At 42.9% G+C, this 144179-nt stretch overlaps 3 protein-coding genes across 8 annotated transcripts in view; 2 read left to right on the top strand and 1 right to left on the bottom strand.

The window, feature by feature from the left end:
- The window catches only part of LOC132384838 (gasdermin-A2-like), a 23343-nt gene extending 6006 nt beyond the window's left edge, over positions 1–17337 (top strand). For all 5 annotated transcript variants that reach the window (XM_059956408.1, XM_059956411.1, XM_059956407.1 and 2 more), the window contains 7 exons: positions 3987–4140; positions 5723–5831; positions 6931–7038; positions 8280–8410; positions 11251–11425; positions 12882–12955; positions 16402–17337. In XM_059956408.1, coding sequence (XP_059812391.1) covers positions 3987–4140; positions 5723–5831; positions 6931–7038; positions 8280–8410; positions 11251–11425; positions 12882–12955; positions 16402–16620 — 970 coding nt within the window. In that variant the 3' untranslated portion in view covers positions 16621–17337. The remainder of the gene's footprint in view (positions 1–3986; positions 4141–5722; positions 5832–6930; positions 7039–8279; positions 8411–11250; positions 11426–12881; positions 12956–16401) is intronic.
- A 21836-nt stretch (positions 17338–39173) lies between these two features.
- On the top strand, positions 39174–50768 carry LOC132385003 (gasdermin-A-like). The gene is made up of 9 exons (XM_059956729.1): positions 39174–39384; positions 41008–41179; positions 42061–42214; positions 44600–44708; positions 45780–45842; positions 46693–46823; positions 48621–48795; positions 49243–49316; positions 50233–50768. Exons 1-9 carry the CDS (start codon positions 39174–39176, stop codon positions 50449–50451), a joined length of 1308 nt encoding a protein of 435 aa, XP_059812712.1. The 3' UTR covers positions 50452–50768.
- Positions 50769–52533: 1765 nt separating this feature from the next.
- rapgefl1 (Rap guanine nucleotide exchange factor (GEF)-like 1) lies at positions 52534–139179 on the bottom strand. Of its 2 annotated transcripts, XM_059956406.1 has the most exons (17): positions 139080–139179; positions 138382–138959; positions 116385–116463; positions 110639–110789; positions 100312–100409; positions 96866–96902; positions 91240–91318; positions 89648–89821; positions 87965–88062; positions 80784–80906; positions 79399–79577; positions 72659–72749; positions 69273–69323; positions 67561–67648; positions 65724–65788; positions 56896–56950; positions 52534–53719 (listed from the first exon to the last, which is right to left on the bottom strand). In XM_059956406.1, the coding sequence occupies exons 2-17, from the start codon at positions 138767–138769 to the stop codon at positions 53595–53597; spliced, it is 1881 nt and encodes a 626-aa protein (XP_059812389.1). In that variant the 5' UTR covers positions 138770–138959; positions 139080–139179; the 3' UTR covers positions 52534–53594. The 2 variants fall into 2 exon arrangements, with proteins under 2 accessions (XP_059812389.1, XP_059812388.1); XM_059956405.1 differs by having other exon boundaries at positions 138382–139140.
- Between the last annotated feature and the right edge of the window lie 5000 nt (positions 139180–144179).

The following is a 144179-nucleotide window of genomic DNA, read 5'->3' as shown; positions in this document are numbered from 1 at the left end:
ATTCAGTTCATCTGCTATTTCCTGGTCCCCCACTACTACCTCTCCAGCATCGTTTTCCAGTGGTCCACTATCCACTCTCGCTTCTCTTTTACACTTTATGTATCTGAAGAAACTTCTGGTATCCTCTTTAATACTATTGGCCAGCTTACTTTCATATTCCATCTTTACCTCGTTAATGACTTATTACTTGCCTTCTGTTGGCATTTAAAGGCTTCCCAATCCTCTAACTTCCCACTATTTTTTTGCTCTATTATATGCCCTCTCTTTGGCCTTTATGTTGACTTTCCTTGTTAGCTGTGGTTGTTTCATCTTGCCTTTGGAATGCTTCTTGTTCTTTGGGATGTATCTATCCTGTGCTTTCCGAATTGCTTCCAGAAATTCCAGCCATTGCTGCTCTGCCACCATCCCTGCCTGTGTTCTTTTCCAATCAATTCTGGCCAACTCCTTCCTCAAGCCTTTATGATTCCCTTTACTCCACTGTAATACTGATACATCTGACTTTAGCTTCTCCTACACAAATTTTAGGATGAATTCGATCATATTATGATCACTTATACCTCAGGGTTCTTTTACCTTAAGCTCTCTAATCAATTCTGGTTCATTGCACAATGCCCAATGCAGAATAGCTGATCCGCTAGTGGGCTCAACCATGAGCTGCTCTAAAAAGCCATCTCGTAAGCATTCTAAAAATTCCCTCTTTTGGAATTCTGCACCAACCTGATTTTCCAAATCTTCCTGCATACTGAAGTCCCCCATGACTATAGTAACATTGTACTTTTGGCATGCATTTTCTACCTCCTGTTGTAACTTGTAGCCCACCTCCTGGCTACTGTTTAGAGGCCTGTATATAACTGCCATCAGGGTCTTTTTACCCTTGCAGTTCCTCAGTCTATCCACAATGTTTCAACACCTTCCAACCCTATGTCACCTCTTTCTAATAATTTAATTTTTTTTACCAACAGATCCACACCACCCCTTCTGCCTATCCTTTCAATACAATGTGTATCCTTGGATATTAAGGTCCCAGCTATAATCTTCTTTCAGCCATGATTCAGTGATGCCTGCAACATCATACATGCCGATCTGTAGCTGTGCTACAAATTCATCTACCTTATTCCATATACTGTGCTCATTCACATACAACACATTCTGTCCTGCTTTCACCCTTTTCGATTTTGTCCACCATTTACATTGTAACTCATCCTGTTGACTGTGATTTTGTCCTATCATCAGCCTCTCCTTGCTGGGAGTCTCACTACACATTTCCTTTGTTTGTAACCCAACTACCTCATCTTCAGCCCTATCACTCCATTTCCCACCCCCGCCAAATTAGATTAAACCCTCTTGAACGATTCTAACCAACCTGCCCGCAAGGATATTGGTCCCCTTTGCTTTCAGCTGTAACCCATCCCTTTTGTACAGGTCATGCCTTCCCCAGAAGAGTTCCTAATGATCTAGAAATCTGAACCCCTGCCCCCTGCACCAGCTCCTCAGCCATGAATTCACTTGGCAAATCATCCTTCTCTTACCCTAACTGGCACATGACACAGGCAGCAACCCAGAGGTTACTACCCTGGAGGTCCCGTTTCTCAGCTTTCTACCTGCCTCCCTAAAATCTCTCTTCAGGACCTTCTCAACCTATATCACTGGTGCCAATGTGTACCAAGACTTCTGGCTGCTCACTTTCACCCTTGAGAATGCCATGGACACGATCCAAGACATCCCTGATCCTGGCACCAGGGAGACAGCATACCATCTGGGTATTTCTATTGCACCCACAGAACCTCATCTCTGTTGCTCTGAGCAAAGAACCTCCTATCAACAGCACAGTCCTCTTCACCTCTCTGCTCTTCTGAGCCTCGGCACCAGACCAGGTTATTGTGGCTCCCCCCAGTAGGTTGTCCCCCTCAAAAATATCTAAAGTTATATACTTATTATTGAGGGGAACGGCCACAGGTGTACTCTGCACTGGTTGTACATTTCCCTGTCTTCTCCTGATGGTCACCCAGTGACCGGTCTCCTGCACCCTAGGGGTAACTACCTTCCTGTAGCTCCTGGCTATCACCTCCTCATTCTCCCATATGAGTCAAATGTCATCAACTGTAACTGCAACTCCAGTTCCTTAATACATGCTTAGTCGTCCTCTGAAACAACCCATGTCAAAGGCCATTAGGTACGGGTGATAAATGCTGATCTAGCCCAGAAGCCCACATCCCAGGATTTAACTATTATCAAAACAATCAACATCTGTGTAGCTTTAGCTGAAATGTGCTCATGCATGTAAAATAAAAGCAGAAAATGCTGTAAACAGTTAGCAGGTCAGGAAAGAGAAACAGATAATCTTTCAGGCTGAAGGCAGTTGGTCAGAATGCTGCACATATTAAATTGAGTTTTGTGGAATTCTTCAAGAGTTCCTTCTTGGGGGGATGTATGAGTAAATTTATTATCAAAGTACATATTCGTCACCATGGGAGAAATCAGTTTCTAAATGCAGGTGCCAGTCACAATCTACAGAATGCTGGAGCAGTACAACACAGAAACAATTCATTTAGCCTTTCATTCATTTAGAATGGGATTATGTTATTTCCACAGCACTGCCTCTTCTCTATATTCCCCCAACATTCTCTCATTAAATTTTTATTTATTTGTTTTTTGCGATCTTGTATCGAGCCTGTGCTTTCCAAATCCAAACTACTTTCTGCATAAATTTTGTCTTTGCTTCTTTTATCAGCCTGCTCTTTGGTATTTCGGGCATCGAAAACTTCATTATCAGCTTGGAACCAACTAATTTTTTGTTCTGCATTGACAAGATAAAAAGTCAGTAGATAACAGAATGTAGCTGCACAGGAGCCATCTGGTGGTAAATGATAAAGCCCGAACTTATAGCAGTAAGTAAGTAGATAGTGATCATATAACGACATTCTTTAGCATCAGTTTAAGTGGAACAGTGACGTGCTAGCTAGGCACGGTAGCGTAGTGGTTAGCATAACATCGTTACAGTGCCAGTGACCAGGGTTCAATTCTCACTGCCAATTAGGTGTTTGTACGTTCTCCCCGTGACCACATGGGCTTCCCCTGGTTGCTTGGTTTTCCTCGCACAGACGTGTGGGTTAGCAGGTTAATTGGTCACATGGGTGTAATTTGATGGTGAGGGCTCATTGGGCCGGAAGGGCCTGTTACCGAGCTGTATCTCTAAATAAATAACAAAACAACCTGCTCCTTCACAGTTGCAGTGACCCAGATTCAAGCCTAACCCTAGTGACGTCTACGTGAGTTTGCAGATTATCTCTAAGATGTCTGCTCAGTTTGTCAAAGGCATCTTGGCTGGTAGGTAAATCCTATACTCTAAAATCACCACTAGTATAAGTGAATGATAGTTGGGTACAGGTGGCTGATTTCTATGTAAGAAAATATAAGGAAATGTATCTTTATTTTAAGAAGAAAGGCCTTAGCATTAAAATTGGTGATTTAGAAAAGAGGTAATGAAAATCATTTGCTCCAGTACCAAATTGTACATGGGGTCATGAGCTCCAGGAAGGAACTGGGGATTCTGAACCACATTCACAGGCAGCAGGAGACAGGCCAAACCACTGGGAAATCTTGGACCTGTTTCAGCACCAAATGGACCCCACCATTCGTTGCAACCTTAACAAAGAAACGACGGTCACCCTGAAAAGACAGAGAACTGTGCACAGACACTGAAGAGCAATACTTCATCTCACACAGCCCACTGTGTCGACGTGGCAGCCACTAAAGAGTGCAGCATATTAATTTGAAGATTCGTTCTTTGTTGTGTTCAGATGAAGGAATCTGGTCATTAAGAAATAATGATTCCCAGAGGTGGAAGGGTACATCTAGTTTCACTCAAAGAAAGATAAGAATTGGTGCCCTTCAGTTGCACTGTACTTGGGGCACCAGGATTTTTGGCATATTAGTAGATTGAAAGTTAAGAACTGTATTTGTTCACAATTGGTTTTTCCTTTCAGAAAAGTTGGACGCTCGTGGGACCATATCAAGATCAGTTACTCAGGAGACCTCTGCGTAGTGACTGAAGCATTAGTATCTGTACAGTCCATCACCCTGAAGAAGATTAATGAAAGAGGATCACAATTCTACATAACTTTACCTTTCAACTCCTTGGTAGGAGCACTTACCATGGTTAATAAATTAGTTCCTTTCTAATTTGCTGTGAGATTTCTGCGCTGTAGTTTAACAGGTAAAATTTTAGAAAACGTTTTCAGATATGAAAAATCAGGCAGATTTCCTGTACAGTTGAATTATGCATCACACATTACAAGAGCACTTCATGGGAGCATATCAATATATCATGAAACTCTGAGACACTGATAGGTAAGGGATATGATCAAAAGCTTGATTGAAGAATTGGATTTTAAGAAGAACTTGAAAGGAAGAGAGAAATGAGAGAGAGAGAGAGAGAGAGAGAGAGACTGAATTCTGTGGTTAGATGCGGCAAAATAAATCAAAGGTCTGTAGCAGAGATGGGGAAGAAGGTCTGGTTGGGGCTATGGTTGAATGGTGTGCATGAATGATTTCTGGATCAGATAAAGATTGGCTTTATGTGTCACATGCAAAATAAAACATCGAAATATACAGTGAATTGCATCTCTTGTGTCAACGGCCAACACAGTCTGAGTTTGTGCTGGGGGCAGCCCACAAGTGAGACCGTGTTTACGGCGCCAACATAGCATGCCCACGACCCACTAACCCTCATGTGGGAGAAAACTGGAGCACCCGGAGGAAAGCCACACAATCTCAAGGAGAATGTACAAGCTCCTTACAGATAGTGGCAAAAATCAAGCTCCAATCACTGGTGCTGTAATAGCATCATGCTAACCAATATGCAACTGTGTTGCCCCTGCAAATTCTCTTGCAAATGATTACTGAGATGGGGAGATCAAAATCAAGTGGAGTTTATTATCATATGCACAAGTACATGTATACACAGGTGGATAGCATCACATAAGCAGCATTCATAATAAAGACACATTAAACATAAATTATACACAGCTTTGCAAGTAAGAACACAATTAGAACAAACAAAAATGAAATCTATTTTAGTGCAGAACAATCAAAGTATCGGTTAGGGTTTTTCAGGTTGGTTCAAGAACAAAATGGCTGAAGCAAAGTAGCTGTTCCTGAAGCTGGTGCTGTGGGACTTCAGGCTTCTGTATCTCCTGCCCCATAGCAGCTGCGAGAAGATGGTCCAGATGGTGGGGATCTGCGATGATAGGTGTTGCTTTCTTGAGGGAGCACCTCCTGTAGATACTACTGATGGTGGACAGAGATGTGTCTGTGATGTATTGGGCAGAGTCCACGACTCTCCACAGTTTCTTATGTTCCTGCACAGATGAATTGCATACCATTGAGAAGGTAACAAAGAATTTTGATATGTATAGATTTTTGTCCATCTCACTTGACACCACACAATTTCCTCAGACAAATGACAAACCAGATGTAAAATACCAGTGAGGAGAAATACCTGGAGATTTCTTCTTTGACAAAATTGAACCTAATCTAGGACATCACACTGAAAATAAATATCTGAAATAAGTTTAATACAGAAGATTTATTTTAAAGCAATGATTCCAAGCAATTAAGCAAATCCTTTCACTCACTGAGTTGTGCTCCCTTAGTTTCTGAGTGGTGGGATCCTCTCCTGCTCCTATCTCCCAAGTATTTCTAAAGACAATATCCTGTTTAGGTGGGCGCAGAATACAACAGTGCGGCAGAAAGTACACTGTGCATTCCTGATGGAGTAGTCCTTGCCTACAAAGTGTGGAACATCACTGTTACTAATGAAGGCATGCTATGTAAGTAATTTAAGAATTGAAATGTTTTACCTTTCTCCCGTGTTCCTGTCTGAGGCCTGCCTCAGTGACTCTGTACCAGTCCTCTCCTTCCGGGTGTCTGTAGAGTTGGTAGACCAATGCCTGGAGCCTCTGGCTGATAAAATCTTTTGATTAATTTCCCTGTTCGCCACAATAAGAGCTGTAATTGCTATATTATTGTAAAGACAAGATATTATGCAGATGCTTGAGCAACATATGCAAAATGCCGGAGGAACTCTGCAAAGTCGGGCAGCATCAGCGAGGTGATGGGGGGACCAATCAAGGTAGGCCTTACACATTGAACCGAGGAGTGTGGTAGGAAAAAGGGGTCATTGAAAATGGTGTCACAGGCAGATCGGGTCGTAAAGAAAGCTTTTGGCATGTTGGCCTTCATAAATAAAATTATTGAGTACAGGAATTGAGATGTTATGTTGAAGTTGTATTGGTTGAACATTGGTGAGGCCTAACTTGGAGTATTGTGTGCAATTTTGATCTCCTACCTACAGGAAAGATGTAAATAAGGTTGAAAGAGTTCAGAGAAAATTTACAAAGATGTTTTTCAGAACTGGAGGATCTGAGTTATAAGGGAAGATTGAATAGTTTAGGTCTTTATTCCTTGGAACATAAAAGATTAAGGGGAGATTTGATAGAGGTATACAAAATTGTGAGAGTAAATGCAAGCAGACTTTTTCCACTGAGGTTGGGTGGATCTACAGCTAGAGGTCATGGGTTAAGGGTGAAAGGTGAAAGGTTTAAGGAGAACATGATGGGAAACTTCTTCACTCAGTGGGTTGTGAGAGTGTGAAATGAACTGCCAACACAAGTAGTGCATGTGAGCTCGATTTAAGAACAGTTTGGATGGGTACATGGATGATAGGGGTCTGGAGGGCCTGTTTCTATGCTATACTTTTCTATGACTATCTATGGAGGAGAATAAACAGTCAATGTTTTGATGGCCTGAAAATCCCAATACTAGGACTTCAACTTATGGATTAGTCTTATCTTTGATGGCTCCATTGTCTGAAGCATTTGTATGCTTTGTGTTTTCCTGCAATTCTACGATTTTTCTTTTTCTTTTTAGGCCTATCAAAGCCAAGTATGAAGAGTCAGACCAAGTTGCTGATGAAGCGATCAGTGACAAGTGTGAAGAGTCAGAAAAAGTCATGGATGTGCCTGGACAGCGCAGATGGTACAGTCTCTGATGGAGTCAGATGGAAATTCTTTAAAGGATAGGCCACATTTCTGACAGGAGCAAAAATAGAATCATAGATTCATAGTAAATTATAGCAAGGCCCTTCAGCCAATTATGTCCATCAACACTAAGCCTACGTTAGAACGTAGAACACAAAAGCACAGTAAAGGCCCTTTGTCCCATGACGTTAACCCTTCCCTCCTATGTAGACCTCCATTTCTCTTTCATCCATGTGCTGATCTATAGAACATCCCTTTCTCCCTGCATTCGATAAACTCACCCTAGATTCTACCATTCAGTTGCATGGAGTGGGGGCAACTTGCAATGGCCAGTTATCCTGGGAATGGGAGGAAACCTGGCAGGACTAGGTAGGCAGTACAGGAGTTCCTTGAACTAAGGGACAGCAAGCTTTTGTGTAATCATAGATGTGACCTTGGAATGTGGTGTTACCTCCCTGATCCTTATCTCAATGAAACCACTTTATCTATTCTATATAACATCTTAAAAAAAATCTCTCCTTAATCTTTTTGTGTAAAGAGAACACGAAAGAGCAGTAGATTTTTTTTTTAGTAATCCCATCGACGAGATTTGAAACTGGGCACTGGGGAACGAACAAATACAGCCCCTACTTCTGATTTCTCTCATGACACTGAAAAATGTGTGTACATGCCCGATTGCATTTTCCTTTCTGCTCCCAAGGACAGGAATTCATTTGCTGATCTTGCAAATCATAGAAGATAGAACACTACAGCACAGTACAGGCTCTTTGCCCCACGATATTGTGCTGACCTTTTAACCTACTCCAAGATCAATCTAACCTTTCGCTCCCATATAATCCTTCATTTTTCTTTCTTCCATGAGCCTAAGTGTCTTAAATGCCTCGACCACCAGCTATGACAGCGTGTTCACGTACCTATACTCTCTGTGTTTTAAAAAACCCTAACTGTGACACCCTTCCTATACTTCCTTCCAATCACCTTAAAATTATGCCCTTACGTATGAGCCTTTTCCACCCTGGGAAAACATCGCTGGCTATCTATCTATGCCTCATATCATCTTATACACCTCTAACAATGATCACTTGCTTTGCTAATCGGAACTTAGTGTACATCATGGCTACAGTCCTTGGATGGTTGAAGCAGTCAATACAACTACAGTGCTGCCAGGGTGTTTAACAAAGTGCCCGCACCACATGAACACAGCTTCTCCAAAGTTTCACACGCTTTTTATTTTTCCAGTTAGTATGGAAGAAGGGTTTGAAATCTGCCGCGAGCTGCAATGTCTCAATGATGGTTTGAAGCAACATCTCCTGGACCTAGTATATCAAATCATTGAAGACTCCGAACTGCATTCTATTCTCAGTGATATGGTAAGAAAAGGTTTTTGTTTCAGATATTGAAGTGTGCAGGCCTCTCCTTCACGTGTTCTACCAGTCCGTTGTTGCCAGTGCAATCCTCTATGCGGTGGTGTGCTGGGGCAATGGCATCATCGTGGGTGATGCCATCCAGCTCAATAAGTTTATTAGAAAAGCTGGCTCTGTCACAGGAGTCAAACTGGACACACTGGAGGCTGTAGTAGAACAAAGGACCCTACGGAAAATCCTGGCAATTCTGGACAAAGTCTCTCACCCTCTGCATGCCACCTTGGCTGAACAGAGGAGCACTTTTAGTAACAGAATAAGGCAACCGTGCTACTCCAAAGAGTGTTATATGGAGTTATTCTTACCCTTGGCCATTAGGCTCTATAATGAGTCAATGTATAGTTAGGGAAATGATAACCTCCCCCCCCCCCTCCTGTTAGACTGTTTTCATCCTCTGTTTACCAGAGCTGTGCTTAAGCTCTGTTTTGCTCTGTTTACCACACCCTGCTATTGTGGACACCCTCTCCAATACTACCATCACTTTTTATCTGGATGGTGTGTATGTTTATTTTATGATGGTAATATGACAGATTTATTTTTATGACGGTCATATTTATAATATGACGGAATTCTTGCACTATCATCTTATCAATGAAGAAGAAGAAGAAGAAGAAGAAGAAGAAGAAGAAGAAGAAAGCCCTTAACTCTGAGTGGAGTCATCTGGACGCTGTCCTGACAGTGTTATTTTAGCAGGCTTTCTTGTTTTTACGAGGCCGAGTTGCTAGCTCGACGCTTAACCCAGCACAGATGGAAAGCGTGCAAGGGGGCCGGCTGGATTCGAACTCAGGAGCCTTCACTCTGAAGTCTGGCACTGATGCCACTACGCCACCGGCCAGCCATCTTATTAATGTGAACTTGAAAATCTTGTAAATCATTGACTTGTGAATCTTGTATATCTTATTTTTAAGGTAACTTATTTTATTCGTTCTTATTTGTCATCTAATATTTGTACAGCCCTTGTGATGCTGCTGTGACACTGTAATTTCCTTTGGGATCAATAAGGTATCTATCTATCTATCTATTTAAATATCACCAAAGAAAGATTGACATTAGATTTGATCACTTTCCTGGTTTTCATTAATGGTTTATTTGTCCCAAGACAAACGGGAATAGGGAGGATATTAGGAAATACATCCAGTCACTATCGGGTTGCTTCATGTGTAGAATCTATGAGTAGGGAATTTGTGTGCAGACAGGATTGGGTTTCCTTGCAATATCCCTTTGATAAGGTGTTGATTTTTCACCGGTCATGCAGAAACCCAGAGAACAACAGAAGTGAGGCTCTTAAATGTGAGCTGAACTCAGCTGTAACGGGAAATCAAAAACTGCCAGTGCTGGAAACTGGAAATGAAAAACAGAGAATCTTGGATTAGCACACACAAAATACTGGAGGAACTCAGCATGTCAGGCAGCATCTATGGAAAGGATTAAAGAGTCGACATTAACGTCAGTTCTTTATTCCTTTCCATAGATGGTGCTTGACCTGCTGGGTTCCTCCAGCATTTTGTGTGTTACACTGGAGTTCCAGCATCTGCAGAATCTCTTAGTGCAGAGAATCTTGGAAATGGTCAACAGGTCAGGTAGTTTCTGTGGAAAGAGAACCAGATAAACGTCTCAGATGAAAGACCCTCTATCAGAAGGTAGAAAGTGAGAAAACAAAGTAGCTTCAATTTGCGGTGTTGGGGAGGCGGGTAGACAGCACAGAGGGAGACCAGAGGTCCCTGGTGAATCTGGTGTTTACGGAGAAGTTGTTTACTAGATTAATGAACAGTTTCAGAGAGTGAATATAAACATTGGGATATGTAAAGGCTGTGAAAGGCAGGTCACAACTGCTCTCGAGAGGCATGGTAGGGTAGCGGTTAGCATAACGCTTTGCGGTCCCAGCAGTCTGGGTTTAATTCCCACTGCTGTCTGTCAGGAGTTCGTATGTTCTCCCCGTGACCATCTGTGTGTTCCGGTTTCCTCCTGCACTCCAAAGATAAACGAGTTATGGTTAGTAAGTTGTGGGCATGCTATGGTGGTGCCAGAGACACGGCGACAATAACATGTCCATCTTTTGGATTGTATGATATCCGATGAATCTGATCGGGACATTCCCATCTGCACACCGGCAATTGATATAACCTCTCGACTGTAGATGAATTTTGATGTCAGTCTAGAATACCAAGTGAATCAGCTGTGTCTGTCATGAACATCTTCCCACACGTAATTTCTAAATGTAGTAATTAGCCCTGGGTGACGTCTCTCCATTCCCTTCCTAATTGAGTTGAGTTCAAAGCACAACCACCGTCTCGATGGGTCAAGCCGATTATTAAACATAGAAGTGAAACTCCTCCTTTCAAAACACAGGCAGTTCAGAGTAAACATAGGATGGAGAATTTAATGGATAGGCAGTGGTCACCGCACACCCAATGGAGTCAAACACAGAACTGAAGCTTCTCTCTCCAATTCATCACTGAATTTAGATCCCTCATTTGGCCCAAATGAGCTTTCCCTGAATGGGACTGATTTGTCACTCCTTCTGCCCCTTCACTGATTCATGACTCCTGAGTTATCTGGGAACTGAGCTCGGCAGTTCCCCATCAGTCCCAGTCCTGATCCTCTTAGGCACCCAATAAATTCAAATCTTCAGCCAGGCTGTCTGTGTATGTGTGTGGGTGGGAGGAAGGAGAGGGCCTTGTCTTCCATGAATTGCCATGGGATGATCTTTCTCAGTATACGCTGTGTTTAATTAACCAAATTTTGTGGTGTTAATCATGTTTCCTCACTGTCCCTCTTTCAATTCCTAGCTCTCCGATGCCTGTGCTGGAATGGACTATAACCTCTCAGAACTGAACCAACTGGAGGAAGGTAGAAGGGAAATTGGAGAAAATCTCCTGGCAATCTGGAGCGAGGAGCAGTTGAAGAATGCAACTGAAGACCAGCTTGTTAAGGCCGTCTCCTTTCTCTTGGCAGCTTTGGAAGGTAGGGAGTCGTTCTGTTGCAGATCAACCTTCCAGACAGTGAACTGTCCCTGAATGTACCAGAGTCTTCATCAAAGAGAGTACGGGAGTTGCACGTGGTGCTGTCATGAGTATGTTCTGAGACCAGAGGCCTGGACTGATCTCCCACAGATCGTGAGCTGAAATCGTACCATGATAAATCAAGTTTGAAAATAAAAGCAGAACTGCTGAATTGGTATTAAGAGTTCACTGAGGGAAAACAACTCGTGACTACAATTATGCACCAATATAGTTTATGTTTAAGTATCTATTGAAGTATCCAAACAAGCAACCCAAATGTATGAAGGTGCTGCCACCCTTTGGTCATAAGATATTATCAAAAGAAAGGAGCAATTGCCCATGACTCCCCAACCCATAAATAAATAAAAATACCTTTTAGGTTATTCAATTTCCACAGCAATGACAACGTCGAATTAATATGTTTTTAGCTTAGTGGTAAGTGTTAATCAGGGCACCTGGGGTGACTCCCCTGTTATTGAAAATGTGAATGGATTCCATTGCATTTACACTGCCCTAGAGAGCAAGAATTTAGTGAAATGTGTTGAAAAATTATGCATATCTACTTTAATGTACAGATCAGTCAGTAGGCTGTGGCTCTAACTGCTCAGTAATCTGCTCTGCCCTCGCATTATCTAAGAAAATGGTACTCCTCCTCCCTTGAGATCTTGTAAGCTCTGCAATCTAGTTTTCTGGTTGTGAACTCTGCTGTCCCCACTCAATATCCACCCTCAGTGGGCTCCTCCTTCCAATAGGCTTCTTTGGGCAAGTGTTTTCCTATCCAACAGAGAAGCGATTAATGTCCCATCTGAAAGAAAGCACCTCCGACAACGTAATTCTCCACTCCCACATGTGGAGCAGATATTCTGCTCAAATCTTTGTATGGGTGGGTTCAACTCCTGACTCCAGGCTGCATGACAATTTTTCTTGGAGTCATGAGGGTCATATAGTGTCAAAGCAGGCTCTTCAGCCAAATTCATCCATCCCAATCCCGACTGTGTTGACTCTTGAGCTGGCCCCATCTAAACCTGCCCTCTAAACTTCTCCTATCCATGCACAAATCTAGGTGCTTTTAAATGTTTTTAATCTCTGTTTCTGGCAACTCATTCCAAATATGTGACATCCTTTGAGTGAAGAAGAGGGCTTTGATGTCCCTTGTTTTCAGTATCTCCTTTCTGGGAAAAAGACTAAGTGCTGGTGCCTATATCGGATTATCCTTTATTCCTGCATTCCTTGTCTATGTGACCACTCCTTGCAACTCAGGCCCCCAAGTCCAGGAAACATCTTGGTAAATACTTTCTGCTCTCTTTCTAGTTTAATAATATCTTGCCTATTGCTAGGGTGACCAAAACCATATACAATACTCCAAGCGCAGTCTCACTAATGTCTTACATAACTGCTACATAAAATTCTTATTTCAGATCTGCCACCTGCAACATTGCGACTGTTAATGCAAAGTTTGAAGATGCAGATTCTTTCTCAGCAATTCACCCTGGTAAGATGGCTGCTGATACCATAAAGGGATGAGGGTCTGAATAATGATACCTGGATAAAGGATAGTGCAAAGCTGGATTTTAATTGTATTGGAAAATCATCATAATTTAAAGGGAATATTGGCAATTAAAACTGAAAATACTAGATATCAAAAAAAAATTAAATTTGGGATGTATACAGGGATGCTAGAAAGCTTGTGAACACTGTAGCATTTTCTCTATTTCTGCATAAATATGACCTAAAATGTAAGTCCTATAACGAGATAGAGAACCCAATTAAATAAATAACACAAAAATATGATACTTGTTCATTTATTTATTGAGAAAACTGATCCAATATTACATGTATTTGTTTGAAAAAGTGTGTGAACCTTTGCTTTCAGTGACTGGTGTGACCCTTTTGTACAGCAATAACTTCAACCAAGCATTTCTGGTAAATGTTGATCAGTCCTGCACATCAGCTTGGAGGAATTTTAGACCATTCCTACTTACAAAACTGTTTCAATTCTGGGATGTTGGTGGGCTTCTTTGCATGAACTGCTTGCTTCAGGTCCTTCCACACCATTTCTATAGGATTAAGGTCAGGACTTTGACTCAGCCATTCCAAAACATGAATTTTCTTCTTCGTAAACCATTCTTATGTTGAATTACTCTTGTCTTTCAGATCATTGTCTTGTTGCATTATCCATTTTCTATTAAGCTTCAGGTGACGGACTGCTACCCTGACATTCTACTGTAAAGTGTCTTGATACAATTTTGAATTCATTGTTTCCTCAACAATTGCCAGCTGTCCAGGCCCTGAGGCAGCAAAGTAGCCCCAAACCATGATGCTCCTTCCACCATGCTTCACAGCTGGGATGGTGTTTTGGTGTTGGTGTGCAGTGCCCCTTTTCCTCCAAACATAGCAACGTGCATTTCTGCCAAAGAATTCAACTTTTGTCTCAGCTGTTCACAGAGCAACACCCCAGAAGTGTTGCAGAACATCCAGGTGGTCTTTTGCAAACTTCAGACGTGCAGCAATGTATTTTTTTGGAGAGCAATGGTTTCCTCTGTGGTGTCCTTCCATGAGCACCATTCTTGTTCGGTGTTTTTCTTATAGTGGACACATGGACAGAGAGTTAGCAAGTTCTAGAGATTTCTGCAGGTCTTTTGCTGTCACCCTTGGGTTCTTTTTCACCTCCTTCAGCATTGCACATTGAGCTCTTGGTGTGATCTTTGCAGGACACCCACTCCTAGGGAGAGTAGCAACAGTAGTGAGATTCCTCCATTTGGAGACAACTTCTCTTACTGTGGACTGATGAACACTCAGGTATTTAGAAATGCTTCTGTAGCTTTTTCCAACTTCATGCATCTCTACAATTCTTCTATGGTCCTCTGAAAGTTGTTTTGATCGAGGCATGGTGCGCATAAACAGATCTTTCTTGCGAACAGCAGACTCTGTCAGTAACCTGACTTTGTGTGTCTTTTTTATAAGGCAGGACACCTCCACAATCCACACCTCCAATCTCACCTCATTGATTGGAACGCCTGACTCCAAATTGCTTTTTGTAAAAGCCATCACCCCAGAGGTTCACATACTTTTTCCAACAAATACATGTAATATTGGATCATTTTTCTCAATAAGTAAATGAACAAGTATAATGTTTTTTGTCTTGTTTATTTAATTGGTTTCTCTTTATCTAGTTTTAGGATGTGTGAAGACCTGATCACATTTTAGGTCATATTTATGCAGAAATAGATAAAATTCCACAGGTTTCACAAACTTTCTAGCACCATTGTATACAGGAAAGTGCTGGGGAAAGGCTTGCAATATCATGCCAGATCCCACCCACCTTGCTCAAGGACTGTTTGTCACACTCCCACTGTTTGTCCTGCGAAGGAAGCTCCACAGCGTCTATGCCAGGACTATTAGACTCAAAAGCAGTTACTTTCCCCAAGCAGTAAGGCTGATCAACACCTCCTCCCAATAACCCACCCCTCCACAACCCCACCACCACTACTTAATCATTTCCTGTCAGTCACCTTATGTACAGTCACTCCTGTACCAAGTGTCACTTTATGGACATACAATCAATCAATGTATATAAGCTATCATGTATTTATATTTATTGTGTTTTTTTATCATTTTTGTTCTGCATCGGATCGCAAGTAACAATCATTTCATTCTCCTTGACACTTGGATACTGAGAAATGACATAAACATCTTGAATTGATTCCAGAATTGCAGTTTAAGGAATTTTTATAAAATCTGAATTAATTATGCTGAGGTGAACAGAATCAGTGAATGAATTTTATCTGGGTCTGTAATTATCTGGGAATGCATTTTCAAGGAAAATGTGGGCTGGGTGGAATTAAACTGTAAGTAATAAAATAAGCATGATTAATATTTGTGATAAGTAATATTTTAATATTGCTATTAAAATATATTTAGTATATTGAAAATATTTAGGTATTTTTAGTTAAATAATTTAGCTTTTTTAACTACCAGTAAATATTTTATATTTAGTTAAATATTTTCAGTTTTAGCCGTTGATACTCCCTTTAAATTATGATGATTTTCAATACCATTAAAACAATTGATTGAAATCAATTGAATCTAAAATTTGAGCTGGAGTAATATCCTGGAAATTTAAATTCAACAGCTTGAGTAGCTTTATAACCATGAATTGAGTCTGCTCACAGCATGTAATCCTGAATGATGTGTGATCAGGAGCTAATTTCTAACCTCGAAAAGCAAGCAGCGATGGCATCTCTCACACAAAGATCTAAACTAGTATTTGGCTGTGGCGAAGTTTAGTATGTACAGCTTTTGTGAAGGGAGAGGCACTTGTTTGCATCCTTAATTGATTCTAATGCAGTCTCCCAGTGCTGCAGCAGCCTGTCATTTCTTTATATGGAACAAAAAAGGTAATATGCTTTCACTTATTTGCTCATGTGTCGCCATGCTTATGGTGCCAACATAGCATGCCCACAACTTGTTAACACTAACTCGTACTGTATGCCTTTGGAATGTGGGAGCACCCAGACAAAACACGCACAGTCACAGGGAGAATGTACAAACTCTTTATAGACAGCAGTGGGAATTGAACCCTGATCTTAGAGCTGCCACTGTAAAGCATTACGCTCACTCCTACACTACCATGCCTCCCCTCCATCCCTACTTTGTTCCCAGCATCACCACATCCCTGCATTGCTGCATCCCTACTTTAATCACTGGTGTCCAAGCCTTCAGCTCCCAAGATCCCTTCCTGAACTCCTCCATTTCTTTAACTTAACGTCCTCTTTTAGGACATTTCTTAAACAGCTTACTGCCATTAGTCCTAACATCTCCTTGATTGGTCTCAAATTTTGCTTGATGGTTCTTCATTATAGCACCTTGGGATATTTTATTCTGTTAAAGTTGCCATGCAAATCCAACTTAATGTTGTACCTGGTTGCATTTCTGAAGGTCACCACTATCATCAAGGATCTAGAACACAGCCAAGCTGACCAGATACTGAAAGTGGAGACTGGAAGTTTCATAGAAGATGCGTTTGGAATAACTGCAGACTTACTGAATGAAATTGGACTTCATCTGGAGAGAGACAATGTCCAGAAGAAGGGAGAACTGTATCTCTGTGAACTGTCCATTGCTTTGTGCTGTCTAAATTTACTGACCAGCAAATGAGGGAATGAATCACATCCAAACAGCATTGAATAATCTGTCCTGCATCATTATTTTATCCAAGATCAAGTATAATCATAAACTTCTGGGTTAAATTTTGCTTTATTCACCAAATACTAGAAATATCCAAAAATAATAAAGGAGAGTGAAAAAGACAGATCAAATTTTCTAGTTAACCTTCTGAAAGATTTATTTGAATGTCAATTGTGTTTGCCGCACAATGCTGTTTTGCTTATAAATTCCTCATTATTAATTGATTTATATGGTATGACCAACAACTTTTAAGCTATGATGCTAACTTTAAAGCACTTGTAGATTTGCTATAATGCCTGTGTAATATTTTCACTTCATTCTTCCAGTGTATTTACATAACTATTATAAGAATGGCACTGAGGAGTTTCTACGTTCTCCCCATGACCGCATGGGTTTCCTCCAGGTGCTCCGGTTTCCTCCCACAGCCCAAAGACGTATGAGTTAGTGATTTGTGGGCAGGCTATGTTGCCTTCCAAAGTGTGATGACACATGACTGCTCAAAACTATCCTCACTGATTTGAATTGACGCAAACGATACCTTTCACTGTACTTTTCAATGTTTCAATGTACATGTGGCAAATAAAGCTAATCTTTAAGCAGGCGTTGAACTTACAGATCTGAGTGGATGGTAACAAAACAACACACCTCTGACCCACTTTGATTTTTATTACACTAATAAAGTTCTATTTTATAATGCCATTTGCATTCCATTTGAAGAATATGGTGTTGACATTGTGGCAACCATAAAGCACATTCAGCATGTGTAACCGGGATAGGTTTCTGCTCTTTATTCAAATCACAAAAGCAGTAAATTTAAAACATGCCGCATGCTTTCCACTTCAAAAGTGTCAGATTTTGTTTCCTTTGGAATACTTTGCTTCACTGTCCCAGTGATGAGACTTCAGTGGCGGCAGGGTATTCATTAGTCTCATGGCCTGAGGAAAGTAGTCTGGCAGTCTGGCAGTCCTAGCCCTGATGCTTCTGTACGTACTTCCTGACTGTAGTGGGTCAAAGAGATTGTGGGATGGGTGGTGAGAACCCTCAACAATGCTTTGGGGCCTTTGTCTACAACGCTCCCAGTAAATGTCACCAATAGGAATGAGGGAGATCCTGATGGTCATCTTGGAGGTTTTTACTGTTCTCTGTAGGATCTTTCAGTCCGATGTCTTGCCACTTCCCTACTACACAATGATGCAGCCAGACAGGACGATCTTGATGGTACTCCTGTAGAACATTGCTAGAATGTGGGCAAGAGGCCTTGAATACCTCAATCTCCTCAGAAAGTGTAGGTGCTGCTGTGCCTTCTTGACTAGTGAGGAGGTGCTGTGGGTCCAGGTTACATCACTATTTTGCTCTCTTTTTGTGCTTCTTATTTATTTTTAATATATATACTCAGTTGGACCTTTTGCTGTGCAAAAACTACACCATGAAGACAAAAGAACACTTCAAACATCTTAGTGAAAAGGTTATTGTAAGGCACAATTCAGGAGATGAATACAAGAAAATTTCCAAGTCACTGAATATCATTTGGAGTACAGTTAAGTCAATCATCAAGAACTGGAAAGAACATGGCACAGCTGTACATCTGCCTAAAGCAGGCTGTCCTCAAAAAGTGAATGACTGTGCAAGAAGGGAGAATAGTGAGGGAGGCCATCAAGAAACCTATGACAACTCTGGAGGAGTTACAAGCCTCAGTGGCTGAGATGGGAGAGACTGCACATACAACAACTGTTGCCCAGGTGCTTCACCAGTCACAGCTTTATGGGAGAGTGGCAAAGAGAAAGCCACTGTTGAAAAAAATTCACACAAAATCTTGGTTAGAGTTTGCCAGAAGGCATGTGGGAAGAAGGTTATATGGTCTGATGAAACCAAAATTGAGCTTTTCATTTCATCAGACTAAATGCTATGTCTGGCATAAGCCAAGCACATCATCAAAAACACGCCATCCCTACCGTCAAGCATGGTGGTGGCTGATTTATGCTGTGGGGTTGCTTCACTGCACTAGGCCCTGGAAGGATTGTGAAGGCAGAGGGTAAAATAAATGCAGCAAAATACAGGGAACTCTTGGAATAAAATCTCTGCAAGAGAACTGTGACTTGGAAGAAGATTGGTTTTCCAGCAAGACAATGACCCCAAGCATAAAGCCAAAGCTACACAGGAATGACTTAAAAACATCAAAACTAATGTCCTGGAGTGGCCAAGTCAGAGTCCAGACCTCAATCCAAATGAGAATTTGTGGCTGGACTTGAAAAAGGCCGTTCACTCATGATCCTCATGCAATCTGACGGAGCTCGAGCAGTTTTGTAAAGAAGAATGGGGAAAATTGCAGTGTCCAGATGTACAAAGCTGATAGGAGACTCAAGGCTGTAATTGCTGCCAAAGGTGCATCTACTAAATACTAATTTGAAGTGAGTGAATATTTACGCAATCATTTATTTTATGTTTTATATTTGTAATTAATTTAGATCACTTCATAGAGATCAGTTTTCATTTTGACATGACAGTCTTTTTCTGTTGATCAGTGTCAAAAAAGCCAAATTAAATCCATTGTGATTCAATGTTGTAGAACAATAAAACATGAAAACTCCAAGGGGGGTGTGAATACTTTTTATAGGCACTGTATACATACTTCGATAATAAGTTTACTTTGAACTTTGAAATAAATTGATTTTGTACTTTTATTTTCAAATCTGAAAGAAATCCACCACTTTTTGTAGACTTTTTAGATCTTGAGGACTGGTATTTCCATATCCGGCTGTGATGCAACCAGTAAGGTACTCTCCGCTGTACATCTATAGAAGTTTGTCAAAGTTTTAGACAACATGCCAAATCTATGCAAACTTCTGAGAAAGTAAAGGTGCTGCCATGCCTTCTTTGAAATGGTAATTACGTGCTGCTCCCAGGACAGATCCTCTGATATGATAATGGCCAGGAAATTAAAGCTATTAATCCTCTCAGTGAAAAATACATTATGATATTGTTTTCCAGCAACCCCAGAACCATAGAATCATGAAGTTGTTGGGGTGCAAAAGGAGGCCATTCAGCCCACGAAGGCTATACTGTCTCATTCAGTTGACCATTCGCACTGATCTTATATAATTCTCCGCACTCAATAACAAAAATATCTTTGGAACTGTAGTACTTGGACTGGAGGTTGTCATTTTCATTCCCCGATACATTAGCGTTCAGCATGAAGTCTGAACCAGAGGCAAGGGAGTTCCAGTGGTTACTCTGACACTGAATGTGATAGTTATTTGACAATCTGTAATTTCATCCAGTCATAAGTCTATTTTGTTCCACTGTGTCAATTGACAATAGACAATAGGTGCAGAAGTAGACCATTTGGCCCTTTGAGCCTGCACCACCATTCTGAGGTCATGGCTGATCATCTATTATCAATACCCTGTTCCTGCCTTGTCCCCATATCCCTTGATTTCCCTATCCATAAGATACCTACCTAGCTCCTTCTTGAAAGCATCCAGAGAATTGACCTCCACTGCCTTCCGAGGCAGTGCATTCCAGACCCCCACAACTCTCTGGGAGAAGAAGTTTTTCCTTAACTCTGTTCTAAATGACATACCCCTTATTCTCAAACCATGCCCTCTGGTACTGGACTCTCCCAGCATCTGGAACATATTTCCTGCCTCTATCTTGTCCAATCCCTTAATAATATATGTTGCAATCAGATCCCCTCTCAATCTCCTTAATTCCAGTGTGTACAAGCCAAGTCTCTCTAACCTCTCTGCGTAAGACTGTCCGGACATCCCAGGAATTAACCTTGTGAATCTACGCTGCACTTCCTCTACAGCCAGGATGTCCTTCCTTAACCCTGGAGACCAAAACTGTACACATTAATCCAGGTGGGGTCTCACCAGGGCCCTGTACAAATGCAAAAGGATTTCCTTGCTCTTGTACTCAATTCTCTTTGTAATAAAGGCCAACATTCCATTAGCCTTCTTCACTGCCTACTGCACTTGCTCATTCACCTTCAGTGACTGATGAACAAGGACTCCTAGATCTCTTTGTATTTCTCCCTTACTTAACTCTACACCGTTCAGATAATAATCTGCCTTCCCGTTCTTACTCCCAAAGTGGATAACCTCACACTTATTCACATTAAACGTAATCTGCCAAGTATCTGCCCACTCACTCAGCCTATCCAAGTCACCCTGAATTCTCCTAACATCCTCATCACATGTCACACTGCCACCCAGCTTAGTATCATCAGTAAACTTGCTGATGTTATTCTCAATGCCTTCATCTAAATCGTTGATGTAAATTGTAAACAGCTGTGGTCCCAATACCAAGCCCTGTGGCACCCCACTAGTCACCACCAGCCATTCCGAGAAACACCCATTCACCATTACCCTTTGCTTTCTATCTGCCAACCAGTTTTCTATCCACGTCAATATCTTCCCCCCAATGCCATGAGCTTTGATTTTACCCACCAATCTCCTATGTGGGACCTTATCAAATGCCTTCTGAAAATTGAGGTACACTACACCCACTGGATCTCCCTTGTCTAACTTCCTGGTTACATCCTCGAAAAACTCCAATAGACTAGTCAAGCATGATTTGCCCTTGGTAAATCCATGCTGGCTCGGCCCAATCCTATCACTGCTATCAAAATATGCCACTATTTCAACTTTATTAATGGACTCTAGCATCTTCCCCACTACTGATGTTAGGCTGACAGGATGATAGTTCTCTGTTTTCTCCCTCCCTCCTTTCTTAAAAAGTGGGATAACATTAGCCATTCTCCAATCCTCAGGAACTGATCCTGAATCTAAGGAACATTGGAAAATGATTACCAATGCATCCACAATTTCCAGAGCCACCTCCTTTATTTCCCTAGGATGCAGACCAGCCGGACCTGGGGATTTGTCAGCCTTCAGTCCCATCAGTCTACTCATCACCACGTTTCCTTCCTAACGTCAATCTGTTTCATTTCCTCTGTTACCCTATGTCCTTGGCCCATTCATACATCTGGGAGATTGCTTGTGTCTTCCCTAGTGAAGACAGATCTAAAGTACTTATTAAATTCTTCTGTCATTTCTCTGTTTCCTATAACAATTTCACCCAATTCATTCTTCAAGGGCCCAACATTGTTCTTAACTATCTTCTTTCTCTTCACATACCTAAAAAAGCTTTTGCTATCCTCCTTTATATTCCTGGCTAGCTTGCGTTCGTACCTCATTTTTTCTCCCCGTATTGACTTTTTAGTTAAGTTCTGTTGTTCCTTAAAAGTTTCCCAATCATCTGTCCTCCCACTCACCTTAGCTCTGTCATACTTCCTTTTTTTTAATGCTATGCAATCTCTGACTTCCTTTGTCATCAACTGTGGCCCCTTTTCCCCCTTTGAATCCTTCCTTCTCTGGGGGATGAACTGATTTTGCACCTTGTGCATTATTCCCAAGAATACCTGCCATTGCTGTTCCACTGTCTTTTCTGCTAAGATATCCATCCAGTTAACTTTGGCCAGCTCCTCCCTCATGGCTCCATAGTTTCCCCTGTTCACCTGCAACACTGACACCTCCGATCTGCCCTTATCCTTCTCAAATTGCAGATAAAAACTTATCATATTATGGTCACTACCTCCTAATGGCTCCTTTACTTCAAGATCGCTTATCAAATCCTGTTCATTACACAACACTAAATCCAGAATAGCCTTGTCCCTCGTCGGCTCTCGTACAAGCTGTTCCAAGAATGCATCCCGTAGACACTCTACAAACTCCCTATCCTGGGGTCCAGCACCAACCTGATTCTCCCAGTTCACCTGCATGTTGAAATCCCCCAAAACTACTGCGACATTACCTTTGTCACATGCCAATGTTAACTCCCTATTCAACTTGCACCCAATATCAATGCTACTGTTTGGTGGCCTGTAGACAACACCCATTAGGGTCTTTTTGCCCTTACTGTTCCTCAGTTCTATCCACACAGACTCTACTTCTCCTGACCCTATGTCCCCCCTTGCCAAGGACTGAATCTCATTCCTCACTAACAGGGCCACCTCTGCCCACATTTCTGTCCCTACGATAGCACGTGTACCCTTGTACATTCATTTCCCAGGTCTGATCTCCCTGCAGCCATGCCTCCATTATCCCAACAACAACACCTGAGCTTCAAGCTCATCCGCCTTATTTCTGACACTTCGTGCATTCAGATATAGAATTTTTAGCCCATTTCTCCTCTCTCTGTTTGAATCGCTGCCTATTGTGCTTAACCCAGCTCCCCGAACTCCCATCAGGCTATACGCCCCTTGAATTTTGTTGTCCTTCCTAAATTTGCATATTTAACTCCATGTTCCGTCAGACCATCCCTCTATACATGTGTCCTCCTTATCACTTGTTCCGCCTCACCTTTCTCTACTACACACTTAATATTCCGGAACCATAGTCCCCACCTGTCCTTATTCTTCATCTCGCTATCCTCTCTCGCATTCTGGATCCCTGCCTCCTGCAAATTTAGTTTAACCCCCCCCGCCCCCCCCCCCCCCGAGAAGCACTAGCAAACTTCCCTGCAAGAATGTTAGTACCGCTCCAGTTCAGGTGTAAACCGTCCTGTCGGAACAGATCTCACCTTCCCTGGAACAAAGCCCAATTATCTAAAAACCAGAAGCCCTCCCTCCTGCACCATCCTCTCAGCCACGTATTAATCTTTATAATCCTTCTGTTCCTTGCCTCACTCGCACGTGGCACAGGTAGCAATCCTGAGATTGTTACCCTGGAGGTCCTGCTCTTAAGCTTCGCACATAACTCCCTGAACTCCCTACACAGGACCCCCTCACTCATCCTACCCACGTCGTTGGTCCCTACATGGACCACAAAATCTGGGTTCTTGCTTAGCAATCAGTATAGTGATTAATATAGGAGGGGAGCACCAGAGGAAGATGGAGAACAGGCAGAGTGATGGGCAGAGAGAGAAAAAAGGGGGAGGGGGAAAAAAGTTATCATTGACTTCTCTAATTTCTGTTAATGCCCCTCCTTCCCTTCTTACCCCATCCCTGATTTATTTATTTCCCCCCTCCCCTTTTTTTCTCTCTCTGCCCAACACTCTTTGCCTGTTTTCCATCTCCCTCTGGTGCTCCCCTCTCCCTTTCTTTCTCCCTAGGCCTCCCATCCCATGATCCTCTCCCTTCTCCAGCCTTGTATCCCTTTCGCCAATCACCTTTCCAGCTCTTAGCTTCACCCCACCCCCTCCTGTCTTCTCCTATCATTTCGCATTTCCCCCTCTGATGCACCATCAATAACTCTCGGAGACAGGAGGCAAACGATAGGCTTTCATTAGCTGCAGGAGACACCACTACATCTCGGAGACTGAGGGAGGAGCAGTGCCTCCAATCGCCTTTATACAGGGGTCTGTGGGAGGAGCCACAGGAGCAGTCAGCAGAGGGGCGTGTCCAGATAGGTATACACATAGTTTACCACATTCACCCCCCCTTGTTTTAAAAGAGAGTCCCCATGGGGCGAAGTTTCTCACAAGTATGTTTACAGGTTAAGTCTATCAAGTGGTCGAATCTGTCGCTGCGATCTACGTAGCACCGGCTGTGATTGCACCAGTAAGGTGGTTGTGCTGGCTCCAGCCTGACTTGAGGTGCCAGCCCGTTAGGTGTCAGTAATCCCTCATGAGTGTGCCTGGTGCCCGGCATGGGAGTGTCGTGATGAGTTTGCATAGGGCTTTGTGTGCGTGTGGGCCTCGGCTGAGAGGGGAGTGTGTGCGGGGTCTTGTGGGTATATATATATAGAGAGAGAGAGAGAGAGAGAGAGAGAGAGAGAGAGAGAGAGAGAGAGAGATCAGCAACCCTTTGACCTGAGGGCTAAGAGTGTGGCCTTCCACACAGTGGCATTCTCCCTCTCCACCTGTCCATTTCCCTGGGGATTATAGCTCATGGTCCTACTAGTAGCAATACCCCTAGCCAGCAGATATCGGTGCAGCTCGTCACTCATAAACGAGGACCCTCTATCACTGTGGATATAGCAGGGATATCCGAACAGAGTGAAGAGCTGGCGCAGGGCTTTTATGACGGATGTGGCGGTGGTATCGGGGCAGGGGATGGCAAAGGGGAACCGCGAGTACTCGTTGATTATGTTGAGAAAGTAGACATTGCGGTCAGTGGAGGGAAGGGGGCCCTTAAAGTCGACACTCAGTCGCTCAAAGGGGCGGGTGGCCTTGATAAGTTGTGCCTTTTCAGGATGGTAGAAGTGCGGTTTGCACTCAGCGCAGATTTGACAGTCCTTGGTCATCGTCCTGATTTCCTCAAGGGAGTAAGGCAGGTTCTGGGCTTTCACGAAATGGTAAAGTCGGGTGACCCCCCGGGTGGCAAAGATCTGCAAGGAGGGCGTATAGCCAGTCGAGCTGCGTGCTGGCACACGCTCTCCGGGATAGGGCATCAGGGGCTCGTTGAGCCTTCCAGGCCGGTACAGGATGTCATAGTTGTAGGTGGAGAGTTCTATTCTCCACCTCAAAATTTTATCATTTTTGATTTTGCCCCGCAGTTGGTTACTAAACATGAACGCAACTGAGCGCTGGTCAGTCAGCAAGGTGAAACTTTTGCTGGCGAGATAGTGCCTCCAGTGCCTAATAGCTTCCACTATGGCCTGGGCTTCTTTCTCCACCACGGAGTACCGAATTTCAGGGCCTTGAAGGGTACGAGAGAAGAATGCTACCGGCCTTCCTGCCTGATTGAGGGTAGCAGCCAGCGCGAAGTCAGAGGCGTCACTCTCTACTTGGAAGGGAATGGTCTCGTCCACCGCATGCATTGTTGCTTTGGCAATGTCCCCTCTAATGCGGCTGAAGGCCGCGCGGGCCTCGGCTGAGAGTGGAAATGCAGTGGATTTGACCGGGGGTGGGCCTTGTCTGTGTAGTGAGGGACCCATTGGGCATAATAGGAAAAGAAGCCCAGGCACCGTTTGAGGGCTCTGAGGGTGGTGGGAAGAGGGAGTTCTAACAGGGGGCGCATACGGTCGGGATCCGGGCCAATGACCCCGTTCTCCATGACATACCCAAGGATAGCGAGTCGGGTGGTTCCAAACACACACTTGCCCCTGTTATAGGTGAGGTTAAGAGCTTTGGCCTCTTGGAAAAATTGTTGGAGGTTAGTGTCGTGATCCTGCCAGTCGTGACCGCAGATGGTGATGTTATCCTGTTATGGGAATGTGGCCTTCAGTTGGCACTGGTCCACCATCCGGTCCATTTCCCTCTGGAAGACAGAGACACCATTCGTGACACTGAAGGGGACGCGCAGGAAGTGATAGAGCCTGCCGCCTGCCTCGAAGGCAGTGTAGGGGCGGTCCTCCAGGTGGATGGGGAGCTGATGGTAAGCAGATTTCAGGTCTATGGTCGAGTACTCCTTGTACTGAGCTATCTGATTGACCATATCCACGATGCGGGGTAGGGGGTACACGTCAAGCTGCGTGAACCTATTGATGGTCTGGCTATGGTCCATGACCATCCTGTCTTTCTGCCCAGTCCGAACGACGACCACCTGGGCCCTCCAAGGACTTGTGCTTGGCTCCCCTCCCTGAGCAGCCGCTGCACCTCCGACTGAATGAAGGCCCTGTCCCCCGCGCTGTACCTCCTGCTTTTAGTTGCCACAGGTTTACAGTCGGGGGTCAGGTTGGTGAACAGCGGTGGGGGAGGGATCTTGAGGGTGGAGAGGCTGCAAGTGGTGTCAGTAGCGCGGCTGTTGGCATGGTGCTGGGTGGGATGTGCGGGTCGGTGTGTGTGTGTGGTCAGTAGCGGGGTATATGATGAAGTCCCGCAAAACTGAGGATTCCTGACAGTGATTGGTGGGAGGGGCCCGTCATACTCCATTGTCACACTTTTCAGGTGGCTGTGGAAGTCGAGCCCCAATATCACAGGCGCACACAGTTGAGGCATAACCAGTAGCACAAAGTCCCGATATTCTGTGCCCTGCACCACCAATGTTGCTACACAACCCCCCGCCCCCCCGGATGTCTGTGGAATGCCATCCAGAAGCCATGGCGACCCTCTGGCTTACCGGCCATGTCACGAGTCCGCAGCATTGCACAAGTGTCCGGGTGAATAAAACTTTCCGTGCTGCCCATGTCAAACAGGCAGCTAGTCCTGTGCCCCTCCACCAGGATGTCCATCTTTGACCTTGCAAGCTGGTATGGGGCGCTTTGGTCGAGTGTTACAGAGAACAGAGTTGAATCGGCGTCTTGGTGCCCGGTAAGCACCCGTGGGTCAGAGGCGGGGCAAGGTGGCACCAACAAAGAATGTTGCCCCCATGCCTCACATGAGGCGGGCAGGCAAGATGGCGGCGACCAAGATGGCGACCCCCATGCCTCGCATGCAGTGCTGCCCGACCCCGCTCGTGGTTTAGACTTACAGGCCTTGGCGAAGTGGCCCTTCTTTCCGCAGCTGGAGCAGGTAGCTTCTCGGGCCTGGCAGCATTTTCGGGGATGCTTTTTGAGTCTGCAGAAGTAACACAGTGCGGACTTACGACTGGCAGCAGCCGTGGTCGATTCGCCGGAAGGTTGCGGGGAGCTCACGGACTCGCAAGTGGCAGCAGCCGAGGTTGATTCGCCGGCGGGTGGCAGGGTCTGCGGCATCCATGGGGCCGGTGGGAGATCATGCGGCTGTATAGCGTCAGCGTTGTGCAGAGCAGCCTGCAGTGTGTCGGCCAGCTCGATCGCCGACTGTAAAGTAAGATTGGTGTTTTCAAGCAGCCGCTGGTGCATGTACACTGACCTGATCCCCGTAACGAACGCATCTCGTACCAGGAGCTCCGCATGCTGTTCCAACGTCAGTCCCTTGCAGTTGCAGGCCCGCACGAGTGTCTGTAGGGCCCGGACAAACTCAGCGCTCGACTCTCCAGCCCACTGCCGCCGTGTCGCTAAGCAATGTCTTGTGTAGACAGTGTTCACCGGCCGCAGGTACTGTCTTTTGAGGGCATCCAGTGCCCCTTGGTAGGTCGGCAGGTCTCTGATAAGGGAGTACACCCGCGGACTGCCTCTGGAGAGGAGAACTTTGTGCATGATAGCAGGCTCAGTCACGGGAATCTCTTCCAGGTACGATTGGAAGCATGCAAGCCAGAGTTCAAAGGCAATGGCTGCTTCGGGAGATTGAGGATCAATGTCCAATTTGTCTGGTCGTAAAATGCTCTCCATGTTTTAAAATTGAAGCTAATAAAATTGATGCACCATCAATAACTCTTGGAGATGGAAGGCCAACAATAGGCTTTTATTAGCTGCAAAAGTGACCACAACATCTTGGAGACTGAGGGAGGAGCAGTGCCTCCAATCACCTTTATACAGGGGTCTATGGGAGGAGCCACGGGAGCAGTCAGCAGAGGGGCGTGTCCAGACAGGTATACACATAGTTTACCACACCCTCCCCCTTCTACTTTCAAATCTCTTACTATCTTTCCTTTCAGTTAGTTCTGACGAAGGGTCTCGACCCGAAATGTCGACAGCACTTCTCCCTATAGATGCTGCCTGGCCTGCTGTGTTCCACCAGCATTTTGCGTGTGTTGCTTATTAACACAGAGTTATGAAATTAGTTTTTTGTGGCAGCAGCACGGTGCAATGCATAAAATATGTTGTAAGCTGCAATAAAAAAAATATATTGTGCTCAGTGACCACTTTATTAGGTACACCTGCTTGTTAATGCAAATATCTAATCAGCCAATCAAGTGGCAGCACCTCAGTGCATAAAAGCATGCAGACATGGTCAAGGAGGTTCAGATGTCATTCAAACCAAACATCAGAATGGGGAAGAAATGTGATCTAAGTGACTTCTGCTGTGGAATGATTGTTGGTGCCAGATGGGGTGGTTTGAGTATCTCAGAAACTGCTGATCTAGGATTTTCACGCACAACAGCCCATGAGTTTACAGAGAATAGTGCGAAAACGTCCAGTGAGTGGCAGTTCTGTGGGTGAAAATGCCTTGTTAATGAGAGAGGTCAGGGAGAATGGCCTGACCAGTTCCAGCTGACAGAAAGACAACAGTAACTCAAAAAAAAAACACGTGTTACAACAGTGGCGTGCAGAAGAGCATCCCTGAATGCACAACAAGGCAAACTTTGAAGTGGATGGACTACCCCAGCAAAAGATCATGAAAATACACTCAATTGGACCTTTTGCTGTTACTCAATTGCTGTATATACAGCAGTTGGACCTTTCAGGTGTATTTTTACTACAATCAATTTTAACACCTTGACTGCACACAGGTGATCTCCAGTTAACTAATTTTGTGATTTTTAAAACCAATTGGCTGCACCAATGACAATTTGGTGTTTCATATTAAAGGGAGGGTGATTACTTATGCATTAAATTATTTTGCGTTTCATTTTTGTAATTAATTTCAATCACTTCGTAGAGATGTTGTCACTTTGACATGAAAAAGTCTTTTTCTGTTGATCAGTGACAAAAAAATCCACTGTGATTCAATGTTGTAAAACAATAGAACATTAAAACTTCTGGGGGGGGGGGGTAAATGGGTAAATACTTTTTATAGGCACTGTATGTCACCATATACTACCCTGAGATTAATTTTTCTTGCAGGCATTCAAAGAAATACAATAGAATCAATGAAAATCTATACACAAACACTGGCGTCAATGTGCAAAAGAAGACAAACTGAAATACAAAGAAAACCTACAGGAAAAAACTCTCCCCACTATTGAGCACATCTACAAAGAGTGCTGCCACAAGAAAACGGCATCCATCATCAGGGGCCCTTCATCCAGGCCATGCTATTTTCTCACTGCTGCCATCGGGAAGAAGATACAGGAACCTTAGGTGACACATCACCAGGTTCAGGAACAGTAATTACCCTTCAGCCATCAGGCTCGTGAACCTGTACGGACAACTTCACTCACCTCAACACTGAACTGATCACTGATCACAGCCTATGGACTCACTTTCAATAACTCTTCAACTCATGTTCTCAGTATTACTTACTCATTTGTATTTGCACAGTTTGTTTTCTTTTTCAAATATGTACTTTGATAATAAATTTACTTTGAAATTTGAAATAAATTTACTTGGTACTTTTATTTTCTAATCTGAAAGGAATGACAGCACATACTGATGATCGTAGACCCCTTGATTCATCATTGAACTCAACAATAAGACCAGCAGTAGCTCCATGGTGTACTCATTGGACAAACTGGATATTTCTTTTATTTGGACCCTCAGCTTTCCCCTGCCAAAGTAAGGAACTACTGCATGCAATGGAAGATGCATGAACAGATTAAATGACAAATTGGGTGGTCTGCCCATAAGAGTTTGTGTCAGCAAAGATAATGGGAAACAGCAGAACAAAGTTCAGAACATATTGGTTGTGAATGAACAGCAAAAACAAATATCGAAAGTACCAAATGAGAAATATGATCTGGAGGAAAATGACTGGAATTTGTCCCTTATTTTGCAATATATATAACCTTAATTGCAGATGGCTAAGTATATCTTATCATTCACATTGTTTGGGGAGGGAGTGGGACCCAAATAACAAGGCTGTGAGCTCCAGGTTATCTCTGCAAACTTGCACAGTTCACTCAATAAAATCTTCTTGCCTGTACCACAGCAGATGGTGTTGAGATTGGTCACTGGAGGATCTCTGGTTTTGTTGGATCATTGATCTCAGGAGAAAGGTGAGTGGAGTTCAGTGGTTTATCATTCAGCTTTGTTTAAATTTATATTGCTTTTATTTGTCAGAATTAGAATCATTTTGGTTTGCATTGACTTAGCAGCAGTTCAAGTGCAAAGACATGAAGTTACAAAAGATTCAGATTCAGATTTATTTATGACATGTATACTGAAAGGTATAGTGAAATGCATTGTTTTCATGAAAGGTGCTGGGCAGGCGTCACCTCACCTTCTGGCGCCAATGTAGCATACCCACAATGTTCGGCAGAACAACAGCAACAGTAACTGAACAAAACAACGGGAAAACAAGCTCTTTTCCCACCCTTGACCCAACAACCCTCACACACACACACACACACACAGATCTAGGCTTCCAACTCCAGGAAAGGCAGCCACTGGGTCTCCAGTCCTTGTCCCCAGACTCGCAGACACCTGATGTCTAATTTCCAGCCCCTGCCCTAGACTCGTGAACTTGCAGAGCTTGGGCCTCTGACTAACCCAGGACTTGTCAATCACCGGATTTTGTCTTCCAATTTAAATTACAAAAGTAAAGAAATGGTGCAAAGAAAAAGGCATAACATAGTAGTATTTAAACATACATTGAATGCTCAGCTATAATATTCAGATATTACATCACAGTGCCTTTAAATAATATACTTTTTTAAAAATTAAGGACTAATTGTAAGTTTGTTAATTATTTCCTAACTGGAAAACCACAATCTATGCATTACTTAATTTAACTAATATACTGTAATTCACAGTTTTTTTATATTATCATTATTGCATTATCCTGCTGCAAAGTTAACAAATTTCAAGACATTTGAAATAAATTGAATTGAATTGATTTAATTTCTTACATTCTTCATGTACATGAGGAGTAAAAATCTTTACCTTACGTCTCCGTCTAAATGTGCAATGTGCAATTTTTAGTAATTTATGATAAATAGTATGTACAACAGGACAGTCAATATAACATAGAAATACAATTGTATCAGCGTGAATTAATTAGTCTGATGGCCTGGTGGAAGAAGCTGTCCCGGAGTCTGTTGGTCCTGGCTTTTATACAGCAGTACTGTTTCTCAGATGGTAGCAGCTGGAACAATTTGTGGTTGGGGTGACTCGGGTCCCCAATGATCCATCGGGCCCTTTTTACACACCTGTCTTTGTAAATGTCCTGAATAGTGGGAAGTTCACATCTACAGATGCACTGGGCTGTCCGCATCACTCTCTGAAGAGTCCTGCAATTGAGGGAAGTACAGTTCCCATGCCAGGCAGTGATGCAGCCGGTCAGGATGCTCTCAATTGTGTCCCTGTAGAAAGTTATTAGGATTTTGGGGCCCATACCAAACTTCCTCAACTGTCTGAGGTGAAAGGGCTTTTCTCACCACACAGCCGGTGTGTACAGACCATGTGAGATTCTTGGTAATATTTATGCCAAGGAACTTAAAGCTGTTCACCCTCTCAATCCCAGATCCATTGATGTCAATAGGGGGTTAGCCCGTCTCCATTCCTCCTGTAGTCCACAACCAGCTCCTTTGTTTCTGTGACGTTGAGGGAGAGGTTGTTTTCTTGACACCACTGTGTCAGGGTGGTGACTTCTTCTCTGTAGGCTGCCTCATTATTATTTGAGATTAGGCCAATCAATGTAGCGTCATCAGCAAATTTAATTAGCAGATTGGAGCTGTGGGTGGCGATACAGTCATGGGTATTCAGGGGGTAAAGGAGGGGGCTTTGGACACAGCCTTGAGGGGCACACGTTGAAGGTCAGAGAAGCAGAGGTGAGGGAGCCCACTCTTACCATCTGCCAGTGATCTAACAAGAAGTCCAGGATCTAGCTGCACAAGGCAGGGTGAAGGCCGAGGTCTCTGAGCTTCTTGTCGAGCCTGGAGGGAATTATGGTGTTGAAATCTGAGCTGTAGTCCAAGAACAGGATTCTCACATAAGCATCCCTCTTCTCCAGGTGTGTAAGGACGGTGTGTAGAGCTGTGGCCATTGCGTCATCTGTCGATCGGTTGTGTCATTGGCGAGTTGTAAGGGGTCCAGTTTGGATGGTAGCAAGCTGCAGATGTAGTCCTTGAGCAGCCTCTCAAAGCATTTGCTTGTTATTGAGGTGAGTGCAACAGGATGCCAGTCGTTCAGGCATGTTACCTTGGTCTTTTTTGGTAGAGACAATGGTGGATAATTTGAAGCAGGAGGGCTCTCTACACTGGGAGAGGGAGAGATTTAAAATGTCAGTAAACACACCTGCCAGTTGTGCTGCGCACATCCTGAGTACCCGCCCTGGGATGCCGTCCAGTCCCGCAACCTTGCGACTGTCCACTCATTGAAGACACCTGCGTACCTCAGCCTCAGAGATGACCAAGGTCAACGTCGCATCGGCAGCTCTCCTCAGGGTCTCGGTGTTGGCGATATCAAACCAAGCGTAAAAAAAAATTTAGCTCATCTGCAAGAAAGGCAGCAATGTTGGCAGCACCACTGTGCCTAGCTTTGAAGTCTGCGATGGTGTACAGACCTTGCCATAAGCTGCGTGTGTTGTTGGTGGAGGGTTGTGACTGGATCTTTACCCTGTATTGTCGTTTTGCTACGTTGATGACTTTGTGCAGATCATAGCTGTATTTCTCGAGTTCCTGTTGGTTGCCAGTAATGTAAGCTCTGCCTCGCACAGAATTGTTAATCCAGGGTTTCTGGTTTGGATAGACCCTGACTGATTTTTGGGGATATTAAACCTGACTCGGATATTTTCATGTATTTCCACCATTTATGAATGCCATCGATCACTGAAGGGATTTACAGTCTTGACAAGGCTTAAATGCACAAGCTGCCAGAGAACGTTATGTGTATCTGGGGGGATACAATAATTGGTAATCACAAGGTGTACACTACACAAAGCATGATCAATCTCCCATTGTCTATCATTACATTACTCTTTGTGGGATTTTATTGTCCACAAATTGGCTGCCTCGTTTCCTGTAAAACAGCAGTCACTACACTTCAAAAATGCTTGATTGCCTTTGAGACATCCCAAAGTCATGAAGAGCACTGTATGAAAAGAATTGCTTATTTTTTTCACTTTAGTCATCAGTGTGGGTTACCATATGACTTAGTTTAATGGGTGTGTTTAAGTGCATGTGTATGCATGTCTGTAAGTACATGTGCACGTGTTCACAAGCAAAAATGCATGTGTGGTATGAGGTAGACACGCGTGATGGGGCCATAGGTGTACATAGGTATGGTGGCATGTAGTCTCCTCCATAAGCCTGCAACAGAGGCTTTGTTCAGATTGCAATTGGAGTATTGTGAGCAGTTTTCAGCCCTTACCTAAGAAAGGATCTGCTAGCATTGGAGAGAGTCCAGAGGAAGTTCATGAGACTGATTCTGGGAATGAAAGGGTTAACACATGAGGAGCATTTGACAGCTCTAGGCCTGTACTCACTGGAGTTTAGAAGAATGAGGGAGGATTCATTAAAAGCTATTGAATATTGAAAGACCTGGATAGAGTGGATGTGGAGAAAATATTTCCTATAGAGGAGAAGTGTAGGACCAGAGGGCACAGCTTCAGAATAGAAGGACGTCCCGACAGAACAGAGATGAGGAGGAATTTATTTAGCCAGAGGGTGGTGAATCTGTTGAATTTGTAGACACAGATAGCTGCGGAGGCCAAATTTTTGATTATATTTAATGTGGAGGTTGATAGGTTCTTGCTTAATAAGGGTGTCAAAGGCTGTGGGAAGAAGGCAGGAGTTTGGGGTTGGGAGGACTAATAAATCAGTCATGATGGAATGGTGGAGCAGACTCAATGGGCCAAATGGCCTAATTCTGCTCCCATGTTTTATGGTCTTATGGAATTGGTATATAATACTTCCATAATTACAAAATAAAGGTGTGGCTAATATCGGTTGCTTAATAATGCCAAGCATCATCATGCCACCCTGGATGTCAACTGTATTGATAAGATCTTTGCTTAAAGTCAGTTTGAAAGCATTAATAACTTTTTATCATTTTAGTTATCATTGCAGCTTGCTGCTCATTACATCAGTAATTGCCAACATTTATGCCTTCAGATTTGTTGTGTTGGCCTAAGTGTTTTTTTAATAATTTTTTTTAATTGAATTTTCAAATGGTTACAGAAGGAAAAAAAAATTATCAACCCTTCCCCCCTCCCCTTAACCCCTCGCCCCCTAACATATCCCTGTAGAAAGAGAAAAAAAAAAGAGAAAAAAAAAGAAAGAAAGAAAGAGTGCCTGGATATCGGAAGATCCCCACATGCTCCACGGAGTTCATAATAGCTTTAGTATATATATTTATTTCTTTCCCCAAATAACAAAAAATTTTATCTTCGGAGCACTATGTGTCTCCCCCCTGATTGTCCAGGCAAAGAAAGAAAGATTAAAGAAAAATAGATTATAAAGAAAAAAATAACAAAATACCCCCCTACTAATGTTGTGAATTAAAAAAAAACATTACCTCCCTCCGTTGTATGGGTCATGGCAATCGCCATGATTACACACGTGAATCCCGTAGCAATCGATCCAAAGTTCCCCCAGCTCCCCTGTAACATAAAAAAGTATATATAAGAGAAGAAAAAATAATATCACTACTCTCGATTAATATTTCTCAAATTTTTACCTTTCTCCCCCTGTATCATATAATTAAGAATATATTTAAATATTCTTCTGTCCTTAAACATCCATCAACTCCATTCACTGTCCTTGTCTTCATCTTTAATCCTTTTCACTTTTAAATCTTTGGCTCTGGTTAGCAAATATTTGGGAGTTCTTGTGCAAGTTCTTCCGTATTCCGATAATCAGTAAAAGATCTTCTTTTTCCGTTATCAAAAAAAATTATCAGTTTTGCCAGGTGGTGCAATATAAATTTATAACCCTTTTCCCATAAAACTTTTTTCGCTGGGTTAAATTCCTTCTTTCTCTTCAAAAGGTCATAACTTATATCAGGGTAGAAAAGAACTGTTTTCCCTTCTATCATCAATGGCCCATTTCGCTTTCTGGCACGTTGGGCAGCCGCCTTCAGGATCTTTTCTTTATCTTGATATCTTAAGCATTTTATCAAGATTGATCGTGGGTTTTGCTCAACTTGAGGTCTTGATCTTAAGGCTCTGTGAGCCCTTTCAATTTCAATTAACCGGGTTCCTTCTCCCATTTCCAAAATTTCCGGAATCTATTTTTGAAAAAAATCTATTGGATCCTCTCCCTCTATACCTTCTTTAAGTCCAACAATCATAATATTATTTCATCTGCTAAAATTTTCAAGTACATCCACTTCTTCCAAAAACCATTTTCTTTCTGATGTCCAGGCAGAAATATTATCTTCCATTTTATTCACTCTATCAATGGTGTCTCCCGTTGTTTCTTCCAAGTTTTAAATTTTCTTGACAATTTTATCCTGTCTTTTCATCATTTTATCAAACATAATCTTCATATTTTTAATATCTTTTTATTACTTTTAATGCTTTTAATTCATGCATTATTTGCACCAAAGATTTTTTTATGTCTCCAATATCACCTCCAACCTCTTCCTGTTGCTCTTCTTTGTTTGTCTCTTCATCTTCGTCTGATTTATCCAGAGAGTCCGATTCCACCTCATATTCACTTTCACTTTCAGTTCCGATCATAGCTGGGATTTGTAGTTTGGGTTGCTCGTGTTTGCGCATGCCCCTTCCTCCACGCATGCGCAATTCCTGTTGCTCTTTTTTTTTGGAAACGGTTGACGTTGCTGCAGTTTCCTGTTCTATATCGCCGGAGGTAAAATGCACTTGAGCCTGAGGCTCTTTCATGGCCGCCAGCCTTGATTCTTTTCCAACTTGTGTTGTTTTCAAAGTAGTAGCTTTCTTCTGCTTCTGTTTAGGAGACATATCTTAAGACAATCCTGAGTAGTTTATAAGTAATTTTTAAAATGTATTTACTATCTTTTCTTCACTTAAACATTATTTTACTGGTTTTTTACGAGAGAGCTGGATTTCCACGTCTCGATCCTACGCCATCATGTGACGTCCCCGTGTTGGCCTAAGTGTTGATTCTGGTTGGCAGCCAATAATTTATCACATCCAGACAGTGCCATAGCCTCTACACTTGGAATATATGGGGAACTGAGGAATGTCATCGGGAAGACAATGGTTTTTTGGCAATGAATATTATTCTTAATTGTGAATGGTATGAACTGTCGTTGCTCACAAAAATAATTTGCAATATAACTCTCTTGGAGAACTCAACAGCAGACTTTATTTTCTCTGGCTTCTGTAAAGGTGTGTTTATAATTTTGAGAAATAAATCTTTACTTGACACCTTGGCTGCATAAAAATAGCCAGGAAAGGAGCAACTGCGAATCTTTGCCATTTGGAACAGAGGATGTATGCAAGAGTATATACAACCATTACTGCAAAACTCTGTGTGTTTGTGTGTGTGTGTGTATTTAAACTGGAGGTTGATAGGTTCTTGATTTAGTGAGGGCGTCATAGGTCGTGGGGAGAAAGGAGAAGGTGGGAGAATAGGTTGGGAGAGATAATATAGCTGAATTCTGCTCATACCTGTATGGCTTATGGCTTTATGATTTGGTCTGTCATAGAGTAGGTGAATACTAGATGAAGTGAACTCTAGACGACACTGGGAAATTCAGAACATGTCAAATTGAAGTTGGAGAGGAACAATTAACTCTGCAACAATTGATTGATTACATCATTATGTTGCACACTCATGTGGCCTATTTAGATATCTGCAAACAGCATAATACAGTGTCTGAAAGAGTAAAAGACAGAGTGAGAGAGGAAGATGAGGAGGACGGGTAGAGGAGGGTGCAGTAGAGTAGGAGGGGAGAGAAAGAGAGAACTTACCATCAAACTCACAAATAAGAGGGGAGCTGCTGTAGTCCGGCACACTGACCTCTACCTTGCTGAGGCTAGGAGCCATTTCCTCATACCCAGTCCTCGAAGAGGACCCGTCTCCAGACCATCAGAAAAATTGTCTCTGACCTCACCTACTCTGGAGAACCCCCATCCATTGCCACTAGACTCATAGTTCCTTTATCTCGCACTGCTCACTTCTATCTCCTACCCATGATCCACAAACCAGACTGTTCGGGTAGGCCTATGGTTTCTGTCTGCTCCTGCCCCACTGAACACATGTCCTCATATTTCAGTTCCATTCTCTCCCCCGTGGTTCAGTCTCTCCCCACCTATGTCCACGATGCTTTTCATGCTTTCAATCTCCTCAGTAACTTTCAGTTCCCTGGTCCTGACCGTCTCATCTTCACTATGAATATTCAGTCCCCTACACATTTCAAGAAAGCCTTAAAGTTCTCTGCTTCTTTCTTGATAAAAGAACCAACCATTCCCCCTCCATCACCACCCACCTCTGTCTGGCAGAACTGGTCCTCACCCTGAACAACTTTTTCTTTCTCCAAACGGGTGTAGCCATGGGCATTCTCATGGGCCCCAGCTATACCTGCCTCTTCACTGGCTCTGTTGAACAGTCCATGTATGAAGCCTTCCCTGGTAGTACTCCCAGCTCTTCCTCCACTACATGGACAACTGCATTCTTGGTGCTGATTCATGCACCATCCCGAGCTCATCAATTTTATCAACTTGGCATCCAGCTTCCACCCTCCCCTTAAATTCACCTGGTCCATCTCTGACACCTCCCTCCCCTTTCTCAATCTCCCTGTCTTCATCTCTGGAGACAAACCGTCAACCACCAACTTTTATAGACTTACTGATTCCCACCGTTATCTGACTATACCTGTTCCCACCCTGTCTCCTGTGAAAGTGCGATTCCCTTTTCACCTCCGCCGTGCCTGCTCTCAGGATGGTGCTTTTTGTTTCAGGATATCAGAGATGTCCTCCTTCTTCAAAGGACAGGGTTTCCCTCCCCCTACTATGGATACTGCCCTCATCCGCATCTCCTCCACCATTTTCCAAACATCTGCACTCACCCCATCTTCCCACTATCTTAATAGTGAGAGAGCTCCTCTTGTCTTTACCCACCCCATCAGTCTCCGCATCCAACACATTATCCTCTGCAACTTCCATCTCCAAAGGGATCCAACCACTAAACGTATCTCTACCTTCCCCCCACACTCTATTTTTCACAGGGATCGTTTGTTCCATGATTCCCTTGTCCATTTGTCCCTCTGGCACTTAACACTGCAAGCTGCCTAAGTGCTACGCCTGCCCATTCACCTCTCTCACCTCCATTCAGGGCACCAAACAGTCCTTCCAGGTGAGGCAACACTTCACCTGTGAATCTGCTGGGGTCACCTATTGTGTCCGGTGCTCCTAATGTAACCTCCTCTACACTGGTGAGGCCTGTCATAAATTGGAGGAATGCTTCATCAGACACCTCTGCACCATCTGCACAAGCTGAAATTCCCATGGCCAAACATTTAAATTCTGATTCCTATTCCTGTTCGGACATGTCGGGCCATGTCCTTCTCTTGTGCCACGATGAGGTCACCCTCAGGATGGAGGAGAAGCACCTTATATTCCATCTAAATAACCTTCAACCTGATGGCATGAGTATCAATTTTTCCTTCCAGTTTTCACCTGCCTATTTATTCCCCCTGGGTCCCCTCCTCCTTCCCTTTCTCCTACGGTCCACTCTCCTCTCCTATCAGGTTCCTTCTTCTTCATCCCTTCACCTTTCCTACCCACCTGCCTTCACCTATCACCTTCTAGCTAGCCTCTTTCCCCTCCCCCACCTTTTTATTCTGGAATCTTCTCCCTTCCTTCTCAGTCCTGAAGAAGGACTTCAGCCAGAAATGTTGACTACTTATTCATTTCCATAGATGCTGCCTGATCTGCTGAGTTCCTCCAGCATTTTGTGTGTGTTGCTTTGGATGTCCAGCATCTGCAGACTTTCTTGTGTTTATTGAATGCATGTATTTTTCTGTCATTGAAGGATGTTTAAAAAAGCAGTACAGCAACTTCTAAACCAGATTGATTCTGGAGGAGATCTGATTCCAATGACCAGTGTGTACGACTCGGAGAAGTTTAAACCTCTGTGCCTGGTCTGCAGGAGAATGGGAGGCCCGTTCTGGAGAAAGGCAAAGTACAGTTGCACTGAGTTCAAACTGAAGCAGATTCTGATTGACGATGACAGCTTACCCACAGGTGGGTTTCCTCTTGTTAAGTGTAAACTCATTGACCGCAAAGTCCAATCCCTGAGCCATCCATTCACGTGCACACACAGCGCCCAGTGTAACGTCAGCATTAGTCCTCTTGGCCAATCTGCTGTCTCTAAGTTGCAGTGGCTTACAGCTAAAGCTCTTGTCCTGGTTTACAAATCTATCCAGGGTTTTCTCTTTTGTAGCATTGCCAAACTAAAATATATTAATATTTTATGATTGTGCCATGTTTTGACATCAGATCCAATGCATCGGATCAACATTTATTTACTGTTTTGGAAACCTCCTGTGCACAAATCTGAACACTAGTTCAGTGTCCACGTATTGTATAGGATGGTATGGCAGTTGACATCACGCTTTACAGCACCGGCAACCAAAAGATTCCTGCCGCTGTCCGTGAGGAGCTTGTACGTGACAGTGTGGGATTCCACCACGTGCTCCAGTTTCTTCCCACATCCTAAAGGGTGTACGGGTTAGGGTTAGTAGGCTGTGTTGGTGCCAGGAGCATGGCAACTTGGCAGCCTCCAGCACATCCTCAGGCTGTGTTGGTCGTTGATGCAAAAAAAGTGCATCTCACTGCATGTTTTGATGTATCTGTGGCAAATAAAACTAACCTTTCTTTCTTTCATTATATTAATTAGCGGCAAAGTATGGTGGAGGTCAAGAAAGGTGTCTTATCTTTATTGGTAAATCTAAAATCACACCTGTGCTAGATTTTCCTAAATACGAGATTGGTCATGGACGGAACCAACAGCAAATGTGTGCTCATTTGCTTCCCTTTGGCAGCTTGAATCATTGAAATACACCAGCTAAGACATTGAGACTTGGTACCAATGTGGGCTCCAGGGTCAGAATATATGTGTTGGACTGAAGGGCTTGCTTCTATATTCTATGAATGTATGACTAATTACCTCCAAGAGGACCACAGACTTGTCATAGAGTTTGGAGGCTTACATGCCTCAATGACCTGGAGAACTATGTTGGCTCGAGTCAGGGCTTTGCGCTTTGGCTCTTGCTAGGGTCACTCAATCCAAGCAGGTCAAAGGGTAGAGGCCAGATAAGAGAGGTCCACTGGTCCTCCAAGTTTTGGGGTTCAGCTCAGGGCTAACAACCCTGACTGGTCAAAAAAAAATTGTTATGGAAACAACAATAAAGAATCCTTCTATATCTGTGTGCGATGGTATGAACAGGCAGAGATGAAGGACTTTCATTGCTGCCCTAAACACCAACAATGTAATGGGCAGTAAAAAAAAGACTAATTAACTCTACCCTGGCATTGTGTGTCCCAGAGCTTTCATCTCGGGTTTGAAGACCCATGATGTGATTGGTTTATCCATTATCTGTGGAATGGCTTACTTCTCTCCCAAAGACCCAACTTTAATCAGGGATCATGCTATTTGATCCTGATGCACAGAGTCTGGAATATATGTTGAACTACTTTTATTGGTACCTGTAACATTTACACTATGTGAAAGTTTGGATTGAACCTCCTAATCCTCTCAGCTGCTGCATAGAGCTGTACTTTTGTGGAGAAATATTGAATGAGTCAAAGATGGGAACTCCTGTTCTGTGTTTTGTGCTAACAGATGTTTCCTTTATTTTGATGCAGCTCAGCAAAGTGATTTGTCCTTCCAGTTTTCGGAGTCATTAGACATGAAAGGATATGCACTGGTCAATAACAATCCACATATTGCAAACAAGATGCGTGAAACCATTGTGCTGAAGGGAATAAAGCAAGTTCATGTCGATGTGCCAGAACTAGTGCAAAACCTGGAAACACGGTAAAGTCTGGTTACAAGGATATACCTGACCTGGTCACTTTTGGTTATTTATGTATGTGTGGATTTACAGGCATCCATTCCAATGAGCCCCCAGCTCAGAATGACCAATTAACCTTCTAACCTGGACCTCAATGTGGGAGGAAACCCACGTGGTCACCGGAAGCACGTACAAACTCCTTACAAGCACCAACAGGAATCAAACCTTGGTTGCTGGTACTGTAATAGTGTTACTCTAACAGATACACTACTGTGTCATCCCAATTTTAGAAAATGTTTTTCAATGTGAACCAATTATCCTGTTCGCACAATTTCATTGTTGGAATACTTCTAGTTCATGCCCTTCAGATGAAGAAGGAAGTGAACTGGCGAATTTTAGTTGCATGGTACTTGGTAACAGGATTTCTAGCATGCTATTAGATTAGAAAGTTGAGAATTTGTACTTGTTTATAGTAATTGACAAACGGATGGAGAATCAACGTTTCAAATCAAAACTCTTCACCTGACCGTTTCCCTCCACAGATGCTGCCTGACCTGCTGAGTTCTTCGATCAGTTGATTGTTACACGCTAGATTCCAACAACTGTTGTCTCTCATGCCTGCACGGAGTAGGCCCTTTTGGCCTTTAGAGCAACCCCATAGCCATGATTAAGCACTAGACTAATTGCAGGACAATTTACAGTGACCAATTGTCCTACACGGTACGTCTTTGGACTGTGGGAGGAAACCGGAGCACTGTGGGGAAACCCACACATTCCATGGAGTGTACGTACAGAGACTCCTTACAGAATGGTGCCAGAATTGAACTCCAGGACGTCCCGCACTGTGGTGGTATCATGCTAACTGCTGCACTATCATACGTGTACATAATTCCTTTTTTTTCAGAAAAGTTGGGCGTTCTTGGGAGTTCGTCAAAAAGAATTATTCAGGACGTCTCTGCGTGGTTACTGAAACATTAATTTGTGTACAGCCCATCACACTGAAGAAAGCTAACAAAAAAGAATTAGGACTTAACATGACTCTCTTCGATATTGTCCCGGTAGGAGGATAATGCTGGTTTATTTCTTGAAAAATTTGTTGTGAGGTTTTTGCAACATAGTTTAACAGGTAAAATCAGATCGCAAAGTTGAGACGTTATAAGGCCGCACTTGTATTATTGTGAGCAAATTTAAGCCCCGTAGCTAAGAAAAGATGTACTGGCAATGGAGAGGGTCCAGGGGAGGTTCATGAGAATTAACCTACAAATGAAAGGGTTAATGTATCAGGAATGTTTGGTGCCTCTGGGCCTGTACTCACTGGAATTTACAAGAGGGAGGGAGGAGCTTATTGAAACCTATTGAATATTGAAAGGCCTAGATGGACTGGGTGTGGAGAGGATATTTCCTGTAATGAGGGAGTCTAGGACCAGAGGGCACAGCCTCAGAATACAGAGACTGTGGAACCTTTGGAACAGAGGTGAAGAGGAATCTGTTTAGCAAGAGGGTGGTGAATCTGTGGAATTCATTGCAACAGAAGGCTGCGGAAGCCAATTTATTGGGGAAATTTAAAGTGGAGTTTAATAAGTTCTTGACTAAGAGTGTCAAAATTATGGGGAAAATGGGGTTGAGAGGGAAAATAAATCAGCATAATGGAGTTGTAGAGCAGACTTGATGGGCTGAATAGCCCAATTCTGCCCTGTATGATTTCATGATTTTATTTTCAAAAATGCTTATAGATATGAAGCAATTATCCAGTTCACAAACCTATTTTGCACTATTTTATCATTGGAATACTTGTAACTAATGCACTTTGTGGGAGCGCATTGAACAAAATTTAGAATGCAGTGACATTGAGAGATATAGGATGAGTCCAAAAGTTTGGTCAAAGGTGGAGCAGATGTGCAAGATGTTAGTGAGGCTACATTTGGAGTCGTATTTTCAGTTTTGGAAGCATAATATGGAATAAGCTGTCTGAGGAAGTGGCTGAAGCAGGTACAATAATGACTTTTATAAGACAGTTTGACAGGTACATAGAAAGTGATGAGCCAAACACTGGCAAATGGGACTAGCTTGGATGGGGCATCTTGGTCAGTGTCAACCAGATCAAAGTTCAAAGTAATCAAAGTACATCAATGCCACCATATACTAGCCTGAGATACATTTTCTTGCGGGCATTCACAGCGGAACAGAGAAATACAATGGAATCAATGGAGAACTACACACAGACACTGACAACCAATGTGCAAAAAGCAAACTGTGCAAATAAAAACAAATAAAAAAACAAACAAATGAATAAACAAATATATATAAAGAACACTGAGAACACGAGTTATAGAGCCCTTGAACGTGAGTCCATAGTTCAGTGTTGCAGTCAGGATCCTGAGGCTGGAGGGTAATAACTGTTCCTGAACCTAGTGGTGTGTGACCTAGAGCTCCTGCATCTCCTTCCTGATGGCTACAGCAAGAAGAGAGCATCGTCCTTTTAGACGGATGCTACTCTCTTGTGGCAGCACTCCTTGCCGTTGTCCACAACGTTGGGGAGGGCTCGGCCTGTGGTGGATGAGGCTGTGTCCACCACCTTTCTAATTCCGTCCGTGCCAGGCCACGCTGCAACCAGTCAGGATTCTCTCCACTGGGCATCTATAGAAGCTTGTCAAAGTCTTAGATGAGACGTTGAATCTGCACAAACAGCTAAGAAAGTCGAGACTGTGTGGTGCCTTCTTTGTGATGTCATTTATGTGCTGAAGAGCCTGGTTCTGTGCTGAATACTCTTATAAAAGTTGGGTTTTAAGGAGAATCTGAATGGAAGAGCGAGGGGAGGGGGCAGATAGGCAGAAGCCCGAGTTCTATAAAATCAACCAGCTGTGGAAGGAGGAGGGGATGGTTGGGGCTGGAAGTTGAATTGTACAGTTGGATGGTTTGAGAGTCAGGGAGGTGTGGATGGGTGGGAGGAAGGAAAGTGGCTTTTTTTTGCAGTTGTTGCTTTCTTGTGTTCCGTGTTGCTCTGTTGGGCATTGTGGGCATGCTCTATTGGCACTGGAATGCATGGCAACACTTGCATATCCTTAGTTTGGGTTGGTCGCTCATACAGATAATGCATTTCATAGAGTCGTAGATGCACATTGAAACATAAACAGGTGTGAGCAGCAGTGGGTTGTGATGGAAGTATGGATTTTGACCATCCTCCTTGACACCACACAATTTCCTTGGAGAGGTGACAAACCGGATTGAAGCCCCCAGCAGAGGGAAATGCCTGAAAAATTCTGCTTTGACCAAATTGAACCTAATCTAGGAGACGGCACTGAACATAGATCACTGAAATAAGTTGATTACAGAAGAGATTGTATAAACGTGGTTCCAAACATTTGTGCCAATCACTAATTTGTACCTCATTAGTTTTGGAGTGCGCGCCCCTGTTCTGTATCTAACGGCAACATCCTTTCTAGGCAGGTGCAGGATATCACTTTGCGACAGAAAGCACACAGTGCATTCCTGAGGGTTCAGTCCTTGCCTTCAAAGTATGGGACCTCACCGTTACTAAAGATGGCACGCTATGTAAGTGATTTTAGAACTGAAGCGTTTTGCCTTTATCCCCATACTGACATGGTCCTGTCTAAGGGTCACCTTGGTAACCCCGTACCAGTCCTTCCCTTCAGGGTGGCCTTTTGATTTGTTCCTCCTTTCACCACACTACGAGTTGTCATTATTATTGGATCTGCTTTCAGAACCTAGCACTCCCCATTTAAGAATACTGGTTTGGAAATGTGCAGTAGTTAACGGAATGGTAAATAAAGAAGTCTTCACATTTCCTTTTTATTAAGCAGCGATGTGTATATTTAATCATTAGTTCTGAAGCTAAGTTGCCAGAGCTTAAAGTAATTTTCTAAGACACTCAAGGATTAGTCAGTAAAGAATAAGTCTTGCAATGAGTTATTGAATCAAATCAAGCCTAAGTCTTAAAGGACCCCTCTAACGGGAAGAGAAAAATGAAGAAAGGGCAGGAATAATAATATGGGGGATGGCGTGATCTGTGGGAGTTTAACACAATAAAACTGTCAGCAGTTCCTCTAGAACAAGGTAAAAACAGTATGGACCATTGTGTGGTCAAAGTTGAAAGATGTCAGAGATGCAGGAAGAGGTGAACAAGGATGAAAGGAGGCAAATTGTGTTATGGAATTGATCTGTGAGCTAGAATAAACTTGAGGGGTTGAATAGCCTCCTTCCATGTGGAAAGGGAATATGATATGGGAAATAGCCAGGCGGCCACTTGTTGAGGTGAATCTAGACTGTGAGTGTGTAAAACAGGAGTGCTCTGGAGCCATGCATTCACATTGGAAGCTTTTCGGGAATACTGGGATAACTTTTTTTCCAGCCAGAACAGTCCAGGATCTATTCCAGTGTCCCAGTTTGCTCCAAACATGATCAGTTACCACCAATGGGCAAAGATTGATCGTAGAGCTGACAGGCTCAGCAAGGTTCCGTCTCACCTCAGTAAAGGTTCACAAGTTTCGTTTTCTCTCCTATCTCCATTATCTGGAAAATGATACATTTAACCTTCATTTAACTCCATTGAGTAAACACACGATGATAACAAGTTGAATGGTTTGCATTTTCTTTTCTTCTCAGGTCTGTCAAACCCAAAAAAGCAGAGCCAGACAAAGTCTTGGATGAGCACGGACAGCACTGAAGGTACAGTCTCTGGTGCGGTCAGATAGAGATGATTTAAAGGATAGGCTGTGTTTCTGATAGAAACAGAATTAGAGTTGTGAAATACAGCAGAGAATCAGGCCCTTCAGCCAACTGAGCACACAGACCACCAACCTACAGTAATCCTACATTAATCCCATTCTCCCTGCAATCAATCAATTTACCACAGATTCCAGCATTCAATCAGGCACACAGTAGAGGTGATTTGCAGTGAAAAATTCACCCACCCCACGCAAATATTTGGGATGTAGTGCAGGTGGAAATCTGGCCGGAGAACGTGGGCAGCACAGAAGCTCTCTGGGGTATTCTTACACAGGGAAAGCAGGCTTTTGGGTAATCATAAATGTGACTTCAGGATGCCTTGCTCCCCCATTGTTTCTTATGTCAGTGAAACTACTTTATCTGTTTAGTTTAAATCTCATTTGCTTATCAAAAATCTCTCCTTAATCTCTTCATGAGATAAAAGGTAATATATATTTTCCATAATCCTGGCAATAGTTTTATTCAAGGATGGGATTTGCATAAAGCACTGGGGAAGGATGAAACAACAATTCTACTTCTTAACCCCACAGAGAAATAAAGCTTCTATTACTGAGCTCTCACACACCACTGAAAAACGTGCCCAGTTGCATCTCTCTTTCTGCTCCCGAGGACAAGTTGTTGGTCTTGCAGAACATGACTTTTTTTTTGAAATTTGCCCATTTAAATCTCGTGGATGTCAAAGCAGTCAACACAACTACCAGGGTGTTTAAAGAAATGTCCACACCAGGTGAGCATAGGTTCTCCACACACTTTTAATCTGCCAGTTTTGATTATAATTTGTTTCTTCCAGTTGGTGGAATAGAAGGGTTTGGAATCTGTGGTGAACTTCAATGTCTTGATGATGGTTTGAAGCAACATCTCCTGGACCTTGTGTGTCAAATCATTGAAGACTCCGAACTGCTTTCTATTCTGAGTGACGTGGTAAGAGAAGGTTTTTGTCTTAGGTATTGGGGGAAAGTATCAAAAGAAAGATTGACGTTAGATTTGATCCCTTTCTTGGTTTTCATTAATGGTTTATTTGTCCCAAGACAAACGGGAATAGGGAGGATATTAGGAAATACATCCAGTCACTATCGGGTTGCTTCATGTGTAGAATCTATGAGTAGGGAATTTGTGTGCAGACAGGATTGGGTTTCCTTGCAATATCCCTTTGATAAGGTGTTGATTTTTCACCGGTCATGCAGAAACCCAGAGAACAACAGAAGTGAGGCTCTTAAATGTGAGCTGAACTCAGCTGTAACGGGAAATCAAAAACTGCCAGTGCTGGAAACTGGAAATGAAAAACAGAGAATCTTGGATTAGCACACACAAAATACTGGAGGAACTCAGCATGTCAGGCAGCATCTATGGAAAGGATTAAAGAGTCGACATTAACGTCAGTTCTTTATTCCTTTCCATAGATGGTGCTTGACCTGCTGGGTTCCTCCAGCATTTTGTGTGTTACACTGGAGTTCCAGCATCTGCAGAATCTCTTAGTGCAGAGAATCTTGGAAATGGTCAACAGGTCAGGTAGTTTCTGTGGAAAGAGAACCAGATAAACGTCTCAGATGAAAGACCCTCTATCAGAAGGTAGAAAGTGAGAAAACAAAGTAGCTTCAATTTGCGGTGTTGGGGAGGCGGGTAGACAGCACAGAGGGAGACCAGAGGTCCCTGGTGAATCTGGTGTTTACGGAGAAGTTGTTTACTAGATTAATGAACAGTTTCAGAGAGTGAATATAAACATTGGGATATGTAAAGGCTGTGAAAGGCAGGTCACAACTGCTCTCGAGAGGCATGGTAGGGTAGCGGTTAGCATAACGCTTTGCGGTCCCAGCAGTCTGGGTTTAATTCCCACTGCTGTCTGTCAGGAGTTCGTATGTTCTCCCCGTGACCATCTGTGTGTTCCGGTTTCCTCCTGCACTCCAAAGATAAACGAGTTATGGTTAGTAAGTTGTGGGCATGCTATGGTGGTGCCAGAGACACGGCGACAATAACATGTCCATCTTTTGGATTGTATGATATCCGATGAATCTGATCGGGACATTCCCATCTGCACACCGGCAATTGATATAACCTCTCGACTGTAGATGAATTTTGATGTCAGTCTAGAATACCAAGTGAATCAGCTGTGTCTGTCATGAACATCTTCCCACACGTAATTTCTAAATGTAGTAATTAGCCCTGGGTGACGTCTCTCCATTCCCTTCCTAATTGAGTTGAGTTCAAAGCACAACCACCGTCTCGATGGGTCAAGCCGATTATTAAACATAGAAGTGAAACTCCTCCTTTCAAAACACAGGCAGTTCAGAGTAAACATAGGATGGAGAATTTAATGGATAGGCAGTGGTCACCGCACACCCAATGGAGTCAAACACAGAACTGAAGCTTCTCTCTCCAATTCATCACTGAATTTAGATCCCTCATTTGGCCCAAATGAGCTTTCCCCGAATGGGACTGATTTGTCACTCCTTCTGCCCCTTCACTGATTCATGACTCCTGAGTTATCTGGGAACTGAGCTCGGCAGTTCCCCATCAGTCCCAGTCCTGATCCTCTTAGGCACCCAATAAATTCAAATCTTCAGCCAGGCTGTCTGTGTATGTGTGTGGGTGGGAGGAAGGAGAGGGCCTTGTCTTCCATGAATTGCCATGGGATGATCTTTCTCAGTATACGCTGTGTTTAATTAACCAAATTTTGTGGTGTTAATCATGTTTCCTCACTGTCCCTCTTTCAATTCCTAGCTCTCCGATGCCTGTGCTGGAATGGACTATAACCTCTCAGAACTGAACCAACTGGAGGAAGGTAGAAGGGAAATTGGAGAAAATCTCCTGGCAATCTGGAGCGAGGAGCAGTTGAAGAATGCAACTGAAGACCAGCTTGTTAAGGCCGTCTCCTTTCTCTTGGCAGCTTTGGAAGGTAGGGAGTCGTTCTGTTGCAGATCAACCTTCCAGACAGTGAACTGTCCCTGAATGTACCAGAGTCTTCATCAAAGAGAGTACGGGAGTTGCACGTGGTGCTGTCTTGAGTATGTTCTGAGACCAGAGGCCTGGACTGATCTCCCACAGATCGTGAGCTGAAATCGTACCATGATAAATCAAGTTTGAAAATAAAAGCAGAACTGCTGAATTGGTATTAAGAGTTCACTGAGGGAAAACAACTCGTGACTACAATTATGCACCAATATAGTTTATGTTTAACTGTCCAAATGTGCTTAGTGCTTTATTTGAAGGGAGGCACCTCTGGCAACCTCTCATCCAGCACTTCTTATTCCCACACACGCACCAGAGATTTTGTATATATCTCTGGATGCATGGCATCCACTCCCGACACCAAAGTAGGTACTAACTAATTTTCTCATTTCAGATCTGTCACCAGCAACGTTGCAGCTGCTGATGAAAAGTTTGAAGATGCAGATTCTGTCTCAGCAATTCACCCTGGTAAGATGGCCGCTGATGTCACACAAGTTATCACACGTTGTAAGGTTATCAAAATTTACAATTTGATCTTGATCAGCTAGGGCAAGCAGGCTGACGAATGGAAACTAACGATCACTCCGGAAAATTCTGATGTGTTGTATTTTTGGAAGTCAAACCAGGCTAGAGTTTTACGTGAACAGTAGAGCCCTGGGAAGTGTTGTAGAACCAAGCGATATAGACATACAAGTATTTGGCTCCCAGAGGGTGCTGTTACACATAGATAGGGTGGTGAAGGCGGCGGCTTTTAGCATGATAGCCTTCATCCGTCAGAACACTGGTAAGGTAAGAAGCTTTCATATTTTCCCATATGATCTTGCTTTTCCTTATCGCTAGAACATCTGCAAGCTTATAGCGATGGGCTGAAGCCTGGAGACCTTTCATGGAGTTGTCCATGTGTGTGAGTGGAAGTGAGGGTAGGAGTGAGGAGAGTGGGATGTCTTACTGTTGCTGTTGAGTTCCATTTTCTTTTGTCCTGGCAAGCATTGTGGGCATGCTGCGTTGTGCTAGGATGTGTGGTGACGCTTGCAGGCTGCCCCCAGCACTTCCTTGGGTGTGTTGGTTGTTAATACATTTCACTCCATGTTTTGATGCACATGTGATAAATAAAGCAGAATCTGAAACTGAAGAGCCCCAAACCTCCAGCATTTCTGCTTTAATCTGCTCAAACCTTAGGTTCCCAAGGTCCAAAGAACTGTAATTCCCCTCCTAAACTCCTCCTTTCCTTTAACCTTAAGTTCATCCATGATGGCACTTGTCCTCGTTTGGCTTGTTCTCAAATTTTGTTCGACAATGTTTTGCCTAACCACCTTAGGGTGCTTCATTGTTAATGATGCTATGTAAATTCAACTTACTGTTGTATCTTGTTGCATTTCTGAAGCTCACCACCATCTTTAATGATATAGAACATGGCCAAGTTGACCAGGTACTAAAAGTAGGGACCGAAATTTTCACAGAGGATGCGTTTGGAACAACTGCAGAGATGCTGAATGAAATCGGACTTCATCTGGAGAGAGACAGGGTTGAGAAGAAGAGGGAGCTGAGTCTCTATGAACTGTCCATTGCCTTGTGCTGTCTAAATGCACTAAGCAGCCATTGAGAAGTGGAATCAAAATGCACCCAATACCCAAATCTTGTACTTATTCTCACAGAAGCTCAGAGCCGACCTTTGTGCTTTTCCAAATTGCCTTTAATTATCTGTGTGTCTCTCATCAGCACCATCATGAACTCCTGTATTAAAATCTATTTTAAGTCTTTCTCCAATGATCAGAAGTGTCCCAAACATTAAAGGAATAAAAAGGAGACAGTCAAGTCCACCAACTTTTCTGATTTGGTTTGTTTGAATTTCAATTATACAATCTTGATTTGCTGACTTTTTTCATCATTACCAACTGATTTACATAGCATGACTGTAACTTTTTGTCCTATTATTAATAAATTAACTGTTGTAAAATATTTTCAATGTTTGTATAATTTTTATATTTCATCCTTCCAATGCCTATACATCACTCTTGCTTGTTGGCCTTGAATTTTTGGTTTTAATGATTGTCTAATAAACACATCTCCAAGTCGCCTCTTATGTTTCTATTAGTCTAAATATAGAGCTGTTTAACAATCTTCCTTGTGCATTATTATTCAAGTGTGTGACTGTTAAAATGTCCATTTGTCTGCACAGATCACTGCCTAATCACATTTGCTTTTGTATATGCCATAAGACAAAGGTGCAGAATTAGGCCATTCCATCATGGCTGATTTATTTTCTTTCTTAATCTCATTCTGCTGCCTTTTCCTCATAACCTTTGACACCCTTACCAATCAACTTGCACTTTAAATATACCCAATGACTTGGCTTCCGCAGCTTGGATATTTACTGTCCAAGATTCACTACTCTCTGGCTAAAAAATTCCTCATCTCTTTTCCAAAAGTATGTCCTTCTATTCCAAGGCTGTGCCCTCTGGTCCTCTGCATGACCTTACACTTTCCTACACTGTATTCCATCGGCCACTTCTTTGTCCATTCTCCCAATCTGTCTAAGTTCTTCTGCAGACTCCCTGCTTCCTCAACACTACCTGGCCCTCCACTTGTCTTTGTATCATCTGTAAACTTGGCCACAAAGCCATCAATTTCTTCATCCAAATCATCCACATATAGTGTGAAAAGAAGCAGTCCCAGCACCAACCACTGCGGAACACTACTAGTCACCTGCAGCCAACCACTAAAGGCTATTTATTCCCACTCTTTGCCTCCTGCCGGTCAGCCAATCTTCTATCCATGCTCGTATCTTTCCTGTAATATCATGAGCTCTCATCTTGTTAAGCAGGCTCATGTGTGGCTCCTTGTCAAAGGCCTTGTGGAAATCCAAGTAAACAACATCCACTGACTCCCCTTTGTCTATCCTGTCTCAAAGAATTCCAACAGATTTGTTGGGCAAAATTTCCCTTTTAGAAAACCATGCTAACTTTGGCCTCATGTGCATCCAAGTACAGGGTACCCTGAAACCTCATCCTTAATAATGGACTCCAATATCTTCCCAACCACGAAAGTCAGGCTAACTGGCCTATAATTACCTGTCTTTTGCTTCCCCCTCTTCTTAGAGGGACTCCCTTGCCTCTGTCTGCTCAAAGTTGAGAAGGATACATTGAGAAACCCTCATCCGTGCACCGGAAGCAAGAGGAAGATCGGAATACGAGGTGAAAGGAGAGGATCACCTTGGAGGATTACCCATCTGCCTAACCCATCCATGGAAGAGTCTGTTGCTCCCACAGTGAGATTTATCTTATGGACAGTAGATGCCCAAAGATTTGGTAAGTGGTGTAAGGTGGTGAGGAAATAATCCACTGACTAAGGGAAGTAGACAGACCTCTGATAAGGAATTTTAAAAATAATTTGGAGAAAGGGCAGAAAATGCAATCAGTATACATATCTCCACAAGCACACCACTATAGACAGTCCTCTGTTTACACGAACGTGTGTAACAACATTGTACATTCATGTGAAAGCTTCCTGACTTCTAGAGAGCTTTTTGATGCCAAGAGTGATCCCTTTTCCAAGTCCACTCCTGAAAGAGGAATTCATAGCCTCACATTCCTGTGTCTGGAAAATGACTTGGCACATATCTGTTTAAAAAATGACAATTTATTCATTCTTTAGTGCATTATCTCAGTCAAATCTGTAAGTGATTTATGTAGACAACACACAGAGGATAACAGATGAACACTGCTTAGCCATCTCACTGAAATGAAATAAATCTAAAGAGAAAGCATTCTTTGTACAAAATTTAAAAAAAGTAGAAACTATTTTCTAAATGCAATATTGAAATTGAAAACAGAAATAATTGATCAATATTATATTACAACCTATATTACAATGTCAAATCAAATATGGATACAAGACTAGAGATAAGCACGGCTGTGTTAGTTTGGTCTTCAAATGTCTGTTCTGTGACATGACCTGGCAATGGGTCGCTTGCTGGCAGTATGTGGGATTGCGCTAAAGCTTTTCCCAAAGGAGGCGAGAGGGATGGAAAGAATGTGAGTGTTTGCCTCCCTCATCAGTGTTCAGGTCCCCCTTACCCATGTCTTAGTGGCCCGGGCGAGTGAAACAAGCGCAAAGCGGGTGACCAGGCAGCCATCTAAAGCAACCGCTGCAGCGGGGAAGCATTGTGAGGAGGGAAAATGAATAAATATTTAAAAGCACGCGGACGAGGGAAAGAAGGGAAACTGCACAGTGGATTCACAACAGTAATGATGGCAATTTTAACTCACAAAGCAGGGGACTGGTTTAAAACTTGCACCACCTTCTTCTTGCCAACAGAGGGAGTCACCGTCCAGGAACGAAGACCTCAAAATAGTGAATCAAACCAAATCCAAAACGGAAATGAGAATATTCCCAAGAAAGGCCCATGCACATACAGCTCCTCCCATCTGCTCCAGCTCCAGATTCTATTTTAATCCTGTTTTGTTTGATAAGAATTACCCTGTGGCTTCAATAAAGCAGTATGATAAATGATGTCAGTGCACACAATCCCTAGAGCAGCATCAGGCACCTGTGCAGTGCCGGCCCGGTGTGATGTGATGAATGAGTCAGAAGTGGGTCTACCTCAGGCCCAGTTGGTCTTTCATCATGCTAAGTGGATTGTTCTATATGGTTACGCACAGATCAGCAGTGGCACAGCCACATACACTTCCAACGCCATCGACTAGCATTGCAGACTGGGAGCAGCACAGGACAGAAGCCCCAGGGTCACGGGTCCTTGGGCTCGAGCCTGTATGAGAGGTCGTAGAGTAACTGCTGATTGTCGATCACGTGGAGTTGGCGGATGTAGGCCTTAATCTGGATGTGGCTTGCTGCCGAGTCGGACTCGAGGTCTGCGTGCGGAAGAGAGAGAAGGAAAATCTGTCAACAATAGAAGGACTTGGTTCACCATAACTATGTCTCCTCTGAATCTCTCCCCTCTGACTCTGAGGGCTTCTCTGTCCCCTCTGAGTCAGTGTTATTTATCTATTTATTCACTTGCACATCAGTTGTTTGCCAGTCTTTGTTTATGTATAGTTTGTTTCATTGAGTCTACTGTTTTTATTTTATTTTCCTGTGAATGCCGCAAGAAAATAAATTTCAGGGTGACATATATGTACTTTGATAGTAAACCTGCTTGACTTTGAACTTTGAGTCAGATTGTGGGTTCAAGTCCCGTCCCAGAGAATCAGACACCAAATTCCATGCCGAGACTCTGGTGTAACTTGAAGGGAGCATGGCTCTCAGAATCAGAATCTGAGTCAGGCTTCAATGGAGAAGAAGTGACTGACAACTGTCCGCCTTCCCCTGGGTCTGCTGCCTGACCAGCCGAGCTCCTCCAGCACTTTGTGTGTCACTCTACAGTCTCCTGTGTTTCCATGGTGTGAAGAATGCCTCACTCCTACAAATGCTGGTTCTGGGTTCATCCAACTCATTGCAAAGGTGTTTGGATGGAGCGCTGGCAGCCTGAGCCACATATCCACGTTCCAGCAGGGAACAGGACGACGACTGGGCAGGCACAGAAGACGATGTTGATCCCCTTGAGGTCACTATCTCTCTACACTGGTCCTGAACAGACAAAGCAGCGCAGGCCGGACCTTTGTGGCCCTGCTTTTCACCGAGCGGTGCATTTCAGAATTTAAATAATCCAGGTCCCTGGGAATAACACCCCTGATCTACTTGAAAAAGCAAAGGGAGCCTCAGTTTACTTGAAAGACCACACTTCTGAGTGTGCTCAGTTCTGCACAGATACAGCATGGATTCTATGCTCCGGATAGAGGGCTGAACCCTCTGTCTATTCAGATCCCAGTGTGCCCACGATAAAATCTGGTTATTTGTTCTCAGCTAGCTCTAGATAAATGAATAAGGTACAGTACTGTGCAAATGTATACATACATATAGGCACATATATACAGCTAAGGTGTCTAAGACTTTGCACAGTACTCTATTTGTCAACATGGAGTGGAGAGCGAGTTTATAAATCTGGCGGGAGCAAAGGATGTTGGGAATGGCGAGGGTGGAGTGCCATGGGAGTGGTGTGGGACAGGTGGCAGAGAAGGAGTGCCAGAGGCAGGGGATTGACATGCGTACAGACACACCCAGCCCTGATACACCAGGCAAGGTCGTTTGATTCCAAATAATTGGTTTATTGGTCATTACAGAATGCCTCTCCCTCCCCTCTCTCCTAATTCCCTGCCCCTTTCTCTCTCTGTCCATAATAGAAAACCATATCAAAATCAAATTTATCATTGCTTATATATTCTTGAAATTTGTTTTTTTTGGCGGCAGTACACTGCAATACATAAAATTACTACAGTACTGTGCAAAAGTCTTAGGCACCCTAGCTATATTCATGTGTCTAAGACTCAGTACTGTAGATTAAATAGATAGATTTATTTATCACATGTACATTGAAACACACAGTAAGATGTGTTGTTTGCATCAAATCAGCGATGATTGTGCTGGGCAGCCTGCAAATGTCGCCATGCTTCGAGTGCCAACATAGCACACACACAACTCACTGACCTATCCACATCTTTAGAATGTGGGAAGAAACCAGGCCACTTGGAAGAAATACACATGGTCGGGGGAGAACGTACAAACTCCTTACAGACTGTGGAAGGAATCGAACCTTGGTCTTACAGCTGAAGCTGCCAGCTTAAACCATTCAGGGAAGCGAACTCGCCACTGGCACCAGGCAGGAAATGGAACATGGGCACGTGGATGTGTTTTCTTTCTTGACCTCATAGTAGTTCACATCCTTCCCATTACCCTCTCACAAGATTGGTCTTGAACACTACAGTCTCACGGGATGATTCTTAATGTTTTTTAATTAGCTAGCTAACCACTTAGGCCCAGAAGCTATTGCTAGTAAAATGGTAATATAAAAGAGACTTCAGACGCAGGAATCTGGAGCAACAAACAATATGCTGGACTCAGCCAGCTGAGCAGCATTGGTTTGAGGGAAGGAACTGTGAATGTTTTCGGCTGAAACCCTGTATCAAGACAAGAAAACTGATAACTATTATCTCTCAGCCAATCAGGAATGACCTGTTAATCAAGGGCTTAAAAGCACAGAATAAACACAAAAGATTTTGCAGATACTGGAAATCTTTAGCAACACACGTTCAAAATGTAGAGTTCCTCCAGCATTTTTTTGTGAGTAGGTTGCTTAATCACACTGTAATGTCTTAAGACTGAACACAAAAAGGCTGCTCTTCCTTGCGACAAAGCTAACGTGGGTCAAGTCCTAGAGGAACCCACTAACTAACTATGAGAATGAGAGTTGTGCAGTTAGGCAATGTTATGTACAAGTTTCTGGGGAGCTTGAAAGGATAGGGACTGCAGGGAAGATTCTCCTTTGTAGGAAGGTATAATCTCAAGATAGAAAGATGTTTAGTTCAGACTGGGAATGTTTGCAGTCCTCTACATTAAAAAGGCTTTATGTTGAAAAATAAATAAATAATAATTAGGTTAAATTATAACTATAATAACAAAAGTAATAAATAAATCTAAACGCAGATATAAAAATGGTGATAAAATTAGGTTCTTAGCTACAAGGAAATTGGAGACCCTGATCAGTCACAATGTTCAATGGTGGGACCACATCGCCCTTCCTGCTCCTAAATGTTTATCTTGTTGAAACAAAAAGCCCTCACATCACAAACCTTCAGGATCTCTCCTTTTAAAGATTAGCTTTATTTGTCACATGTACATCGAAACATACTGTGAAATGTGTCCTTTGCATCAAATGAAATCCATGAGGACTGTGCGGGGGGAAGCCTGCATGCGTTGTCACGCTTCTGGCACCAACACAGCAGGCCCACAATTCACTAGCCCGAACCATAGGCCTTTGGAATGTGGGAGGAAACCCACACAGTCATGGGGATGACGTACAAACTGCTTACAGACAGTGACGGGAATCGAACTCTGATTGGTGATGCTGGCACTAACCACTATTCCCATTGAGGGTAACCGATGAATGTTCCCATAAAACCCCTGTCCCTTTAGTTTTCCTTGATCAACTTACTGAGCGGACTGCTTCGATACTTCCTCAAGGTCCGGACTGCACTGGCCACCATGTGCTGTAAAAGAGGTCAACAAGGTTGGACTTAATCATTTATTATTCTATACCAAAGGTCATGATTACTTTTTTTATATAGTAATTGCACTATTAGTGAGTAGTCCTTGCAAATTAAATTTGTCTTGCACTTTCTCATCTGTTATCTGATGACAGTCCTGTGAGCTGATTTACTGAGCAGAAGTGACATTGTCATTCCAATGGGGCATTTCCCTTCCTCAGCTTGGTCTCCAAGTTCTAACTACTGGGACTAACACAAAGTACAGCACATCAAAGCACTGTGGAAGCCTCTGACAATTGTTTGCCCTTTCTTTCCCCATTACTGCTGAGAATTCAGACTTTGTGGAAATTACAATTAACACCCGACCAAGGAAAATCCTAAACGCGAGGAAATCTGCAGATGCTGGAAATTCAAGCAACACACACAAAATGCTGGTGGAACGCAGCAGGCTAGGCAGCGTCTACAGGGAGAAGTACAGTCTTCCTATAGATGCTGCCTGGCCTGCTGCGTTCCACCAGCATTTTGTGTGTGTTGCAAGGAAAGTCCTTATGTTATATAACAGTCCACAAAGTCTGCACTGAACACAGTGGCAAATTAAACTCAGTCTCTTGTGGTTCTATATTCCCTATCTAAACACTTCCACCAGTACCCCTGACATCCCATTCAAGGCACTTGTCACTCTGTGCATAAAAAAAACTTGCCCCACACATTAAGTGAGATTAACCCCACCACCACCCTCTGGTATATGACATTCCTAAGCTGGGGAAAAGATTTATCAATGCCTGTCATAATTCGATAAACTTGTGTCAGATTTCCCCTCTGGAGAAACAACCCCAGTTTGTCCAATCTTTCGTTGTAGCACATCTTTCCTTGCCCAATCCAGGCAGCAACAACCCCCTCCAAAGCCTCAACGTCCTTCCTGTAACGGGGCAACCGGAATTGCACACAATACTCCAAGTGCAACTGAGCCAAAAATTTTATACAACTGCAATGTGTCTTCCTCATCTTACATTTGATGTCACGGCCAATGAAGGCAAGCATATCATCTGTTACCATCCTATCTACTTTCAGAGTAGGACAAGATCCCTCTGTACATCAATTCTCCTTCCTTTCATCTCCATTAGTGCTGAGAATCCAGTTTTGTAGAAATTACAAATAACACCTGACTAAAGAAAGTCATTTTGTTCTATAACAGGTGCCTAAAAAGTATTGAGAACTTGCAAATGGAATTGCTTGAGCTCTTGAAAGTCACTTGTCAAATCTATCCAGGGAATAATCCATTTACCTGTCAGACTGAATCATCTTCCAATCTGTGAGAACACTGTGGTCAGCAGGGGACCAGACAAATAGCTTCCACCGTGAATTCCCAGAGTGGAGATCTCAGGAAAAGACTTTAGTAAAATCAGTCAGACTGACACCGCATTCATGTCCACTGGTGAAGGGAAGTTGAGATAGAAGGATGCTCTATATTACTGATTACCATGGATGTCCACACTCTGGGAACCCCACTGGTAAAGATGTCAGTGTCCCTCAGGGTTGTCTCTGGAGTCTTAAAGAATTATAGCTCATTTTATCTCCTTCCTGTGATCCACAATCATTCTGGAACCAATAACTCAGATTAATAACTCAATGTGGGGGAACTTTCTGCATTGTGTGACTCAGAGTCTGCAGTAGAACGGAAATGTTTTCTTAAATTAATTCAATGTTAAAAGTATGAAAGCTGTCTCAGAGTTTTGTCATTCAACGGCTTCATCTATTATTGACCAAAATATGCCTCTGGGGTCCAGTTTTAAGACTAAATACTACTTGGTCAGCAGGAAACGCTCATGGAGTGAGTACTGTTTCAGATTTGCTCCATAACCTTTACTTTTTTTAACCTATGATCACCCTTAGTTAACTTATTTTTACCTACACCAAAAGATTCTTGCTGCTTACTTGGACTTATCTTTAAGAGTTTATTGTGAATTTTTGAAGAAATGAATACAGAAATGGCTCTTAGATCTAAAGGGTGAGAACCTGGGAAGGATCCTGACGGGAGCGGGAAGAAAAAGCAGACCGATCCTAAGCGTACTGAATTGACTTATGAAATGTTATTGGAGGTTTTAAATCAAAAATTTGAAGAACAATGACAAATTTTTAAACAAGATATAAAGGCTTTTCAAGATTATATGGATAAGACGGATTCAGTAGTTAACCAGCAGCAAGCTCTAATCGCAACTTTGCAAGAGGATGCTCGGAAGCAAGACTTGATAATTGAAAAACTGCAGCAGAACTTACTTTCGACGACTAAACAGGTGGAAACACTTACAGCCAAGAGTGTCGACTTTGAGATTCGGTCCAGAAGACAGAACCTACGCATACTTGGTCTCCCGGAAGGTATTGAACAAGGGGACCCCACGAAGTACTTTGCTCAACTTTTAAAGGATGCGTTCCCTTCTGTATTCCCAGACAGTCCTCCGTTACTCGATCGCGCTCACAGAATTATGCATCGATCACCGAGTGCTTCAGCTAAACCACCGGTTGTAATTGTCCGATTTCATTATGTGCATGTTAAGGAGCAACTTATTTGTGTGGCTCGGCGTGTAAGGATGGTCAAATTTCAAGATCACAATTTTCGATTAGTAGAAGATTTTAGTCCAGAAGTAATGAAGGCAAGTCTTCTTTTTAAACCTCTGATGTCTGAATGTTATGAGAAAAATCTAAAACCTGCGCTCTTATACCCTGCGAAGCTCAGAATTTCGCCTCTGAATGCTCCACGTCGTGTTTTTCTTTCTACATCTGAAGCGAGAAGCTTTCCGAAGGAGAACTTCCCTACTGCTACGGATTCTCATCTCTAATAAATGAGTGATTTTGATCATGCAAGATGGTTTTTGTTTCCTAAACCAGATTTTGTTTCTGGCTATTGGTGTAGGTTTACTCTATATTTTATACTCTAGTTAAAGTTTTTTCTCGACATACTAATCTTTTTATTTTACTTACTTCAACCACTGTACTTTATCTTTGGTTATTATTACTAATCCTTCGAAGGTGAATTTTTAATCCTTTGAAGATGTATTTTCTTTTACTAAGATGGAGGTTTTTTCTCTAAAATATTTTTGGCTTTTCTTTTGATTTCGCTTTTTTTTTCTCTTGTCTTCTTCCTATAATGCATCTCTTATCACAGTTTAAATTTTTTTGGTTTGTTTGGGTTTTAACCCGATTTATAAGTTACTAGTGATTATATTCTTTTTGTTTTTTTTACTACCAATTATATTAAGAAGTTTGGTTTTAGTATAGTGATTATAATTTCTTTAGAGTTTGGGTGGATTTTTTTTATCCTTTATATACGGAGTTGTCTTCTGCTGATATGGGGGTAGATTTAGTTTCATCTTTCCCTTTTCCCAGCCTATCCCTGGCTGGGGTGGTCTTTTTTTCCCTCTTTGGTGGGGGGTGGGAGGTCTTTTTCTAAATCTTATGTTTCTTATATCAGTTTTTTCATTTGGGTTGATTTTGAACTACAAAAATGTCCGCGATGTTGTCACTTCCGGGTCCGCTCCTTATTTTTGTTCCTCTTGCGGGTGCATGAGTTCATAATTTGGTTAACCCTTTATTTACCAAAGGGTTGATTTCAGAAATATGGCTTAGGCCATTAATTTTGTCTCTTAGAATACTAATGGCTTAAACCATCCGATTAAACAGAAAAAGATTTTCAAAGTATTCCAAAGACTTAATGCTCATATTATTTTTGTACAAGAAACTCATGTGAGGAAAGAGGACTATTATCGCTTTTTTAGGTTTTGGAGGAAACAACAGTATCATTCGAATTCAAATGCCAAAGTAAAGGGAGTTTCAATTTTTATTGACTCCTCTATTGCATTTATCCAACATGATATCTTTTTGGATCCAAATGGTAGATTTTTGTTAATTACTGGCTTACTTTTTAACAAAAAGGTTGCTATGGTTAATGTTCATGCTCCAAATGTGGATTGTCCTTTTTTGTTTAAGTCCTTATTTACTTCTCTACCTAATCTAAATGAATATAAGTTAATAATGGGTGGTGACTTTAATTGTTGCTTAAATCCTCTGATGGACAAATCTATATCTACTCAGACTTTACCCAATAAGTCAGCCACTTGTATTAACTCTTTTTTGACTGATAATGGAATTTTTGATATTTGGAGATTTCAGCATTCTAAAGACAAAGAGTTTTCTTTTTTCTCACATGTTTATCATTCCTACTTGAGAATTGATTATTTTTTTATTGACTCTTGTTTTATTCCATCGGTAATTGGTTGTAATTATGATATTATAGCCATCTCTGACCATGCTTCATTAAAACTTTCTATTAAATTTACGGATACAGCTTCTAATGCTAGACAATGGCGATTTGATTCTACCTTACTGCAAGATCCGGATTTTATTAAATTTATGAAGGAACAGATTGATTTCTTCTTTTCAACTAATTCCACTGATGATATTTCTTGCGGAATACTTTGGGACACTTTTAAAGCATATATACATGGACAGATTATCGCTTACTCTGTTGGTCTGAGAAAACACATTAAGAAGGAAACTCTTTTATTGGTTGATAAAATTAAAGAGATTGACAAGAAATATTCGATCACTCCTAGTAAGGAGCTTTACAAACAAAGGGTTGAACTTCAAACGGAACATAGCTTATTACTTACATCTTCGATTGAAAATCAATTAATGAAAACCAGATCTGATTTTTATATACAAAGTGATAAATCAGGTAAACTGTTGGCTAGTCAATTGAAGAATGCTTTGGTTAAACGTCAAATTACTAAGATCCGTCAGCAGAATGGGGATTTGACAGTTAACCATGATGAGATAAATAAATCATTTCAAGATTTTTGATACCTCCCTGTATCATTCTGAACTCCCTCATGATCGTAATACCATGTGTGATTTTCTTGGGAAATTGAATTTTCCAAAATTATCATCAGATGATCTTTCAGTATTAGAAACTCCTATTACGGATGCAGAAATTAAAGGGGTTATTTCCTCCATGAATTCTGGGAAAGCACCAGGTCCAGATGGGTATACAGTAGAATTTTTTAAATGTTTTTCCGCTACTCTTTCTCCCTCGTTATGCAGGGTTTTTGAAGAAGCAATTAGATTGGGCAATTTGCCACAATCTTTTTATAGAGCTTCCATTTCTTTAATATTGAAGAAAGATAAAGACCCTACTGACTGCGCATCCTATAGACCAATATCTTTATTGAATGTAGATTCCAAGATCTTTTCTAAGTTAATGGCATCCAGGCTGGAGAAGGTATTACCCCAAATTATTTTGGAAGATCAAACCAGTTTTATTAAAAATCACTATTCTTTTTTCAATGTTAGGAGATTATTGAATATTGTTTATACTCCATCACATAGCATTTCAGAATGTGTCATTTCATTAGATGCGGAGAAAGCATTTGATAGAGTTAAATGGCCATACTTATTTAATGTGCTGGAGAAGTTTAATTTTAGTCCGACATTCATTTCCTGGATTAGACTGATATATCATACTCCAGTAGCCTCGGTGCTTACTAACAATCAAAGATCTCCCTTTTATCGTTTATTTCGGGGCACTAGACAAGGCTGTCCTCTTAGTCCATTATTATTTGATATTGCTTTAGAACCCTTGGCAATTGCTATCAGAGAATCACAGAATATTTTTGGCATTAATCGTGGGACAGATATATATAAGTTATCATTATATGCAGATGATTTATTATTATTTATTTCTGATCCTGAGAAATCCATTCCTGCAGTTTTATCATTGTTGGCTCAATTTAGTGATCTTTCCGGGTATAAATTAAATCTTAATAAGAGTGAATTGTTTCCTTTAAATAGTGGTTCCAATTTATGGAAATTTACCTTTTAAATTAGTTAATGACTCTTTTATTTACTTAGGGATTAAAATCACAAAAACTATAAAGACTTATTTAAGGTTAATTTTTTACCCTTAATCGATCAGATTAAATGTTTGTTTACTAAGTGGTCACCACTATCTTTATCTCTGCTAGGTCAGATTAATGCTATTAAGATGGTTATTTTACCCAAGTTTTTATATATATTTCAAGCGGTACCAATTTTTATTCCGAAATCTTTTTTTGCTAATGTTGATTCAAAAATTTCCTCATATATATGGCAGAATAAAAATCCTAGGTTAGGTAAAAGATATTTACAGAAGGCAAGGAAGGAAGGTGGATTGGCATTGCCTAATTTTAGATTTTATTATTGGGCAATTAATATTTGATATTTGATATGTTGGTTAAAGGATTGGGATATATCTTTTAGCCCTCATTGGGTGAACCTGGAAATTAAATCTGTACAAGGATTTGCACTGGGTTCTATTTTAGGGACTTCTCTTCCCTTTGCTCTTTCTAAATTGCCAAAACGAATTGACAATCCGATAGTTAAACATACTTTACGTATATGGTTTCAATTTCGGAAATTTTTTGGGTTGACTCAGTTTGTTTTAAATTTTTTTTGCTTTTTTTTTATCCTTCTATTATAGACCAAGCTTATTCAGCTTGGAATACTAAAGGATTACTACGATTTTCCAATTTATTTTTGGATAATTGTTTTATGTCTTTTGAGCAATTATCTAATAAATATAATTTGCCTAGATTTCATTTTTTTTAGATATTTACAGATTAAGAATTTCTTAAATACTGTACTTCCCACTTTTCCAAATTTTGTGTCTTCAGGTATTTTGGAGAATTTGTTTGAACTAAACCCTTTTCAGAAAGGGCTAATATCAAAACTTTACAATATAATTAAGAAGATACGTTCAGAGCCCTTTTATAAGACTAAAAATTATTGGGAAAGAACTTAACCTTACTATCCCTATTGAGAATTGGGATAAAATTCTTCAATTAGTTAATACATCATCTATATGTGCTAAACATTCATTAATACAGTTTAAAGTTGTGCACAGGACTCATATGTTGAAGGATAAATTGGCTCATTTTTATTCCTATATAAATCCTATTTGTGACAGATGTCATTCTGAGATAGCGTCTTTAACTCATGTGTTCTGGTCGTGTCCGCTTTTGAAAAAATATTGGAAAGATATTTTTGATATTATCTCTGTGGTATTGAACATTGATTTACAATCTCATCCTATTACTGCAATTTTTGGTTTACCAATGATGGACTCACTCCATTTATCCTCTTCTGCTTGTCAAATGATTTCATTTCTTACACTAGTGGCTAGAAGATCTATTTTGTTGAATTGGAAAGAAACTAATCCTCCTACTGTATATCATTGGTTTTCTCAAACTATGTTATGTCTAAATTTAGAAAAAATCAGAAGTGGTGTATTTGATACTTCTATTAAATTTGAAAAGATATGGAGACCATTATTCAATATTTTCATATGATGTAATATGACCCTGTTCCAAGCCTATTTGATTTTCCAGTTTTGATTTTATATATGTTGAGAGGATCGGAGTTGACGACACTGATGATTTTGTATTTTTGTGAGATATTATAAACAGCCCTTTTTTTCTCTTTTTCCATTTTTTCTTTTTCTCTTTTTTCTTTTTTTTTGTTTTTTTTTTCCTTATTAGTTACTAGATTATTAGATTAGTTTTTTCTGCATAATTTTTTTTTCTTTTTCTTTTTTCTGTTTTTTTTAATTATATATTATGATATACCTAGGTTTGCCTTGTTTATTTGTATATTGTATTGTCCATGATTTGGGAATACTCATTTATACTGTAATCATTGCTTATGTATTCTTTCATGTTCAGTTGAAATGTGTATGTTTGTAATCCCATTATTTATGTATCAATTTTATTTTGTTGATATTAATAACAATAATAAAAAGATTGAAAAAGAAAAGAAAGACTAAATACTTAAATGAATCGTGACTGCCTGAAAAATCCAAACCATCAGTTGGTGGTATCATTACTCTTTGAGGGCTTCAGGAGCCTGAATACTTTTGCTTTTCTTAATTGACTAAGTTGTAATATTCAAATCTTAGCCCCCTTCTGTTGTGTTAAGAAACTGGGCGACACTGTCAAAACACAGCTCACTTGAACAGGCAGAAAGTGGTGGAGGAACTCAACAAGTCAGGCTGCATCTATAGAGGAGAATAAACAGTTGTCGTTTTGGGCTGAGACCCCTCATTAAGACTGGAAAGGAAGTTGCTAAAATAAGGTGAGAGGCAGGGTAGGGGAAGGACTACAAGCTGGCAGATGATGGGTGAAACCAGGTGACGGGGAAGGTGGGTTGGTGGAGGAGGGAATGAAGTAAGAAGCTGGAATGTGATAGGTGGAAGAGGTAAACAGCTGAAGAAGGAGGAATCTGATAGGAGAGGATATTGGACTAGTTGTTGCAGTGTGCTAGAATATTTTCTATTTGTACATTGGGTAGTGTAACATACCAAAATATTGCCCATTTATATTTTGGTGAGTGTAATGTACCAGAATATTGTCTATTTGTAACATTGGGTAGTAGAAGTTAATTGAATATTGTCAATTTGCATATTGGATAGTATAATGTGCTGGAATATTGCCAACTTGCATATCTAGGGTGATGTAAAATGCTCAAACATTGTCTATTGGGTAATGCAGTAGAACATTGTCCATTTGGACATTAGGTGGTACTGTGTGCAGGAACTTTATCCAATTTGTAATGTCATTGGTGCTGAGCGAGAGTCCACAGTGTATTTGTACATCGGGTAGTAGATGCACTAGAACACTGGCCACGAGGCCTTTGGGCAGGAGGGTGTACCAGTGCTGTTTTATCCTAGGACAGTAATACAAATACTCACCATTTTCTCAAAGTTCACCAGCTGATTCAGGAAAGTTTTGTTTCCCTCATGTATGAAAGTCATATCTGGAAAATCATGAAAGGAAATAAACACTGAAAATGCTCCATAATTACCAATAATGTGAATGTTGTGACACTGAATAATACTGGAGCCCTTCAACCCTTCCCAACCACCACCAGAGTGTTTAGTATTCAAATGTATTTCATTAGCTCTCAAGGTCTTTAAAATGTTGTGAAAGGTGCTATGAAAACGCAAGCCTTTGTGTGCTTTTTAATCATCTAAACCCAGTGGCCATTTTATTAAGAACCTCCTGTACCTAACAAAGAGGAAACTGAGTGTATTTTCGTTGTCTTCTGCCCATACACTGCAAGGTTCAATGTGTTTTGTACTCAGAGATGCTCTTCTGCACACCACTGTTGTAACGCAAGATTATTTGGGTTACTGTAGTCTGGCCGTTCTGCTCTGACCTCTCTCATTAACAAAGCGTTTTCGCTTATGCAACTGCTGCTCACCGGGTGTTTTTTGTTTTTTGCATCATTCTCTATAAACTAGAGACTGTTCTGCGTGAAAATCACAGGTGATCACCAGTTTCTGAAATACTCAAACCACCACATCTGACACCAACAATCATTCCACTGTGAAAGTCACTTAGATCACACTTCTTCATGACTACACTCACTGGAATTCAGAAGACTGAGAGGGGATCTAATAGAGACATATAAATTAGGAAAGGGATAGATAAGATAGAGGCAGGAAAGTGAAGAGACATAGCCTCAAGATTCAGGGGAATAGATTTAAGACAGAGATGAAGAGAACTGCTTTTCCCAGAGTGTAGTGAACTTGTGGAATTCTCTGCCCTGGAAGGCAGTAGAGGCTACTTCTTTAAATATATTTAAGACACAGGTAGACTTTCTATAGCAGGGGAATCCAGGATTATGGGGGAAAGGCAGGTAGGTGGAGCTGAGTTCACCTACTCTAAGGCCAGATCCGCCATGATACTATTAACTGGTAGAGCAAGCTCGACAGGCCAGATTCATGCTCCTATTTCTTATGACCACAGGTGCTATCTCTGTGGAGTTTGCAAGCTCCCCCGTGACTGTGTGTTTCTCCCAAGAGCTCCCACATCCCAAAGTCATGCTGTTTGGCCACTGGAGTAGGTGAAGCAACTGGACTGGCAGGGAATAGATTATGGGAAAGTAAGCTGGGGGGCACAGGACTGATGGGATTGCTCCAAAAGACAGTATTTGCTTGATGGCTGAAAGCCTCCTGTTATAGGAGAATATGAGAAACTATTTAATGGGGAAAAATATGCAGGAGCTACTGGGAAAGGAAGAATGAAGTTTATTTGAACATAGAACAATACAACACAGTACAGGCCCTTCAGCCCATGATATTGTGCTGACCTTTTAACCTACTCCAAGACTAAGCTCACACTTTCCTCCCACTTAGCCCTCTATTTTTCTTTCGTGCATATACCTAGCATGTCCTTAAATGTCCCTAATGCATCTGCCTGTATCACTACCCTTAGTAGCATGTTCCACACACCCACCAGTCTATGTAAATAAAACCTACCTTTGACATCCCCCCCCCCCTACACATTCCTCTAATCACCTTAAAATTATGCCCCTTTGTATTAGCAATTTCTGCCTTGGGAAAAGGGCAGTGGATGTCCACTCTTTTAATCCTTCTAATCATCTTATACATCTCAAAGAAGTCACCTCTCATCCTCCTTTGATACTTGATACCCCTTTCAATGAGTTTCCCCAGACATAATGGACCTCAATACTACAGAATTACCAAAATGAGAATGATTTTAGGGACAGGATTGTTATCTCACCTTTCAGTAGCAGAGGGACGAAAGGAATCAGGGGAGGCTTCATCCTGGCAATAGTGTCTCTGTATGTTTTATGGTTTCGCGAGGGATCCTGTAGACAGAAAAGAGGTCTCATTGTCTCCCATCAGATATAACACCACCCCCAATTCTCATGCTCAAATTGAAAACCGTGCCAATTACTGGACCCAAGTTTCCCAGTGCAAATCCTTATGCCTATCACTGAAGTCTGGCTGGAGTGATCAGGCTAAATTTCACTGAAGAAAAAAATGTCCAGGTTATTCCAATAGTAGATGCAGAGGAAGTGAGGAGTACAGTAGTGGACATTATCGTATCACAGTGATTTTCCTTGTGTATTAAACTGCAGGACCAAAGCCCATTGAACAACGGAGTAAAGGAGGAGCTATTTGACCCATCTCATGTACTCTCCATTTGCTCCCATACTCTTTCCCATCTCAGTGCAATTTTTTCTCCTCCAGACATATTTATTTAATTCATCATACAGTCAAAAAGGAGCACATCACCACCCTTCACCACCACAAGGCCAGAGCACGCATGATCTCTGGAAATCTGTGGATGATAATGCACTACTTGCCACTGACTCGTAGAATATAGACACCTTTGGCCCATGATGTTGAACCAATTTTTTAACCTACTGTAAGATCTATCTAACCCTTCCCTCCTACATAGCCCTCCATTTTTCTATCATCCATGTGGCTATCAAGTTGTTTCTTAAATATCTCTAATGTATCTGCCTCTACCATAACCCCTGGCAGGGCGTTCCATGCACCCACCACCCTGTTTTAAAAAAACTACCTCTGACATCCCCTCCTATACTTTCTTCCAAACACTTTAAAATTATGCCCCCTTATATTAGTTATTTCTGCCCTGGGAAAAAAGTCTCTGGCTATTCACCTATCTACGCCTCTTGTCATCTTGTACAACTCTCATCCTGTATCTCTACAGACAGAAAAGTCCTAGCTCGCACAACCTGTTCTCACAAGACATGCTCTCTCATCCAGACAGCATCCCGGTGAACCTCCTCTGCAGCTTCCAGTCCCTAAAGACTCTATGATATCTGGGTTCATACTATACAAACTATACCTCTGCTGTTGTAACTGCATACCCTTGGAGTTAAAGTTAAAAGTATTTTTTTGTAATCAAAGTACATACAGTATATGTTACCATACATCATAAACCAAGCAACATAAATAACAATGAGGTTTTGCTCCCAGTTGAACTCAATGCTTTTTATGCTCGCTTTGAACCAACTAATCAAGGAGGTTCCTTCACAAAACCCCACAGCCCCTGACGACCCTGTGGTCTCAGTCTCGGAGGTCAATGTGAGAGGGTCCTTCAGGAGGGTGAATCCACAGGAAGCATCTGACTCAGATGGTGAACCTTTGGGTCCTTCACCCTCCTTCAGCCAGAGGAGCCAGCTCCACCACTGTCTGTGGTCAAACACACCCAGCAAGGTCAGAGGGCTTCATGGCTCCTACCCCATCACCCCTTGCACTGTCCGGTGGAGCAAGTGCTCAGTTAGTACTGCCTTTCTAGTCTGTTACATTCAAGGAGTTACCTCTGGCATCTGAACAAAGTCAAAGATGGTGAAAATATAACATTCCAGTCTGAAAATCTTTGACAGGAATCTAGGACAGCGTGGACCAGTTGGGCCAAAGGGCCTTTTTCTGTGCCTCTAAGGTTCATGGGTTACTCACCGTTAAACTCTCAAATTTCTGGAAGAGCTTTTTGCACTTTGCAGGCAGTTTCTGTGGGGCAAACAAGACAAAGTTGAAACAAGTATTCCATTTTTTTTTTGGATGCTGAATATTTGAATTAAGAACAGAACACACCCCGCATCAGTGGAGACAGAAGCAGAATTAATGCTTCAGACTTGACAATCGATAATTTCAAAAGTTAACTGGTTTCTCTCTCCACAGATTCTGTCTGACCTGAGTGTTATCCATATTTGCTGCTTTTTTAATTACTTCAGAAAGACAAGGTAACAAATCATTTTTAGTTGGATGTTACTAAATTTTTGTTGGAAATCAATCACCAGCAGATGCTTCCCTCACTCAGTCTCTGTTCTCTTCTCTTTACAAACTGCCTAGTGTTTCAGTGAACGAGCAGAACCTTCGTATTCTCAAATCTTACCCTCTTGCTGAACGTCAATTCTGAGCTCTTGCATGGGAAAGAGAACCTGGTGAATGGATCTAAGCAACTTCTCAGAGCCTCCTTGAACTCCTAGGAATCTTGGGCTGATGATGATTCAAGTGGAGAAGGAACATTCAAGATGGCACTGAGAACCTCTAGTCTATGCTTCAGCAGCAAAGTTAAGACCAGTATAAACAGAAAGAAAGGACCACCTCCGAAACTATTGATAAGTATTTTCTGTGCTGTCTATGACAACACTGGAAGACCGCACATCGACATCCCCAGTTACCTTGGAGCCCACAGAACCAGGAAGGAAGCCAGTTCTCCTCAGACTCAAGGGGCTGTCTAAGGAGGACGCAAGGACAGAAAAACATCCTAAGATATTTTGTAGGAAGCAGCAAAGAGTACGTGACTTCTAGCCACAAACAAGACTGGATGCTGGGTGACCTAGAGATGAGTTTCTCTAGAGCAGGGGTTCCCAACCTTTTTTATGGCATGAACCAATACCACAGGTTGACCACAGGTGATGGGGTAGGATCGATGAAGCCCTCTGACCTTGCTGGGTGTGTTTGACCATAGACAGTGGTGGAGCTGGCTCCTCTGTAGACCACAGGTTGGGAACCCCTGGTCCAGAGGAAGAGAGGGATTGCAGGAACTTAATAATCCTATAGTTAAAAGCACCTCAAGTTTGTTATTTACAAAACTGATTGAATGACTGAAATTTTAGATAAGCAGGCATATGGGAAGTTTGTAGGGCTGGAGGAAGTACGGAGATAAGCTGGTAACAGGGATAGAAATTTTGAAATCAACATAATGTTTACACAGGATCCAAATGGAAGACTGATGATTTTTTAAATATAATTGTAACTAAGAAGGGCATTCAGCCCATGGAGTCTATGCCAGCTATCAGGGTAAACCCAACATTCCCACTGGAGGCACAAGAGTCTGTAGATGCTGAAAATCTGGAGTAACAAATTATCAGCTGGAGGAATTCAGCGGTTCAAGCAGCATCTGTGGAAGGAAAGGAATTGTCGCCATCTTGGGTTGAACGCTGCACAGGTCTGTTGCCAGTGTTTTGACCCAAAACATTGACAATTTCATTCCACCACAGATGCTGCTCGACCTGCTGAGTTCTTCCAGCAGATTGGTTGTTGAGTCATCGTTCCCACTGCCCCACTTATTTTCTGGTAACTAATTAGTCACAGAATATTACACCACATACACAGGCCCTTCAGCCCATCTAGTGTGTGCTGACCTTGTCTTCTGCCTCATTCCATCTACCTGCACCCAGACAGACCATAGCTTTCCAAACCCCTCATCCATGTACCTATCCAAGTTTCTCTTAAGTGCCACCATGGAACCCACATCCACCACTTCCATTGACAGTTTGCTGCACACTTGCACTGCCCTTTGAGTGAGTGAGGAGTTTTACATCATGTTACCCTTAAACATTTCACCTTTCACCCTCAACCCATGACCTCTAGTTCTAGTCTCACCCAATCTCAGTGGGAAAAGCCTGCTTGTAATTACCCTATCTATACCCTTCATAAATTTATACACCTCTATCAAATCTCCTCTCATTCTCCTACATCTCAGGGGGAAAAATATGTTGAAATTAAACCCACATCTACCATTTCCACTGGCAGTTCGTTCTACACTCACCTCTGAGAAGTTCTCCTCAGATTCCACAGAAACATAGAAAACCTACAGCACAATTTCCCTTAAATATTTCAACTTTCACTCTGAACTAATGACCTCTAGTTCCAGTATCACCAAAAGTGAAAGGAAAAGCCTGTATGCATTCTCCCCATCGATACCCCTCATAATTTTGTATACCTCTATAAGATCTCTCAGCATTCTCCTGTCCCAACATATTCAACCTTTGACTTTTACTCAGGTATTCCCTCTGGCGTGCTCAACAACACCCCCGATTAACTCTGCCACCCTCCTGTACCAGGGGTGATTGACCTACCAACCCCCATATCTTTGGGAGGAAACCAGAGAATCTAGGAATTCCGCTTGGTCACAGGGAGAACCTGCAGACTCCACACAGACAGCACCAGAGTTCAGGGCTCAAACTGATACAAATTAAGCACTCATTGCAAAAAAAAATCCCTGTTCTCCAGATTACTTTCCTCTCAACTACCTTTGCAATTTACTATCTAAACACAAGAGAGTCTTCAAATGCTGGAGGTCACTATCCAGTCTGATTTTGGATACCCAGGAAAAGGAATCAAAAATTAAAGGGGATAGGTTGCAAGAGCCCAAAACTAGAGGGCAGAGAGATTTAAGAGAGACTTGAGAGGTAACTTCTTTGCACAGAGGAGAGTGAGTACCCGGAATGAGGAAGTGGTTTTTGCGGGTACTACTGCAACATTTATGAGGCTTCTGTACAGGTGCATTGAGAGGAGGGGCTTGATGGGTTTTGGGTTGAATGCATGCAACTGGGACTAGCAGAGAGGATCTTGGGTCAGCATCGACCTGTTGGGCTGAAGGGTCTGCTTCTGTGCTGTATTACTCTATGACTGTGGTTATAATACTTTAGGACAGTGGTCCTCAACCTCCGGGCCGCGAGGCACAACACCTCGCGGGTAGGCGGAACATCTTTCAGAAAAAAGCCGAAATAAGCTAATTAATTAGGTGCTGCCTGGCACGTAAATGTCGGCCCAGATCAGAGGGGATCCAGCAGTTGCCCTAGCTGCAAGTCTCCCCTCTCCATGCCACCGATGTTGTCCAAGGATACACACGCAGCCTCAGCCAAGGCTCAAACTAGCGACTTTCAGATCACTAGACGAACGCCTTAACCACTTGCCAACACTCTATACTATAGACCAAAGGTAGACAGTAAATTTAATAGATCACTGAACAATATGTACATCCATAGTAAATGTGGTAATGACTGTTTTCACACACACACACCTCCCCCCCCACCGCCCTGTGTTCCACTTACCTCCCAGGTTAGACAGAGACGGCTGACCGCTGCGTTGCACAGGCCCATGATGATGGCAAAGAATGAGAACAAGTTCTGCTTCTCTTTACAGCTGCAAGAGGGAAAACCCATTAGGATCACTACAAGTCACCGGGGAGGGGGCAACACTGCACCTGGTTCAAGAGCAGTTACCTCCATTCAACCATTCGGTTCTTGAACCAATCCGACAACCCTAATCACTATCTCAGTATGCCAAACTTTTTACAGATCACTTGGGGTGTTCCATAAGCCACCTATGTAGGTGCACATTGTTTTTGTTTGATCAAAATATGCAAGAGAACACAACTGTATACAAGTCAAAGTCAAGCTTGTATGCACCAGTACATAGGTGCATGGAAAGGAGTTTCCAAGTGAGGAAAAGATGGACTGGGTCAGCTGTTAAACGTCATGGTTTTGTGGTAGTTTTTAGAAAGTTTGGGGAAGTAATGTCTGAAGTTAGAAACAGCAGGGGCTGGAAATGTTAGCTTCACTATATTCAACAAAACAAAACCTTTGATGTGGCAAATGTTTTCCAACACTTCAGAAGGGAAAAATACTCATTAAGATGAGCAATCCAAAACTATATTATTGACTGAAAAGTCATTGACCTGAAACATTAACTCTACTTCTCACTCCGCAGATGCTGCCCGACTGTCGAGTATTTGTAGCACGTTCTATTGTTAAAGACAGATGGCAGTGAAAATTTTAAATCCTAAAGGCAAATATAAGCTTTAAAGGAGATAAAGATTAGCTTTACTTGTTGCATGGACCTCGAAATATAGTGAAATGCATCGTTTGGATCAACGACCAACATGTGCCCGCAAGTGTCACCACACTTCCAGTACCAACATAGCACCACAGTCTGGGGTAGCTGACAAGTGATGCCATACTTCCAGCGCTAACATAGTTTCAACACAGTCCAAGGATGTGCTGGGGGAAGCCCGTAAATGTCGCTATGTTTCTGACACCAACATAGCACACCCACACAGTCATGGGGTGAACGTACACACTCCTGTCAGACAGCAGTGGAGTTGATCCCTGATCACTGACGCTGTAAATGATACACTAAACACTGCACTAGTGGACCAAGACAGCAGAGATGAGGACTGAGATTGGCTGAGGTCTGGGCACAGGGGTCACTATCAACCTAGGTTGTCCTAAAGGAGTCAATGGCACTGACAGACAGCCAGGTCTGCCAGCAGTATCCCAGCAGCAATCTCCTGGGCTGCTGATTAAGATAAAGTAGCAGAAACACTCAACTCAGTCTTGTTATCATCGGGTGTTATCTCCCATACACAATACAAATGTTTTGCACAGATTTGGTATGACAGCTTCAGAAGAACTATCTGACATTCCAGCTTATAGATGAAAGAGGCCACCCTGCCGGCTTAGATCTTTAGTACTGGTGTGTAAGAGAACTTTGAAGATATCACACAGCCCTTCAGTGAGTGGTCGCATGGTGCTGTGCTGTGTAAGAGCCGGTACCCACCAGGCAGAGGAAGCAGGTGCAAAGCTGGGTCATCTTCCACCGGGGGCGACAAATCTGGGGAGTTCATTGCCGCAGGCGGCTGCAGAGGCCAAGTCATTGGGTACTTTTAAGGAGGACAGTGATGGGTTCTTGATTTGATTAGTAAAGGTTATGGCGAGAAGGTAGAAGAGTGTCGTTGAGAGGGATAATAAATCAGCCATGATGGAATGGCAGAGCAGACTCGATCGGCCAAATGGACTAATTCTGCTCCTGTGTCTCATGGTCTAACGTCACTTAGACAGACAAACTGGACCTTGATGACTGTGGAACCTACTGGCTGTTGTGCCTCCTGTACTCAAGAAATGACTATATTTCAGATGGGCTTCGTGGACTATGACAGTCTCTGGGATGTGGTTGTGTCATGAAAAGTGCTATGGAAAAATTAGCTCTGACTTCAGAGTGCAGAGATGCTGGTCAGTACAGGGGCGCGTATGGTGGTGGGGGGGGCGGAAACAGAGCCTGCAGGACAACTTCCAAGCCCCATTCGTCATTAAGCACAGAAAGGATGCTCAAGTAAGGGAGTAACCGTGTCTCTTCCCATGTGGCAGAGACTTGGTCAAGTGACTGATGCTGAAGAACGATGGGGAGGATGCAACCACTCAAGATGACTTAAATTGGAGGTAGGGATGCCTTATGAGGAAGGGTTGAGTGAACAAGGGCTTTTCTCTTTGGAGAAAAGGAAGATGAAAGGTTAATGTGTATAAGATGATAGGAGGCATAGATTGAGTGGAAATGTCTAAAACAAGAGGGCATAATTTTAAGTTGACTGAAGGGAAGTATGGGAGTGGGATGTCAGAGGAAGTTTTTTTTTAAATACACAGAGTGGCAAATGTGCGGAACACTCTTCCAGGAATGGCGGTAGAAGCAGGTACATTAAGAGCGTTTAAGAAACTCTTAGATAGGCACATGGATGGATAGAGAAGTGGAGGGCTATGTAGGAGGGAAGGGTTAGATTGATATTAGACAGGTTCAAAGGTCAGCAGAACATTGGGGGCTGAAAGGCCTGTACTGTATTGTAATGTTCAATTCTCTACGCACCCGCCCTATTTGCCATCCTTCACCTCATTGGCCAAGACCTGCCACAATCGTGTATAGAATGGACAACAGGCATTTCAACCTTAAGGCCAAGAGCAAGGTCAGCACCACCACTATCATGGAGCTTCAGTATGTGGATGACAACGCCATCGCAGTACACTCTGGAGCCAATCTCCAGCGTATCCAGCAGCCTAGATGCTGAATGACACATCCTGAATGTTTTGCCAAGGCATTTAGAGCCCTGGGTCTCGTTTTGAAGATAAAAAAAAGGGCACAGGCCCTATATCAGCCAATGACCATCCAGCCCTCTGTAAAAATCGATGATATCGCCCTTGAAAATGTAGACCACTTTCCCTACCTTGACACCATTCTCACCTCAAAAATCAGACATCGACTCAGAGATCAACCACTGCTTGAGTAAGTGCTAGCGGAGCCTATGCAAGATCAAGCAAGAGTCTTTGAAGACTGTGACCTACAGGTCCAAACAAAACTTTTGGTCTTTCCTTCCTACATTATTGTATGCAGCTGAATCATGGAGCACCTAGAGTAGCCACCTGAAAGCCCTACAGCAATACCACCAAAGAACCTTATGAAAGACTTTGAGGATCAGCTGGAAGGACAGATGCACCAACACCAGCATCTCCACCACGATAAAGCAACACCAATTCTGATGGATAGATCATATCACCAGATGCCTAACTAGCGTCTTCCCCAAACAGATCCTTTATACTCCCGGTTGAAGGAAGATCAGTGGGAAAAGGAAATAACATCAGCCTGAAGAAATTCAACAGTATATCTAAAGACAGGGAGGGCATTGTACTGAATAGATAAGTCTGGAGGAAATCTGTTCAAGAGGAGGCTGCACGAGAACAACCTCTGCTGTGCTGCAGAGATCAAGCGGGAGCTGCGAAAGGAGAGAGCGAACAACCAAGACAACTGCTTACTCTTGCCCACACTGCACCAGAATATGTGGATCCCAGATCGGCCTCTACAGCCAAACAAGGACCCACCAATAGACATCCCCTTAGAAGAACATCAAACCAACTCGAGTGCTTGCACTACTAGTGTTCTATGTTCTTTAATAGGATGCTTACATCTATAAACGATGATTGTAAACTTGTGATCGGAACGAGTGAGCTTCAAAGATAAAATGCACAGAAGAGGCGCGGTAGCATAGTGCTACTGGAGCACCAGTGACCTCTGTTCAATTCCGCCACCGTCCATAAGGAGTGTGTACATTTTTCTCATGGCCACACTCATTTCCTCAGAGTGCTTTGGTCTCTTCCCACGTGCCAAAGGTTAGGGTTAGGTTTAGTAAGTTGTGGGCATGCAATGTTGTCCCTGGTAGCACAGTGGCTGGCACCAACACATCCTCACTGATTTGATTTGACACGAATGACACTTTATGTTTCAATGTACATGTAACAAATAAAGCTAATCTTAAACCTTAAGATCTTAATCTTACAATGCAGGCTAAGTCCTGCAGGTGCCCGTGTACTGTCACCAGGTGAGTCACTACTGCTGGTCACTGGGTGGTCAGTTATCTCAGGAGCCAGGGCAATGTCCTTTATTCTTCCGCCTTGCATTCAGGTAGGTCTGAGTTTCAAACTTCTTATTACTTAGTGCGATCTGCCCGATAAGTTGTCTGTTTTTGAAAGCAAATAACTAGTTATTACAGGATTGTGTTGAGTGCTTCTACTGCCTTATCATCAATCAGCAACCCTTTCTACCTCAGCCTTCCAGCTCAGTTACTGAAAAAGATGATTATTATCATCTGCTGGAAACGGCAAGATTAATTTTTGTGCTATCCCTCATCTCCAGACTTGTATTCCATGTATGCTTAGCCTCTCATTTTAAGCAATCTCAGGCTGACTGGTTCCAGCCAATCTTGTGTCCCATCTATTCTTGCCCTGTTGCTTTATGAACTCTCAGGGTGGCTAGTATATTCAAGAAATATTGTCCATCCTATTCACCTTGAGAAGATGGCACTGGATACCTTTCCTGAATTAGTGTGGTCCTTGTGACGAAGTTTGTCCACCGTGTGCTCGAGGGGAGTTTCAGAACTCTGAGCCAACAATGATGAAATTAGAGCCATACACTTCCAGGCTGAGATATTGTGTGACTTGACTCAATCCATGGGTGACATCATTATGGTGCAGGACACCCTCGCTCATTCTCACAGACTTCCGAGCTGTAATGGACAGGAATCTGGAGTGGAGAGGGCTGGAACGGCAGTGCAGCAGTTAGAGCAATGCTTTGCAGCGCCAGTGGCCAGAGACCGAGGTTCAATTCCCACCGCTGTCTGTAAGGAATTTGTATATTCTCCTCACGACTCTGTGGGTTTCTGCCGTGTATTCCACTTACCTCCCACGTTCCAAAGATGCATGGGTTAGTACGTTGCCACCGGAAGTGTGGTGCCAATTACAGGCTGCCCCCAGCACATATTTGGACTCCGCTGGTCAAAGTACACGTGACTCATAAATCTTTATCTTTATTACTAAACGTATTCAGTGTTAGCATAAGGCAACTGGTAAGTAATAAGACAGATTTCAAAAATATAATACTTCAGATGTTGGGAAAGAAAACCTACGAAAGCTAATCTTTCTTTAACCTTGACTGAATAGGTCACTTTAATTGCGCCAACTGTATTGAGGTAAAGAGGTTTACATTTATGTAGTGCCTACGATCAAACCCTTAAGCAAACCCTCAATGAATTGCTTTCCATTTGTTGTCCATGTTGCCAGGTAACTGGTCATGGTGTCTTATTTATTTACAACCAATATCCCACAGATAACAATGCATTAAGCAATTAGTTGATCCCTTTAATCCAGTATTACCTGAGGGATGAATGTACACCAGGGCTGTCAGGGAAGGGGTGGGGGGAGACATTCCTGATGAGGTGGCTTGTGCTCAGGGATTTCACAAAAAAATGACATGCTGGAGGCTGAAGACAGCCTGGCCTATAGTTCGGGTGGGTGGGGAGGGAGGAATGGGGCTTGTTTTGCTTTTTTGCCTGGTATGTTGTGTTTTGTGGTGTTCTGTGTTGTTCAGCTGAGCATGGTGGGCGTGCTATGTTGACATCGGAATGTGTGGTGGCACTTGCGGGCTGCCCCCCCCTCCCCAGCACGCCCTTGGCTGTGTTGGTTGTTAACACAAATGACACGTTGCACCATATGCTTCGATAAATAAATCTGAATCTGAATCTGAAGAGGCATCCCCAGCAATCTAACAGCACATTCTGTCCTGAGTGATACATTAGATGAGTTTATAGATTAATTATAGGTCTGAGATATGCATGTACACCACAGCAACAGGCCCCTCAGCCCACAACGCCTGTGCCAAATATACTGCCAAATTAAACTAAGTCTCCTCTTCCCGTAAATAATCTATATCCCTCCTTTCCCTGCACATTCAAGATTCAAGATTGTTAACTGCCATTCTTACAGTACACAAGTGTAAAGGAGAACAAAATGATTGCTACTTTGGATCTGATGCAACACAAAAACACAATAAATAATGTATAAGTACAAAAACAATCCTATAAAAGACAAAGACAATGTACAAGTAACTGTAAAGTGGCAGTTCATGAGGGGATGTGAGGCTGTTGAGAGGAGTACCTGATGTGGGGGGTGGGGGTTTAACCGGTATTAGTGTTGATTAGCCTGACGGCCTGGGGAAAGTAACTGTTGTTGAGTCTGGTGATCTTTTGCTTCAGAAAGGAGAGAGTACTGCCAGTGAGTCAAACCAGCAACAACTCAGACCAGGCACCAGATGTAACCAGGTCTGAATTTTACATTTTTCAGATTCTTTGTCCCCACCCTCACAGGCCTTGAGGGGTATATATAGGGCAAATGCAAGCAGACCTTTTTTGCCACTGAGCTGAATGAGATGAGAACTAAAGGTCATGGGCTACAGGTGAAAGGTGAAATGTTTAAGGAGAACATTAGGAGGAACCACTTAGATGGTGGTAAGAATGTGGTACGAGCTGCCAGCAGAAGTGGTGGATGTGGGTTCAATTTCAACATCCAAGAGAAATTTGGTTAAGTACATGGATGGGAGGGGTATGGAGGGCTATGGTCCTATCCAGAATAACAGTTCAGCATGGACTACATGGGCCAAAGGGCCTGTTTCTCTGCAGTACAACTCTCTGAACACTTACAGAGCAGCCATGTGGATGACGGTTTTGAGAAGTTGCACCCGTTTTCCCAGGCGCTCACACATCAGTATCTCCGTGGCGACCCAGTGTTGCACCTCACTGCACCGCTGCAGCACCAGCTCCAGATTTGCCGTCCGCTTTCGAATGCTCTCATTCCGGAAGACGTAGTGGATTAGTTCCAGCTGGGAGAAAAAAATTACAGAGAAAATTACACAGGGTAAAGACTTCGATGCCATTTTACTTCTGTTGATAGGAGGGACCCAACAATGAAATGGAAACATCATGGCTCACCTCCTGAAATGGGAACAGCATCATAGATTAAAGTAAAACTGGAGTGTAAGAGGATAAATATATTAAGGAAGAGCACTGTGCACACTCAGACATGGAAGGTCCATTTGGTGTCTCACTCGTGCCCGTTCCTGTAGCCTCATGCTGAAACTTGTGCAACTTGTGCTTTGGCCTTCAGTATCACAGCAGCTAATGAAGGTATCAGTGATGGTAAAGAGGCTACAACAGCTCAAAATACTTTCAGGGTGCGGAGGAACACAGCGACGCAGACCAAACTGGAAAGCACCATAACGTGCAGAGTGTAAGTCACAACCATGTTTAAATTTCCCCACAAGTTTTTGTTTGGGACCTCAATTTTAGGCAGCATCAGAGGGGAAACCGCAGGGGATACAAGTACAAAGTCCTTTTCCCAGAGTGGGAATGTCAAACACTAGAGGGCATAGCTGTTAAGTGAGAAGGGCAAGTTTAAAGGAGATTTACGGAGGAAGTGTGCTTTTACGCGGAGTGCTCGGTACCGGGAACATGCTGCCAGGGGAAGCAGATGTGATAGCAATGTTTGAGAGGCGCTGACACATGAACAGATAGGAAACTGAGAGACAGACCATGTGAAGGCAGATGGGACTTGTTGACAAAGGCAGCATGGTCAGCAGAGGCTTTGTGGGCCAAAAAGCTTGTTCCTGAACTTCTCTATGAATAGTCTGGCAGGTCTGACATGCATTTGTATAGGAGTGCAGATCTCAATTCAGTAGTTAATGGCAGAGATCTGACTTCTACGACTACAGAATGGGCTGGTGTGGTCCACACTTTTGGAAGACCTACCCTTATGACCACTGGAGGTTAAGTTGCCCACGGCCTTTGAAGCTCCTTAAAAATGTCTAAAAATTGACTCATACACCATATTTGATACTACCCCTTCCTGCATTTCTGATTCCCTTTAAGCAATCTATAATAACCAATATTAACCTTGGTCATCCACTACAACAAGGAAGTGCCCAGATATGACAACTGCTCATACCTGGACCTCTGCGGTCGAGAGAGCGGAACTGCCCCAGTGCAATGGCTTTTCCACTTTAAAAACTCTCCCGTTCTGGGCGACTCACCTCGTGGACACAGTTCAGAAGCTCCCAGTCGAATGCTGTGATCTGACTGGCCATTTCCCCAACGTTACTTTCATTGATTTCTGGCCCTTCATGGGAGAGACGTTCCACAGCTGGAGGGGGCACCTGGGAATGAACAGTTCAAAGTTCAAAGTCAATTTATTACCAAATTACATATAATGTTATCTATATACTACCTTGAAATTCATTTGATTGCAGGCATTCACAGTAGAACAAAGAAATACAAGAGAGTAAATGATAATCTACATGCAAAGGTCAACAACAAAAGTCAAAAGAAGACAAATTGAGCAAATACAAATTAATTAATTAATGCTGAGAACATGAAAGCAAGTCCATAGGTTGTGGAATGAATATGAACAGGGAGGTAACAGTCAGCTTTGTACAGGACGTTACTCAAAAGTCGTATTTCCAAATCACTTCATGCTGACACCAGTATTATCAGGCATATAAGCGTTTTAGCTCCTGAAATCATAATAGCAAAATTATGGCATATCAAGATCTACTGTTATTGCTCGGACTTTCTTGGTGTTTGTTGGTTTTGAGCCGTTATCTCATTGAGCATTAAGCATGGTACAGGCTCTTCACCCACAATGTTGAGCTTGGTTCTTTCCTTTTAACGTGTGAGCCCACAAACACTGCCTCATTATTCCTCTTTTGCTTCATTTATTTTTACTGTAACTTACAGCAAGTTGAAATAATAATAGCGTTATATGTTACAATGCCATCGATCGGAAGATTACGGCTCAATTTCCGCCTCTGTCTGTAAGGAGTTTGTACATTTGACCCTGCGACCATGTGGGTTTCCTCCAGTCCAAAAAGACAGACGAGTTAGGGTTAGTAAGTCAAAGGCATGCTCTGTTGGTGTCAGAAGCATGGTGGCGCTTGTGTTGGCCATTGACGCTAATAACCCATTCTACTCTGTGTTTCAATGTACATGTGACAAATAAGTCAAAGTAAATTTATTATCAAGGTATGTACATGTCACCATGAGATTCATTTTCTTGCAGACATTTACAGGAAAGTAAAGAAAGATAATACAGTTTATGAAAAAATTATACATAAACAAAGACTGACAAACAAATAAAATATAAAAATACTGAGAACATGAGCCCATTGGTTGTGGAATGAGTTCAGTGCTGAAGTGAGTGAAGTTATCTTGTTGGTTCAGGAGACTGATTACTAGAGGGATGTCCATTTAGAAAAGAGGTGAGGAGGAATTTCTTTAGCCAGAGGGTAGTGAACCTGTGGAATTCCATGCCAAGAATGCCTGTGGAGGCCAAGGCATTACATATACTTAAAGCAGAGGTTGATAGGTTCTTGATTAGTCAGGGAGTCAAAGGTTAGGGGAGAAAGCAAGAGAATGGGGTTGAGAAGGATAATAAATTAGCCATGATGGAATGGCAGAGCAGACTTGAATGGCCGAATGGCCTAATTTGCCCCCTAATCTCATGGTCTTCTGGTCTAAGTGGCACGACTTTGCATTGCTATTTTTACAAATTTGAATATTTCTTTAACTGGAAGGAAGAAGCCTGCTTGTTGCATTAACATGTGGAAACATGCATGACAACCACACAGGGCACAGTGATTGACAGGACTAGGCAGCTGTGACATCTGTATAATGATCTCATGTTGTCTTCTCTGGAAATTGAGGTTGAGCATCAATAACACATTTAGAGCAGCAGACAATAAGGTGATTAATTCTGCCTTTCGACATTAATTAAACCTGGGGCCAGGGAATAGACTTAATAATTAAGGCTGATAGAATAAGCTTTCAGTATACTTGCTGATTAAGCAGATGAACATCATTGGAGCAGGTTTGAAGAAAATGCAGAACATGAGAAAGAGGAGCAGGAATTTTCTGTTCAGCTTTTTGAGCTTGTCCCGCCATTCAATGAGATTGCAGCAGTTCTGATTTTGGCCACAGCTTCACTTTTCTGTCTGCTCCAATAACCTATGGCACCCCAACAGTCCAGACATATCTCTGTCTCAGCTGTGAATATGTTCAAAGTAAATTTATTATCAAATTCTTGCGGGCATCCACGGTAAGTACAAAGAGAAAAGAAATAATAATAATAAGTAAGCAATAAATGTCGAGAACATGATATGAAACTTCCTTGAAAGTGAGTCCATAGTTTGTGGACCACAGCTGTCAGGCATCCTTCAGTGATTCAAGTTTGGTCTGGAATTGCCACTTTGCATGTGAGATGGCTTTCCGGAGATCGTACTTCGACCTCTCATATATTACTCTGTTATTAACATCCCCAGGTTTCTCAGGCAGAGGATTCCAAATACTTGTAAGCCTAGAGAAAATAAATTCTTCCCCATCTCTATCTTAGCCATTTAATTTCTTACTTTAAACCTCCGCCCAAATACAGAAACAGGCTCTCGGCACCTACCCCATCTAGCCCCCTCAAAACCTTGAGCAAGCAACAGTCTGCTGGAGGAGCTTGGCAGGTCAAGCGGCATTAGCGGAGGGGAAGAGGAATTGGTCTGATGTGGGGACAATACCCTCCCCACCACCCCACAGATGATAACATAAGAGAAGGTAAGAAATAGGAGCAGGAGTCGGCCATCTGGCTGTCAAGCTTGCTCTGTCATTCAATAACATCATGGCTAATATGGCTGTGGACTCAGTTCCACCTATCTGCTGTTACCTCATAAAACTTAATACCTCTGCTATGCAAAAATGTATCTAACCATTTTTATATTATGTAGAGATACGGCATGGTAACAGGCCCTTTTGTCCCAAAGACCCACACTGCCCAATTACGCCCATGTGACCAATTAACCAGGTGACAATTAACCTAGATGGAAAGGAACACTGGCCAGGAGGATGGCTGGAGCAGTTCGGAAGGCGCAGGATAGGTTTATCCCGAAGAAGTTGTAGCAAGGCAATGGTGTACTTGGTAAGTGGGATGCTTTTAAAAGTGAAATTTTGAGAGTACTGAATTTGATTGTTCTTGTCAGAATAAAAGGCAAGGATGACAGGTTTAGGGAATTTTGGTTTATGAGAGATACAGAGGTCCTGGTTAAGAAAAAGGAGGTGCATAACAGGAATAGACAGGAAGGAACAAATGAGTTATTGAGGAGTATAAGAAATGAAAGAGAATACTTAAGAAGGAAATCAGGAGGGCTAAAAGGCAGCACAAGGTGCCCTAGCAGACAGGGCGAAAGAGAATCTCAAGGGTATCTACAGAAATATTAAGAGTGAAAGGATAGAATTAATCCTCTTGATGATCAGAGTGGTTATCTATGCATGGAGCCAAAAGAGATGGAGGAAGATCTTAAATGGATTTTTTACATCTGTATTTGCTCAGGAGATGGACGCAGAGTCTACAGAAGTGAGGCAAAGCAGCAGTGTGGTCATGGAACCCTATACAGATTATGAAGGAGGTGTTTGCTGTCTTGAGGAAAATTAGGGTGGATAAATCCCTAGGACCTAACAAAATGTTTCCTTGGACCCTGTGGGAGGCTAATGCAGAAATTGCAGGGGCCCTAGCAGAGATATTTAAATCATCCTTTTTCACAGATGAGCTGCCGGAGAATCGGAGGATAGCCAATGATGTTCCACTGTTAAAGAAAGGCTCGAAAAGTAAGCCAAGAAATTATAGGCCAGTGAGCCTGACAGGAGATATTGTGTGCAGTTTTGGTCGCCGAATTACAGGAAGGATATTAATAAGATTGAAAGAGTGCAGAGAAGGTTTACAAGGATGTTGCTGGGACTTAAAAAACTGAGTTACAGAGAAAGGTTGAATAGGTTAGGACTTTATTCTCTGGAGCATAGAAGAATGAAGGGAGATTTGATAGAGGTATATAAAATTCTGATGGGTATAGATAGAATGAATGCAAGCAGGCTTTTTCCACTGAGGCTAGGGGAGAAAAAGGCCAGAGGACATGGATTAAGGGTGAAGAGGGAAAAGTTTAAAGGGAACATTGGGGGGGAGGGGGGGGCTTCTTCACACAGAGAATGGTGGGAGTGTGGAATGAGCTGCCAGATGAAGTGGTGAATGCAGGCTCACTTTTAACATTTAAGAAAAACCTGGACAGGTGCATGGATGAGAGGTGTATGGAGGGATATGGCCCAGGTGCAGGTCAGTGGGACTAGGCAGAAAAATGGTTCGGCAGGGCCAAGAAGGGCCAAAAAGGCCTGTTTCTGTGCTGTAATGCTCTATGGTTCTATGGCAGTCCTATGTTAAATTCAACACTGACTGGTAACTCCTGTGACGCCACTGCTACTGAACTGGATCGGTCTCTGCAGTTCTTTTGGGTTCATCAGATGCGTGGAGAGGGGGAGCTTGCTCTCCATATCAAACTGCCCAGGCTTGAGTATCTAGACAGCAACCTCCATGGCTGACCCTGACCGACGGAGGCCTCACTTATTGATAGGGTAAATGCAAGCAGGCTTTTTTCATTGAGGTTGGGTGAGACTTGAACTAGACGTCACGGGTTAAATGTGAAAAGTGAAATGTTTAAGGAGAACAGGAGGGGGAAGTTCTGCACTCAGAGGGTGCTGATAGTGTGGATTGAGCTGCCGGTGGAAGTGGTGGATGTATGGTCGCTTTCAGCATTTAAGAGAAATTTGGATATGTACATGGATGGGAGGGGTATGGAGGGCTATAGCCCAGGTGTAGGTCAATGGGAGATAAGTATTGTAGTTCAGCATAGACTAGATGGGCTGAAGGGCCTGTTTCTGTGCTGTAGTGTCCTATTCTAAAAGGAGGATGGCGCAACACTGATTACACTGTATAAAGGACCCAAAGGAGATTAAGTGCAAAACTCTATCTTCCAGATCTTCACTTTTCCCCAAAAACAAACATCTTTATACGTACAATGCCGTTTATCGTAACCAGATTTCCCAAGCCACCAAAAGGATGTTAATGGAATTGGTTTTGTTTTCACTTCTCTCTGTCTCAAAGGAGCTGAGAATAATTGTGATATTTCACTTCTGATATTAACTACCCTGCAGACACAAGTGACAGCAGATGCTGGAATCTACAGGTGCTGACACTAAATAATTGGTCAGGGAAGCTTTCATTTAGCTTACCAGTAACCTTCAGGGAAGAGAATTTGCCAATGGCACTGGGTAACCAATAGGCTTGGGTGTTAGCTTGGGTTAAAGATAAAAGATAAAGATTTGATTTATTTGTCAATTGCACATCGATATATCAAAACATTCAGTGAAATGCAATATTTGTGTCAATGACCGACGCAGTCCAATGTCCTAGGGGCAGCCCACAAGTGTCCCCATGCTACTGGCCTACAACCCAGCAACTTGAACTCACACACTTTTGGAATGCGGGAAGAAACTAGAGCACCCGGAGGGAACTCACATGGTCACGGGTAGAATAGACAAACTCCTTAAAGGCAGCAGTGGGAATTGAACACCAATTTTACAGATGGCAATCTAAAGTGTTCTGTTAACCACTGCACTACCGTGCCAGTTTTCCTCCTTAGCCTGATACAGGTTCATATCATCTCTTACCACCTCACAACACTGGTCATGAACACCATAGTCCCATGGGATGACTCGTAATGCTTTCTTAATTAAGCAGCTACCCACTCAGGCCCAGAAGCTAACGGTAGAAAAATGATGACACAAGGTTCTGCAGATGCTGGAGTCTGGAGCAACAAACAATCCGTTGGCAGGACTCGGGGGGGCGGGGAGTAATTCCTTGATGCTTTACGACTGAAAGTGGAGTGGAAACGGCCGGTATAGAGGTGAGGGGGAGACAGGGGCCAGAGTTGATTGGTGGACTGAGAGGGGGTGGGGGACGGTAAAGGATGACTGACAGGTTAAACCATGTAAGGAGGCAGACAAAAAAGAACTCAGGAGGGGAGAAGGGAGAGCGGAGGTGTTTGACTAACTCAGAGCAGACAAAGGTATGAGCCAATAAACAATCTGTTGGAGGAACTCAGCATCTGTGGGAGGAAAGGAAATGGCAACTGAGCTTCAGCTATTCCCTTCCACCGACAGACGCTGCTCAACCCGCTGAGCTCCTCCAGCAGATTGTTTGTTGCTCCAGATTCCAGCATCTGCAGTCTCTTGTGTCTCCAAGGGATGGACCATCTGCTCTGGGATTATATGCTTCTACCTTAACTCAACAAGTTGCTTGTGGAAACACACAGGAAGGCAAACATATCAACATAATGAAAGATATTCGCCGAACAGCAACCTCCTGACAAATAGTTCAATTACTTAATGGAAATGATTGACTTCTGAGCGGCCTCTTGCCTAGTCTTGGGTAATCACATGGCACTCCAATCTAGTATAGTTTGTTGTGAACAGACACGGATAACAAGAGCAGTAATATCGACACGAGCTAATACGGAGTGATGTTACCTGGTGTAGGTTGGGCATTGTCAGCTATGATCAGACCTATGCTGCCATTGATTGGTGTGGTCCTATGTTCATTATCAATTCATTTATGTTAATAATAAATATCTAATTGACCTTGGAGTTCAATCCCTATTGAAAACATTACATAGGGTGACTCGCATACCTGCATCACTTCATTCTAATGAGGACAGGTGAAGTTTTCCACGGGTATAAGTCTTACTGGCTTTTGACCAAAAGATATAGAAGAATTAGGCCATTTGATCATGTCCAATTTATTTTCCCCTTCAACCCCATTCTCCTGCTTCTCCCCATAACCTTTGGACACCCTTACTAATTCAGCATCCATTAACTCTGCTTTAAACATACCCAATGATTTGGTCTCCACAGCCATCTCTGGCAATGAATTCCACAGATTCAACACCCTCTGGCTAAATTAAAAAAAATATTTTCTTTATTATAAATTCTAGTATTTTTATGTTTGCACTATACTGCTGCCACAAAACAACAAATTTTAGAACATACATCAGTGATAATAAACCCAATTCTGATTTTGCTTTGGATCCACTTATTTGAGATAATGGAAGCGATAAAAATCTGGGCATAAAATTAGACTGTTGTAGAGTTCCTAGAGGAGCGGATTCCAGAGCTTGGCAGTTAAAGGCTGTTGGAACAGTGAAATTTCAGGTTGCACAAGCCAGGATCATAGGAGCTCAAAGATTTAGTACAGTTGGAGAGATGGAGGGGGCCAAAATGCCGAAGGTCAGGCAGCCATGGAGGGATTTCATAACATGGTTAAGAACTAAAATATGACAAGATGTTGCCTCACCAGTGATTCCACAGACTCCTTTGTGCAGGCAAATAGATGAGTGTTAACGCCCAAGGTCGTAAACACGGAATCTTCATCCAACCGAAACATCGTTTTCTCTGCATAATGAAAACACAGTTTGAGCATCACATCACAAGACTTGGAACAACATTACTTAAGGAGAGAGTTGAGATGGAGTTGCTTGTGAGACAGAATTGTTCCTGAGACAGTTACTTTAGCATCGGTGAAGGAGAAATTATGGACACCTTGAAACCTCTACTTGGTCAACTGTTGTCTGCTTTGAATTCAGCCCCTCCCTGAAATTCATCAAAATCCGCTAAAACATTCCGGCTTCTCAGCTGCAGTTACAACCCATCTGCTAAATTCAGCCCATTTTTTTTTCCTGGAAGTTTCAAATAATTTTAACGTAGTAACATGGGACTGTTGGCCTATCCATTCCTCCTCCTATTACCAAGTAACTCGGCTATGATCTTTTGCAATCCAATCAGCTCCCCTTACTGGTTTTCTGCGATGGGTAAATTACAGTAGTCAGATAACCTAACCAGTATATGTCTGGGAGCTGGGAGGAAACCAGAAAATGTGGGGAAGCCCAATAGTCACAAGGAGAACATGCAAACTCCATACAAATATCACCGGAGGTCGGACTGAAGTCGACTCTCTGGATCTGTAAGGCAGTGACAGGAGCTGCTGTGCTGCCCTGCCCTGTCTCGTTTCCCTCTCCAAGTTCAGAAAATACATTTTCCCAGTTGTTCCATTTCCCTGCATTGCAATTGAGATTTATTCACTGATAGAACTGAATATATTACAATTTTTCAATTCGCTGCTTTCTCATATACAAAACTTCAAGCACACTAGTCTCAGAGTCAGCAGTTTTGTGTCCCAAACTGAGATCTGTTGCACTGCTAGGAGAACACCATATTGTCAAATGAAGTGTTTGATCTGCTTTCTCAGCACTGTTCATAGAACAGTACAGACCCTTCTGCCCACTACGTTCTGCTGTCCTAAATATACCTACACCACAATCAATCTAACCCTTACACAGCCCATAAGCCCTCCAACTTTTCCTACATCCATGTGCATACCCAAGTCTCTTCAACGTCCCTGATGTATCACCCATTCCAGGCACCAACCACTCTCTGGGTAAAAACCCTTCCCTAAACTTTACTGTGCTCACCTTCAAAGGATGTCCTCTGGCATTGGCCATTGCCACCCTGGGAGAAAGACGATGGCTTTGCTTCTCAATCTTATACTGCTCTATGAAGTCACTTCTCATCCTCTGTCACTCCAAAGAGGAACGCCCTAGCTTGCTCAGCCTATCCTCAGAAGGCATTCATGGAAGAGGTGATCAGTTCTGTCTGTACCCAGTCCCCTCAGTAAACAACGGTCCTGGTGGCTAGTTTGTGGCTCATTGAGGAACATTAACAGTGGGAGGAGGAGGAGGTCATTCTGCCCTTTATTCCTAGTCTGTCAATCAGTGAGATCATGGCTGATCTGTTACTTTAGCACTACTTTCCTGCACTGATCCCTTAATATCTAGAAATCCAGCAATATACTCCATGACTGAGCCTCCACTGTCTTCTTATTTGAAAAATAAGGAAACTACTTCTTAACTTCATCTTGGATGAGCTCGCTGTATGTTCCACAGAAACAGAACTCCATATGCAACAAAGAATTGGGTCTTACCACCTGATGATCTTATAGCAACCAGCAGCAAGTTTTTGTGCACGGGCTCCTTTGACTCTTCTTCGCAGTGCTGTAGCTTCTCGGCTACAGACAGCACGATCTCCTGCACCGAGGCCGATAACCTGCTCTTGATGGTCACGTAGGAATGGTCAGTCGCATAAATACGGCAGAAAACTGGTGGGGGTCGGTTAGGGAGGGAAAGGAGGAAGAGAATGAAAAAACGTAGAAGCTAGCACCATGGCAGATCAGAAACAGCCTGACTGAAACCAGCACAGCGGAGGCTTTTCCTTCAGCTTGTTTCATTTACAAATTCTACAGACATTTCTGGCTCTGGCATCTTGTGCTGCATTTGGTTGAACTCCAGATTTGGGTCAACCAGAATGTGCTTGCATTTAAAGATTAAAGATTAGCTTTACTTGTCATGTGTACATTGAAACAGGGTGAGGTGCACTGTTTTGTGTCACCAGTCCAAGGAGTGCAAGGACCAAGTGTCGGCATTCTTCCAGTGCCAACATAGTATGCTCACAACTTACTAACTCTAACTGGTACGTCTTTGGAACGTGGGAAGAAACAGGAGCATCCGGAGGAAATCCAAATGATCGTGGGGAGTACGGACAAACTCTTCAGGGGGAGCAGCGGAATTGAACCCAGGTGACTGCCGCTGTATTAGTGTTACACTAGCACGTTAGAGCACTATTTTAATATCTGGTGCTCTGGCCTATATTTATACCTAAACCAACAGTGCAAGGTTTAAATATCTGTGAAATATAGTGGCAATATGCTTGCAAAATTTTGCTGGCCTTATTTCACAGATTGCAACCGTGACTGCTGAAACAACTCACTGCTGTGAAGTGGCTTGTCTCATCTACAGATGACGAGGGGGACCATATGAATATCTGCAACAAACCAACGGTTGGAAGAAGTCAGCAAGTCTCCTCATCAATAGTCAGAGCAGCACACACAGAATGCTGGAGGAACGCAGCAGGTCTATCGGAATACATCCCCCCTGCTGTTTACTCTGCAGCTAGTAGAGTTTTGCTCACTGCCACTCCTCTTGTTGATTGTGTGGAAAGCAGTTAAGATAGACTCAATCCAATAATGATGTTGAAACATCACCTACACCTTTCTCAGACACAATAGCCTGACGGCACACCCAATGTTCCTGCATTCCTGACTCACTACCTAACCCAGTCTCATTTGCCTGCAGCTCGGTGAGAACTGGTCCATTATGGATGCGTGTTCGGTGGCAGGGAACACCCATAAATCACGGGCGGACTCAGCGATGTCTGCTTAGTTCGCCTCTCACATGGATAGAAACGTGCTTGGCTCAGCTCTGGCGTGGTCTCACACTAATTCAAGTTCAGTTATCAGTCACGTGCATTGAAACACACAGTGAAGTGCGTCATTTGCCTTAGCAACCAGCACAAACTGAGCCCACAAGTGTCACCACACATTCCGGCGCCAACTTACTCCAGTATACCCACAATGTTCAGCAGAACAGCAGCAAAACAAGCCCCCTTCCTTCCCTCCCCTCCCCCCACACACACACCCCTCCAACCACAGGCCAGGCCACCTGCCTCGCAGACACTTACTCTCATCCGTCCCACGCAGAGGTTCCCTCTGCTGCAGGCAGATATCCGTGCGGCTGAAGTGACGGAACAAAGGCTTGACCTGTCAAGGGAAAAAACATCAGAGCATTAATATTTTCAACCAAAGGGACAGATTTCCCACTGGGATTTTTCCCAACTTCCCAACTCACTGGCCACAGGAATAGTATCAGAACACTGGAGGGTGGCAAGTGTTATCCCTTCCTTCAAGAAAGGTAATAGGGAAAACCTTGGGAATTATATACTGGAATGTGAGATGACACTTGCGGGCTGCCCCCAGCCCACACTTGGGTGTGTTGGTTGTTAATGTAAACAACACATTTCTCTGTATGTTTCAATGTACATGGGATAAATAAATTAATCTGAATTTTACATCAGTGGTGGGCAAGTTATTGGAGAGGATTCTTAGAGGCAGGTTTTACAAGCATTTGAAGAAACGTGGTCTGATTTGGATTATTCAGCTTGGCTTTGTGAGGGTCATGAGCCTGAATGAATTATTCAGATAAATAACAAAGGTGGGTGTGTGGAATGTACTGGTAAAGGCAGAAATGTTAGAGACAGTTAAGAGCCTCTTAGATAAGCACGTGGATGAAAGAAAAAATGGAGGGGTCAAGTGGAAAGGAAGCATTAGATTCATCTTGGAGCAGGTTAAAAGGCTGGCACAACACCATAGGCCGAAGAGCCTGTACTGTTCCTGGAAAATTGGAGAAATTCATTCACCCAAGCCTTAATTAGATCTGACAATGTAATAGATTTTAAACAAAAACTAGATGAAGGATCTCAACCCAAACGTCAACTGTCCAGTTCCCTCCACAAGTCCTGACTGACTTGCTGAGCTCCTCTAGGAGTTTGTTTAATATCTCCAGATTCCAGCATCTGCAATCTCTTGCATCTCCTAGTCCTTCCCATCCAAAAGAACACAACTAAATGAAAAAGACAACACACAATTTTATTTATTTAGTCATTTATTATTTATCTCTTAGTAAGACCCTTAACAGTGTTGATGTGCAGAGGGATCTTGGTGTCCAAGTCCATAGCTCCTTGAAAGTGGCTATACAGCTTTATAGGGTGGTTAAAGAGATTCTGCAGATGCTGAAATCCAGAGCAACACACACAAAATGGTGGAGGAACTCAGCAGGTCAGGCAGCATCTACAGTGGTAAATAAATAGTCAATACAGTACTTTGGGCCAAGACCCTTCATCGGGGCTGGAAAGAAAGAGGTAAGGCACCAGGAAAAAAGAGGATAGCTGGAAAGTGACAGGTGAAGCCTAGTGGTGGGAAAGGTAAAGCGCTAGAAAAGGAGGAATGTGAAAGGAGAGGAGAGAGGACAAAGGGAGAAAAGGAAGGAGAAGGGACACCAGGGGAAGATGATAGGCAGGTGAGGAGAAGAGTTAAGAGCTTAGGGTGGGGAATAGAAGAAGTGGGAAGGGGGAGGGGGAGAAGAAGGAAAATTACTGGAAGGAGAAATCGATGCTCATGCCATCAGGTTGGAGGTTACCCGGACAGAACCTGAGGTCTTGCTTCTCCACCCTGAGGGTGGCCTCATCGTGGCAGAAGAAGAGGATGTGGACCAACATGTCGGAACAGAAATGGGTAGGAATTAAAATGATTGCCCAACAGGAAATTACACTTTTGGCAGATGGAGCAGAGGTGCTCGACAAAGTGGTTCCCCCAGTTTATATCGGGTCTCACCGATGTACAGAAGGCCACATCAGGAGCACCGGATACAACAGACAACTGGAGCAGATTCACAGGTGAAGTGTTGCCTGACCTGGAAGGACTGTTTGGGGCCCTGAATGGATGTGAGGGAGGAGGTGAATGGGCAGGTGTAGCACCTCTGTCATTTACAGGGCTGAATGCCAGGAGGGAGGGACAAATGGACAAGAGAATCATGGAAGGAGCGATCCCTTCTGGAAATCTGAGAGTGAAGGGAGATAAAGATGTAGTTAGTGGTAAGATCCAGTTCAAGATGGCAGAAGCTGCGGAGAATGATGTGCTGGATATAGAAGACTCGTGGGGTGGTAGGCAAGGACGAGAGGAACTCTGTTCCTGGTAAAGTGACAGGAAGATAGGCTGTTTGGAAAATGGTGGAGATGTGGGTGAGTGCAGCATTTATGGTGGAGGAAGGGAAGTGCCATTCTTTGAAGGAGGAGGACACCTTTGATGTCCTGGAAAGGACAGCCTCATCCTGGGAATAGATGCGAAAAGGAACTGAGAAAAGGGTAAAGCATTTTTACAGGAGACAGGGTGGGAAGAGTCAAAGTAGCCGTAAGAAAGCATATGCATGCATGCCTTTATTAGCTCAGCAAAAATGAGTTCTGGAGACAGGAAGTTATATTGCAACTTTATAAAAACTATAGTTAGGTTACTGCATTCAGATCTGGCTTCTCCATTGAGGAAAGGATGTTGAGGCTTTGGAGAGGGTGCAAAAATGATCACTGCAATCAACAGCTTTTAACTTTCTTTTTGAACCTGAGCTTTTGACCCGCCTGTACGACCTGGCATTTTTGCGGTGTGAACTGAAGTCTCAAAGGTGCAGGACGGTTGCAGCATGGCGGGTACGGGCCAAGTTAAGGCGGCAGCATCCAGAGCCTGTGCCCAGGCGCGAGAGCGAGGGAAGATCCGAGGTTCAATCGATTTAAACGCTGGACCAGATTGGAAAGTTCTAGTGCTGGCCACATCGAGGCAGCAGAGCTCAGGCCCGAGATAGCATCAAAGTGGCAGAGCCAGGGTCTGAGAGTGAGGAACGACAATTTAAGCGCTTGAACCAGATTGGATGTTGAGGCCAGAGGCGAGGGATGGGCTGGTTCAGCTCGCTGCTCCACGACATTTACTCGGCTCTCCGCTGAACTGAGGCTGCTGCCTGCTGCTCCTGCAGTGGTGCCTGGCTTCACATCTGTAGGTGGCTTCACTTTCATGAACTTCAGTTCTGAATGCGATTCCCTCACTTTTATTGTTTGCATAATTTCTTCTTTCTCCAGCTCTGTACACTGGGTGTTTGACAGTTTTTTTTTAAAAAAAAGATGGGTTCTATGGGGTTTCTTTGTTTTGGGGCTGCTTGTAAGGAGATGAATTTCAAGGTTGTATAGAGTATACATATTTCGACAATAAATGTACTTTGAACTTTAAATAAGTTTACCAGGATGCTGCCTGCATTAGAGGGCATGAGCTACAAAGAGAGGCTGGACAAACTTGGGTCGTGGCAGGTAACAGCCAGTATCTTTTTATTGTGGGCAAAAAGGGACTGTTCCTGTGCTGTACTGTTCTACATTATCAAATAATTTGTCAAGGAAGGTCCTGTTTTTGCAGAGCTCACAGCTGAAAGGTTGCCAACAGCCTTCAAAGATCAGACAAGACCATTTTCATTCTTTTCCAGCCTCTAAATCCCACAAATGATAACGAATTTTCTGACACAGATGGAGACCATTCAGCCTATTGTCTCTGGTGGTAAAAACAAAAGCCACTCCTAATCCTACTTTCCAGCAGAACTGTGGCCCTGCAGATCACTGCTCTTCAAGTGCACATCTAAAGTTCAAAGTAAATCTATTATCAAATTACATATATGTCAACATATACAACCCTGAGATTCATTTTCTTGCAGTTCAAAGTAAATTTATTATTAAAGTATGTACATGTCACCCTATACAACCCTGAGGTTCATCCAGGCACTTTCTGAACGTGGTTAGTTTCTGCCTTTCAGTCAGTGAAGAAATGTTTTCACATCTCCCCTCTAAACGTTATGCCAATTATTTTAATTCTACACTTCCTGGTTTTTTGACCTCTGTCAAGAAAAATAGGTCCTTACCACTTACTCTATTCAGACCCTTCATTATGTTAAACATATCGATCACATTTCCTCTCAGCCTCTTCAGCTCCAAAGGCAACCCTAGCTTATGCAATCTTTCCCCACTCAACGTTTCGATATACATGTGACAAATAAAGGTGATTTAAATTTTTTTTTTAAAGACTTGGCAACATCTGTTAAATCTCCACTGTACCCTCTCCAGTGCAATCTCATTGTGACCTAGAACACGGTGGGCAAAAGTGTACACAATGCCCCCCTCCACCATTGTCTGACTCATGCATAATCTTCTAGCTTTCATACTCTGTGACCCAGCTAATAAAGAAGAGCATGTCTTTTTAATTACCTTATTAACCTATCCCAGTACCTTTAAGGAAAGGTGAATGTACTCTCAAAGAGCCCCTACCATTCTGCACCTACCAGTATCCTACCTCATTCTCTTGCCTTGTTTCACCAACCGCCATTACTCACATTAGAAGTATAATTTTGGACAAGCAGGTGGGAAGCTGGCGGTAGAATATATAAACTTTGTGGCCCCTTTATTAGGTACCTCCTCTACTCACTAGAGTGGCCACTGAGAATATTTTCATGGTCTTCTGCTGCTGTAGCCCATCCACTTCAAGGTTCGACATGTTGTGCATTCAGAGATGCTCTTCTGCACACCACTGTTGTACACATGGTTAACTGAGTTGCTGTCATCTTCCTGTCAGCTTGAACCAGTCTGGCCATTCTCCTCTGATCTCTCTCATTAACAAAGTGTTTTGGCACACAGAACTGATGCTCCCTGGATGTTTTTTGTTCTTCGCACTATTCTCTGTAAACTCTAGAGACTGCTGTGCATGAAAATTCAGGAAATCTGCAATTTCTGAGATACTCAAACCACCCCATCTGACACCAATATTCATTTCATGGTCAATGTCACTTAGATCACATTTCTCCCTCACACTGATGCTTGGTTTGAACAACTGAACCTCTTGACCACGTCTGCATGCTTTTATGCATTGAGTTGCTGCCATGTGGTTGGCTGGTTAGATATTTGCATTAACGAGCAGGTGTAGGGGTGTACCTAATAAAGTGGCCACTGAGTGTAATTATTTCCATTTCAGACACCCTCTATACGAGAAAAAAAACATGGACAATGCTCCCTCACGTTAATTCATTCCTGGCACAAGATGCTTACTTTCTCATGATGTCTCTTCTCATGGGCTCTCTGAAATGGAACTCAAAATCTCTGCTAACTTGTACAATGGTTTAATCTACCATTGAGTTCTTTTCTAACCCAATGAAACAGAGCAAACTTCATCAAAATCACCCTGACAGCCATTGCCACCCAATCAATAAACTCAAGTAAAAGTGTCCAGCTCCAATGACACTACCTGTGTTGTTCAATTGCACTACGATCTGTAAGGAGTTCGACTGCAGGCTTGTTGGCCTGGAAGGGCCCATTGCTGTGCTGTAACGCTAAGGAAAATAAAAATAAAACATGACCAAGACTCCCCAAACCTCCAGACACAAGAGAGTGCAATTGCTGGAACGTGAAGCAGCAATCAGTCTGCTGGAGGAACTCAGTGGGTTGAGAGGCATCTGTGCAGAGACATATTGGGTTGAAGTCTTGCATCGGGACCAATCGATACAGCCACATTTATTTCATGTAAGCTATTGAGCAAAGGAGGTCTGGAAGCTTTTAGTCAAGGCCAGACTTCCACACAGTCCCCATGGTTTGATTACTTGGTCTCCTCAATTCATCATTAGTTCGTACAAGTTTCTTCGTGCTTATAGGGAATTTTTGAAGCAAGGGGAGGATTTACCTGTTTCTTTCTCAAACAGCTGCAGTCCTCAGGAGGCCTGTGAGAGGTGAATAAATAGTGTTAGTGTTAGACCTGTATCATGCTGAGATACATCCTAGGATGCTCTGGGACACATCTTCAGTGATGTAACTTGAGGTCAGCGGGTGTTTTGGGTCTTTCAACATCAGACACTGTCGCCCAGGCGACCCAGCCAGGGTTGATCAGGCCCCGGCTTGTGTCCCAGCAGCAATGGTCCATGGGTCACACCTCTTGATCCATAGCCATCTGGAGGTATCATATTATAAGCAACTTCACACTCCACGATAACAAAGAAGACCAGTTAAGCACTTCATGAACATCCACATTAAGTTGTTAACATTCAATATTGATATGAAGTTTACCACTTCAGCAATGCCAAAGGTTATTTATACATTGACTGTAGGCAGGGATTTTACAAAAAAAACATAATCTGATCATGAAACACCACTTAAATAATATGCCACGTGGATTTCCCATAATTGGGAATAATAGAGGAAGATGAAGACCAACAAATATTTTCAGGAATATTCGCAGCATATTCGCGGTGTTAATCCTTTGGAAGAGTGGGCAATGATCTTGTTTGAAAGAATTTACAAGAATGATTCCTGGGATGAGGAATTTCAGACACAGGCTTGACTATGGTGCTCTCTGATTCCATTATGAAGGGCTGTGGTTCAAGTTGAAGTGACTCGGCTGAATAATAGTTCTGCATGGAGTAAATGGGAGTAGTGCCTGTTTGTGTGCTGTAGTGCTCGGATTCTATGACAAGGGAGTTAATTTCCATGGAGCAGAGAATGCTGTGGAGTGATTTAAGAGTTACGCAATCTCATGGGTGGTCTAGATTGATTCTGGTGAAGCTCAACGACTACTTGCCGGCAGCAAACAAAACAAAGAAAATCACTAACTGCTTTATTAATCACACTTACTCCTGGTAAACAATCTCCATAATCAATGGACTGAAGCATCCCTTTCGATTTGAGCTTTTGAACAGCCTGTATGGTGTGAACTGAAGTTTTGAAGGTGCAGCGCGCAGTACCATTGCGGCGTGGTGTGTATGGGCTGAATCCAGGAGGATTTTTTCTGGGCACAAGTGCAGGGAATGAGGCAACGCATGGCCATTGCTGGAGCAGACTTGGTAGCGACTTGATGCGGCAGAACCAAGGAGAGGCCAGTGAGGCGAGGCAGAGCCCAGGCCCAAGAGCGAGGAAAGACCCAAGGTTTGCTCGATTTGAGCGCCAGGCCAAATTGGAAAGGTTGGGTACAGGCTGAATTGATGTGGTGGGGCCCAGGCCTAGAGCATAAAGCAGCAGAGCCTGGGTTCAAGAGCAAGGAATGACCCGAGGTTTGGGCGACTTAAGTGCCAGGCCAGATTAAAAATGTCAGGGTGTCAGAGGTTTACTCTTCTCTGCACTGAACTGAGACCGTGGCCTGCAACTGACGGGCTTCTGGACTGGCTACAGTGATGACTGGCTTTGTAGCTGTGGGCTGGCTTTCGTGAACTTCAGTTCTAAATGCTATTTGCTTACTTCTATTATCTTCACAATTTGTTTTTTTCCCTTCTCTGTATACTGGGTGTTTGACTGCCACCTTTTTTAAAAAATGAGTCCTATTGGGCTTCTTTGTTTTGTGGCTGCCTGTAAGGAGACAAACCTCAAGATTGTATATACTTTGATACTAAATGTATTTTGAAATTTTGAACTTTGTAAGGGTAAATAGACAGAAGCTGTTCCACTAACAAATAGTTCAAAGGCCAGGAACACAATTTTTAAATTCCGGCCCGAAGATTTAATGGAGAAGTGAGGACAAGGAAAGCAATTGTGACCTAGAATTTACTTCCTGATGGTGTGAGAGAAACTGCCAATGAGGTCCTTCAAAGGGAAATCCACTGATGTTACCGCAAATTCATTTTCAGGGCTACGGGGAGAGAGGAGGATGGCGAATCAGCATAGACTTGATGGGCTAAATGGTTTTCTTTGAACTTCTCTGATTTCTGAGAAGTTGTCACTCTCTTTGTCTGAAGATATAATGATCAACTGCTTTAATCCCTTAAAACCCTACAATCCCAGAGGAGTGGTCCCTGCCCTTTCATCTCAATGGAAATCTAACACCTTTTATTGGCCATCCCCAAATGTTCAAAGCAAGATCAAAGGGAAGGCATGGGGTTATGGGTGATGTGCTAATTGTTACTTGGCAAGTAACACAGAGGCTTGGACACAAAAGTCACCACCAACAATGACAGCGCTGGAATTTGAGATTGCATCTCAATGGCAATTGATTCAAGCTACTTTGAGCTATGCCATCCATCAGAGTTTCAGAAGATTTTGCCCCAATCTGCATACATGAGACAGATCTCACTGCCAAGGGTCCAGCAAGGGTCTTGCAAGACCTTTAGTGGAACAAAATGAGCCAGTGTTGACCATCCGAGAGATCGGAGGATGAACCTTCTTCCAGAAGGGCCCATTGAAAGAGCAAACCCACTTTAAATCAGCCATGATGGAATGATGGAGCAGACTCGATGGGCCAAATGGCCTAATTCTGCTCCTATGTTTTATGGTTTAAATGAATTTGTTGCACATGCAATGATTTAGGAACAGCTTCTTCTGCTTTGCCAACAAATTCCTGAACTAGCAATGAAACCATGAGCACTACGTCAATATTTTGCAGTATTTATTATATATATATATTTCTTATTGTAACAGTCATTTTTAACTGCACTGCTGCAGCAAAGCAACTGATTTCATGACATGTTAGTGACAATAAGCCTGATTCTGATGCCTCTAGCACACCACAGCCATCACCCCATAAACGCCAATGCTGGGAAAATGGATAAGATTTAAATGTAACATCCTTGCCAACTCCTGATCCAAAGTGGCAAAGGAGAACACCTTTCCATGAAATACCCGTACACTCATCCTACGAAGAACCTCCTGCCTCAATTGTGTCAGGATCTACCAGTCTGGCCTCGGTAGTCATTGCAGAATGGAGCAAAAGCAATTCCTTCTCACCCTGAGGGACGGAAGGTGGTGAAGACAATGACGACAAAGAAAAATAAATATCAAGGAATATGCACTGTTCCTTTATTTCAATTATCCTATATTTCTCTCTGAAGTTGAACCGTATCGGATCAATTGCGAGAATGTGGCAAATGCGTATGCAGGCGATTGATTGCGTGGTGAATCGACCGGGCCTCCTACGTGCGGGAGATGTACTCTTTTTTTGCGCAGGCTTTCGAATGCGCATGTTTTTGTCTCAGCGGGCCCGGTTCATCGCTCCTGCACTGCAGGTTGCCCAGCGTGGTCCGTGGCTAACATGGTTCACTGAAAAAGTTTAATTTGTTGTTGCTCGCGCATACGTAACAGAAGCAGCTTTGCATTTCTGCCATGCTTGATTCCTCACTTTCTTTCTACATTTAGAGTTTCACTCCTGACCTGTATTCCACTGTTTCCACCATGCGCTGAAGCCTCGAGATCTCGTCACTCAGACTCGGATAGAGTTGCAGGTCCTTTCTGGCAATAGTATTCAGGTCCTATTTGATGTAAATAAATACACAGAAAAATAAATAAATACATAGATACTTATTTGCAGATCCTCCCCGGGCTATGAACACCTCACTATGTACAGCCTGCACATGTTCGAGAGACTGACAGGATAGATTTGCTGGCTGCAAGTATTAGACTGTAAGTCACAGGAGCAGAATCAGCCCATTCGGCCCATTGAGTTTGCTCCGCCATTCCATCATGGCGAGTTTATTATCCATTCTCCTGCCTTCTCCTCATAATCTTTGGTTTGTAAGGGTAATAAAGGATACAGGGTAAAAGCAGGAGAATGGGGTTGAGAGGGAAAATAGATCAGCCATGATAGAATGGCAGAGCAAACTCATTGGCCAGTTTTATGCCTTATGGTCTTTCAATATTTGATAGGCTCACTGAGATTCTTTCACCAGGTGGGGATTGTGTTTTCTATAATATCATTGCATCTTGCAGAGGAATCTGAATGGTTGAATTAAGTACCCTGGTTTAATTACACATTTCACTTGGTTGGCCCATGTCTTTACTTAAATATATTGCTGGGAGACCAATATTTCTGACTTGTGAATTGTTTGGAGGTGTAGGGGGAGCTGTGCGAGTATGGAAGACACTGTGTTTTCCTGTCTCTGCGGCAGCAGTGAGCAGTCAGAGGCTGCTGTTAATCCCATCGGAGCACACGGCCAGCGGCCATGCACAGAGTAGCAGCATGTGGATCATGGGGGCCGAAAGCCCGTCACACTTCAAACCCAGCAACAACTGGCCAACTGTGCTTTCTCAAAGTAGCAAGAGCCAGGCCATTTCCCTTCGGGCCAGGTCTGAAAGTCTTGCGAAACTGACCCCACCGGTTACTGGTAGCACAGGAAGATGCTCAAAGTACTTTATTATCAATGTATACTATACACAACCTTGAGATTTGTCTTCTTACAGGTAGCCATAAAACAAAGAAACCCAATAGAACCCATTTTAAAAAAGGCCGCAAAAAAACCAATGTGCAGGAAAAGAAATGTGTAGGTAATAAAAGTAAGCAATTAACATTCAGAACTGAAGTTCACGAAAGTGAGTCCACAGACACGAAGCCAGTCACAGCCAATCCAGAAGCCCGTTAGTTGCAGGCCACAGCCTCAGTTCAGTGCAGTGATAAGTAAACTTTGCTGAGCTGTGAGCTAAACACTGGCCCATCCATCTCCTCTGGCTCCAACACCCTGACCTTTCCAATCTGGCTTAAATCCCTTAAAGTCGACAAAACAGTGGGTTGTTCCTTGCTCTCAACCCCAGACCCTGCTGCTTCAATATGCTCTTGGGCCCAGGGCCCAACTCCTCAGTTCGGCCTATATTCAAACTTTCCAATCCGGCCCAGTGCTTAAATCAGTCAAACATCGGCTTGTTCTTCATTCTCGAGCCCGGGCCTCGCTGCCTCAACTCTGATCTGCCACTTTGAATCACCATCAAGTCTGGTCCAGCAATGGCTAAACAGTGGCTCATTCCTCACTCTCGGGCCAGGCCCCGCTGCCTCGATTCAGCCCATACACATCATATCGCAACTGTCCTGCACCTGAAACTTCAGTTCACACTGCAAAAAAAATGACAGCTCGTACAGGCTGTTCAAAAGCTCAACTCTGAAAGGTAATTTATGGGCTATTGATTGCAGTGATCATTTGCCTGATAAAGTGTGACTAATAAAGTAGCTAGTAGTTTTGTTTGCTGCCAGCAAGTTGTCGTCGTATGTCACCAGCGCCATTTTAAACCGGATGTTTGTGGGAGGTGTGTTAACAGGAAAGTTCTGAACATCCTGAGGTCTGTCTTGTCCTGATAACACAAACTACAGACAGCAAAGCTATGTGGTGCAACAGTTTGGCCATATTCATTTGCTTCTTCCAGAACATCATTAGTGTCTGCCAGATTCTCCAAGGAAAGTGATCTCTGTTTACAGCCACTAGTCACTGCAGTTCCTGATCCAGAAGTAAGGTCGCTGCCTGCTTTTCAGATTCCTCCACCCAGTCACAGTGAGTCCACCAGCAGACAGTTCAACTCACATGTCTCATTCTTTTGTTGTTCCTTGTACTCAGCTCTCCCCACTGTTGGCCGTGTGTCTGTTTGTGAGAGAGAACAGAGAACGTGCGTGTCTGTGAAGTAAGAAAGGTGTATCTGTTTGTGAAAAGGAAAGAAAGAGAAAATGTACATTTAAAAAGGGATAGAAAGTATGTGTGTAAGCACGTGCTCGAGTGTGGAAGAGAATGTGTGTGTTTCTGAAATGTGAGAAAAGGAGTATGTGTGTCTGTGAAAAGGAAAAAGAAAAACGCGTGTGTAAAAAAAGGGAGAGAATGTGTGAGTGTGAGTGTAACCGTGTGTTTTTCTGTGCTTGAAAAACAAGAGAGGAAGTTTGTGTATGTGGGGGGTGGGCGTGAGATAAAAGAGGAGAGAAAAAAGAGGGAGAGGGAGTATGACAGCAAGAGTGTACTTGTGTCCCTCTCATATGATCATTTGCTCAACTTTCAGTCATTAGCCCTTAGTTCTGATCAGATCTAAGTGGGGATGTTTGCAGATGACTGCACAAAAATGTTCTGCACCATTCGTGACTCCTCAGATAGTGAAGCAGTTCATACCAAATGCAGCAGGACCTGGCAATATTCAGGCTTGGGATGACAAGTGGCAAGTGACATTCGAGGCATCAAAGTGCCAGGCAATGACCATCTCCAACAAGAGAGGCTCTAACCATCGTCCCCTGACATTCAGTGGCATCACCAGCACTGAAATCCCTACTGTCAACATCCTGGGGGAAACTAAACTGGTCTAGACAGATAAACATCATGGCTACCAGAGCAGGTCAAAGGCTAGAAATCCTGCAGTATTTAACTCACCTCCTGACTCCCTAAAGCCTATCTACGTGTTTCAGGTCAGGAGTGTAATGGAATACTCGCCACTCGCCTGGGTGAGTGCAGCTCCATCAACACCAAGAAGCTCGACACCATCCAGTACAAGGCAGCCCACTTGATCGTTACCCCCTCCACAAGCATCTAATCTCTCTACCATCGATGAACAGTTGCAGCAGTGTGTGCTATCTACAAGATGCACTGCAACAACACACCGAAGTTCCTAAGGCAGAACCTTCCAGACCCACGACCACTACCATCCAGAAGGATGAGAACAGCGGACACCTGGGAACACCACCTCTGGAAATCCCCCTCCAAGTCACTCACCATCCTGTCTTGGAAACATATCACCATTCCTTCATTGACGCTGGGTCAAACATCATGGAATTCCCTCCATGACAGCACTATGGGTGTCCCTACACCTCAGGGATTGCAGCGGTTCACCACCTTCTCAAAGGTGCTAAATGCTGCCTTAACTGGCGATGTCCACATCCCGTAAATGAATAAATATATATTTTTTTAAAAACATGGCCTTGGTGGCTCTCAAACTTCATTCAGTAACTTCTGTCCTTTCCCCTCACTGTTCTCAGATACTGCTGCACTTGGAGAGCATGTACCATATAAATGCAAGTTATTAAAGTCAGCAGTTGGATTGCTCAGTCAGTTTAATGCTCACACTGATGCTTGCCTCCCCGAGATTACAGGTCTGTGATTATGGTCGAACCCTGTAGGCAGCTAGGTGACAGCTCCTAACAGGATGTAGGGCACACCCCAGACCTCCTGTGTCTCACACTCCAGTGCAGAGCAGGAAACATTTCTCAATACTCACTCTGCACCTGGGCCCACCAGAGGTTGCTGAGCTGAACGTGGATTCACTTTGTATCTGGCCCCTCAACATTACACCAGCTGGAACTGACCAGCAACACAGCCCCATTTAATGGGATCACCGATGGGAAGCGGATTCCCAACCTATATTCAAAAGGAAGGTCTTAAGCCTTTTCTATATTTTTGTTTTTTCAATGTTTATGTTTCAAATTTACAAAGCTTCCAATGCTTTTATATACAGTTAAAAAGTTTCAAAATGCCCCCAATTAATTGAAGATTAGCTTACTTAGACAACCCAGTCAGATTGGAAGATTGGACTGAAAGCCCTGTTTTCCTGTGCTGTATAACATATGACATAGAAGAATAATTAGACCATTCAGCCAATTGAGTCTGCACCGACATTCAATCATGGGTGATTTGTTTTCCCTCTCAACCCCATTATCTTGCCTTCTCCCCATAACCTTTGAAGCCCTTACTAATAAATGACATCAACTGCCACTTTCATTATACCCAATGACTCGAGCTCCCCAACCACCTGTGGCAATGATTCCACAGATTCACCACCCTCTTGTTACAGAAATTCCTCCTCATTTCTCTTCTGGAGGATTGTCGTCGTATTCTGGTGCTGTTCCCTCTGGTCCTGGACTTGCCCATTTTTGAAAACCTCCGCTCTGCATTCTCTGCATCTCGGTCTTTCAATATCTGCTGTATTTGGAAACAGAAGACGGAATCTTTCTTCCCACCACCGGCAGCTTGCTCACAGACTACATCCTCAGCAGGAGGCAGCAATGGCAAAATTGTCAGTAGAATGGAAGTTGCATATCTGAACAGGGTATTGCCTGTTCCTCTGGATTTTTGTTCTACCTTCTACTCTTGTTTCAGGACCCCTTTTAGCTTGGCGAACCAGAACTATAGAACTCTACACCTGAATTTATTAGAGCCAATTCTAAACAATAATACTTGATACTCCTGAACATTAAACAGTCACATTTCAAAGTTCACTCAAAACAGGCAAATAAACTTGGGATGACCCACGGCTAGGTTTACCTAACTGCAGTTAGAATTGTGGACTTAAGGGAACAGGTCAATCTTTATAACATGATAAAATAGTTTCATCACAATCCAGTCACTGATTGCATTACCAAAGAATGTGCTAATTATATACAAGTCATAAAGTAAATAAGGCAAATGTAACGCTAGCACTTATATCCAGAAGGTTAGAAAACAAAAGCAAGGCTATAATGCTGGGGCTTTACAAGGCAGTGGTCAGACTGCAATTGAAGTATTGTGAGCCGTTTTGGGCCCCTTATCCGAGAAAGAATGTTCACAAGATTCTTGGGAATGAAAGGGTTAACATAGGTGAAGTGTTTTACAGCTCTGCGCCTGTACTCACCAGAGGTCAGAAGAATGATGGGGATCTCATAGAAACCTACGAAATGTTGACAGATCTAAATAGCATGGATGGGGAGAGGACGTTTCCTAAAGGGGGGAGTCTGGGACCAGAGGGCACAGCCTCAGAATACACGGTATCCCTTTAGAACAGAGATGAGGGGTAATTTCTTTAACCAGAGGGTGGTGAATATTTGGAATAACTCAGGTGTTAGATTAGGAGGTAACAATCATTATCTGCTCCTGAATGACAGACACGTTAGACGACTATACTTGAGACTGATTTGCATATCTATGCGCTAACCCACTGACTTGAAGGAGTTGGCTCCAAGAATAGATTTTCCAGAGACACTTATCCAGGATTATTAGCAAACTGTTGCTTGTGGGAGTTTGCTGAATGCAGCTTGGCTGCTGAATTCCCTTTATTACAACAAAGACTACAATTCAAATGTATGCTATTGGCTGTAATTTATGGTGGTGAAATCTAGGACCAGAAGGTATAGCTTCAGAATACAAAGACATCCCTTTAGAACAGAGATGAGGGTGGCAAATCTGTGGAATTCTGCTCCGATCTCTTACGGTCTAATAAAATTCAACACAATTAATCACAATATAGCAAATGCAATCTACTGGAGTACTTGAGAAGGTGGGCAGACTGGGGAATCCATTGCACGTCTAGGAAAGGGAGGCAATGTTGGGAGGAGGTGTCAGAGGTCAGTTTTTCACACAGAGAGTGGTGGGTGCGTGGAATGCACTGCCAGCAACGGTGGTGGAGGTGGATAAATTATCAGAGACATGCTTGGCACAACTTTGTGGACCGAAGGTCCTATAACGTGGTGTAGATTTCTACATTCTATGAAACCGGAACAGGGAAATTGTTGGGAGTATTATTGGGGACATGAGTAAGAATAGAAGGTTAGGGCTTAGGCCAGTGAGGGAAAGGGGTTAATTCAGGTGAAAAAAAACAAGGAGTAAACAGTGTCAGTTGAGGTTAGGCTGGAACCAAATGGGTCTTCCATTTAGTGTCATAAACAAGAGATTCTGCAGGTGCTGGAACTCCAGATGAACACACACAAAATGCTGGGAAGATCAACAGGTCAGGCAGCATCGTTGGAGAGAAATAAACAGTTAGCTTTTCAGGCTAAGACCCGTCATCAGGACTAGAAAGGAAGGGGGAAGAAGTCAGAATAAAAATGTGGGGGAGGGGAAGGTGTACAAACTAGGTTATAGGAGAAATCAGATGAGGGAGAGGGGGGATGAAGTAAGAAACAGGGAGGTAAAGGTAAAGGGTTGGAGACAGAGGAATCTGATAGGAGAGGAGAGTGGACAATGAAAGTAAAGAAAGGAGGAGAGGCACCAGAAGGAGGTGGTAAGCAGATTGTAAGAAGAGAAAGTCCAAGAGGGGAGTCAAAATGGGAAATGGAAAAGGAGATGAGAGGAGGGAGAAATTATGGGAAGTTAGAGAAATTGATTCCAATCAGTATCATACTTCAGGAGGAGCACAACACGGAGAAGAGCGTGTGAATCACCTCAGACATGCAAGGTAAAGTGCTCAGATAAACTATTGCCATGAAATAAGCTGGAAATACTGTGATTCATCTGAGGAAAATCAAAACACAGCCGCTTAAACTGGGAAAGAAAGCGTTTTGTGACTGAATTTCCAGGTAATAAATCAGCCAAATAAAGTGATCTTTCTTCTACTATTATCACCCACCATCCTCCTTTCATGACCAAATTAATTCTCACATATGCCTTAATCCACTCATTTGCTCCATGTCAAAGGTGCACTCATAGGAAAAAGAATGGGTCTTCCTGAACAATATGTGGAACAACCCACGTTTCTGTCCTCTGGCCATCTCCCTCAGAGTCATAGTACACCATAACACAGCAGCAGACCCTTTGGCCCATCCAGTGCATGCCAAACTATTAATCTGCCTAGTCCCATCAACCTGCACCTGGACCATAGCCTTCCATCCATGTACCTATCCAAATTTCTCTTAAATGTTGAAATCAAACCCACATCCACCACTTCCACTGGCAGCTCAATCCACACTACCACCACCCTGAGTGAAGAAGCTCCTCCTCATGTTCCTCTTAAACATTTCAACTTTCACCCTTAACCCCTGACCTCTAGTTCTAGTTTCACCCACCCACGATGGAAAAAGCCAGCTTGTGTTTACTCTATCTATACCATTCATAAATTTGTATACCTCTATCAAATCTCTCCTCATTATCCTACACTCTAGGGAACAAAGTTCCAACCTATTCAATCTTCCCTTACAACTCAAGTCTTGGCAACATCCTTGTAAATTTTCTCTGCACCCTTCAATCTTAATGATATCTTTTCTGTAGAACGGCACACAATACTCCAAGTTGGCACTCGCGAATGTACAACTTCAACACCTCATCTCCTGTACTCAATATATTGATTTATGATTCATCTCTTTTCCCAGTACCTTGATGACTGTTGGTTCAGCTTCCTGCTCTCATACAGTCAGAGGTTTCCTTGCCATTGCTGCCAATATCCTTCTACCTCCAACTTTTAAATGGTCCTTGTCCAATTCATTTCTTTCCTCAGATTTTCTACCTCCATCTCAGGGGATTGATTAGCAACATTATTGGCATCAGATCCCTATGGGTATTTTAACAGTACCTTCACCCACCCTGCTTCTTGTAAAAACTTGGTACAGGGTGGGTGAAGGTACTATTTATTCCCCTCCATAGATGCCGCCTGACCTTCTGAGCTCCTCCAGCACTTTGTGTGCATTGGTCAAGAGTTCCAGCATCTGCAGAATCTCTTGTGCCTCAATAACTTTGTTTTTCTCAAAGATACCAGGATGATGGGAAGGGCAGATGTTACACCTCCAGCATGGGAAAGTGCTTGTATGAGAAGAGGGGCAAGTGCTGGTGCAGATAGAATAGTGAACCAGAAAGATGTGAACGGAACAGGCTTTTGGAATGCTGAAAGGGGAGGGGACAGGAAGACGTGCTTGGTGTTGTCATCATGTTGAAAGTGTCAAAAATTACAGAGGGTGATACGTGTATTTTGAACACTTTGTATTTTTATTTCAGATTATTCTTTTTGAGATTTTTTCCCCCCAGTGCCCTTTTCCCTCTACTGCCTGACATTGTGGATTGCTGGGATGTTTCCCATATACTTGTGCAATCTCCAAGGTACCACTTTACAGTTTCAAGTCTTGGCAGCAAGTAATAGTGGCACAGTCAATGTCAGTCCTCTGCAAACTCATGGAATTTTCTTTTCAACTTCAAAAATAAAGTTTACTCATAAAGAAATATACACAAGCAGCACATAAAATATACCATTGCACACATGCAGCCTCCAGGTGATACACACTTCAAGTGTATGGTTGGATTTTTACAGAGGGCTTAGCTTCACATTATGGACTTTGAGACGGCAGTCTTTCTCCCCTCAGAGTTTTTGTGTTGGCTGCACTGAGCCTCGGCACATCGCTTGCCACATCCTCCTGCAGCCTGGAACGTGCCTGTCGGCAGCATTCCCCTACAAACATCTTGTGCTGGAAGGCCAACAGGTTTCGGGCAGGTCAAAGTGCATCTTTCACCGAGTTGGCGAACTTCCAGCAGCGCCTGATATTTGTCTCAGTGTGTGCCCCTGGGAACAGGCCGTAGATCCGAGAGTGCAAACAGTGGAGTTGGCCCCAAAGCAATTTGCATTTGCGACATTTATGATATTTGTAACAGAATTCTCACTATTTATAAAGAGACATGGATCCTCTAGTAAAGTGATAATAAAAAATGTAATCAAGATGAGGAACTAAACTACATTGATCGGGACATTAACTCATTAGGGGTCAAAGTGTAGAAAATCTGGAAACTGGAACCAACGCTGATTCAGAGCTGTTTGCAGAGCGACACACACAAAATGCTGGAGCAACTCGGCAGGACAGGCTATTTGTCTCTGTTTTAACGCAAGTGTGTTTCATGGCCAATCCGCTCACAGAATGCAGCCGGTCATTTAAGTATTATAGTATATTTGACTGACTTCACGTCAAGTCAATTCATGGTTAAGCATAGGTGACTGGGAAACAAGCCAGCCGATATAGAGACACGAATGTTTGAGGTAAATATTGTTGCAGCACTGCTTGTTCACCCAAAGGGGCATTTCCACTACCACTACAATAAGAGCATTGCCACATGATCAGGCCTCGTCCCCATTTTGAAACCGACTTCTTTCCCGTCACCCATCATTGCCATGGTTTCTCTCACTGGCCACTGAGGAAGTCACAATTCAAATTCTACAACGCAAGCATCTGGATTTCACGTCCTCAAACTCACCAAAGCTAAACCCACCCTCCACACAGATCTAGCGTTCAAACTAAAATATGAGCCATTGCTTTCACAGATTTAGTAGTGTGCATCATTTCTGAGAGACGATGTCATTATCTCTGTTTCTCTCTGCAGACATGGACCAAATATTCACATTATTTTGTTTCATAGACTTTTTAAGCTGTAGCTATGATAAATATAGAGACATTGAGATACAAAATTCATATTTTATGAAAGGCCTTAATAGAATGGATGTGCAGAGGATGTTTCCTATTGTGGGGGTAGTCTTGAACCAGAGGGCACAGCCTCAGAATAGACAGACATCCCTTCAGAACAGATGAGGACGAATTTCTTTAGCCAAAGGCTAGTGAACTTGTGAAATTCATTGCCACAGCAGTCTGCTGTGAAGGCCAAGTCATTGGGTGTACTTAAAGCGGAGGTTGACATGTTGTTTAATTAGTGAGGGTAACAAAAGGTTACAGGAGAAGGCCATTCCAGGGACATGCAGTTTGGGGCTGGCTGGGTTAGCACCGGGGGTGTGGGGCAGCCCCCAGTTCTTTCTCGGACCGTGATGGCCATTGACACAGGTGATGCATTTCACTGTATGTTTTGATGTACATGTTAATTGGGCACACAGGTGTAATTGGATGGCAGGGCCTTGTTAGGCTGGAAGTGCTTGTTACTGTACTAACCTAGCATGCAGAGTAGAGGCAGGAGAATGGGGAAGAGAAGGATAATTGATCAGCCATGATCAAATACCAGAGCAGACTCGATGGGGCAAATAGCCTGATTCTGTTCCTGTATCTTAAGCCTTATAACTAAACGAGGCAGCCACATACCTTCAGCAATTTTACAGCTGTTTCATCTTCAAGAAGGAGATCCTTGCATTTCTCTGCCCAGTCAACTGTGATCTTGAGAACCTTCTGCTTCCTCAGTTCCAGGTGACCCTTGTTAGAGTTTTCAGCCCTCTCGGACTCACTTGCACAGTATGTAATACACTGTTAAGGACAACAGCACTCACACCTGAAAAGGCAAGCTGGCCATAACTCAGCTTAAGAACATCAGATAAGAGAATATTTCCTGTTAAATGTAAATATCAATGAAAGTTGTTGCTGAAGATACAAGAAACACTGATGGTATCTACTGAGGAGGATTTTCTTTAGCCAGATGGTGGTAAATCTGTGGAATTCATTGCCACAGATGGCTGTGGAGGTCCAGTCATTGGGTAGATTTAAAGTGGAGATTGTTAGGTTCTTGATTAGTCAGAGTGTCAAAGATTATGGGCAGAAGGCAACAGAATGGGGTTCAGATGGATAATAAATCAGCCATGATGGAAAGCGGAGCAGACTCGACAGGCCAAATGGCCCAATTCTGCTATGTCTTATGGTGTACTCAATATGATGTAACATTTTAACACTCAAGTTCTTAACGACTGTACCAGATACAGTATTTAATTGGTTAAGCCTCACTACAAAATTAAGAGCCAAGTCCTTTGCTCATTGGTCCGTGTTGGATGATAGCAGTTTCCAGAAATCTATTCGCCTGTCCCGTAACTGCCTTTCTATCCGGAAGGCACCAACTCTGGCTACTCTACCAGAATTCTTGGAGATAGGCGAGGGGGACGGAGTAGAGGCGTTATAGTTAAACCCAAACTTTCCTCCTTTCCATATGACACAAAGGCACTTTCTTACAATGGACAGAGACTGCAAGTGGGAACTGTTGGTGATATTATTCCCTTACTACTTTCTAAGACACCTTTTCTATCCTATGGACCTCTAACATTAACCTAGTGGTCTGTGGACCCCAGGTTGGGACCCTCTGTTCTAAGGGAATTGAATTTCAGCCTAGAAAACTCAGACATGTCTCCAAAAAACAGAAAAAAAATATGGAATGCTGGAAGAACTCTGAGTAAAGCAGCATCAAGATGTCAAGGTTTTAGGTCACATCCCAAAGCATCCAGCACCTGCAGTTTCTTTTGTCTTCCAACCCCAATTGAGTCCTTTCTTATTCTGAGTTCCCCACCCCTGGAAACAGAAGCATCCTTAAATGGGAGGCATGGAATCCAAATCCCCAGCGTGTCTGCAACATCCTGCATTAGTGCAGCAGACCAGCATCCAGGCAACATGGACTGCGGCCGCCACAGCGACATCGGTACTTAGTGCAGTAAAAGGGAGGTTCAAGTTAGAGAGGATGACTAGGATAAGCATTGCTCTAATTTGACATTCCATGGATCCAACTCAGCAATTAACCTGTTGGATGACCAAGGATTATCCAGATTACTGTCAGCCATAGCGCTGATGTACTCATGGGAACGTGTGCTACCCTATTATGGAAAGTTGAGGCTTCCTGACACGATACCAATGCGTTGAACTAACTCCACAGAAGGTGGTGGTCACAGCAAAACATCTACTGAACAGCCACTCCTTTGGCGAAGGAAACTCGATATATCCTTGTCCATTCCCAGCTTTCGGAAAATGTTTGTGGTTGGAATGGGTAAGGAGCTGCTTTTGCTGCTCCCTCTCACAGTCCAGCTGCTCGCATGTGCGGCCACTCGTGGATGAAGGCAGGAGAATGAAGGGCGACTTTACAGAAATGTTTCAAATTACGAGAGGCATAGATAAAGCGCAAGATAAGAGTCTTTTCCCCAGGGTCGTTGAGTCCAAAACTGGAGGGCAGAGACGTTGGGCGAGAGTGGAAAGATTGAAAAGGGATCTGAGGGGCAACTTGTTCACACAGAGAGTGGTATATGAGCTGTCAGAAATAGCAGTTGAGGCGCGGGGAGTCGTAACACTTAAGAAGCACTTGAATGGGTACGTGAATGGGCAAGGCGTAGCAGAATATGGGCTGAACGCAGGAAACTGAGAGTAGCTGAGTGAGCACCATGATTGGCATAGACAATTTGCGCCAGAGGACCTGTATCTATGCTCCATGACTGAGAATTGAACAATGGCTGGGGTGTGTGCTGACAGAAGGTGGGAAACTGTGCTGGGAAAGATTCATCTACCTGGCCCAAGGCTTACTAGAAATGAATCACCAAGTCTCACTTGCATGAACTTAGTGATCGGCAGACTCTGGATGGATTTTCTGATCACTTCACCAAACAGGTTGCTGGTGACTTCATTTGGTTTTGACACTAGATCAACTCATAACTAATCCTTGTGGCTAATCCATTCGATGGTGAATAAGTGGAGCAGTGGGAGAACATGTGCAAAGATCGTTAAGATGCCAAGCAACACACAGAAAATGCTGGAGGAACTCAGTAGGTCAAGCAGCATCTATTGAAGGGAATAAACAATATTTCCGGTCGAGATCCCTCATTTGCACTAGTCAGGTGACCGACAAAACTAATGAAATGAGTTTTTTATCTAGAAGGCTAACCTGCAAAAGAGTTGAAGTTCTACCAAAGGAATACAAAACCTTGATCATCCTTGATAGAAAAATGGAGGCTCCTTAAGAGGAAAGGGTTAGATTGATCTTAAGAGTGGGCTAAAAGGTTGGCAAAACATCATGAGCTGAAGGGCCTTTATTGTGCTGTAAAGCTCTATGTTCTATCCCTCACCAGGAATACTGAACTGTTCTGGCCACCATTCCTTAAGAGGGGCATAATAACCCTGGAGGGTCATGAATAATACAGTATAACAATTGGGAAATATACAACAGGCAACCAAGAGCGCCCAAGACCATGGATTCTACTGTGCCACTTCAGGCCTGAAGCAGAGATTGATCCACTGAGCAACTACTCTCTTGTGTGCCAGAAAGCTCAAAGGGGAAATTTGGAGAAAGTGCAGAAGAGGGTTATCTGGTTGCTGCCTGGATTAGAGAGTACGTGCTGCAAGGAGAGGCTGGACAAACTAGGGATGCTTCCTCTGGAGTGGCTGAGGCTGGGGGGTTGCAGTGGGGAAACCTGATAGGAACTTTTTCTCCCAGGCTCACATTGTCTAATACTAGAGGGCATGCATTTAAGGTGAGAAGACAAAAGTTCAAAAGACAAGTTCCCCCCCCCCCCCCACCCCCATACAGAAAGTAACTGGCGCCTAGAACGCTTTGCCAGGGGTTGTGGTGAAGGTAGATATGATAAAAGCTTTTAAGAAACTCTTAGATTGGCATGTGAATGTAGGGATTAGGACCTTGTGCAGACAGTAAGAATTAGTTTAATTATACATTATTAGTTTAATTTGTTTGGCATATCACAGGCTAAAAGGCCTGTTCCTGTGCTATTTTATGTTCTGCAAGAAACAAAGTGAGAGCAAACATAAAAGGGAATTTTAAAATATTTTAAGAACAAGATTGAGGTCATAAGAGGAGAGACTGGGCTACTGAATGACTACAATGGAAATTTACTCATGCAGACATCGGGTATGATTGAAGGGTGAAAAACTCAAGGAAGAAAATGGTGCTAGAGACACAAAGGAAGCTGGATAAAGTTGTTTAAGAGAACACATTTGAAAGTCCTGCTGCATTTAAACTACATCGCCTGATCTAATCCTGGGTTGATGAGGGAAGCATAGAATAAAATTACAAATGTTAAATCCTTGTTCAAAAATTGTTGTTTGGATAAACCCTGTAATTTACAGACTAGTCAGTTTAATCTCAGCATTGGGTAAAGTTTCTGGAGGATCATCAGAGACAGACTTAAACAAGTTTAAATTGATTAGAGAAAGCCAACCTGTTAAATTTTCACTTTAGTAATTTGATGGCGTTTTTTTTATTAATGTAGTAACAAAGAAGGTCAATGAGGGCAACATTGTCGATATGGTATATATGGATTTGCAAAAGACATTGGACAAGCTGCCACTCAGAGGGATCTCAGAAAGACTAAAAGTAATGGAATAAAAGAGGCTGCTGCAAAGAATGGACAGAAGATTGTACATTTAGGGCACCATGGTAACACAGCGGTTAGCACAACACAATTATAGTACAGGGCATTACAAAGTTTGGATTTCAAATGTAAGGACTTCATACACATTCTCCCTGCAACCATGTGGGCTTCCTACAGGTGCTCTGATTTCCTCCCAGAGTCCAAAGAGGTACGGGTTAGTAGGCTCATTGCTCATTGTAAATTATCTTGTGATGAGGCTAGTGTCAAATGGCTGGGTGGTGCGGCTCATTGGGCCAGAAGGGCCTGTTTTGTTCTGTATTTCAGAAAGGGAGGGAAGGAGAAGGGAGAGGGTCGAGACAGAGAGACAGCCAACATCTTTGATGCACTTCCAGAGTTGAGGTGGAGGTGAATTTGAAGGTAACTTTCATAAAGGGAGCTGAAAGGAAAAAAATACAGGGCTGGTGAGATGCCAGGCGAATGGGACTACTTGATTGCTCGAGGATAGGACTGTGGGTTGAATCATTTGAAGAAGGCACTAGTGTAACATGGTGACAAGTTATGAGTAGCTTACAAAACTTCGCTTGCATCTCATGTTCTTGATATTTATTGCTTATTAATTTATTTATTTGTATTTTCTTTCTTTGATATTTGTACAGATCATTGTCTTTTGTACATTGATTGTTATCAGTCCTGTTGGGTGTGATATTTCATTGGTTCTCAAGCGTTTCTTGTGTTTACTGTAACTACCACAAGAAAATGAAACTCAGGTTGTATATATGAGGAACTCTGCAGATGCTGGAAATTCAAGCAACACACACAAAATGCTGGTGGAACGCAGCAGGCCAGGCAGCATCTATAGGGAGAAGCACTGTTGACGTTTCCGGTCAAGACCCTTCGTCAGGACTAACTGAAAGGAAAGATAGTAAGAGATTTGAAAGTGTGGGGGAGGGGGGAAATGCGAAATGATAGGAGAAGACCGGAGGGGGTGGGATGAAGCTAAGAGCTGGAAAGGTGATTGGCAAAAGGGATACAGAGCTGGAGAAGGGAAAAGATCATGGGATGGGAGGTCTAGGGAGAAAGAAAGAGGGAGGGGAGCACCAGAGGGAGATGGAAAACAGGCAGAGTGATGGGCAGAGAGAGAAAAAAAGGAGGGGGGAAATAAATAAATCAGGGATGGGGCAAGAAGGGGAGGAGGGGCATTAACTGAAGTTAGAGAAATCAATGTTCGTGCAATCAGGTTGGAGGCTACCCAGACGGTCCCCCTCCCCCTCTCAAATCTCTTACTATCTTTTCTTTCAGTTAGTCCTGACGAAGGGTCTCGGCCCAAAACGTCGACAGCGCTTCTCCTTATAGATGCTGCCTGGCCTGCTGTGTTCCACCAGCATTTTGTGTGTGTTGTCAGGGTTGTGTATGGTGACATAGATGTGCTTTGATAATAAATTTACTTTGAACTTTGAATAGACTTTGTATGCTATAACCTATGTTAAAAGATACGAAATAACATTTTTAGCTTCAATAAAAAGGGTGTGGAACAAACTTTAAGGGAGAAAAGTAAGTACAGGAGTCATCTTTAACTGCTAGAGATTATAGACAATCCCTAAAAACTAAACGGGTGATCATTAAATTTCTTGTACATTCAGTTGTGAATGAAAGATATTTTAACACCATACCCGATGAGTGGGTCGTTGTAAGCTTTGCCAAACAGCTGCAGTTTTCTGTTTGATTTAATAATGAAAACTGTGCGATGTATTCTGAAGGAAGGATATTGTTTATGCAGAACTTGCAGCAACTTGTCGGTCGGCATGAAGACTGAGTGGGTGAGAAGGAAATCGTCCAAGAGAATCTCTGTAAAGAGATGACAAATCATCAGACACAGGTTGTTACATGTAGAGAATACATACTACACACACCAAAAACCACGATAGCCTCAGCGCAGCAGATGACACTCAAAATTCAAAGTAAGTTTATTATCAAAGTACATATACAATCAGCGGCCACTTTACTAAGTACCTTGTATGTTTGTGATCTTCTGCTGTTGAAGCCCACCCACTTCAAGGAAACTGATGGTTGAAGGGTAATGACCATTCCTGAAGCTGATCGTATGGGACCCAAGGATTCTGTACCTCTTTCCCAAAGGTAGTAGTGAGAGGAGAGCATGGCCTGGATGGTGTGGTCCTTGATGATGGATGCGGCCTTCTCGTGACAGTGGTCCTGTAGATGTGCTCAATAGTGGAGAGGGCTTGGCCTGTAATGGGCTCTTTTGGTTGGTTTAGCACTGAAGCCTCCAAATTGAACATTATGCCAAGAAAAAAACAACAAAGCCCACAAACCAGCTCTGCAGCTTTTGAGCTCTTAGGGTGAGGTGTGAAGAAATGAAGTGTCCCACCCACAGAGCTGCTACAATCGCCAATTAGATTGGGGGTGGTGGGGTGGGGGTGAACCAGGGAAGATCTATAGAAAGAATCTGCAAAAATAAACATGAATGGGTGTGGTGGAAGGTTCCAGGGTGCCTAATATGCCACGTAGCAGAAAACTGGCCTTCCAAATATTGTGTGTTCTGTTAAATGATTTCACCATCAACTTATTTCCCTTAATTTTGGTTCTCAAACTTTTCCTTGTGTTTTACCCGTGAACTTTGGATTGTGGAATTGCCAGACAATAAACATGTCAAGAAGCTGGGTGGGACTGGAATTGTGGCATCCACTGTACATCATTTCTATATTATCAAAACAGATTTTATTCATAAAAAAAAATTATTTACCAGAATAAACCGTGCAATGCCTTTTTATTCTTATATTTATAGTCAATGCACTAAGTAGTGTTTTATTACCAATAGGACTGTTGCCACCCATGTGACCCCCTTGGGATGGTACACTGCTTCAATAATTCAGGGGCCTTGTCACCCAACCCAGTCCCAGACGCGGAAGAACCCTTTACGGTGGTCCTTCCCCACTGGGTCGTCGCGGTGGCTGCACCAGGCTTCAGTGCATCCCTCAGCACGTACTGGAATGTGCCAGTCAGCATTCCTCTACGGATATCTCAATGTGCTGGCAGACCAACGAGTTCCTGGGGACCAAGAGCTGCCTTCCACCACATTGATAATCTGCCAGCAGCATTTGATGTCCGTCCCTGTATGCATCAAACAGGGAGGTTGCTCGAGCTAGTGGAATCTCCAGTTCCTCCCGTCCTCCAAGCTGCCCCTTCACAGATCAGTCAGGTTTGTGACTACTGCTCTGCATGGAGGACAACCACAGGAATTAATCATTGTGTGCTGGCGGAGCGTACAGTTTGGTTTGAACATATGCTTTAAGTAAATCCTGTTCTGTGCAGCCCGGCTCAGCGGTAGCACTCAATTCAGATGGTCATTTGCAAACTTAATCTAGACTGATTCTCACAAGTACTACTGAGGAACCTCTGCACCATTGGAGGTGCTGACTTTCAAATGGGACATTGGTAATGTCCTGACAAATACAATCAGATTTATTTATCACATATGCGGTTAACATACAGTAAAATGTGTCGTTTGTATTAGCAACCAACAGAACCCAGGGATTTGCTGGAGCAGCCCAGAAGTGTTACCACACATTCCAGTATCAACACAGCAAGCCTACCATGCTCGGCAGAAAGATACATTCAGATTTTTTACACTATATCAAAAAAATAATGGTTTTTGATTTGCTGGGCAAGTATTGAAGCCTTAAAAGCTGGCAGACTGACACTGTATAACACTATTACATTGCTGCAATGCAGATACATCACGTGACTCCTCTGTCCAATCAGGAACGGAGCATGAACATTCACATAAATTCAGATGCAGCTTTATTTATCACGTGCATGTCACAGCATACAGTGAAATGTGTCATTAGTATTAATGATCAACATAACCAATGATGAGCTGGGGGGGGGGGGCAGTCCACAAGTATCGCCACATATTCCAGTGCAAACATAGCAATGATATACCCACAATTGTTCAGCAGAACACAAGCAGCAACAGCACAGAACAAGACAATAGAGGACTGCATGCTCATGCTTAAAGGTGCAGTACGACATGAAAAACGAAGCCACACACACACAAAATGCTGGTGAAACTCAACAGGTCAGACAGCGACCATGGAGGGGAAGTGAACAGTTGATGGTTTGGGCCGAGCCCCATGATCAGCACTGGAAAGGAAGGGGACAGAAGCAAAAATATGGTGAGGGGAAGGAATACAGGTGACAGGCGATACCGGGTGAGGGGGAAGATGAGTGATACGAGAGACTGGCAGGAGATGGGGTGAATTAAAGGGCTGAAGAAGAAGAAGAAGAAATCTAATAGAAGATAGTAGGCCATGGAAGAAAGGGAAGGAGGAGGGGAACCAAAAAGAGGTGATGGGCACGTAGGGAAAAGAGGAGTGAGAGGAGAAGCAGAATGGGGAATGGAAAGAGAGAAGGAGGAATGGGTGAGAAATCAGTTGAAGGAATTGATATTCATGCCAAGAGTTTGGAGGTTACCCAAACAGAATGAGAAGTGCTGCTCCTCCAACCTGAGTTTGGCCTCATCATGGCAGTGGAGGTGCCATGGGCAGGCATCAGAATAGGAATGGGAAGTCGACTTGAAATGGTAGCCACCATGATCAGCTTCCAGAATCTACAGAATCTCGTGTTTAGGAAACTGAGGATTCCCCCCCCCCCCCCCCAATATGGTGCTAGTGATTCTGAGATACCTGAAAGCATTTGAATGAGTCAGGAATCTGTAACCAATGCCTGCCCTTCACATCTCATCAACAATTGCCCCTCAACTGGTCAGTCACCTCAAACTGTATTTGTAGGTGATATAACATCCCCGTAAGTCACACTTCATCCCCCTCCGCCACCCACCTATCTTTCCCCTCACCTGGTTTCACCTATCTCCTGTCCGCTTGTTATCCTTCCCTCTCCACCACCCCCCCACGTTCTTATCCTGGCTTCTTCTCCTTTCTTGATGAAAGGTCTCTGCCCAAAACGTCAGCTGCTCATTCCTCTCCATAGAGGCTGCCTGACCAGCCGAGTTCCTCCAGCACTTTGTGTGTGCTTCTCGAAATTGGATTTTGTTTGACTATCTCAAATAGAGATCACAGCAGAGCTGATGTAGGCACTAAATAAAAGATACCACTTAATCCCATTAGTCTGGGAAGATTTGAAATTGTGTTCTAAAAGGCAGCACAGTAGCATAGAAGCTAGTGTAACATTACAGTGCCAGTGATTGGGGTTCGATTCCTGCCACTCTCTGTAAGGAGTTTACATTCACCCCGTTTCCTCCCACATTCCAAAAACATACGGATTAGTCATCTGTGGCCATGTACTGGAAGCATGGAAACACTTGCAGGCTACCCCGCTCCCACCACCCCCAGCATATCCTTCGACTGTGTTGGCCGTTAACGCAAATGACACATTTCCCCGTATGTTTTGATATACATGTGACAAATAAAACTAATCTTTCTTTCTTCCTTTAAAACACTCAAGACCAGCCAACTTTCAATGTAATTTTCTACGTATCCATTGCAAATAAACAGTTCAAACTCCTGCATTTGTATAATACTCATCATTATACTCAAAAGTTAATGACTCCGTCTCAAAGTGTAGTGATAGGCATTTGTCCCTGGTCACAATGATTGACTCATGGTGTGTGTTGTCCTCTGTCCTCAGAAGTTCAGTTTTACAAGTTTCTATAGTTGCAGATGTTAGACGAGTTCATTGTGTACTTTGCTATCTTGTGTGCGTGTGGCAACAAATTTGCTTCTAACTTTCCAGTAATAACTAAACTTCAGAGATAACTAATCTTCAGAGATACTTTATTGAATGTGAAGAGCTCTGAAGTCTTCAAAGACAGTGACATCGTTCTTTCAGAAGTGCTTAGCGTAATACAATTTAATGGTCTCCACCTTATTTTTAAAGCTAGTGAATGCAAAGTCCAAGTTCTGCCAAATAAGTTAATCGTAAACCATGTGAGTTTCAAACACACCCACTAAGTAATGTGTCCATCTCGATTACACAAAAAATAAAGCCTATGAGAAAAAAATATAGCTGCAATCATACATATTACATTCACTTCTACATAATAGAATGTCTTTATTTAACACAATGGATTCAAACATAAGAGAGCACCATTTCTCACTAAATAAATTATCAATAATTTCATGAGATACAGAGTGCCCCATTTTGTTAGTCATTGGCCAAAGTAGGGGTGCATGGTGATCTGCAACAAGAGCTGGAAAACATTCAAGCACAAGTTGGTAAATAATGGAACATTTGCAAGACACAAATGTCCATTTCTAACAAGAGTCCCGCACCATCACATCACTGACTTCCCACCATACAGCATTCTGGAAGTCACAACTGATTAGAAAATTAACTAGATCATGTAAATACTATTGCTAACACAGGCAGAAATATTTCACAAAGGTGAGAAAATCTGCAGATGCTGGAAATCTAAGCAACAAGCACAAAATGTTGGTGGAGGAATTCAGCGGATAAGGCAGCATCTAGGGAAAAGAGTAAACGGTCGATATTTCGGGCAGAGACCCTTCATCCGGACTGGGAAAAAAAGATGAGAAGTTAGAGCCACCTCCTGATGACTTCTCTGTGCCTTTTCTTCAAGCCACAGACCACCAATTAAGTGTCATCACGCAGTTAATCTGATCAACCATTCTAGTTAGCCCACCCCACCCCCATCACTGCACTATAAATTTTTATAACGTTTACATTGCAAGTACATGCTAGTATTTATGGACATTTCATTCCATACCCATACTTGAACCTTTAACTTTATATTTTACATAATTCTTTGTAATTGCTGAATGTTTTTTGTTGCATGTCGCACCAACAGACCACAGCAAATTCCTAATACATTGGTGAATAAAGTTGGCCCTTGATCCTTAATGAGTGGAATTTTAAACTGTTTCTTGAGCTTGGTGACTGCAGCTGGAACACTCAAAGCACAATACCACTCAGGACAAAATAGCTCACTGGATTTGCACCTTGTCTGCCAACCCAACACATTCACTCTCTCCTCCTCCAGCATTCTGTACCTTCAGAGCATGCCATGTACAAAATGAGCTGCTGAAACTTTCTTAAGCTACAAGCACAAAATGCTGGAGAAACTCAGCAGGTCAGGCAGCATCTATGGAAAGGAATAGACAATCAATGTTTCGGGTCGAAACCCTTCATGAGTACTCGGCCGGAAACTTGAACGAATGGGTGATGCTCAGCCTGCTGAGCTCCTCCAGCATTTTGCATTTGTTGCTCTGAATTTCCAGCATCTGAAAACTCTTGTGTTTATGATTGGCAACTTTCCCAAGTTTCTTCTGCAGGGCTCCTAAAGCCATGATCCAGAGCACCCAAAAAGACATGTGCAGCAGGCAAGTGAGAACACCGTCACTCCACGCTCTTCACCTAACGATACGGCGTGCTGCTTTGGGTATGCTTGTTTTTTTTTCTTTATCATCCACAGGGTCAAAATCCTTCCAATCCCAATCCAACAGTTTTACGACAGTATCTTTAATCAAACCACAAGGCTCATCACCACCTTCCTAAGCCAGATCAGGGATGGGGAGTAAATGCTGCTTTTTGCATGGTGCCTACATTCTACAAATCAATAGACCACAAGACATAGGAACAGACTAGGCCATTCAGCCCATCAAGTCTGTTCCACCATTCCTTCATGGCTGATATAATATCCCTTGCAGCCCCATTCTTCTGCCTTCTCCCCATAATTCTTTGATACTCTTACTAATCAAAAACCTATCAATATCCACTTTAAACATACCCAAAGACCTGTCCTCCACAGCCAGTGGTGGTAATGAAATCCACAGATTCAACACACTCTGGGTAAAGAAGCTCCTCCTCATCTCTGTTCTAAAGGGATGCCCTTCTACTCTGAGGCCGTGCCCTCTGGTCCTAGACTCCCCCACTACAGGAAACATCCTTTCAATGATATTCCCCCTCATTCTTCTGACCTCAAAAGACATCAAAAGCTCCTCATATGTTAACACTTTTATTCCTGAGGCCATTCTGTGTACCTTCTCTGGATTCTTTTCAATACCAGCACATCTTTTCTTAGATGCAAGGTCCAAAACGGCTCACAATACTCCAAGCGTGGTCTGACCAATGTCTTATAAAGCCTCAGCATTACCCCCTTGTTTTTATATTCCAGTCTTCTCTAAAAATAATTCTAAAATTGCATTTGCCTTCCTTACCACCAACTCAACCTGCAAGTTAACCTTTAAGGAATCTTGCATAAGCTCTTCCAAGTCTCTCCACACCTCTGATTTCTGAATTTGCTCCCCATTTAGAAAGTTGTTCATGCCTTTATTCCTTCTACCAAGGTGCATGACCACACACTGTATTCCTTGACCATTCTCCCAATCCGTCCAAGTCCTTCTGCAAACTCCCTGCTTCCTGCCGCTCCACCTACCTTTGTATCATCCGCAAACTTGGCCCCAAAGTCATCAATTCTGTCATCCAAATCACTGACACTCAATGTGAAAGGAAGCAGACTTAACACCGACATTTTACGTAGAGGATTATGGATCTTTGTAGTTCTCCCATCCCTAGACAGCAATGGAGGCAGAGGCACTGGACACATCCAAGACTGAGTTAGGTTTTGGGATTATGTGGGAACCAAGGATTATGGATACCAGACAGGTTAGTGGAGTTGAGCTCAGCCATCATCCAGTGAATGTCTCCTGCTCTTGTTTTTATGTTTTTACGTTCTGAGAGCCACTGCAGAGAGAATAAGAGAAATGAACATAAGGTTCTCACTGATCCCTAGCAACAAACATGCCCCAAGGCAATCCTACGACAGATGCCATATGGTTATTTAATATAGTATGGCAAGAACCTCAGCTGCATCATTACACAGTTTAGTTCTTCATAGTACTTTAGAGAACTTCTACATCAGTGATATTCCTGTAGAAATAACAACTATTACATCTTGTTACTTGTTTTAAAACTACAACACAAGCTGGTGGGGGATGGAATACATTTCTAGTTTTGGTATTCTATGTTCTCATTGAAGAACTGCAATTTTTTTGGTCACGTTATAGGGCAGAGGTTTGGACAAAAGTGGGGGAAAAACCCACAACAGGTTAAACTGAGAGCTCATGCAACAGGTTAAACTGAATGGGGTTGTGGTTGATCTCTCTAGAATAGGAGCCTGAAGATGTGTGGAAGATATTACCAGCTGTAGGCAGACTACAATAGTGCGTAGAGGATAAGCCACCAATTAATCTAATGGTAAATTCCAAAGACATTTCTAAAAGTATGATGCTAAAAAAAATTAATCAGTTAACAGAAGGAGCAGTTGAAGTGATGAATAAATGCATGTATATTTAAGTGAAAGAGGGGGGAAAGAATACAGGGTCATTTTGATGGAGCTACATAAAGCACAGGATGACACGGTTTAGTAGCAATTAGTGCAACACTTTACAGCCCCAGCAATCAAGCTTTCGTTCCTGCCACTGCCCGGAAAGAGTCTCTACGTTTTCCCCATGACTGTGTGTTCCAGCCAAGTTCCTCCAACATTTGCTCTGGGTTTCCAGCATCTGCAGAATCTCTTGTACCTAAGAATCACCTCCCTCAGTTCTGTCACATTCCTATGATTAAAAAATGGGAGCAGAATATCACTCGGAGGTATGTAGGCTACTCCAGGATAATGTGAGCACAGGTGGACAACAGTTGACTACAACTACCTGAGCTGTGCAGTTGCACAGGGAAGAAGCAGTGGAATGCATCAGGCTGGTGGAGATAATGAAACCCAAGGGAGTGAAGAAGAAATGCGAGGATTTACGAGCTGAAGAGGAAGAATGCGTCCAGCTGAACAAGAGGGGAAATGGGGAAGGTGTACAAAGGTTTTGTGTAAACCTTGAAAGATGATGAGACAACACTAGGATGGCTTCCAGTGGCCACCATAAGAAACTTGCTAACTGCAGGACATTCATGAACCATGCGAGTTTTTGTGAGTTTTATCTACTGGCTTCAGATTTGCCATTATTGAGGTGAGCTGTTATTTTTAAAATCCACATTCATCTTCTTACCCAAATTTAAATTTCCCCAACAAGCATTGTGGAGATCAAACTTGGGTCTCTCGATGCAACCAAGTCACTGAATGGTCATTCGCTCAGTCAGTCACCAGGTTACCATACCCACGAGTAAAAATCATGATTAATGTACCTCCAGCACATTTCCAGCCGGTGCATTCAAGATCATGCCATGCATGCTCAGAGGAAGAACTACAATGGAGTAGCATGATTTTTCTGCATCATGAAGGCAACGGTACATGCTGGGCAAATTGATGTGGGATGTGATGGAAAAAACATGCACACTCAAAAAACTGACAAAGAGAGAGCCCCACACGCCTAGGAGGGCCAACTAAGTCACTGCACGATCAATTTGTCGCAATTGATCCAATACAGTTCAGGTACTTACAAAAAGATTTTAAAAAGAACAAGACCATTCAAGTATCTGAATGAATGATCTACCATTCAATAAAATCATGGCTGATCTTTCCTGTCATATTCAAAGTATATTTATCAGAGTGCTTATACTATATACAACCTTGGAATTTGGCCCCTTACAAGCAACCACAAAACAAAGAAACCCAAAGAACCCATTAAAAAAAGACTATCAGACACCCAATCTGCAGAAAAAGAAGCAAACTGTGCACACAATAAAAGTAAGCAAATAGTATTCAGAACTGAAGATCACAAAAGTGAGTTCATAGCCACAAAGCCAGTCACAGCCGATCCATTAGCTGCATCAATCTGACCCGGCACTTAAATCAACCAAACAGTGGATCTGACCTGGGCCTGATCCGCCACCTTGATTTGGCCTGTACCTGACCTTTCCAATGTGGCCCAGTGCTTAAATCAGCCAGACATCGGCTTGCTCCTCATTCTCAGGCCCAGGCCTCGTCACACCTCACTTCTGTCTCTTCAAATCACATCCAAGTCCAGTCCAGAAATGGCTAAACATCGACTCATTCCCCACTCTCTGGTCCGGACCCTGCCGCCTTGATTTAGCGTGTGATAACTTTTTCTCGGTTCCTTTCAATAGTCTTACCGTTCATCTTAATTCTCTGCCTCTGGCTTTTGCCCTTCTCTATGGATTTTTCTCCAAAGTTCTGAACACAGGGAAATTATCGAACTTGAAGGCAGAATACAAGGTTAATGGCAGGATTCCTAACAGAGTGGAGAAACAGAGTGAACTTGGAGTCCACATCCATTCACCCTTCACAGATGTCATGCAAGCTGATAGTGTGGTTAAGGTGGCCTGCATGGTGTACTGGCCTTCATCAGTTGGGGCCAACTACTGGCTAATACGTGGGGGCATAATTTTAGGGTGATTGGAGTAAAATATTGGGGGAATGTCAATGCAAGTTAATTTTTAAAACAGTGTTGAATGCATGTGATGCCCTGCCAGGGTGGTGATAGAGGTAGATACATCAGTGAAATTTAAGAAACTCTTAGATAGGCACATGGATGACAGTAAAATGGAGGGCTATGTAGAAGGGAAAGGATTAGATTGGTCTGTGAGTTGTGCTGTAATGTTGTATGTCCTATGAGTGGGTTATCAGACTCTGTGTATGTGTTGATTACAGATCCACATCTTGTGCTGTGCTGCAGGGCATGCTATGTCAGCCTACTCTCTTTATTAATACTGTAATCACAATTCATGTCTAGTGTTAAGTTTTAAGGGATTAACCTGGCTAGACGTTAATAAGGCAAATGAACAGTTAACATCTTGGCATTTGCAGTTACAACAATGGAGAGGTTGTCTTCCAGAAAACAATTCCACATTCCTCATTATAACACTTGTAATAGAAGAATGAAGCGAGACTAAATTTTAGCTATGGAATAAATATTAACCATATAGAATAACAGAATCAGATCGATTATGCATTGTGTTAGTGCCTGTTATAAAACCTTTTTTATTCATGCCTCTTAAAACATTCATAATTTTAAAAATAAGGCTCAACAGCTGCATAAACTTACCTAAAGATACCACGCAAATGCAAGATAAAGCCTAATTTTATTCTGAAACCTGAATGCTGAAGTTTTGCACCACAATAGCTTTCTGTCATTTTTAAAAAAAAACACAAGAGTGTCTGCAGTTCCTCCAGCACGTTGTGTGTGTTGCCATTTTCAGAAACCAGTTTTATTGAAGGGGCCAAATTTTTTCTGATCTGTCATTGACACAGTGTCTTGTATGCTTTGTCTTCTGAACGGAATTAAGCAAATTGGCTACCCATTCGCTGAAGTCATAGAACACTACAGCACAGAAACAGGCCCTTCAGCCCATCTAGTCCATGCTGAAGTGTGATCTATCAAGTTCAACTGACCTGCATCTGGACCACAGCCCTGCATGACCCTCCTGTCCATGTACTTATTCAAACTTCTCTTAGATGCTGAAATCAAACCCACATCCACCACTTGCACTGGCCACTCACTCCACATTCACACCTTCCTAGGAGTGAAGAAGTTCCCCCTCAGCTTCCTCTTAAACATTTCACCTTTCACCCTTAACCTGCGTCCTCCAGTTCCAGTCCCACCCAACCTCAGTGGAAAAAGCCTGCTTGCTTTTACTCTCTCTGTAGTCCTCATAATCTTGTATACATCTAACTAATCTTGCTGTACTAAGTACAATCTGTATTAAGATTTTAGTTTAAGTTGAACCCTGAGAGCAAAGTCATAATGTAATAGTGCTCTACAACGATGACTGCTTTTGAAAAGTATTTACTGGACTTTGGGCCAATCTGAAGTTCTGAAAAGTGCTATATAAATGCAAGTCTTTGTTTCATTAACATCAGATAATTTTCTAAAGGAGAAAAGATATGAATTACACATCCCTGTCCCTCCAGGTTACTAGGCAGAATAATGTTTACTCTGAGAACACTCTCCAACATGTTGAATGACACAACCATTGAAATAAAGAATGTTAAGAGAAAAGACCTGCCAACTCAAATGTGAGCATCGACAAGGCACTGAGCCATCACAACAGCAGAGTCATATTCCCTTAAACACTCTGATGTCATGGTTTGATACGTCCCTCACGCTGTGTGTTTACATTCCTTACTTTGAACCTGAGCACCTCAGAATATGTAGAGAAGCATGAAGGGAGACAACAAGAGATTCTGCAGACGCTGGAAGTCTTGAGCAACACGCACCTCATTCCTCTGCCCCCTCACCCCTTCTCTTCCCCTCCCCCATGACCTGCCCACCACCTCCTACCCTTTATTCCATGGTCCATTGCGGTCTCCTATCAGATTCCTCCTTCTTCGGCCCTCCTCTACCCATCACCCCCCAGCTCCTTGTGTCATTTTTCTTTCAAGCCCTGGCCCTCTCATATGGAATCACCCATTACTTGCTAAGCTTGCAACTCCTCTTTTTGCGGGGGCGGGGGGGGGGGGAAGCAGAAAATGCTGGAAACACACAGCAGATCAGTCAACATCTGTGCAGGGAGAACCAGAGCTAGATTCAGATCAACGCCCTTTTGCCTCATTATTAGGATGAAGGGTTGAACTTGGATACATTGACACTGTTCCACTGTTCACAGATTGCACCCTGACCTGTTAACCATTTCAAGCATTTTCTGTATTTATTTCAAAATTCCATCTTCGGTAGCTTCCCCCCAACCCCCGCCACCTTTTGATAACTATTTATTTCTCCGATCTTCCCTTGAATGTATTTATGCATGTGTCATGTTCATGCATCACACTGTTTTTATCTTTCTGAAAGAGTGATTCATTTACAGGCACTATTCGCAGGTTCAGTTCCTCGGCCACTCTGATTTCCTCAAAACAGCTTGTGTTATTAACATTAGATCTATTTGCCAATTTGAGAAGATGTCACTTATCGATGTGAGAATCTTTTGTTGATTCATTTACAAAAGCTCTACTTCCAGAACACACTCAGAATCAAATCATTTTTCAATATTCTCTCGAACGTTGCCTGCAGGAATCAAGCACTATCCATGCATACCTTAAATTTACCTCCACTTTCACAAGGATTCTCTTCGTGCCATGTACACCAGCATTCCATTCCCCAGTGTCAGTTTTACTAGATGGTGTCAATGAACAATCTCCATCACACTGTTTAAATTGCTTTTCTCCGTGACTTAAGTTAAAATTTCATTTCTATCTCAGTTGCCTCCCTTCCACTTTTCCCTCAAGGTTTGGCTGAACTAAGCCTAGTCATGTCCTCAGAGTTCTGTGCATGAGTAACTCAGAAGCAACATCACCCACAGTGGAATGTGGTTTTGGTGCGTAATTCAGAAATAATTTAGCAAACCAATGTTTCATCATTTAAGTTGAGGAGCCCTGCAATTAATTGTCAGTGCTTCTTTGACAACACTCACAGATCTCTCAGCCACATCATAGAGTCATGGAATAGTACGCCACAGAAACAGGCCATTCAGCCCACCATGCCCAAGCTTACTATTGCACACAACTATACTAGCCTTAAAAGGGCAAACAGAAAAACCAGGGAAATCTAACAACAAGGAGGAACCTGTCGCTACCACTTGTCTTCCCTATATTTCTACAGTTTCTGAAAGGATTCTTGAAGAAGTACCAGATTAATACCATCTACAAACCTGTAAGAAAGCTCAAATCACAGCTTATGAGGGTCAAAGATGATCTGGACTCAGATCGGCTGGCGTTAACGGGATTCCCTGTGAATGTGGTGCAGCATATATCAACCAGACTGGACACACAGTGGAAAGCCGCATCAAGGAGCACAGGAGATGCATCTGTTTGGGTTATCCAGAAAAATCGGCAGTAGCAGAACATTGCATTCACAATGGCCATAGGATTGACTTTGGCACAAATCTACAGTGCCACACCAATGGCCTTTGGGACCGCCTGGAAAAGGAAGCCATTGAAATAAAACTAGAGGAAAAGAACTTTAACAAAGATGAAGGTCTCGCTCCAAGTAAGAATGGAAATTCGAATGTAAACAAGGTGGGATAGCGGAAACCTGATTTGATGAGGAGCAACCAATCAGGAAGGATGGACGACGGGGGTATAAATACCACTGGACTAGACATGCCTGGGGATCATCCCTGATGAAGATGGCAGAGTTTGTCATTGAAATGTCAGTTATAATTGATACCTGTACTCGGCTGGAAGCATTTATTCATATACTAGTCACATTAGCCACCCTTTGCCCATAGCCCTCTAAAATTAGGTAATTCAAGTGCTTATTATAGATGCCTCGTAAATGTTCTTTCCAGCTAATATCTTAATATCTTTGTAAAAAAAATTCTTCCTCAAATCCTCCCCAAGCCTCTTATCACTTACTGTATACCTATGTGCTCATGCTTTGGACGCTCCCACCCAAGGGAAAATATTTTTACTATCTGTTCCCCTCATAATTTTGCACATCTCTATCAGGTCACCACTCACTTTCCTTCACTCCAGAGAAAACAAACCCAGTCTACCTAATCTCTCTTTATAACTAAAATGCTCCAAACTAGGCAAGTCCCCACGTGTGAACATCACCAATAACCAGATCTGCATGAACAGTTTGCAAGACAAGCTTTTCACTACATTTTTGGTACATGTGACAATAATAAAGTAGTACTAATGTCCTGCTAAACCTCCCGTGTCCAGTCTCTAGTGCAATCAAACCCTTTGTACAGTGTGGTGACTGGAATTGCACACAAGGTGTGGCCTGAACAACATTATATAAAAATGTAACAAAAATATCTCTGCTGTTATATTCGAGGCCACAGCTGATGAAAGCAAGCATCCCATATGTCTTCTCCACTAGCCTCTGTACCTGTACTACGGAGATCTATAGGCTTGTACCTCAGAGTCCCTTTGTTCGTCACTACTCACTAAGACTCTTCTATTTACTGTGGGTAAGATAGACCATTGACCTCACAATCTCATCTTGCATTGCATTTTCTCTGTAGCTGTTGCACTTTATTCTGCACTCTATCATTGTTTTACCTCGTTCAACCTCAATACACTGTGTAATAATCAGACCTGTATGGAGCATGCAAGACAAGCTTTTCACTGTACCTTGGTACATGTGACAATCATAAACCAATTCCTACGCCAGCCTATATCCCATCTACATCTGGGCTTCAAAAACATATCACTTCACACTCGTCAGGATCAACTTCCATCTGTCATTGCTCTGATGAACATTCTCGCTCATCTATATCATATTGTCATCAAGACAGTCCTCTTCACTATCAACAGCACTCCAATCATTTAACACTGGATAATATAGAGGAATAATGCTATTTTATTTCATCATAGATTCATATTGAAGTGAGCAAATTTTTCAATAAGCTATGATGTGAGGGACTAGATCTTTATTTTTTCCATTTTGCTCTGTTGTTATAATAAACTCAACACATTTTTCCTCAATCTAGTTTGATTGACTATCTATGAGTACTAAGACATTATCAGTTGCTGTAATCAACATGTACTTTTGCCCCCACATTGGCTATTTACATCTCTTTATAGGTGCCTTCACTGTTCTGCTCTGCAGTCTTGACAGATCATACGTTTGTTCTCAAGCTCTTTATCTTACAATAAACAACATTCTGGCCATTTCCTTCATGCTTCCGAATTTTCAATGTGAAGCCATTTTTAAATTTATCTGCTGGAGCAATATCATTTCATGTTTTCTTTATTATTGACTTAATTATACCTGAAAAAGCTTTTTCAATTTGGAAATCATGCTTAAACTTTCTCCGTCTAATGGCAACCTGGAAGATGCATCTGCAATAACATTTGTTTCAGACCCAAAGGGCCTGTACTGTAATGTAGTGTTCCATGCTCTTTCCTCCACCTGGTTCATTAATACATGCAACAAGGGTTATATTTGGCTTAATATTGAAGTGGATGCTGTGCCCTGTAATATCCCCTGCATACTTTCCCAATCGTGTGTCCAAGCATGACTGAACATCCCTTTGCAATCAAGCTAGAATTGAGACAATTCTTGCCCATCAGTGTGGTCAATTATGCTAATTATAGTAATCAGCTGTAATCATTAATATTGCTCTTTGCCGATTCTTGTGATGTTGTATGCATTTCATACAATTTAAGGAGCTGAATACATGAACATAATCTCCCATTCATTCCACTCTTCATCAACCGCACTTGGCTGAATTTACTTGACTATGACCAGAACTGAACAATCTGATACTGTGTCTATGCTCACGGCGATACTCGATTTAAGTATATTTTAAGTTATTTTGCCACTTCACCAGAGAATGTTGCGCGTGAAAATCCCAGGTGCAGTTTCTGAGATACTCAAACCACCCCGTCTGGCACCAACAATCATTCCATGGTCAAAGTTATTTAGATCACATTTCTTCCCCATTCTGATATTTGGGTCTGGACAACAACTGACTGAATTTCTTAACCATAACTGCATGCTTTTATGCATTGAATTGCTGCCACATGATTGGCTAATTAGCTATCTGTATTAATGAGCAGGTGTGGATAATAAAGTAGCCACTAAGTGTATTTTGTCATTTTGATACACCTGTGGAAGATGCTTTACATTACACCTCCAGCAGCTATTCACGCCATTTTCATCCATGTGCTTCCATTCCACCGTGGAACTGCAGTCTTTGGGTGGAAAGATTCATAAGGGTGTTACCGAGACTGGGGGGCTTGAGTTAGTTGAGCCGTGCGCATTTTCCCTGGAGTTTAGGAGTCTGAGAGATGATCTCAGAGGTTTAAAAAAATCACAGAGGGTATAGATAAAGTCAATGCTCACTGTTCTTTCCCCAACAGGTCTAACTTTATTGAGCATAAGGCCTAAGGTAAGGAGAGGGAGGTTTCGATTTAAAAGGGATTTTAAATTTCCACCCCATCCTGAGGGCAGTGAACTTACGGTACAAGTGCCACAGGAGTTGCAGAGGTGGTTAAAGTTATGACATTTAAAAGACATCTGGACAGGTGCATGTGTAGGAAAAATTAAGGTTTATGGACCAAATACAGGCAAATTAAACTTGGTCAGCATGGATGAGTTGGGCTGAGGGGCCATTTTCTGTGCGTACAACTATGACTCTTTGCTGCTGCCCTGTAACTGTAAACTTTCACTGTGTTTGTGCCTTACATTAGACCAAATTGTTTAGCTTTCCTCAATGTCACGAATGTCACAATTGTAAGTACAAAACTGTAATTCTCCTTAGTTAATGGCTTTGATTCAGCTTTCATTTTAATTAAGCCACACAAGAGAAAAGCCATCATATGTAGTCCAAGAAGGTGAAGTTACAAGTCCTCACTGGCAGGTCACCTGTTAGTTGATTCAAATTTCCAGATGTGCAGTGCATATTTTAGTATATTTAAGTTGTAATTGCTTTTTTGTACTCCAATATGGCATCATTCTTTGCAAGCTCATTCCCAGCGTAAAGGCGTTAACCCAGATGCAAAGCATCTCTTCAGCACATCACACCTTCCCCGTCTGGCTCCATAGCGAGTCCAATAATGGACCAGGAGGTCAGATACACCAGATATATCACTGTACCTCAAGCCTTTTGCTGTCTGTGACAATAATAAACCAATTCCAATCCGATCTCTGGCTCACTTTAAACTTCCATGATTGGCTGAACACAAGCAAAGGTCTGAGCTGTGTGGAGATCTGAAGGGCGAGCAGTTCCCACAGAACAGTCGGCTGGCAGTCAGTTTGATTCCACCCTTTACATGTTCCTTTGAATGCTCGCACCGCTTGCAACCTTAGTAATTTACCACTCATGAACAGAACTTGAATTTAGAACTCTATGATGCATGGCTTTGGTGCTATGTAGGGAAATGCATGGTAGTGCATTTTGGTGGAAAGAATAAAAGGCATGGACTATTTTCTAAGCAGAAAACAAATTCAGAAATCAGCAGTGCAAAGGGACTTACAATTCTTCATGCAGGATTCTCTAAAGGTCAACTTACAGGCTGAGTTGGTGGCAAGGAAGGCAAATGCGATGTTAACATTCACTTTGAGAGGACTAGAATAAACAAACAAGGATCAAATGCTAAGGCTTTATAAGGCATTTCTCAGACTGTACTTGAAGATTTGAGAGCAGTTTTGGGCCCCTTATATAAGAAAGGATGGGCTAGCATCGGAGAGGGTGCACAGGAGGTTGACAAGAATGATTACAGAAATGAAAGAGTTAACGTGAGGAGCATTTGATGGCTCTGCGCCTGTACTCACTAGAGTTTAGAAGAATGGGGGAGGGGGAAACCTCATTGAAACCTGTTGAAGACTGAATGACCAAGACAGAGTGAATGTGGAGAGGATGTTTCCCGTAGCGGGGGAGCCTAGGACCAGAAGGCACAGGCTCAGAATACAAGGGTGTCCCTTTAGAACAGAGATGAGAAGGAATTTCTTCAGCCAGAGAGTGGTGAATTTGTGAAATTCATTGCCATGGATGATGTGGAGGCCAAGTCATTGGACATATTTAAAGCAAAGGTTGATAGGTTGTTGAATATTAAGGGTATCAAAGGTTACAGGGAGAAGGCAGGAGAATGGGGTTTAACAGGGATAATAAATCAGTCATGATGGAAAGGAGGATCAGATTAGATGGGCTGAATGGCCTAATTCTACTTCTATATCATATGGAGTCATATGTAGACAATATTTTTAGTGACTAACCTAGTACTATGTTTCTCCAAATGTAAATGAAGTTACCTAGTCTAATGTTGTACATTAATAATGCCTCTGCAAGTACAGAATACAACGACATTAACCAATATTGTATTCACTGTTAGTCATCTGCCTCCTTTAGTTAAACCACATTTGTAATATCAAGTTCAGTCCTGGATGCCACTTTACAGGAAGAGTATGCAGGCTTTGGAGGGCTTGGGTGGGGGTAAGAAGAGGTTCACCAAGACATTGCCAAGTAAGATATCTACAAGGGAAAGATAGACAAACTTGAATAATTTTCTCTGGAGTGTTGGAGGCTACTGATAGTATGTAAAACTATGAGCAGCAGAGATAAGGTAGAAAGTCCCTCAGATAATGGAAATATCAAGTACTAGGAGGCATAGCTTTAAGGTGGGAGAGGGAAAGTTTGAGGAGAATTACAAGGGGATTTTCTTTCAGAAGTAGGTGCCATGAGGAGTGGTGGAAGCAAGTACAGTAATGTTTTAGGAGCGTATAGATAACACATGAACAGGATTGGAATGTAGGAGCATAAACCACGTGCAATTCAAGTTGGCATCATTGTCAGCTCCAACATGGTGGGCCAAAGGACAGTTCCGTTTGCCACCTTACAGGAAGGATATGCAGACTTCGGAGGGGGTGAAGAGGCTCATCAAGGATGCGAGGAGTATGGTGCGGGTTGATGGGATTAGGCAGCAAAACAATTTCATATGGACTAGATGGGTAAAGGGCCTGTTTCTGTGATATAGTGCTCTATGACTCTATGTTGCCAGGAATATCTACAGTACAAGAAACCAGCAGACAAACTGGGATTGCTTTCTCTGGAGAGCTGGAGGCCGAGACGCGACCTACGTTTTGTCTTCTGTGCTGTTACGCTGAACGTAGCAGGCATGCTATGTTGGCGCCAGAATGTGTGGCAACATCTTTAGGCTGTGTTGGTCATTAATTGACACAACGCATTTTACTGTGTGTTTCGATGTGCGTGGGATAAATAAATCTGAGTGTTCTATGTGAACAGACTGTGCCGAACCTTGCCCTCTATTTGTAAGAGTCTGCACGGTCTAACCCTCACAAACATGAAATTACATACTCAAGTGCACAATTAAACCTGTGAACATGACGTGACTTGAGAGAACATTGTTGCCTCAGCCAAATTGAGCATCCACTTAAGACAAGTACTTTCACTGCAAGGTGGAGAGTTCTGTATATTAAATACAATCACAGCATGTAATTACACATTTATTTAAACTGTGATTTTCAGGTGTTAAGCTATTAACATCCTCCCATGCTCGATCTTTCAAACGAAAGAGCATAGGAAGATCTCACTGACCCTGACAATCTTTTCCAGCCATATTTTTAAACAAATGTTCTGCCAAGCTCACAAAAATATTCCTTCCCCGGGGAATTATTTTACCCGGTGAAGCAAATGTAATTGCAATGTAATTCAAAATGAAGAAACCATGGATGAGCATTCAGATAAATGTGTTCATATGAGTTGAAATGACAGCTCTTTGCATCCAGTTCCTTTTTCTCAGTGCAGAAAGGAGCTTGGATTTATTTATAGAATCACTGCCTTTCTCAAGCCCCAAAGCAATTTACAACCAATGAATTATCTTCTGAGCTGTAGTCATTCTCTCACTGTGCATCACTTCACCGTTGAAGCACGAGGATAAATAGAGCACAAGTGTTAAAATAGCACTTGAAGCAATATCCTACTGACATAAGAGTAAGGCCATCATACATTTACTCTTCAAGGTCTGGAAAATTATTGTATCTTACAATGAGATCCCTTCCTATTCTTCCTATATAGTGCATGAGAAACCATGCCTCACAAATTTGGGTATTTTGAAGAGGCAAGAGGGTTGATGAGGGCACGGCAGTAGATGTTGTCTAAATGGACTTCAGCAAGAACTTTGATGAGGTCCTGCATGGTAGGCTAGTCTAGAAAGTTAGATAACATGGGAACCAGTGTGAGCTAACCAATTGAAATCAAAATCAGTTTCGTGATAAGAGGCAGATGATGGTAGCGGAAGGTAGTATGTTGAGTGGAGATTATTGGTCTACCACAGGAATTGGATGTTGAGTCCTCTAACGTGTATCATATATAAACGATTTAGATAAGAATGTCGATGGCATGATCATTAAGACTGCAGATGGTGCCAAAATTAGTGGCAGAGTAAACAGTCTTACAGTTTTACTCTCGCACAAAATGCGAGAGAAACTCAGCAGGTCGTGCAGCATCTACAGAGGGAGATAAACAGTCGTTGTTTCTACCAGAGACCCTTCATCAGGAATATAGTCAACTGTTTATTCCCCTCAGTAGATGCTGCCTGACATGCTGAGTTCCTCGAGCATTTTGTGTAGATGCTCAAGATTTCCAGCATCTGCAGAATCTCTTGCATCTCTTAGCAGTGAAGATTGTCTGAAGTTACAGCAGGATACAAATGGACAAGGAACTAGGCAAGAGAATGGCAGTTGTAATTTAACACAGTTTGAAGTGATGTATTTTGGGAAATTAAACAAGGGCAGGACGTACCCGGTGAATGGCAGCCACCTGGGAAGTGTTGTTGAATAGAGAAACCTTGGGGTGCAAGTACCTAGTTCCCTGAAAGTGGCAACACAGGTAGACAAGATTGTGAAGAAGGCACGCTTACCCTCATTGGCCAAAGCGCTGAATACAAGAGTTGGGACACCATGTTACAGTTGTACCTAACACTGGTCAGGTCACACTTTTTGCATTGTGTGCAGCCTGGTCATCACACTAGAAAAAAGATGTGATTAACCTCAAGAGGATGCAGAAGAGAGTCACAAAGATGTTGTCAGAATCGGAAGGCTTGAGTTGTCAGGAGACATTGGTCTTTTCCCCCTGCAACACAGGAGGCAGAGAGGTGACATGACAGAAGTACTGTACTCAAAATTATGAGAGGAAAGAGACAGGTAGAGAGCCAGAGCCTGTTTTCACATTGTAGGAATGTTCAAAACTAGAGGGAATGCATGTAAAGTAAAAGGGAGGAGGTTCAAAAAGGATCTAAAAGGCAATTTTTTTCCACACAAAGAGTAGTTGGTATCAGGAATGAACTGCCAGAGGAGGTGGTGGAGGGCGAGCAACAAATACATTAAAAAGCATCTTGGCCAACACTTGAATAAGCAGGTTATGGAAATAATGCAGGCATTGGGATTAGTAATAGACAGGCATCATGGTTGGCAGAGGTGCAGTGGGCCAGTAGGCCTGTTTCCATGCTTTACAACTTTATCACCACATGTCTGGATGAAAGGACAATAGATGCAATTCTATCACCCTGAGAAACAGGATGGCACAGCAATTGATGCTCCAGGGACCCTAGCTTGACCCTGTCCTCAGTTTGAGGTTTGATCACTCTCGCCGTGACCACACACGTTTTCTCTGGATGCTCGGGTTTCCACAACGACCTGCAGGTTAGTGAGTTAATTGGACACGTTTGGTATAACTAAGTGGCCAAGCAGAACGTGTGAGAGGGCATGAAGCTGATGAGCTAAAATAGCTTTCCCTCCTTCCCTTGCTATACAGCCATTTACCTCTAAAGAAACAAGAGTTGAATACAGTGATTAAACAATTAAAATAATGTTGGAAAATAAAATGGAATATTGCCTTTCTGACACGAGTTTAAAATAGAAACATTTGATATAACTCATTCAATTTATTCCAGTGTAGTAATTTCAAGTTCTATGTTCAATATGCACAATCAAAAGGTGATGCATACCCTGATATTCTTGAGTCTAGCGGTCCATATATATCACACATTTACAAAAAAAATTCCAAAGTAGCCCACAAAATTTACTTGGGTTTGGAGAGAGACTGATATTTAGCAAATCTGAATGAAGCCTTAAGGGCTTTACTCTCATCTCTTGCAACTTTTAAGCGTGGTTTCACAACCTTTGGCCAAGAGCCAAAAAAAATTGGCACTTGATCAGTAGACGTTGCTCTGACTCTAGATTCGAAACTTAGACTTCAGCATAGAATAAGCTAGCACTACACAGTTGCCCCTGACAGCTTCATCCCTGTTTACAAGAGGCCCAATTCCTAACCAAGAGTGACAGGTGCTGCTTCCCCATGAGTCCTGGTTACAGAGAACACTTTCACTCTTACCTGTGTCAGTGCTGTTCTTTGGAGCCTCCATCAGTCCCTCCAGAATATGATCCACAATGTTCTCTGGGGTGTCGGAGAAGTGCCACAACTTGCTGCTAAGCGTTGACCCATTGGGACTCATTTCTCCCGATGACAGGGACGGGCTGGTCAGCTCATCATCTGTGTCTGCCCATTTATTCTCCAGGCATCCAATGTCAGGGCTAAACTCATCCTTGGGGCTGGGGCTGTCATTCCCGGGAACGGTGTCCTTTAAAAAGGGAAGGATTTTCGATGCACTCGGTCTCCGCTTTAACGTTCCTGGGAAGAAACCATCTTTGTCCACACGACTTCTGGTCAGCGTCGAGGTTTGCTTCTTGAGAAATTTCTCTATTTGCTTCATCCCTGTCATTGTCTTTGAACACTGATCAGGGCTGAAGGATTTCAGCGAGTCTCAACGCCTCGACTGTGTGGGAGTGGCTCTACCTCATCGCCAGAGCTGTTTGTTTCAAACCCAGGCGAGCATGGTGCTTGAGGGCAGTTCACTCCCATTGACTGTCTGAAGCAAAACAGGAATTTCCATGGCAGTCTGCAAGCTGATACTAGTAGGCAAGAGGTAGAAGGAGACAAAAACAGCACAGTGGTAATTAGATAAGGTACTACACAACCAGAGTAAAATAAACGCTATAATATAACATGAAATTAATGAAACACAAATTTACAGAAACTCAAAATAATGAAAGTTCTTCTCATTCTATCTGAATCCTCCCAACATTGGTTACATTCTCCCTTTGAAAGCCTGTTTATCATTATATAATCAAATGGTCAATTAAGAAACTTTTATATTTATATAGCATGTTTATAATGTTGCCTAGGCTTCTAAGGTTAATCATTTCTGAGGTTACTACCATTATCTAGAGCGCTACAGGTATAGTCCCACAAGTGCTGCTTCCCAATTAGTGTGAAAAAATTTCAAAATAAAGCCTTTGCCAACATTTCTACCCTCCCAGAATTAATGTACTGTATGCTCTTCATTTGAGATGAGGCTTTCCCGTACCTTGTGCAATCCATTCAGGGAAGGTATTGTTTGCCCTCTTCTCATTACTACAATCAAGGAGGAGATTCAAGAGCCTGAAGATACACACTCAACATTTAATAACAGCTTCTTCCCCTCTGCCATTAGATTTCCAAACAGTCTATAAACATTTCCTCACTGTTTTGCTCTTTTTGCACTACTTATTGCAATTCTTATTATATATTGTACTGCTGCTGCAAAGCAAACAATTTGACAACATTTCATGTCAGTGATAATAAAGCTGATTTTGACTTCCATTAAAGACTAGCACAAGAATGGAAACGGACCAGAAGGAATATCACAGAGACTATTCTATATCCACAACATTGTGCAACAGTTAGTACTGTATTAAACCTCCAGCTTTTACATAAGCAATTCTAAAATGTACTTTATTGACATCTTGTAAAATTATTTTGAATATTTTGGGAAATGCTCCTTATTTAAATCATCTGTCTTTATAATTGTCCCTATCATCCCTAGGCTAAAGAAGAATTGTTAATCAGCTAGGATTCCTGCAGTTAATTATAAGCTGATTAAAGATATCGCAGAGACATTGTGTTTTAAGTGTGCATCGAATTGCAGAGTCTCACAGCACAAAAGCCATGTCTGTGCCAGCTCTTCAGCAGCTGGCCAAATGATGCCATGCCCAAGGTTGTTATGGCATCCGTTTGTATTACCTCTTCGGGCAGTGTATTCTAGATCATAACAACTTGTGCAAAACATCTAGCGATGTAAAGATCTGCCGTGATGTATCCAAAGGATGGTCACTTGTACAAGTTACATATTACAGCACCAGTGATCACCGATTGGGTTTCAATTCCTGCCACTCTCTGTAAGGAGTTTGTACGTATTCCTAGTAACCGCATGGGTTTCCTTTGGTGCTCCAGTTTTCTCCCACATTCCAAAGGCATACAGGTTAGGATTAATAAGCTGTAGACACCGGAAGCATGGCAACTCTTGTAGGCTGCCCAGCACGATACTTGCCGATTTGATTTGATGCCAACAACACATTTCATTGTATGTTTTGATGTGCATGTGACAAATAAAGCTAATATTTAGCTGATCTTATAATATCACCGGAATTGACCCCAGCAACTGCAGCCCGAGAGAGAAGAAAGAAATGAGGACAGTGGTGGAAGAGGGGAACAGTGGGGTGTGGAAGAAAATTAATTAAGCTTACATGCACGAATCCATATTGTGCAATATGAAGAGCGAGATAAAAATGGTCAGTGACTAAATCCAAATGAGCTGCATTGATAAGTAAAGACAGTTAGTTTGTATTTCTGTAGCTATCAACTCCATCCACCACGCCGACAAAATACTTTACATAGTTATTTACCTGCACTGCTAACTTCTCCATCATTAGACAAAACACCTTGTTAATCAGAGCCTGGCAGAAGTGCAAGCATAACTGCAGGAAACAAAAATATCACTACAGGCTGGAGGCCAAATTTAAACAGCATAATCATACCTGAAAACTTTGCCAGTCATCACCTCAATCAACAAAGAGAAATAATTGATGTTACGAGCGAGTTATCATGGCTCGCCAAACCTTAGTTACTGAAACAAAGGTTTTTTCATTAGAGATAATGGACCTTGTGGGATATGGATATGCTGCCTGTCAGTGCTGTCGAATTGATAGAAAATGGAGAGCAATGTAGGAGGGAAGGGTTAGACTGACCTTAAGAATAGGTTAAAAGGTTGGAACAACATTACAGGCTGAAGGGCCTCTTTGTACTATTCTATGTTCTAATTCTATACATTTAATTTGCTTTTAAGCAACAAAGGGTGTGGTAGTACAACCAGGATGGGATTGACAGTGCCTGTACTTTATTTTGTTTGTGTAAGTTCAACATGTCATCAAAAACTTTGACAAACCTGTAGAATCAGAATTAATATCACCTGCATGTGCCATAAAATCGGTTAACTTAGCAGCAGCAGAACAATACATGTTAAGATGGAAAAAAGTATCTATATGTATATTAAATAGTTAAATTAAAAATAGTGCAAAAACAGAAATAATAGAAGTGAGGTAGTGTTCATGGGTTCAATGTCCAATTAGGAATCAGATGGTAGAGGGGAAGAAGTTGTTCCTGAATCACTGAGTGTGTGCCTTCAGGCTTCTGTACCTCCTTCCCTACAGTAGCAATGAAAAAGAGGGCATCCCCTGGGTGACAGGCGTCCTTCACAATGGACACCGCCTTTCTGAGACATCGCTCCTTGAAGATGTCTTGGATACTATGGAGGCTAGTACCAAAGATGGAGCTGACTAATTTGACAACTTTCTGTAGATTCTTTCAGTCCTGCACAGTGGCCCCCACCCCATTACCAAGGTGTGATGCAGCCTGTCAAAATGCTCTTCCAGGTACATCAGCAGAAGTTTGAGTGTCTTAGGCGACAAACCAAATGTCCTCAAAATCCTAATGAAATATAGCTGCCTTATCTTCTTTATAGCTGCATTGATATGCAGGGACCAGGTTAGGTCCTCAGAGATCTTGACACACAATCTCTCCACTTCTGACCCCTCTGTGAAGACTGGTTCGTGTTCCCTCATCCTACCCTTTCTAAAGTCCACAATCAGCTCTTTGGTCTTATTGACATTGAGTGCAAGGTTGGTGCTGTGATACCACTCAGCGAGCTGGTATATCTCGCTCCTGTACGCCCTCATCTTCATCTGAGATTCTGTCAACAATGGTTGTATCATCTGCACATTTATAGATGGTATTTGAGCTATGCCTCGCCACACAGTCATGGGTGTACAGAGAGTAGAACAGTGGGCTAAGCACACACCCCAGAGGTGCGCCAGTGTTGATCGTCAGTGAGGAGGAGATGTTATTACCAATTTGCACAGATTGTGGTCTTCAGGTTAGGAAGTTGAGGATCCAATTGCAGAGGGAGGTACAGAGACCTCGGTTCTGGAGCTTTTCAATCAGAATTCTAGGAATGATGAACTGAGGAGAGTATGCTGACTGGTCTTATCATGGCCTGGCATGAAAACACCAATGCCCAGGAATGGAAAAGTCCATAGAAAATAGTGGATACAGCCCAGTCCCTTACGGGTAAAGCCATCCACAGCTCTGAGCACATTTTCGAGGAATGCTACCACAAAGCAGCATTCATCATCAAGGGCCCCGCCATCCAGGCCATGCTCTCTTCTCTTTACCCCAAATACTTACACTGGTAACTCCTCTGTCACTGCGGCAATATCTAGCTTACATAAATTGTCTATTCCAGAGGATTCAGAGTGCAAAACAAGCCTCCAGCTCTCATTTCATCTCACCTGATAAACATAACATTCTGTTCCTTTTTTCTGGCACCTACCAGTGCAGCATTGCCTTAAGCATTCTGCACCACCTGCCTCAAAAACAGCACAAGCCCAACATTCTTACTCTACGGGAAAGAACTCTCTCCTGATTCAAGTTTCTTTTTATTCATTCATGGAAACTGGGTGCCCCTGGCAAGGTCAGTGCTTACTTTGCATCTCTTCCTGATAGGCTGAATGCCTTCTATGCATGCATGCAATAATGTGACATCAAGGAAAGCCCCCTTTCACCCCAGGAACAGTCATCTTCTCTGGCAGCTGCTGTGGTAGAAGGACCCTAGCCAGGTAACCCCATGCAAAGCTGCAGGGCTGGAGAACATACCTGGTCAGGTGCTGAGGGACTGTGTGGCCCAGCTAACCGAGGACTTAACAGACACCTCCAATATCGCTTTGAAATGTTCCACTCTCTCTGCATGCTTCATGGCAGCCACTATCATTCTGGTGCCCAAGAAAGCCACGGTAACCGGCCTCAATGATTACTGCCCAGTGGCACTCTCTTCAACAATCATGGAGTGCTTCGAGCATCTGGTAATGGGTTGTATAATATCCCACCTTCCAGCTACACTGAACCCTCTTTAGATCACCTACCACTAATGATGCTATAGCCTTGCTCCTCCACTCCAGCCTGTGCCTCATACACCAGGATGCTGTTCATTGACTTCAGCTCAGTGCTTAACACGATCATTCCTCAGAGACGGCTGGATAAACTGTCCTCGTTGGGACTCAGCACCCTTTTTCTGCAACTGAATCTTGCCCAGTCAGTCTGAATTGGCAGCAACATCTCAAGCTCCATCACACTGAGCACTGGCACTCCCACTCCCCCAAGGTGTGTGCTCAGTCCGCTGCTGCTCACACTGCTGACTCGTGACTGCACTGCCTGATCCAGCTCAAACTACATCAAGTTCACTGACGTTACTACAGTGGTTGGCCTTGTCAGCAACAATGATTAGTCAGCAAACAGAGGAGGTAGAGAGGCTTGTCAAATGGTGCAAGAACAACCCAAGTCTTAATGTGGACAAGACAAAAGAAATGACTGTGGACTTCACGAAGTGCAGGTTGACCACTCTCCATTGCACATCAATGACTCTGCCGTTGAGAGAGTCAAGAGCACAAAGTTCCTTGGTGTGAGCCTAACAGACGATCTAACTTGGTCCCAAGATACCACCTCGCCAGCCAAGGCGGCACAGCAGCTTCTGCATTTCCTGAGGAGACAGAGGTGTGCAAGGGCCCCCCGTGCCAGTTCTAACAACTTTCTACAAAGGCACCATCAACCACGGCTGCATCGTTGTGCAATAGGGAGGCTGCAAGGCAGCAGACTGCAAGACCTTACAGAGGAGTGTAAAAAACCATCATGAGGGTCACGGGAGGGGGAGTCTTCCCTCCCCCCCCCCCCCCCCACCAATCGTGTCATTTATCAGGAGTGAT

This window comes from Hypanus sabinus, chromosome X1 (genome assembly GCF_030144855.1).
Source record: "Hypanus sabinus isolate sHypSab1 chromosome X1, sHypSab1.hap1, whole genome shotgun sequence".
NCBI lineage: Eukaryota > Metazoa > Chordata > Chondrichthyes > Myliobatiformes > Dasyatidae > Hypanus > Hypanus sabinus.
Note: the sequence above shows the minus strand (reverse complement) of the source record. Positions and strands in the feature narration are given on the sequence as shown.

Coding starts and splice junctions, on each gene's coding strand:
- LOC132385003 (XM_059956729.1), top strand. CDS start 39,174: ATGTTTAAAAAAGCAGTACAGCAACTTCTAAACCAGATTGATTCTGGA. Junction 44,709..45,779: donor TACTAAAGATGGCACGCTAT/GTAAGTGATTTT, acceptor TTTTCTTCTCAG/GTCTGTCAAACCCAAAAAAG. Junction 48,796..49,242: donor TCTCTTGGCAGCTTTGGAAG/GTAGGGAGTCGT, acceptor TTCTCATTTCAG/ATCTGTCACCAGCAACGTTG.
- rapgefl1 (XM_059956406.1), bottom strand. CDS start 138,769: ATGACAGGGATGAAGCAAATAGAGAAATTTCTCAAGAAGCAAACCTCG. Junction 91,319..96,865: donor GCTGTTTGAGAAAGAAACAG/GTAAATCCTCCC, acceptor TTCCCTTGACAG/GTCAAGCCTTTGTTCCGTCA. Junction 65,789..67,560: donor CGTCCCTCTGCTACTGAAAG/GTGAGATAACAA, acceptor ATGATTTTCCAG/ATATGACTTTCATACATGAG.